Source organism: the organism of the source record quoted next, unplaced genomic scaffold (genome assembly GCF_019419815.1).
Source record: "Pyrus x bretschneideri cultivar Hongxiangsu unplaced genomic scaffold, Pyrus_bretschneideri_v1 Contig5, whole genome shotgun sequence".
NCBI classification, from domain to species: domain Eukaryota; kingdom Viridiplantae; phylum Streptophyta; class Magnoliopsida; order Rosales; family Rosaceae; genus Pyrus; species Pyrus x bretschneideri.
The window spans coordinates 5,218,179-5,341,603 of NW_025999787.1; the positions used below are offsets into that span (position 1 = coordinate 5,218,179).

Below are 123,425 nucleotides of genomic sequence, written 5' to 3' on the forward strand. Positions count from 1 at the left end.
GCCAACTTTCTTGTAGTAAAGTTTCATTTTGGGAGAGACACTCTAACATCGAGAATAGGGGTGGGCACGTGCCGGGCTAAACCCAATTTTGGAGGAACCGGAACTTACCCGTTTTAAACATTAACGGGGCGGGACGGGCCGGGTAGAGGGATTTTGAGTTTTGGAACCGAACTTAACCCGACCCGTTTCAAACGGGCCGATTCGAGGCGAGTCCACAGGTCCACCTCTTTTTCTTTTGTGTAATTTATAAACTGCATTGCACAGCAGCACTGCAGCAACACATACATGCTTTAGAAAATTACAAGACCTGAAGCTCGACCACATACTGCAATACATAGCTATCCAAGGTCTTATGATCTTCCCCACATAATTGTCGCATAAAAAAATAAAAAATAAAACCAATAACTTCACAAAAATTGTCATAAAACAAAGGACATAGCATGTCACCAAATTGAAAAAAGAAATCATAAGAGACACATGATATAATCAACAAGTATCACTTCATCTATATCTTTCCAGGCAAGCTTTGCATCCCTCAAGGAGTTTTCAACCGGTGTTCTAAGCCTAAAATATCAACAAAATGATAATGTGACTTTAGAATCAAATATTTCCAGAGCTCATAGAATCAAAATTATACCACCAAATATAGCAACCAAAATACATTCCACAACCTTAGGCATCAAAGGGGACATCTTGAAATTAGCAAAAAAAAAAAAAAAAAAAAACTGCAGCCAAATATGTAGATATCCACAATATATGAGCACGTTGAAACAAAAGTTCACACATGTCAAGCAGATCTAAGCACAACTCCTCAAACTTCGCCTTTGTAAGGGTTGTCTCAATATGCTTCGGCCCATCGGCAGTTGCAGTAATGAAAGGCTGACTGGAACAAAACAATTATGGGATATAAGCATATGATGAACAAAGCATGGAAATCTAAAACCAAAATTTTATTAACTCCAATCCCAATCCCAATCTCAGTGCCACCAAAACAAAAACAAAAGCATCAGAAATCCAAAAGCTACAAGCTTGGTGGCTCAAATCTGTGATTAATTTCAACATGTTCATAAGGTAATAACTAAATCAGAACCAACCTTCATTTTTTTTTCTTATGGCATATTATAGGATTTATCATGTATTATTGCCAAATATACAAATTCAATAAAAAAAAAAGTAGAACTTTATCATCATCATCCAGATGGTCAACTTTTAACTCATGCAACTTTGACCACTAGTTGGATTCAGTTGAATCCATAAATCCCTCTTAGTTTTCTCAACAATCCATCATAAAAATTAAAATTATCCAATGAATTACAAGAACAAAACAGAATCAATACAAGATCAAACCTTTAGCTATTCATCTGACTAAATGGAAAAATAAAATTAAAAAAAAAAAAAAAAAACAAAGCCACCCAACTCAAATTCATCAACGGAAATCCATGGCTCAATCCGAACATACCCAATCGTAATTTCGAAATAAGATTTATAGAGTGATCAGATACGGGACAACGCCGATTGATGAAGGTGAATTACAGGTTTAAATTTAATTAAATAAAGATATTAATTTTCCCTTGACATAGTCGAGCTCGAGGAGACCTAGGTCCAGTGACAGAGTCGAGCTCAGGGTGGTGGAGGAGACGACGAGGCAAGACGGCAAGAGAGAATTGAGTCGAGTTCGAGGATTCCAGTGACAGTGTCGAGCTCAACGAAACCTAGGTCCTAGGTAAAACTCACGATTTAGATTTGCTGGTAGATTCATTTTCAATCTCGTCCGTCCATTGCAATTACAAAAGGGCCAGTCTGGGTACTCGTTTTTCTATACTTCTGGAATCGGCCCACCCCTAAAATTTCAAAGCCCCAACCCGCCCCACCCGTTTCTCCTTTTAAAAATTAGGAACCGGTCCATACTCGCCCCGAACCTTGATTACACGCCCTAATCCACGGTTCCTATACCCGTTTGCCCACCCCTAATCGAGAATGAGAAATGCTTAAGTGGAAATTGGTTTACATTCTAAAACTTTAGCAGATAATTGTAAGAAGGATAAGGTGCAAGATTGTGATCCAAATGATGAGATTATCAATGGTCAAAACAGTGCCACTTATCAAGAGATTAAATAGGTTGTTATACATATAGTTAGTTAGAATTTGGTGGACTTGGATAAAGTTGGTTAGAGATAGAGTTAGTTGATATAAGGAGGTGGTTAAAGAAGATTACTTGCTCTACAAGATTTGTACTGAAACACCTATATAGGTGATCATTGTAAACCAATACAAATCAATGAAAAAAAGGCATTTTACTGATACAAATCTCTCTCTTAACATTTGCAAGTGCAGCTATCTTTACAATGGTATCCTCGTCAGCTGATCCGGTGCTTCCGCCCAATCTCTAAAGCATTTATTTCTCTTTTATACCCTCTAATTTGCATCTCTCTGTGATTTTTGGCATCAGAAAATATATCAGTTGCTTAGAAAGTTGGTTTCTTCACGTCTACCCACCAACTGATCGATCAAAAGCCTCAGCAAAAGATTTCTTCAAGAATTATGCAAACGGTCACTGCTGCTTAGTTGCAAATTATTTAGTCACCTATCATCAATCTTCTCTTTACAGTTTCCACTTCTGTTACTGTAAAACTTGATGATTCAAACTACCTCACTTGGAGCTTTCAGGTTCGATTACTTCTGGAAAGTCATGGAATTATGGGGTTCATTGATGGTTCAAGAAAGTGTCCACCAAGATTTGACAATGATTCTAACATTGAAGAGGTTGAAAATGATGACTACTTGGTCTGGAAAATGCACGATCGTGCACTGATGCAGTTGCTCATTGCCACATTGTCTACGATTGCCATTTCTTGCATCATTAGGAGCAAGAGTTCTTCTAAGATGTGGTTGAGTCTCACTAAAAGATTCTCTACGGTAACAAAAACCACAATCTTTCAGATGAAGACAGAGCTATAGAATATCAACAAAGGGTCAGAATCAGTTTCGGTCTATCTCCAGAAGATCAAAGACGCAAGAGATCATCTTGCTGCAGCTGGAATAGTTTTTGATGATGATGATATTATCATACTTGCATTGAAAGGTCTACCTACAGAGTTTAACACATTTCGATATGTGATCAGAGAAAAGGAGAATGGAATATCTTTCAAAGATTTCAGGTCTTAACTGTTGGCAGAGGAAGCCATTATTAATCTTTTTTTTTTTCAGTTCTTTTGGATTGTCTTTTGGCAGTGTCATGGTTGTTGGAATTCAATCGGACAAAAGGAAAGCCCTTGTTCTTGATCAAGATCAACCAAGATCTTCCTCTAATCAATCCTTTAAGCACAGTAGAGGATCAAGTTCTGCAAATCCTAATCATGGAAATGGGTCTCATAATAGTTTCAATGGGGGTTATCATAACTATGGCAACTATAAAGGGAAAAATTTTAGAGGCAAAGGTAAAGGAAGGTTTCAACACAATTCTGGTCCAAGGTTTTCAAATGATAATCATGGCATTCTTGGTACTCCAAAGCCATATTAATCGCACTATTCGGATCACCCTTCTGAGATTCCTACTTGCCAAATATGCAATAAGAAAGGCCATGTTGTTGTAGATTGTTTTCAAAGACATACCAACATAGCCTCAAGCTCTCCTACTCAATGTCAAATATGTTGGAAATATGGACACTCAACCCTTTAATGCTACCACAGAAGTAACTTTGCTTATCAAGGGAGGCCTCCAACTGTCAATCTCACTGCTATGCATGCCAATCATCAACCTTCATCACCATCTGAACAGTTTTGGATTGCAGATACTAGTGCCACATCAGACATGACCTCTGAATTAGAAAACTTGGATTTATCTACTCCATATCAAGGAATTGATACAATTACCACTACAAGTGATGCAAGTTTGCAAATTTCTAATATTGGCACTTCTAAATTGGTAGTACCATAACATTCCCTCACTCTTAAGAATGTATTACATGTTCCAAAGCTTTCTCAGCATTTGTTATCCATTTATCAACTCTACAAGGACAATAGGTGCAGATTCATTTGTGATTATGTTTCTTTTTTGGTTCAGGACAAATCCACAGGGAAAATACTACTCAAGGGGCTATGTGGAGCTGGTTACTATCCTATACCATTCAACATTCCACATAAGTTGTCACCTACACCAGCTGCATCTCATTCATGTTTCCTTCCAAAACCAGTTAATTTAAGCATATGGCACAAAAAGATAGGGCACATATCAAATGCAATTACTTCTGCAATTCTACATCAATCTCAAATCCCTGCATCACTAGACACGTACTCATCAATATGTACACCATGTTTAGAGGGAAAGTTCACCAAGTTACCATTTACTTTTCCTATAACCAAATCTGTATAACCTTTAAAGAAAATAAACAGTGATGTATGGGGATCTGCCCCTTTACTATCCTACAAAGGGCTTAGGTATTATGTAACCTTCATAGATGATTGTACTCAATACACATGAAATTTTCCATTAAGAAATAAAATAGAAGTTTTTGCAACTTTTGTCCATTTTCATGCTTACTTGTGTACACAGTTTTCTACCATAGTCAAAATATTCCAAAGTGATGGTGGAGGTGAATATACAAGCACTAAGTTTCAACATTTTTGTCACAACATGATATTTTTCATCACAAATCATGTCCCTATACACTTGAACAAAATGGCTTGGCAGAAAGAAAACATAGGCATCTTGTAGAAATAGTAATTACACTTCTCCAAACTGCAAAATTAGCTAACCAATTTTGGTTTCATGCCTGTGCCACTGCTTCTTATTTGATAAATAGGATGCCCTGTGCTTCTTTACATATGCAGTCACCATTTCAAAAGCTATATAACACAATTCCTAAGATTAAACATCTCAGGGTCTTTGGTTGTGCATGTTTTCCCCTCTTAAAACCCTATAACACTTCTAAACTTCAGCCTAAAACAGCAACTTATATGTTTTTGGGATATGTAGGCCAATATAAGGGGTTTATATGCCTAGATATTGCTACTTGTAAAATTCATGTGTCTAGACATGTTTTGTTTGATGAATCTAGTTTTCCATATTCAAACCCCAGTTTACTTCAACATTCAAAATTGTCTTCTGCATTATCTCAATTACATTCATCAAACACTTCAGTAAATTCACCTCAGTTAACTCCAATCATCACATTAACAAATCAAGAATTATCACCTTCATCTCATTCATTTGCCTTTATCACACTCATTATCATCTAAGACCATAGACACTTTGACTATGCATGCATCTAGTGCCTTGTAATCCTTGTCTGCGTCTAGAGCCTCAAATTCTTTGAAAATAGTTGCATCTAGTGCTGCAGAGTTTATTTCTTTACTTACAAATGATAACACTATATCACATATACCCTGTGATTCTTCACTACATCAGTTATCCCCAATCAGTTCCAGTACACAACACCCTATCCATGGGGATCCTGATTTCCAACATGAGCACCTAAGTGTTGTTTTGTCAATACCAATGAATGTACATCCTATGCAAACAAGGTCTAAGAATGGGGTGTTCAAAAATAAGGCTTTCTCAGCTATTGTCACTTCAGAACCTAAAACATTCAAAGCTACATCACAAGTTTCAGAGAAGACTTGGTCTTTAGTCCCATACCACCTGATAAGAATTTAGTTGGATACAAATGGATCTACAAAATATAAAAAAAATACAAATGGGTTTATGGCAAGGTATAAGGCAAGACTTGTGGCACAAGGGTATAGCCAAGAAAAAGGTGTTAATTATTTAGAAACATTTAGCCCTGTGGTAAAACCTACAACTAGAAGGCTGATATTTGCCTTAGCTGCTAAATTCAAGTGGTCACTTTGGCAGCTAGATGTCAAAAATGCCTTTCTACATGGCATATATCCTTCAAGAGGAAGTTTATATGGCACAACCTCCAGGATTTGAGAGTGCAACACATCCCTCAAACTATGTCTGCAAAATTCAGAAAGCATTATATGGTTTAAAACAGGCTCCTCGAGCCTGGAATGAAAGATTCACTATTTTTTTTACCAATTTTAGGGTTTCAAGTTTCACATGTTGATCCTTTTTTGTTTGTGCAACGGTCTTCAATGGGGACAGTGTTATTATTAGTATGTTGATGATGTAATTCTCACAGGTAGCAGTTCTCAATTGATCAACCAAGTTATCAGAGCTCTCACTGCAGAGTTTGAAATGAAGGATTTGGGTTTATTGCACTACTTTCTGGGATTGCAGATTAGTTACACCTTATAAGGATTGTTTGTGTCACAGACAAAGTATATCAATAAGTTGGTTGATAAAGTTGATTTACAGGAGTCTAAACCATGTGTTACACAATGTCTACCTTATCATAGGTTACTCAAGGATGATGGGAAGCTTTATCACAGTCCTGAGCAATATAGGAGTGTTGTTGAGGCACTTTAATACCTTACTTTTACAAGACCTGACATAGCATTTTCAGTCAATCAAGCTTGTCAGTTCATGCACAAACCTATGATTTCTCATGTCATTGCAATTAAAAGAATTATTCGATATCTCAAGGGGACATCTACCTATGGCATTCATTTAAAGCTAGGGCCAATGCATCTGCAATCTTACAGTGATGCAGATTGGGCAGGTGATCCAAATGATAGGAGATCAACTTTAGGGTTTGTTGTGTTCTTTGGTTCAAACCCTATTTCTTGGGCTTCTAAGAACAACACATTATTTCTCGAACTTCCACAGAAGCTAAGTATCGAGCACTAGCAATCACGGCTGCTAAACTTGCCTGGATTTAACAACTATTATGTGATATGCATATCCCTTTATATTCCTCTCCAATTATATACTGTGATAATGTTTTAGCTATAACACTCTCTACCAATCATGTGTTCCATGCTAAGTCAAAACACATTGAAATAGACTATCATTTTTGTGCGTGAAAGAGTCGCTTGAGGAGATCTTCAAGTTCAACATGTGTCTTCAGCAGATCAATCAGCAAACATTCTTATCTGCACCATTATTTCAACAACATTGTAGCAATCTCATGCTCAATGCCCTCAAGCATCAAATTGAGGGAGGACGTATGAAGGATAAGGTGCAAGATTGTGATCCAAGTGATAAGGTTATCAATGGTCAAAACAATGCCACTTGTCAAGAGATTAAATAGGTTGTTATACATATAGTTAGTTGTTAGAATCTGGTGGACTTGGATAAAGTTGGTTAGAGATAAAGTTAGTTGATATAATAAGGTGGTTAAAGAGGATTACTTGCTCTGCAAGCTTTGTACCAAAACACCTATATAGGTGATCATTGTAAACCAATACAAATCAATGAAAAAAAAACATTTTACTGATACAAATCTCTCTCTCTCTCTCTCTAATCTCTCTCTTAAAATCTGCAAGTGCATCTATCTTTACAATAATGGCGCTTGAGCACACATTATGAAATTCAGTTTCTCAATCTGGATGTTTCATGTACTTTTACTCTAGGTTTTTATATCCAACTTTTACTAGTTATCTTCTAGCCCTAGGGTTAAGTATCTTAGAATAAATTAATATATTGCATCTTAATTAGAGTGAGAAATCAAATATCCTTTAGAGAAAATCCTTTCATATGAGTTGGCTTTTATGAACCTTTTGGTATCCATATCAAATATTTTTGGGTTTCGTAAGAGTGAGTTCATCATGCATATCATGTTTCTAGAAGATATATATGTTCATATATCTTTCTAAGGTTTGGTCATAATTCAATACATTGGAATTTTCTGTGGTAAAAAATTTCACAGAGAAAAGTCGTACACAAGGTTTTTGTGATGGTGAAAGACGATGTAATGGTTATGTAAGTCCTGGAAGAGTCTGATGAGTAGATTTAATATTATATATTTAACCATATTTTTAGTATATTTTGATTAATATCTTAGAGAATGTGGGAGTGAGAAGCTTTTTTTTTTTTTTTTTTTTCCTTTTAATTAGAGATATGTTAGAATTATATGTAGATGAGGTTTTGAAAAGAAAACAAACAGTAAAATTTGGTTGTGTGAAATTACATTTCTGCCTCATATTTCTTATTCATATTCTGTTTTAATTAGAGGGTTAATCTGATAATTTGATAGAATTTTAGTTGACAATGAATGTTTTATTAATTAGTAGAGATAAGATTGATGTTATTCAGTTAAGTAAATCAGTCAAAATGTACAACCATCCGTTTATAATTAACCGTTTCGACGATTTTATTTATTTTTCTTTCAATTAATAAATTGCACTCTGATTTTTAACTAGAGAGAGAATTTCTAGAGAACAGTGTAGGCAGTACCTGTGTGTAGGCTGAAGTAGTGTCTCGTGGGTTTTGGTCGACATGTCAAGCGGTACCAGTCATCTCTTGTCTTTGTATTATCAACTTTCCCTTCTCACCGTCATCGACAGTCTTTTATGGGTCCCCCACTCTCTCTGCTGCCACTCAGCTCTCACGGGCGGCACCACCCTCACTCGCTTTCTCCTCATGGCCCTCATGCAATTATAGCGTAATGATTTTTACCTCACGAATCGCTGGCTGTAAAGGCAACTCACTTTTCTTCAGGGTTTAACCCTTTCAATTCAAAACTTGATTTCATCTTTTAAAACTTTCCCACTTTTGTAAAAAGGAAGAGAATGGGGTCTACCGGTCCAGCTGATTCTATGGCTGACCGACATTGAGAGCGCAGCCGTATAAGATAAGGGGAAGAGAGAGAAGAAATATTCTCTTTTGCTTTCATTTTCTGTGTAGCATTTTCCCTTCCAAGTTCAAGCAAAGTGAAGAATTTTCCCAGAAAACAAAAAAGCTTTGATCTGAGGTGCTTCATTTGTTCTCAAGGATTCAATACAGACACTGAGATTTTTATTATTGTCTTCTGCAGTAGTAAGTTTTTAACTTTTTTTCTTAATTTGTTTTGGTAGGGTACTGCTTCTGTACTTACTTTTGCTGAATTAATTATCAAGTTTAGACCACAACCAATTACATCTAATAAGCTCAACTTCCAGATGATGTCCGAAGATGCAGTTTTAGTTCCCTCCACCATCACAGGGTTTGCTCAAGAGCCCGATTTCAACCCTAACCCTAACCCTAATATAAATAATCAATTCAAAAGGAAGAGAAGTTTACCTGGAACGCCAGGCAAGTGTGTTTTCATGTCTACCTTGCAGCTTCACACACTTCATTAGCTTCGGTCAACATATGTCAATCAATATTCCTTCTTTTTTTGTTATTTTCGTTTTTTCATATTTTTTTTGTTTGATGGGACTTTAATTCAATTGCAGATCCAGATGCAGAAGTGATAGCTATGTCCCCAAAATCTCTAATGGCCACAAATCGGTTCGTTTGCGAAATTTGCAACAAGGGTTTCCAGAGAGACCAGAACTTGCAGCTTCACCGACGTGGCCACAACCTTCCGTGGAAGCTCAAACAAAGATCAAAAACAGAAGTTATTCGGAAGAAGGTGTACGTGTGCCCGGAAAAGACTTGCGTGCACCACGAGCCATCGCGAGCGCTCGGAGACCTCACCGGAATCAAAAAGCACTTCAGCCGAAAGCACGGCGAGAAGAAGTGGAAGTGTGAGAAGTGCTCAAAGAAATACGCAGTTCAATCGGATTGGAAGGCGCATAGCAAAGTTTGTGGGACTAGAGAGTATAGATGTGACTGTGGCACTCTCTTTTCCAGGTACTACTATCTACTGTTTATTTCCAGTTTAATCCGTCACTTCCTGTCTTTACAAATTCCCTCCTTTTATATGATTAATTTGGGGAAAGAATATACATTTAATGCTTTCACGTAGAGACTTTATGGGGATCTATTTGATTTTAAATATTTAATGCTGTATGATTACTCGGGTGTGCGATTTTATCATGTATTTTTCGAGTATTGCTGAATTCATCAAATTTGTGGGATTTTCTACTTTGCACCGGGAATCTACTATACACAGGATCCTCTACTGTCAAATCTTTGTTCATTTAATTTTTTGCAACATATTCAACCATTCATTGTTCCAGTGCATTGCCATCAGGAGCATAATAGAATTTTCACAAATTTATTTACCAAATTTCAACTACTTAAATGTGCTTTATACATGCATATAATACACTGTTAAACTTATCAGTTTGTTGACCAAATTTTGTTAAACAGGAAGGATAGCTTCATAACACACAGAGCCTTCTGTGATGCATTGGCGGCTGAGCAAAGTGCAAGATTTTGCTCAGCTTCAACTATTCATCCAAGCTTCATGAATGGGTCATTTACCAATAATGCCCATGAACCACAAAGAATCCCAAATTTTATACCAATGTTTCAGTCGGAATTTGCTGGCTCTGACCATCTAGCAGCCAACAATTCTCATCTCAGCTCTAAAGCTTTTATGCCTGAAATGCTGCAAACGGCATCAATGGACATGTTTGGATCGTCTTCATCGTCATCTCAGATGCAATGGCTCATTAACAACAAAAAGTTCGTGGAAGAATCATCATTTGCAAATGCCAACAATCTCTCTATGTCATCGGCGCTGTTACTTCGGGGAGTGCTAAAGGAGGAGGAAGAATCCAAAGGGAGTTTCTCTGAAACAATTACCACCACTACCACCTCTTTCTATAATAACAACATTAATAACAATCAGAACCACCACCAACAAAAACCCGTGTCAGCCACAGCACTTCTGCAAAAAGCAGCTCGAATGGGATCTACAACCAGCAACAACAACCCAGCTACAGCATTCAACGACGCCGCCTTTAACTTCAATGATTTGGTGAATTTTATGTCTCCTTCGTCAACTCAAGGAGCCACAGTTGGAGATGGGTCACTGTTCTTGAACAACAAACACTTGATGATGTCAGCTGAAGCAGCAGCCATGACAAAACAAGGACAAAGTGAGCAAAGTAGTTTAACCAGAGACTTCCTTTGAGTAGGAGGAGGTGATGCAATATTTAGTGGTGGATTGTCTTTCTTTCAACAAGAGCTAGCAAAGTTAGCTTCTATGAGTGACTTGAGCCAATATGCTAGTACTACTACTAGTAGTCGGCATCAATGACATAATTTACAAGGCAATTATAATTATAAGGAAGACTTTGTTGTACTATAACTAGAGTTTTAGATGAAATGAATACCAATGGAATTAGATTATTAGGAGGATATAACGAGTCTGAGTTGCACTTCTACAAAGCGAGTCAACTCGGAGAGAGAGCTAATGCAGGTTGGGATAGAGTTAACAAAACGAGACAATTCATGGGGGGTATAGGGACCCTCCATGCATGCATGTTGTAGATTTTATTTTGTTTTAAGATTTACTCTTTCTTGTCATTCGATAAGCACAAAAGCCTAAAATGTGGCATGTTTGGCTGTGATTTGTGACCCATGTCACTGCCTTTTCTCAGTGTCAACATTTTCCACCGTCAGTTTTAAACAAGGGAATCTAATGTACGTGGATGTGGGCCTAATTAGTCAATTCAAGTTGAGCTAATTTAGAAAGAAAAAAAGCTCCATGACAATGGAGTGGCTTCTACTTTATTTACTAGATTTGAGGTAATTTGCATTCCCAAGTAATTAGTAATGTTTAATTGTTAGGTTATCAAGAATGTTTGTCAATTGTTGTAATCGACATACAAGCTTCTTGTTTATAACAAATAGATCTTGGATATTCCTATTTGTTTGTAATACATCACTCTAATCCAGTCTATTATCCCCTAATAAATAAGAATATCCAGGGATCTATTAGTTTTTGTACAATGCAAATAATAATGTTGTTTGTTTAAAACAATTTATTATAGTATCAATTATGTATCAGTAAAAAAAAAAACCTATAATACTCATAACACCATAAATTCATCTTAATTATAACCTAGAAAACTATCAAAACATCGTGGCTTCTAGAAAATTAATGTAGAAAGACATTAAGAGCAAAATCTGGCTATTTCCTCAAGAAGGAAGTCTCTCCCTCGCTACAATTAGGTGCCAGGCATTTCTGTTGAATCTATATCATCAACATGCAGCCTTACCGGTGTAACCCATATCATCGGAAAAAGTTGGGTTCCATCATAAAATTCATTGGCAATATAGGAAATAACTCAATCTCTTATAAGCCTTTGTAAGTTGGGGTTCCACCATAAAACCAATTGTCAATATGGAAAGTAGTCTAACCTTTTATAAGCCCAACAAGGTTTCTCCTTTCATTGATGTGGGACTCTTTCACCTCACATTCTCACACGCTCCATCACGTGTCACAGATTTTCAAGTCAAACATGTGAACAACACAAACAGGGTGACATGGAGCATGCTTGGCTGTTGGACTTCACATGTAGGCCAAACCTACTTTAATACCATAAAGAAAATTGAGGTTCCACCATAAAACAAATTGGCAATATGAGGAATAGCCTAACTTACTTATAAGCTCATGCAAGGTCCCTCCTCCCATCAATGTGAGAATCCGCGATGTTTTACAAAAATGTTAACGTTCTTATCTCCCACTAACAGCAAGAAGACTGTCTCATCAAAGTGACAATCTGCAAAGTGAGCGATAAAGAGATTGCATGTCAAGAGCTCTAAGTATGTCAAATAACTGGTGGCAAACCATAACCGACATAGATTCTCATTCTCCTATGAGGACCCATTTTGGTGCATAGTGGCAGCATTATTGGCACATAAATTGCCCACCTAAACACACATAACTGCGAGACGTCAGGCTCGTAACTAGTAACCAACTGTAACGATGAAAGAGATTAGGTGGCAATGGGTCTCAAGCGAACCAACATAGCTACATGCAAAATTGCATAGCCCCAAGCAGATTGTGGAAGCTTGGTACGCATGGCCTTGATCCATATCCGTCCCCAAATCTGACTAAGTAATATATAGTATATTAGTATATACTATATATATACACACACACACACACATTCATTATTCACTGAACTCATTACCTTGAGAATACAAAAGTTACATTGTGTGAGTTGTATTTTGTAGGAGAGTTCAAAAGTTTTGAATCAAAACCAATAAGAATTCAATGGTGCTTATGAGAGATATCAAAGATCAACCAACATCATCTATGTTTTAAATTCACTAGTTTAATTTTTATACTCAACAAAATCCGTTCATTGAATCATTTTAAACATCAAATATTTAATGATGAAATTAATATCTACAAAATTATAATGCGTCAACTAAAGGAATATATCTTTTGTATTGATGAATATGGATATGATGGGAATCCATTATCCTGTGGGTATGGTTATGGATAATCTATAATGGTTAAAATGCGATTTTTTAATATGGTTAATTTCATGGTTATGGAGATAGATATAACATTTTCATCCCCAAGCTAAACTGTTGCCATCTCGGTCTCCAAATAGAGATATCAAATAAAATGTCAAATTGAATTTTTATAGTTGATGTGACAAAATAACCAAAATTCTTTTTGGTTATTATAAAATCAAATGGGTCAGAATTTAATAATAAAATAATCAGTAAGTGAAGAAAAATAAAGAAATATGTGGGCACAACATTAAAATAAAACAAAAAAGAAAAATAACATTATCTTCAAGTTTGGCAGCAAAGTGGAGAATGTCTACCGTGTAGGATTTTGACATCTCCTTTGAAACCATTTTTTTTGTCAAAATAGTTGACATAGACTTTTGACATCTCCTTCAGATTCTTTGGAGATGCTATGAGTTAGTGATTTAGAATGTTTTTAAAGATTAGAACCAATTTAGAATTACTCCTAAATTTATGTAGTTATTTTTATTTAATCCTAATTATTCGTATTTAATCCTATATTTGTTAATGATTATATGAGTATCAGTAATATATATTTGTTAGATTCGGTTTGTCTTCATAATGTGTTTGCCTTGATACTGGAATACAAGAAAATCAATCTCAGGATTAATGAGGTTGTTGGTGGATTACTGCTGTAACAATACGTTTGTGTTTACTGTTTTTTTTTTTTTTTTTCTTTTTTTGGTGAAGAACGGGGATTACAACCCAAAGAGAACTACAAAACAACAACAAAACGAGTCCGAGGGACTCTAGCAGCATCATCAATGAGAGATGATCTAATCCAAACGGGAGGCTCATTAAATACAAGAACACCAATATCCATATTATAACTCCAGTTAACCAACTGATCCACCACAATATTCTTCTCTTTGTAAATGTGATCCAATTCACACATCTGCAATTGTCTCATCATTAATCTGCAACTATGCATAATTGCCTCCAAAGGATGGAAATTATCAACTTGGGTTTGCTTCAACAACATAACAATAGCCTTGGAATCCATCTCAATATGAAGATCAGTAGCACCCTTATAAATAGTAAGTTGTAAACCAAAGTATAAACTCCATAATTCAGCATCACAAACCTGCCCTTGTCCCAAATTCACAGCAAAGCCACCTAACCAGTTGCCATTATGATCTCTTAGTACGCCAACAGCCCCAATTCAACTAGAATTTGTCCTTCTAGATCCATCCACATTTAGCTTACACCAACTTACATCAGGATGATCGCAAGAGAGGGAAATTTACCTCTTGACAGGTTTAACGGAAGACTTCACACAAGCCTTCAACCATTCAGCCACATCTCTCACAATGATTGCTTCTGGATCCATAGACACGACAAATTTGAAATAAAAAATCTGCTTGTTTCTCCATTTCCAAATATACCAGCAAATAAAAAGGAAAAGAGTACACCAAGCACCCTCATTGGTCCCTTTTGAACTTACTTTCAGATTTGCCAGCAACCAAGCCTTAAACTCAAGATTCTGGGCATTTCTCAGTTGCCTTGGAACTCCCATACTTTCCCAAATACACACAGCCCTCGAACAATCTTTAAAAATATGATCAATGGATTCAATTGGTCCACAACAAGTCATACAAGAAGAATCAGAAGTCATTTGTCTTCTAACTCGCTGCTCATTAGAAAGCAATCTCTCTTTATTCATCAACCAAAGAAAAACTTTTAGCTTAGGTGGAACATTGATTTTCCAAATAAAATCCCAGCAACAATCAGGCAAATCCTATCCATCAAAGAAAAGATTATAAGCTGACTTAACTGTGAAAACTCCATTAGAAACACATCTCCAAATAATTTTATCCATACCTGCACCAGTAGCACCAGCAGGCTGACATATAACTTTTGGAACCATATCCCTTGGCAACACACCTATGAGCTTATCAAGATCCCACCAACCATTACTTAAAAACTCAGAGACAACACAATCAATATTGGAGATGTTAGCAACATCAATAGTTTCAATTAAAAGGACATCTAAGACCCATGAATCCTTCCAAAATTTCACTGTCACCATTGCCAATTCTCCAAGTCATGCCCTTTTTAAGAAGATTAGCTCCATACAGAATTCCTGTCCAAGAATAAGAACACTCGGTTCTTTCATGAATTTTGGGGTGTAAAATGGAATAGCCTTTCAAATACTTAGCCGGATAAATTTGAGGCCAAAAACCAGTCCTTAGCATGAATCCTACACCCTAACGTGGCGAAAAGAGCCTGATTCATTACACAAACTCTCTTAATCCCCAAACCACCCTTACTTTTAGGTCTGCAAACCATACTCCATTGGCACAAATGAACTTTTTTCTTTTGATCGATATCCTCCCACAAAAACGTCATGTTCAACGTGTCTAACTCTTCACACACACTAGCAGGAAGCTTGGTCATATACATGGCATAAACTGGTATGGACGATGTAACAGCTTGAATTAAGGTAATTCTTTCAGCGACGGACAATACCTTGCTCTTCCAAGTTGCCAACCTCTTCTGAACTTTATCAATAACGCCCAAATAAGTAGCCTTTGAAACTCTAGTTGGAATTAGAGGCATTCCTAAATAATTCCCAAGACTCTATTTGACAGGAGAACCACAAATTGTACTAATACTATTAACAACAGCCCTGGACGTGTTTGGAGAACAATAGAGAACATATTTTCAAAGTTAATAGCTTGACCAGAAGCTTTGCAAAAAATTTCAAGGCATCTCTTCATTAATCTTGCTTGCTTTAGAGTTGCTTCAGAAAACAAAATTAAATCATCACCGAAAAAGAGATGAGAGACCCCAGGTCCAGATTGAGAAGCCTTAGCAGGTTTCCACCTTCCTCTGTTCACAGTTGCAGAAATTAAATGAGAAAGTTTCTCAATACATAGAACAAACAAATAAGGGGACAAATGATCCCCTTGCCAAATACAGTTTTGAGGAGTAAAACTCACCATTGAAACAGACTTGGTACCTAACGGTGGATACACATTCCATCATAAGTTGAACCAAATTCGAAGGCAACCCAACCTCATTCAGCACATATTCAATAAACTTCCAATCAAGTATGTCATACGCCATAGAGAGATCAATTTTCCAGGCTAAAAATCCCTTTTGGCCTTTTGACATTCTGAACTTGTGAAGAATTTCTTCAGCAATGAGGATATTGTCAGAAATTTTTCTACCAGGAACAAAACTAGCCTGATTAGGACTAATCAGATAAGGCAAGAGAAGTCTGATTCTAGCAACAATGAATTTAGAGATCACTTTATAAGGAGGGCAACAAAGACTAATAGGCCTAAAATTCAACATTTTTGAGGATTATCAATTTTAGGGACCAATGTTATCAGCGTACTGTTTAACCCCACAGGCAATCTCCTTGAGTGAAAAGCATTCCATACCATTTCAAAGATATCATTAGCACATATATTCCATTGACTTTGATAAAAGCAAGCAGGAACACCATCAATACCTGGAGCTTTAAGGCCTCCAATATTAAAGAGGCTTTCCTTGACTTCAACCATATTAAATATCTTTGGTAAGAGCTTCACAATCAGCATCATGTATATCAGGAAAAAAATTAGGAAGAGATTCCATTTGCTTAGACTTTTTCCAACGCGAAAAAATAGTTTGAAATACTCTGCTGCCAACTTTTTCAGATTAGAAGGCTCCGATATCCAAGAACCTTGATTGTTAATGAGCCCTTCAATTCTATTTCTTCTCCTCCTTACAATAGTAGTGAGATGAAAAAAGTTGGTATTACGATCACCTTCTTGAAGCCACCTCAACCGAGACTTTTGATGCCAAAATATAGCCTCCTAATTTAAAACTTCATTATATTCAGAAATCAACTCATCCTCCAATTTAGAAAGAAATTTATTAGGCCCACGACACAAAACTTTTTGAATCCCATCAATTCTTGCTAGAAGTCTGCGCTTTCTCTGTTTGAGATGACCAAAGACTTGAATATTCCACTTCTTAAGAGGTTTAACAAGAGCACAAGTTTTATCAGCAACCGAACATCCACCATTACTCCAATAACCAGCAACAAACTACTTGAAATTTTCATGCCTCAACCACATAGCTTCAAAACGAAAAGGACGATGCTTGGGAGAAAATGAATGATGAGAATTTAAGCATAGCTTAATTGGGCAGTGATCTGATTTGGTTCGCGGGAAATGGTGAACATAAGCTTCACAGAAAAGGCTCCTCCAACTCATATTACAAATCCCTCGATCAATTCTTTCTAAAACTTTTTTATTAGTCCAAGTAAGTTTAGGACCAATACAACCCAAATCAATCATATAATTCCTATCCACCCAGGATTGGAAGCCTTTTTAATCTGCATAATGGAGCACCACCAAGTTTATCTTCCACACACAACATGTCATTGAAATCCCTAACAATTAACCAAGGCAATTGATGACAATCGGCTACAAAATCCAAATAATCCCACAATTTTTCTCTTTTAGTAACATAAGGGCTAGCATAGACTGTTAGATGAGGTCCACATGCAGTTTCATCCACCGTGCTTTGAGGAGTCCATCGTTATCTGAGGAGTTCAGTTTTGTTTGAAAGTGTTACTTGATTAGGTTTCCTTGTTTGTAGGATATGATTTCAAATATGTAATCTGTTAATTATCTGATTTGATTTGTAAGTTTTTCAAACTTCCTTGTAAATAGGGATTTCAAATCCTCAGATGTAATCGTGAAGTTCTTATAAATACAAGCATCCCACAGTTGAATGGGTATGCAATCACAGTGAAAGAATCTGAGTTCTTAAAGTTTTACATGGTTTCAAGAGCTTTTTTTGTCTAACGACAAAGATCATACTTCCCATTCTTCTCCATCCACGCTTCCATGGCTGACAACAATATTTCCGTTGTTAACTCCAACCCTAAAAACACCACCACCACCTTCCAACCCTTCTTCACTATCGTCAATATCAAACTTGATAGAACCAACTACCCACTGTGGTTGGCTCAAATGCTTCCTATTCTGAAAAGTAGGGACCTTATAAGGTATGTTGATGGCACGTTGTTGTGTCCCCCAAAACATGTTGCAAACTCCACCACTGTCAACCCTGTGTACACGGCTTGGGTTCAACAAATGATCCTAAGTTAGATAAATGGATCCTTGACTGCGTCTATCCTGTCCGTGGTGGCGAGTAAAAGAACAGCCCGAGCTACATAGGAAGCTTTTGATTAAAGGTATGCATCTACCTCTCAAAATAGAATTTTGTTTCTGATAACTGAATTGTTGCAGACCAAGAAAGGTGATATATCCATGGCTGATTACCTTGATTGCATGAATGCGATAGCTGACAACCTCGCTCTTGCCGGGCAACCTGTGTCTGATGAGGAACTTGTTCAAATTGTGTTGAACAATCTAAGACCAGCGTTTGAGATGACTGTAAGTGCTGCACAAGCTCGGGATACCCCTATCGCGTATCCAACACTTGAATCACTCATGTTGACTACATAACGCAAAATGACTGAACAAAATGTGTCTTTGGTGGAAGGTGCTACTATAAATGCCTTTGTTGCTTCCAGAGGCCGTAGTGGTGGGCGAGGCCATGCTTCCAACCGTGGTAGGAATCAAAGAGCCTACAATAATCACAACAACAACACTCAGAATAACCAAGGTAATGGTGAAGGGATGACTTTTTGTGGTGATCGAATTATTTGTCATATTTGTGGTAAACCGGGTCATCCCGCACTGGACTGCTATCAACGAATGAATGCTGCCTTTGAAGGAAGGATTCCTGCCAAAAGTCTCTTGGCCATAACGTCTTCTCCCATCACTTTTAATAAGCAGCAGAATGGCTCTTGGCTACTCGACACCGATGCTAACGTACATATAACTCCAGATATTCAAAATCTAGCCCATCCTAAGGAGTACAATCGTAATGATGGTGTGGGAGGTGTAGGTAATAATTTTGGTATCTCTATTGCATATTTTGGCTCAAATCATCTTCAAACTAATGCTTGCTCATTTGCTTTATGTGATATTCTTCATTGTCCTTCTGCATCAACCAATATCATTTCTGCCCATAAATTCACCTTAGATAATGATTGTTACCTACTAATTTTTCCACATTTCTTTTTTGTTAAGGACCTCAAGACACGGAAGATGTTTTTCCGAGGGAGATGTAAGAATGGGTTGTACCCATTTCCAAATGGTTGTGGACATCTCAAGCATATTGTTTCTGCATTTTTGGGGGTTCGGGTCTCGATTCAAAGGTAGCATGCGTGTCTTGGCCATCTTGCGAAACCAATAATAAATTTTTTAGTTTCCAATAAGTTGGTACCCGTTCATGGTACCTCTGATGTAAGTTTTTGTGAGTCTTGTCCTTTAGGTAAAAGCATTAGGCTTCCTTTCAATGTGTTCGAGTCCATGTCTCAATTTCCTTTGCAACTTATCCACTCTGAGGTGTGGTGTTCTCCAATTAAATCCAATGAAGGTTTTCGTTATTATTTGTTATTTGTCGATGACTATTCACGATATTCTTGGGTTTTTCCAATGACAAACAAATATGAAGTGTTTGAGATATTTGTGAAATTTAAAACTAAAGTTGAGAACATGTTTAATTCTTCCATTAAAACTATACAATGTGATGAAGGTGGTGAATACGAAAGTCATGCTTTCCAATGATTTTTGGATGTTCATGGTATTTCACAACGTTTTTCTTGCCCTAAACATCCTGAACAAAATGGTTTAGCCGAACACAAACATCGCCACATTGTTGAAACTGCAATTGTCATGCCTTCTCAATCTTTCATGCCACCTAGGTTCTGGTTTGATGCCTGCTCAACGGCTACTTATTTAATCAACTGGTTACCAACTAATGTTCTGTCTAACATCTCACATTTTGAAAAATTATTTTAAAAAAACACCAAAGTATGAGATGTTAAAAGTGTTTGGTTGCCGTTGTTTTCCTTAGTTAACACCATACACCCAAAATAAATTGCAACAAAAATCAAAGTCATATGTTTTTCTTGGGTATTCATTAGACCATCAAGGATACAGGTGCTTGGATATGTCCACACGACGAATTTATTTGTCTCACCCTGTTTTATTCGATAAGGATTTCTTCCCTTTTAAGGGGCTCACATCTTCTTCTGAAAATGTCGCATCACCAGGTAACAATCTTCTACCCGATCTACTTTTTACGTTCCCATTATCCACTGCTTCACCTGAGAGTCCTACTTTGAATTGTCCACCTCAACAAATATCTCCTCACTCTAATCTCGTTGCTTCCATGCCATCCTATCCTGACCCTACTACTTCTCAACCTGACACCTTGCCTACTAATGTTATCTCTTAGTTTGTCCCAGCTTTACAACCTAACCTACCCCTAACACCTAACCTGCCCCTAGCACCTAACCTGCCCCTAGCACCCTCACCGTCATCAAATGAGCAAGTTTTATTGATTCTCAACCTCTACAAGCCATTGTATCTAGTGATACTGGTCATTTTATGACTACACACTCCAAATCGGGGGTTTCAAAACCAAATCCAAAATATGTTATGCATGTTGCCGTTGACAAATTTCATGTTGAGCCTACGTGTTTCAATCAGGCAGTCAAGCATCAGGAGTGGAGGGATGCTATGGTGCAGGAATTCAATGCCCTACAGTGGTGTGGAACCTAAAGTTTAGTTCCATATTGTCCTAATATGTACATGTTGCCAAACAAATGGGTATTCAAGATTAAATGACGAGCATATGGTACTATTGAAGGTCATAAAGCTTGATTAGTAGCAAATGGATATCACCAGATAGCTGGTGTCGATTACACTGAGACTTTTAGTCCCATGGTAAAGCATAGCACCATTCGACTTGTCTTGAGTCTTGCTATGTCAAAGAAGTGGCATGTACGTCAACTTGATGTTCAGAATGCGTTTCTTCATGGTTACTTGACTGAACAGGTTTACATGCGTCAACCATCGGGGTTCACAAACAAACAGTTTCCAAATCATGTTTGTAAGTTGCAACGTTCTCTTTACGGTCCCAAACAAGGGCCTAGAGCTTTCCAATGTTTCTTTAATTATTTGCTTCAACTCAAGTTTAAAGAGTCTACATGTGATTATAGTTTATTTGTGTTCAATAAACGAGGTGTTTATTTAATTCTCCTAATCTATGTAGACGACATTTTAATCATAGGGAATAGTCCTCGTCAAATGGATCATTTGATCCAGAAACTTGGTAGTTTGTTTTCCATAAAAGATTTGGGAAACTTGAGTTATTTCTTGGGTATTGAGTTAAAATATGATGGTGATTCCATGCATTTATGCCAATCTAAATATGCCTTTGACGTCCTTTCTCGCACTAAATTCACAGAAGCAAAACCTATCTCTACTCCGGTGTTGTCTGTTCAGAAGTTAAGTGTTTATGTTGGTGATCCTTGTGATGATCATACGTTGTATCGTAGTGTTGTTGGGGCGCTCCAATACCTCACGATCACTCGATCGGATTTATCCTATGCTGCGAATTAAGTGTGCCAGTTTATGCACTCGCCAAAGAACATGCACTGGATGGCACTCAAGCGGATCCTTCGGTACTTGAAGGCTACTTATGATCATGGATTATTGTATAAAACAGGAATTGTTAGGTTGACAGCTGTTTCAGATGCCGATTATGCTGGCAACCCAGACACTCGTCACTCCACAGGTGGTTTTTGTTTTTAGTTGGGTTCAAACCTTGTATCTTGGAGTTCAAAGAAGCAGAAGACGGTATCTCGATCAAGTGTAAAGGTGGAGTATAGGCAATTAGCTTATACTGCTGCTGAGTTATCTTGGTTAAGGTCTCTTTATAGAGATCTTCATATGCATCTTGTTCAACCTACCATTTGGTGCGACAATATCTCATCGATTGCTCTTGCATTAAATCTGGTTTTTCACTCGCGAACTAAGCACTTGGAGGTCGATTACCATTACTTTCGTGAAAAGGTTGTTCATGGTCAACTACTGGTTAGTTATGTGTGTTCCCAGGACCAACTTGCTGATATTTTCACTAAAAGACTCTCTTCGTCCTGTTTTAAGTTTCTTGTCTTCAAGCTTCTACTGGTTTCTCCCTCTGTTAGCTTGTGGGGGGCTGTTAGAGAGGTCCACATGCAGTTTCAACCATCGTGCTTTGAGGAGTCCATTGTTATCTGAGGAGTTCAGTTTTGTTTGAAAGTGTTACTTGATTAGGTTTCCTTGTTTGTAGGATATGATTTCAAATATGTAATATGCTGATTATCTGATTTGTTTTGTTTGTTTTTCAAACTTTCTTGTAAATAGGGATTTCAAATCCTTAGATGTAATCATGAAGTTCTTATAAATACAAGCATCCCATAGTTGAATGGGTATGTAATCACAGTGAAAGAATCTGAGTTCTTAAAGTTTTACATAGACAGCAATGAAAATTCAATGGTTCTAACCAACACCTCTCACAACAATGGAAATAGCTTGGTCAGTGGTACCAATAACTTCCACATTTAATCTAGAATCTTTCCACAACATCCACAAACCACTAAAGAAGCCAACAGTATCCACAATCTCAAAGCATGGAAAACCAAGGGATTTCACTACTGAAATAGCTTTCTTACCACTAATCATGGGCTCGCAAATAACCAAATTAAATCTCCATTTGGTGAATATTAATTAAATCTGCAATATTATCTTTAAACTTGGTGCAACCAGCACCTCTAGCGTTCCATACTACAATATTCATCATAAAGATGGAAGAGATAGATAAAACCAAGGCATAAAGCCTAGCAACCCATAAGGGTTGCCTCCACATGGGAGGTACACATCTCATCAGACTTAGTTGAACAAGAATCCTCAGTTGAACGAGATCGCTGAATAATTGAACCTGGAATAGCATGATCAATATTCATCATATCTTCACCTGGATCTAGATCACACGCAGCTAACTCAACAACGCTGCCACTTACATTGGATGGTTGGTGACCAAAAATACATGTTCCCTTCAACATATTTGAACCATAGTACATATCAGTCTTGAAGGCATTAAAATTAAATTTGAACAGCTGAGCCTCAACATTACTAACCGAACTAGAACTTAACCTTCTCACCACACAACCTACCCCAAATTATCAGTGTTTAGTCATGAAGAAGGATTTGCCTTTCCACCAAAGTTAGAGATATCAACAAGTGCATCCTGATCACCAGTTTCCTTCTTCTTCCTAGCCACCAAAATTTTCCTTTCAATAGAACCTTCACCCTTCTCACCATCTGTGCCACTTCCCACATTGCCCTTATTCAGACTTTTATCTTCCCCATTAAGCGAAGTGAACCTTGACCTCTGCTCATTAAACGAAACATCCACACCTCCTTGTCCATTATTTATTTTCCAAGGTCTACCTCTAGGCTTAACTTGCATCCATGTACCATAAATAGTAGAAACATCATCGCTACTTTGAGTAGACTTAACTATAGGCTCATCCATATTCATAATATTACTCTCATTTTTGTGGATGCAAATTTCCGCCTTCTTCTTCTTGGACAAAATTGTACCTACAAAACAATTAACACCTTAGGTCAAGGCCAAAAGCCTCACGCGCCCACGATGAATGGGGGGGCTTTGGCCGAATAACCTCCAATGCCAAAGCTAGAATTTAGAGAGAAAAGTGTTTGGAGAGTTTTTGGGAGTTTTGCAAGAGTGTGGAACTAGCTTTTTAGAGAAAAAATGGGGTTCAATATATAGAGCATGGCCGGTCCCCTTTGGGGAGAATGTGGCCAGCCCTTTGGGGTATTTTTGGTGTGTAATGGGTGATAATTTGTGTAATGGATGATTAATTAGTATAATGGGTGATTAATTGGGTGATTAATGGATTAATTATGAATTATTCCATTAATTAGCCTAATTAATTTAATTTATAAGGAAGGTTTTGAAGGTTATGGAATGATTTCCTTTTAGAAGATATGGAGTAAAGAGAGACTTGTTACCTATTTTGGGCACTCTTGACTCGGTTGATGGATGATTCTCCACTGTTTACGTGTAGGAAACCCGGTGTGTCTCGAGGCTAATTTTATCCTCTTCACCTAAAAATCCACGTGTCGCCTCTTGATTATTTTTGGCTCCATAAATGCCCCCGCACCTGCTGGGCTGCTCGTAGGAAAAGGTAACAGGTGTAGAGATCTTCTTGCTCTAGGATTGCTTCTTATTTTGATGTAGATGCCCTCTTTAATATGAAATTAGATCCTTCTAAGAAAGGGAAATAAATTTTTCTCAAAGCCTATTTAAGTCCACCTTAAGTGGGTTGTTAAATCAACTTTGGAGAACGATTTATTCTACCCTACAAGAGAAAGAAAGCTTAGAGGATATTTGTTCCCCCTCCCCTAGCAATCTTCTACACTTGCTCGTGTAAAGGACCGTCTTTCGTTGCTTTCTTCGTTTTCTCCGCACTACACCGATGTAAGGAAAACTTAATTCTCCTTTTCTTCTTCTTGGGAAATGCTGCCACATGGCAGCCGTCGGGGTGGTGCGACACGTCGGCTGGTAGGGGCCAGGAGTCTGCTTGTCATGGGCCAATGAGGTAGTGTGGCAGGGGCCATTGCTTGTGCTGCTCGGCTTGATTAAAGCCAAAGATTGGCTCGGTATAGGCCGAGGAAGTGGCGTGGCATGGGCAACGGTTTGGGCTGCCATGTCTAAACTGCTTGCCAAAAATGAGGAAACTGCTTGAGTTAGATTTCTCAGCTGCCGTAGATAGAGAAGTTAAGGATAAAGCTGCCAAGATCGGAGCTACTAAAGATGAAGTATCGGATGAGTGAACTATTAAGTGCAAAAGTGGCTGCTGCCCCCTAACCATTTGCCTAGTTGATCTTCAAGCATTCGATCTTTTAAGCTATGTGGCATTTTCGCACTGGAGAGCTTACCCAGATGGGTGTCAGGGATTTAGTTTACCTTCTCGCACTGGAGAGCAATTAGTTTATCCTCTTGCACTTAAGAACAGGTGTCAAGGAATTGGTTTACCCTCTCGCACTAGAGATCAATTAGTTTATCTTCTCGTACTGGAGAGTAAACCCATATGGGTGTCGGGGAATTAGTTTACCCTCTCGCACTGGAGAACAATTAGTTTATCCTCTCGCACTAGATAGCAGACCCATATGGGTGTCAAGGAATTGGTTTACCCTCTCGCACTGGAGAGTAATTAGTTTATCCCCTCGCACTATAGAGCAGACCCATATGGGTGTCAGGGAATTAGTTTACCCTCTCGCACTGGAGAGCAATTAGCTTATCATCTCGCACTAGAGAGCAGACCCATATGGGTGTCGGGGAATTGGTTTACCATCTCGCACTAGAAAGCAATTAGTTTATCCTCTCGCGCTGGAGAGCATGGAAATCATTGTCGTGAGTGCAACTGAAGAAAGCTGGACTGCTGGGACAACCGAAATAATCCTTAGCCTGCCCGCGGTTCTTGAAAGTTGGGCTGGTGTGTCTTTCTGGTACTTGTCTGCCCCCGACGTGCCGTTAGGCTAAGTTGCTACATTTGTCAGAACAGAAGTAGTCTTTATATCCAGCAATCTATATGGGATAGTCCTGTCTGCTCGATCTTGTCATTGAAAGATGACTCGCTCATGTTAGTCATATCTTATCGGACCGCCTTATCAATAGCTTCGTTGCGCGGGAAATTACGCAATCGCTCGATCAAGAGCCTTTCTACTTTTTCCTGAATTTGCCTTTGTTAGGAATGGCAAAGCTCTCGGCTGCCCTAGTCTTGACCTGCTAATTTAGGCTGCTCTTCTACGTGCTCGATTCGTCTATGTCTCGGCAGCGGTGTATTTAACGGATTCCTAGCAGACGAAAGATTTCGCAGGTTGCTGGTTGAACCTGAGCCGGATCGAGTGACTGCTTCTTTCCGCCCGTCATGCTGCCTATTCCGATCTGATATGGATGATGCTCTTTGCGGGCCTAGCTGCGAATGAACACTTCGCTTAGAAGGCTGCTCATGTTTGATTATCGGAGTGTGGCCCCAACCAAGAGTGTATACTCGTCCGTGGGCCTAGTCGAGAGTGTACTCTCCTCCATGCGCTAAGACGGTAGTATACGCTATCTCAGGGACCCAATCAAGATTGTACTCTGCCCAAACACTCGGTTCGTGCCAGGTTAAGTGGCTGTTTGTCGAGACACTGCTGAAGAGGTTCTTCATCTGCCCTTGTCTTTCTTCAGGATACCTCGTTTGGAACACGTTGCATCTTCGTGCGCTGCAAGAGCTGGTTCATCAAGGTTATCTGATGTGCTAGGGCACTCGTCAACTCTATGACTTGTCAGGATAAGTGTTGTTCACCATTTGGATTGGAGAGCTTGGAATGAATGTTTCTCCTTGAGCAATGGAAGTGTGGTAGACTCTGGGCGCGAGGTTTGAGCTGGAAAATGTCAAATCTGCTGGAAAATATGGTGAAAATGCTCCCGGTTTGATCATCGGTCCGGAAATTTGGAGTCAAGATGGTTGAACTAGTCTTGGACCGATTTGGGCTGCTTAGAAGGCCACGGGAGCAGACTAGGCTGTGGGAGCAAGCTAGGCCACGGAAGCATGCTGCTCGGTAAGAGCAGGTTGGACCACGAGAGCAGGTTGGGCCACGAGAGCAAACTGCTTAGCAGGAGCAGGTTGGGCCACGGGAGTGGGTTGCTCAGCGTGTGGCACACGTGGGTGCGAGGCTAGGGCTTGGAGTGACATGGCTTGGGTCATGGCCTTGGTGCCATGAGCCTTGGATAGCATGGCTTGGGCTTGCTTTAGTGGCATGGCTTGGGCTTGCTTTAGTGGCACGGCTTGGGCCGTGGTAGTGGTGCCATGGACCTTGCCGCAGATGGCCACCATGGTGGTTTCCATGGTGGAACCTTATGGTGGTGGTGCTGCTCCCCCTAGGATCACATTTAGACTCGTGGATCGCCGCGGTCCCATTTCTTTTATATTGGAATTTTCACTCATAGAGTTTTCTAAATTTCTAGCCATTGGATTTTTCTTTTTCGTTTTATCAAAGAATCTTTGCAAATAAAAAATTCTGATAATAAGAACATAGGAAAAATACAAGTAGACTAGAAAATAGAGGAAAAGCCTTTTTATGCGAGAGTCTTCTACGAGTGTGAATTTCAACTCTCAATGAAGGCACCAATTTGTGGATGCAAATTTCCGCCTTCTTCTTCTTGGACAAAATTGCACCTACAAAACAATTAACACCTTAGGTCAAGGCCAAGAGCCCCACGCACCCACGATGAATGAAGGGGGCTTTGGCCGAAGAACCTCCGATGCCAAAGTTAGAATTTAGAGAGAAAAGTGTTTGGAGAGTTTTTGGGAGTTTTGCAAGAGTGTGGAACTAGCTTTTTAGAGAAAAAATGGGGTTCAATATATAGAGCATGGCCGGTCCCCTTTGGAGAAAATGTGGCCGGCCCTTTGGGGTATTTTTGGTGTGTAATGGGTGATAATTTGTACAATGGGTGATTAATTGGTATAATGGGTGATTAATTGGGTGATTAATGGATTAATTAGGAATTAATCCATTAATTAGCCTAATTAATTTAATTTATAAGGAAGGTTTTGAAGGTTATGGAATGATTTCCTTGTAGAGGATATGGAGTAAAGATGGATGAGATAAATTTGAACTTGTTACCTATTTTGGGCACTCTTAACTCGATTGATGTATGATTCTCCACTGCTTGTATGTAGGAAACCCGGTGTGTCTCGAGGCTAATTTTATCCTCTTCACCTAAAAATCCACGTGTTGCCTCTTGATTATTTTTGGCTCCACAATTTTCACCACCATCAACCTTTTCCACCATAGGATCAACGCTCCAAGGACAGCTCTCCCTTTTATGCCCATAGTGACCACATCTTAAACAAATTTCTAGCATGCCCTCGTACTTCAAGTTGTACCATCTGTTATTAATTTGAATAAACGCTTCAAGAGGCTTAGTCACATCAATCTCAACACAAATTCTAGCAAATTTATCCTTGTACTGAGAGTTGGTGTTTACATCAATCTTCAACAATTTTCCCAACACACTACCTATCTTCCTCATTGCCCAAACATTAAATACTAAATTGGAACACCCAGTATCCTAACCCATGCCGCCATACGAGTAATAACCTCAGTTGCAGGCACAAATCCTAGTCCCCATTTTTGAATCGTCAAATATTGACCCACAATTATCCAAGGTCCACTAGTTAAAAGAAACTCCGTATCCTCTTTCAAATAAAATTTAAAAATATAAAAAATCATGATCAATGTCAATAAGCTGCATACCTCCTTTTAATTGCCATTTTTGCCTCAGCATGTTCAACAAAAAATTATAAGTGTGCGATTGCCCAAGAAGTTTGATGACCAGAGCATCATACCAATCCTTACCAAATTTCGTCACAACTTTTCCAGAGAACGTAACGATAGACCTTTTCACCTCACGAGAGAAGGAAACATCCCCACCAACGAGACTAGGATCAAAATCAAAATCAGTGACAAAAACCAAGTCAAGTCGCCGAGTTAATTTCAAAAGCTTGTCTTTGAAACTTACATTAGGCTCCAAGTGCAGATCAGCCATGTCACGTTTAGCATCCAAATTTGGTCCATTAATCCCACAAATTCTCTTACCAGATCGGAAAGAATCAGCACCATTACCTCCAAATTCAATCGGTGAAGAAACTAATTATCCACCCATCCCTGAGGACTTCCCCTTTGCCTACCCACCAGGCTCCAATGGCTCCACCACTTTCACAGAGAGAAAAGCACGAACAAATCATTTCTAGGTCTTTGGTTCTCAGCGTGTGAGGCACGTTCAAAACTCTGAAATTCTCAAAATCAGTGACAACAACCAAGTCAAGTCGCCGAGTTAATTTCATAAGCTTGTCTTTGAAACTCACACTAGGCTCCAAATGCAGATCAGCCATGTCACGTTCGGCATCCAAATTCGGTCCATTAATCCCACGAATTCTCTTACCCGATCAGGAAGAATCAACACCATTAGCTCCAAATTCAATCAATGAAGAAACTAATTATCCACCCATCCCTGAAGACTAACTTGTTTGTGCTTCTCTCTCTGTGAAAGTGGTGGAGCCAGTGGAGCCTGGTGGGCAGGCAAATGGGAAGTCCTCGGGGATGGGTGGATAATTAGTTTCTTCACTAATTGAATTTGGAGCTAATGGTGCTGATTCTTCCCAATCTGGTAAGAGAATTCGTGGGATTAATGGACCGAATTTGGATGCCGAACGTGACATGGCTAATCTGCACTTGGAGCCTAACGTGAGTTTCAAAGACAAGCTTATGAAATCTTTAGTTCTCAGTGCGTGAGGCACGTTCAAAACTCTGAAATTCTCTATTTATTGATGTACATGTTTATGTTTACTGTTAATATGACTAGTTGTCATAGTAATTGCATAATATTAATTAATTGTTTTGGTGATTGTACTCATATTTCAGAGGGTAATCAAGGTGTATGTAGCTTGGATTTGGATCCTATCCATATCCAAATTGTGGGGATCCTAAGGATCCTCACATCTTAACCATTCATCGTGTATCGTGGGATCAGAAATCATTTGATATTTTTTTATTTAAAATTAAACACAAATAATACCTGCCAAAAACTGGCCGCACGATATATAATGAACGATTAGGGATCCCCACAAAGTAGATCCGGAGAGGATCCTCTTCCATGTAGCTCATTCTTTTGGCTCTATAGATAAGACTTCAATGAATACTTTTTAAGTGGACATGGGCTTTTCTCACCGAGCCACTATAATTCTTGTGATTCTAGTCGACACTTGACAGTGTAGTATGTCATTCCGTTAGGTTTGTGGACGAGAACAACATTATTAAAACATAGGGTAAAATACAAAAAACTACCTCAACTATTAGTGTCACGACACTTTCATACCTTATCTTTTAAAATTGACAATTTCATACCTCATCTTTAGAATTTGGTCCAATGTTATACCTTCCGTTACTTGGCCGTTTACTTTTCAATTAAATGCTGACGTGGCTTGATTTGGGACCCACTTTCTATTAAAAAATCATTAAAATATTATTGAAAACTAAAACAAAATTATTTAATATTTTTAAATATTAAAATAATAATAAAAAGTTTTTAAATAAAATAAAATATAAAAAAAACCCTCATTTCGTCCCTCCCCTCCCCCCCTCCTCGCTCTTCTCCCCATCTTCATCTTCTTCCCCCACCTACAAACCCCCAAAAAAAAAAAAGATAACAATTCCAATTTGTCTTCCCCCACACCCACACTCAGTTTCCCCCCTCCCCACCCCCTCTTCTTCCTCCTGCAACCTAGGAAAAAAAAATTTAAATCCAAATCCCATCCGCGGGAAGATGGGTGCGCAAAGAAGGTGGAGAATGGGTGCGGAAGAGGATGTGGAGAATGGATAAGAGTGGTGGATTTGGGGTTTGATGGGTTTTCATAAAAATATTTTTTTTTCTTCCTCCTTCTCCTTTTTTTCCTCTCCTTCTTCTTCTTCCTCTTCCGCAGGGGCGGTTGATGGTTTTCAAAAAAAAAAAAAAAAAAAAAATTTCTTCCTCCTTCTCCTTTTTTTCATCTTCTTCTTCTTCCTCCTCCTTCTCCTTCTTCTTCCTCTTCCTCCTTCTCCTTCTTCTTCTTCCGCAGGGAGGGTTGATGGGTTTTCAAAAAATTTTTTTTTTCTTCCTCCTGAGCCTTTTCTTCCTCTTCTTCCTCTACCTCCTTCTCCTTTTTTTCCTCTTCTTCTTCTTCTTCCTCCTTCTCCTTCTTCTTCTTCCGCAAGGAGGGTTGATGGGTTTTCAAAATTTTTTTTTTTTTTTCCTTCCTCCTAAGCCTTTTCTTCCTCCTCTTCTTCTACCTCTTCTCCTTCTCCTTCTTCTTCTTCCGCAGGGGGGTTGATGGGTTTTCAAATTTTTTTTTTTTTTTGGGGGTTTGCAGGTGGGGGGGGGAAGAAGATGAAGATGGGGAGAAGAGAGAGAATGGGGGAGGGGGAGGAGAGGGACGAACTGAGGGTTATTTTCTTCTTCTTTTTTTTTTTTACTTTTTATTATTATTTTAATATTTAAAAAATATTAATTTTTTTTTTAGTTTTTAATAATATTTTAATGATTTTTTAATAGAAAGTGGGTCCCGAATCAAGCCACGTCAGCATTTAACTGAAAAGTAAACGGCCAAGTAACTGAAGGTATAACATTGGACCAAATTCTAAAGATGGGGTATGACATTGTCAATTTTAAAAGATGAGGTATGAAAGTGTCGTGACAACAATAGTTGAGGTAGTTTTTTTATACTTTACCCCTACCCATACAACTTTTATATCTTTTATTTTATTTATTAAATGATATAAGATTTAAACCTAACACTTCTATATTCAGAAAGAAAAGTACTAACATAAAAACTAGTTGATGATTAGCGATGTGGATTTATCGTATGCATGCAAGAAATTAGGGAGAAAATTACTCTTAACATGTATTTCGTTGCAGTTAAGATTGTTAAGAAATGTGATTGTGTATTACTTGCTAAAGCTTACTTGATTAGTATAAATAAAAACATAAGGCCACAAGACAGCATGTGCAATTAACAACTTGATTAGTATAAATAAAGACATAAGGCCACAAGATAGCATGTGCAATTAACAACTTAAGAGTTCTCTCTCTCTCTCTCTCTAAATTTTCCTTCAACATATTTGTGGAGCCAAAAATAATCAAGAGGCGACACGTGGATTTTTGGGCAAAATGGACAAAATTACCCTTGAGGAACTCCGAAATTCCAATGCTCGAGCAGTGGACAAACATCCCACAATCAAGTCAAAAGTGCCAAAAATAAGTAACAAATTCAAAGTTATTTCATCCATCCTCATCCTATATTTTCCACAAGGTAATTATTTCATAACCTTCAAAACATTCCATATAAATTGAGTTAATTGGCTAATTAATGGATTTATTTCTAATTAATCCATTAATTACCAATTAAATCACCAATTTCACACAAAAATACCCCAAAGGGCCGGCCACCTTTTCTCAAGAGGGGGACTGGCCATGCACTATATATTCAACCTCATTTCCTCTAAAAACCTAGGTCTTAACTCTTGCTAAACACTCAAAAATTCCCTAAACATTTTTCTCTCAAAATTCTAACTTTGGCATCAGAGGTTATTCGCCCCCCCCCTCCCCATTCATCGTGGGCGCATGAGGCTCTTGGCCTTGACCAAATGTGTTATTTGTTTTGTAGGTACAATTTTGTCCAAGATCAAGGAGAAAGAAATTTGCATCTATAATATTTAAATTGTTTTGTAGTTTTCTTTTCTTGAAAGTTCATGACCAACTGTACCCACTTCGTCTAATTATTTGGATCAGTTTAACTACATGCTTCATGAGAATAGTACATGGCATGTCAAATCAATGCGGGATTAAAGTCAACCTTGATGGCTTCCGGAAATCATTGATAGTTGATTTCTCTTCTTTTAGTTTCTTAATATATATAGCTATATATATTATTCTTTCATAAATTAATTTACCTATATATGTTATTATTTTTTGGTATACATTTCAGACACAATTTTAGTATAGTTGCTCAATAATTTTTTTTATTTGTAAATTTGGTCTGAAAGATTGGTCTATCTAGCATTACTTTTGTAGTATGAGAGGTCATTACTCATTGATCATAATTTGAAAAGGAATAACATTTATTGAAAAATGTAAATATTTGTAATAATAGGTCATTATCAACAAATAGAGTACAAAAGAACATGCAAATTACGTACAAGAACCCCATAAGATTCATTATTTACACAGTATTGCTCTCATATATGATCACAAACTGGCATGCATAACAATGGTAATGAGTCTACCGGACACAACATTATTCCAAACCACTCACCTTACGTGTCCATCGTTACCCTTCATATTCAATCCGAATCGATGAGTCGCCTTGTATAAAACAAATTCAACTCCAATGGGCACCAATGTAATAATTCCGTCACAAAAAGTTCATAGCTGCAGCAGCTAATAATGTAACTCCAATAGAGACAATGCCATTAATCTTGGGCATATTCAGTGTAGGCACAGCACCAGACTTCACTTCAGCAACAGGGACTTGATGAGATGGCTTCTTCTTAGGCTTCTCTTCCGCAAGAGCTGGTGCTGGTGCCGGTGTTGGCGGGGGAGGCTTGGGAGCAAAAACACCGTAAGGTTGGAGCACACTGTCAACTTGGTAAATAGCCAGCTGACCATCAGAATAGACAGTGCCTGAGATTGAAGTGTTGACAAGGCCAGTTGAAATGTTCACTGCATTGCCTGATGTGGTGATGTTTAGCGGGTACTCCAAACCGTCTCCGGCTTGGGTTCTCACCGGATTGCTTATAGTTTGGAACTTTTGAGTAGTGATGAAATCTGGGATTAGATGGAATTGCAAGAGCTGGGTTTTTTGTTCATCGCTGAGGGAGTTCAGGGATCCGAGGTTTGAGAAGGCGCCGTCGGACGGGGCTAAAAGTGTCAATTCACTGTTGGTGTTGTTGAGCTGGCTGTAGAGCTGTTTGTCGATTTGGGTGCTTTTTAGGAGGCGGATTAAGATGTTGAAGCCTCCTGCCTTTTCAAGGATTTTGGTGATGTTGGTTGGTCCTGTTGGCGCTGGGGCGTCGGCTGGTGGTGCCGGAACGACCACCGGGCTGGTGAGTGACGGGGCGCTTGCTGGTGGTACCGGAACGGCCGCAGGGGGGGTTATTGCTGGGGCAGCAGCAGGGCCTTGGGCTAGGGTTTTGGTGGAGTGGGAAATGAAGATGAGTAGGAGTGTGAGTGAGAAGAGAGGCTGATACTGTTGCATCATCATATTTAAGTGTGGTCGGATGTGTTTGATATTTTGCACACAAATTTCTGATATGAGTTTGGAGGAAAAGAGAGGGTTTATATTAGTGGTGGGAGAGGAGGGATTAGGTGAGAGAGGGCATGTCTTATTTTCTTGAGAGGGAGATGACATGCATGTAGAGTGAGATATGGTGTCAGAGCTACTAGTTTGCTTGGGAAAGAAGGAAAATAACAGAGGGCAATCAAGTGGGTGTGGGCAAATAAATTAAGCTAGTTTAGTAAGTGCATGATTGCTTTGTTTTCACTTACATATGCATGCACTTTAGGCAAAATTTAACAATTAATTAAAAACAAATAAAACAAATAAAATATAAGAAAAGCATATGAATTTATTCAACTTAGCTATAATAATTTCATTTTATGCATTCAAATTCGAATTAAATATAAAAATGAAAAATCATAAAATCAAATAAAGATATGCATATGATTTGCTTGCCACAAACTTAAGGAAGATGTGTGGCATTTTATTTTATCCGCAGGAGCATGATGATGATTGATGAAGATTTGCAAGTTGTAAAATCCCTATGGGCCAACCCCATCCTGATGGATGAAAACTCCCTTGCTATCTGCTGATCTGCTGATGATTGCTCCCAGTAGGTCACCTTCACAAATCTTACCATTTTCCATTTGCTTTCTTAAAGTTTTGTTGTTGTTTTCTTTTTGGTGATGGGGCCTTACCTCTACATCTATCAGTTGACATTAGCCATTTGGATTTTGAAATTTCTTTTCTATGTATTTCATTGAAGCTTGAGGACAATAGGATAATATTTCCCATCTTTTATTTAGTAATACTAGCATATGGGCACACACAAAGTGTATGAGAAAATTTTTTATTTTTGTTTTTGAAATAGAAGGAGAGAGGAAGAGAGTGATAGAGAATGTGGTAGGGGTGGGCACGGGCCAAGCCAGGCCTAATTTTGAAGGGACCGGACCGGACCTGGGTTCAAAGGAAACGGGTCGGGCCGGGCCGGGCCTGGGGGTCACATTTTCTAATATAGGAACCGGACCTTACCCGGCCCAGTTGAAACAGGCCGAGTCCACATGTCCCCTCTTTTTTTAGGAAAAAAAAATAATAATAAAAAATTTTGCACATATTGCAAACTGCACAGATTTGCACAGATTGCAACTGCACAGAGTCACAAATTGCATGTATGCAGATTTTGCACAAATTCACCATTATTCACATCCAAACTAAATACAAAGTCCAACATCCAAGTTCATAGATTAACAATACATCCAAAATAACAATATTACATCGTCCAACATCTAAAATCAAATGAACATACAAAATATCTGAAAGTCCAAGACATCCAAATTCCAAAGTCCAAAAACAACATAAACATGAGTCATGACATCCGCAATAAATTCCAAATTAACATCCAAAACCACATCCAACGTCCAAGTTCCAACAACAATCCTCATTGAATCTGTAAGCAAAAATAGAATTTTAATATTTTACTCTAAAATTAATCTTATAAGAAATGGCAATGCTAATACCACTTAGGAGTTTGTCTTACATGCCTGGTAATGGTATCACTCTGAAGGAAGTCCACCAAGGACTCTTCCACTGAGAGAATAAGATGCTTGCAAGTAAGATTGTCTTTGACAAGAGAAGCCAATTCGGCAATTCCTCAACCTGCATTTCAGTAGCATTCTAGTATGAAATATCGAGATTCAAACACGAACTCCCGCACTCAAAGCGTATCATATGTATACAAATGATAGATACAATTAACTCTAAGGCTAGGGAATACACACCCAATGGTTGTTATGAAACTAGTGGTGAAGGAACCATCTGAGAAACGCAAAAGAAGGCAACTCTTACCAACACCTGCAAAGATAAATAGAAATTATTAAGACATATATCCAATTTAGCATTGGCTATCTGCCAAGTACATTATTTGTAATATCAAACATTCCTATACCAATTGAAGCATTCAACATGCTACCGACCGTGTCAAGTAAGAACTCAAGTCTCCAATTTATTGACAGATACTACTTAGTTAGGTATTTGGTAATCTAAACATATTGCAGCAAAAGCTCCAGAATATAATAGATAAAGCGGTTCATAAAAACCGCATTATGGTTAGCAACCTATTATAAGTTACTACTCACGTATATGAGCAAATACATGTGATTAAAACTAGCAAGACATTGAAATCATATAAATCAATCAACAGTCAAACAAAAAAACTGAATCAGAAGCTCCAACAACCGTTCGTAAATCCGACTACACTATAAATCAATAAAAAAAAAACTGAATCAGAAGCTCAAAAAACATCTACACAATCTGGATACAGAGTAAAAGCTGAGAAGAGGAATTTCCATGAAATCAAAATGCAAGGAGACTACTTAAATCAAAACGATGGCCATAAGTCTAAAAAACGCAGGGAGACTACTTGAATCAAAACTAGAAGGAAAAAAATTAAATTAAATTAAATTAAAAAATATAAAATAAAAATAAACCCCAAATCTGAAAAATGCACGCAGTTCTCTAATCAATCCTATTATTCATGCTACTAATCAGTCTGAGATCCTCCGCATCAACAAAAATAAAATTCGGAGAAGTAGACACTAACAGTAGACTTACAGTAGCCAGCGAAGTAACGGATGTCGTCGAGGTCGGAGGATGGCTAGATGGGTGGTGGTGGTGCCATTGTGTTGGTCGCGGCGGCGGTGATGGGCATTTTCTAGGATGTCGTCAAAGTCGAGGGAGTGGCGGTGGAGAGGTGGGCGTGGGAGCGAGACTGTGTGAGAGAGTGAGACTGTGAGACTGAAACTGATTTGGAAACCTAGGTTACAAATTAACGGTTCAAATTGGATGATAGATTATCATTCAATCTTGACCGTTGATTATAATTAGAAACGGGTTGGTCCGAGGCCCTGTTTTTCAAAGGTTTAGGAACTGGCCCGCCCCGTAAATAACAATGGCCCAGCCCGGCCTGGCCTTTTTGTTCCCAAAAAAAATAGGACCCTACCCGTACCTGCCCCAACCCGCAGTTCCTTTACCCGTTTGCCCACCCAAGTGAGTAGTTTTTTTTTTTTTTTTTTTTTAAATTAGAGATATGTTAGGATTACATGTAGGTGACAATAGGATAATCTACCCCATATTTCTTATTCATGTTATGTTTTCATTAGAGGGTTAAACTAATAATTTCATAGGGTTTTGGTTGACAATGAGTGTTTTATTAATTAGTAGAAATGCTCACCTTGCAATTGAGTTTGTGACGTATCCTAAAATATTCAATTCACCCTTTTTTATACAACTATATATTTAAATAATTGAGATGAAGAATAAATTGATATCAAACTCGTCATTTTCAAGATTCGAACTTAAAACCTCTCACTTAGACCAACTCCAGTGGTTGAGTCATAACTCAAAATTTGAGTTTTAAAACACCTGTAGCCGTCTTTTGCCACCCCCCCCCCCCCACCCCAACAAAAAAAAACAAAAAAAAACCTTCTCCAACATTGGGCTAAAAAAAATTTGGGCTAAAACTTATTTTTGGGGCAAATTTCTCCCATAAAATGAACCAATGATAATGGCTGGACTCAGATGCTCTCAACCACTTGCAAAAAGACCAACTGCATTATTTTTATTGGACGGCCCACGTCGTTGGATTGTTGGTTAATCCAACGGTCCAAATTCAAAATTTATTTAAAAAATAATAGTATCCAAAGACTAAGATCGAATATGAGCAAATCTAATGGTAAAAGAAAAAAATATCTAACGGCCCAAAATTAAATCCAACGGCTAAAACAACTTGTAAAATTATTTAAATCAAAATTCACCCAAAAACTCAATAATACCTATGTATTTGTTAAAAAATCCACACAAATTTCTGTTTCGTCATACAGTTCTTCCTTTTTTTCTTTCTACCCACCTAAGTAATTGTGTTTAAGAATGGGGTATTGTGTGGTTTTCTATGTTCTTTCATGTGGTGCATATGTGTAAGAATGAAGTAGGTTTAATGATTTTTCATTATTTTGGAATTTAAATATTTTATGTTAAAATGTTCATAGAATAACTTTGAAGAATCTACATAAATTTTATTTTAAAAAACTTACCCAAAAATAGTAGGCTAAAACCATTCTTTAATAGTCTCGGGCTAACATTTGAAGCCAAACCATTAGTAGATAAAAGCTGTTTCTAAATGAGAATCTAAATTTTATGGGCTAAAAAGCCTCAACTGTTGGACTTAGTCTTACAAGTGAAGAAAGATATCATTAGACCGTAACACTAAGTGACATCGTATTTTTCCGTAAAGCATGATATATTTCCTTAAAACCTAACTCCAACTTGATATGTAAATTCACCTGATTTCAAAATAGGTGAAGAGGGAGAGACACACTGTCTTATCCACCTTTACTATGGCTAAGGTTGCATTAAGTCAAAATTTTCATATGAATTTTTGGGTACTCACACAGAAACTTAACTCAACTTAGTCCAATGCAAATTTTGGCTCACGTTTTCTTTTGGTTTTTTTTTTATTTTTAACTTTTTTTTTTTTTGTTTCAGAATTTGACCTTCGTTTTTATTTCATATATTCATATGTTTTGATATAATTAGTATTACCTTGTATGAGTCATTTAGTACTACGACCTAATAGTATTCATCTTTACTGGAAGAGTTATTATGATCATCCACCAACTCATACATTTTTAAGTTATAACACTCCGCCTTGAATTTTCGTTTGATCTTGAAGATGGGGAGGATAAGCATTGTTTTGCTGGTAATTTACGAGTTTAGCTAATGCTACGTAGATAAAAAATTTAGATCAAATTTTGTAAATTATGTAATGTGTTACTAATAAGAAATAAAGATTTTAATCAACACTCCAATAACGTCATATAATTCACAAAATATAGTTTAAACATATGGTCTCCCAAGCATTATGCTTTTTATTTCTTTGATTTCCTCCAAATTCACAGCCAGCCAGTTCGTCACAAAAAGTTTATAGCTGCAGCAGCTAATAATGCAACTCCAATAGAGACAATGCCATTAATCTTGGGGATATTCATTGTAGGCACAGCACCAGACTTCACTTCAGCAACAGGGTCAAGAGAAGGCTCCTCCTTAGGCTCTTCTTCTCCAGGAGCGGATGCCGGTGACGGCAGCCGAAGCTTGGGAGCAAAAATACCATAGGGTTGGAGCACACTTTCAACTTGGTAAATAGCCAATTGACCATCAGAGTAGACAGTGTCTGAGATTGAAGTGTTGACAAGGCCAGTTGAAATGTTCACTGTCTTGCCTGATGTGGTGATGTTTAGCGGGTACTCGGAACCGTCTCCGACTTGGGTTCTCACCGGATTGCTCACAGTTTGGAAGTTTTGGGTAGTGAGGTAATCTGGGATTAGATGGAATTGCAAGAGCTTGACTTTTTGTTCAACGCTGAGGGAGTTCATGGATCCACCTTTGAGTTTAGAGAAGGCGCTGTCGGACGGGGCTAAAAGTGTAAATTCAGTGCTGGATTTGTTGAGCTGGCCGTAAAGCTGGTTATCGACTTGGGTGGTTTTTAGAAGGCGGATTAAGACGTTGAAGCCTCCTGCCTTTTCAAGGATTTTGGTGACGTTGGTTGGGCCTGGTGGCGCTGGGGCGTTGGCCGGTGGTGCCGGAATGGCCGCCGGGCTGGTTAGTGCCGGGGCGCTGGCTGGTGGTACCGGAACGGCCACCGGGCTGGTGATTGCCGGGGCAGCAGCAGGGCCTTGGGCTAGGGTTTTGGTGCAATGGGAGAGGAAGATAAGTAGGAGTGTGAGTAAGAAGAGAGGCTGATATTGTTGCTTCATCATATTTAAGTGTGGTGGGATGTGTTTGATATTTTGCGCACAAATGTCTGATATGAGTTTGGAGAAAAAGAGAGCGTTTATATAAGTGGTCGGAGAGGAGGTATTAGGTGAGAGAGGGCATGTCTTATTTTCTTGAGAGGGAGAGGATATGCATGTATTGTGAGATTATGGTGTCAGAGCTACTGGTTTGCTTGGGAAAGAAGAAAAAAACCAGAGGGAAAATCAAGTGGGTGTGGGCAAATAAAGCTGGTTAGTAAGTGCATGATTGCTTTGTTTTCACTTATGTATGCATGCACTGCACTGCAAGCCGCAAAATCAAAAGGAAGAAGTATGGCTTTTTACTTTCTCAGAAGGAGCATGACGATGATTGATGACGATATGCAAGTTGTGAAATCCCTATGGGCCAACCTCATACTCATGGATGAAAACTCCCTTGCTATCTGCTGATCTGCTGATGATTGCTCCAAGTAGGTCACCTTCACAAATCTTATTGCTTTCCATTTGCTTTCTTAAAGTTTTCTTGTTATTTTCTCTTTGGGTGATGGGGCCTTACCTCTACATCTATCAGTTGACATTAGCCATTGTGATTCTGAAATTTCATTTCTATGTGTTTCATTGAAGCAGCTACTATTTTTTATATTACATCATAACTTTAGATATATAAAGTTAAATAAATACTAAAAGTCAAAATCTTTTTTTTTTTATTCGAGCGGTAGCCTAATTTGATTTTGAATATGGGGGAATGGGGAGGGGATTTGGGACCTTTAAGTTTGTATACCAACAAAATAATTTCAATTAAAATTTCATTTTTTAAGTTTAGTTATTAAATGAAAAGTCGAACTAATTTGTCAGTTAAAATTATAAAAATGCCCAACCCAACCATCAAGAGGCTGTATAAGCCATTAACCTTCCAGATGACATTGTAAAACTCTAAACTCAAAATGACAAACCCCAGACCTTTACGGACCTTCTAATTCCCTGAAATTGGAAAGTCAACCCCAATCTCTAACATTCTTAAACAAGTGTCACTTAATACTACCGTCTAGTGGTATTCCTCTTCATTTGTAAGTGAAATGTCTTAAGTTCGATTCTCGCCAAAAGAGTATTTGAACTATATTATTATTGCTTAACCCATTGTACAGTTAAGCCTGCCCCACTTCTTCTTAATGTAGATAATATTGTTTGTTCAAAAAAATTAAATAAAAAAATCCTACAAGAAGTAAGCTTGAGGACAATATGGTACTCTTCCCTATCTTTTATTTGTTACTATGCTCATCTTGCAACTAAGTTTGTGACCTATCCTAAAAGAAGTAAGCATGATATAGTTCCTTAAAACCTAACGCCAACTTGATATATAAAATTTGCCAGATTTCAAAATAGGTGAAGAAGGGGAGACACTGTCTTAGCCACCTTTACTACGGCCAAGGCCGCATTACGTCAAAACTTTCATCTATGACTTTTTGGATACTCATACAGAAACTCAACTCTTTTTTTTTTTTTTGGATAGAAAAACAAACTAAATTAAAGGGAAAATGCATCGTACAGTTCTTTCAAGTACTCGGCAGAATCATGGTAGGGCTGCCCTAGGTTGTAGCCCAATGCAAAATTTGGCTCACGTTTTTTTCTTTTCTTTTCTTATTTTCCTTAAAAAAGGATTAGCTAGTGGTTTCGTCACGACAGTTCACATTTCTGAGGACGAAAGATTCACAGTGACATTTCAACCTCCCTTGGCCATACCTCTCATGAGCCCAATGCAAAATTTGGCTCACGTTTTCCTAAAAAGAAGATTAGTTGGTGACTTTGTCATGACAATTCAACTTTCTGAGAACGAAAAGATTCACAATGACATTTCAACCTTTTTAGGCCATACCTCTCATGAGCCCAATGCAAAATAGGCGGGACTCTTGCCTCAGCCCAAGGAGGGAACAGCCCATTCATTTGTCCTCCCACACCTTGAATGGTAATGGATCTTACAAGACCAGTTAAACGTCTATCACAAGTATTAGCCCATATTAGAAACCCACCTAGAGCTAAGCCGACCCAAATAGCAAATGCAAATCAAAATTAAAAGGACATACCTTTTTATTAGACACCATGGTGTATAAACATGATTAATTTCTGTTATTGCGATAAAACATCATCTTCAATTGAAATAATATTGGGAAATTTGGAAAAATAATCAAAATTAGAACTCTATATAGATTATGTCCACCCTTTTAAATTTATGATAATTATAACCAAAATCTAATATAAAAGTACTAATACACCTTATGATTTAAACTTTTTACAAAACAAATCCAAAGAAACTCAAAGCCTCACTTCAGCAACCAAGACAATTCTAGCCCTCTCAAAAAGCTCAAAAGTTCAGCCAATTTTCTGATGAGAAGTTTTATTAAGTTCTTGGTTATTTTTCCATCTGTTATTAACAGTTACTTTTCTAAATTTTTCAAAAATCTCAATCTTTGTCATCTTCTTCCCATCCCAGCAAAACCCAGAGGTTGGAGCCTCACGCAACGTTACAATTTGTTTTTCGAAGACAATCATATCATTTATTCAAGGTAACCACTAAGCAGTAAGCTCTCTCCCTTTCTTTCCCTCTTGCATTTCTCTTTGTTGAATATCAAATTAGATTAAAGTACACGTTAAAATCAAATTGGGCTCTGATCTGTAACAAGATTTATGGAAAAGGATTGTGCTTTTTATAGATCAACTGTTTGTGGAGTTGATTTCCGGAAGAAAAGGTGTTGGAATCATATAACACCAAAACGAGTTTTGTGGTTACAACTCTAATCTTTGCAATGGTGGGCGTAATTGCTTGCCTCATTGTTAAAAGGGTATATTAGTATTTTTATGTCAACTTTTGGTTTTAATTATAATAAAATTAAAAGGATGACTATAATTCTATATGGGTCCAAATTTTGGTTATTTTTTCAAATTTCCCAAGAATATTTTGAAGTGATAATTTTGATACGATATCATAATACAGTTCAAACTCAAGAAGTTAGCAGTTGTGTAATTTATTTTTTGACACGACCACGAATATGGCACAATTTCTACATAAGAATTATAAATGGGTTGTGTTTGTGCCTAGCTTAATAATCCAATGTTTACATGTTAAACACACTGGTAGAGAGAGAATCAAAGAGTGAATTGGAAGAGGTATGATGGTATCCACCAACTCCAACACTCCGCTTTGAATTCTCATTGGATCTTAAAGATGGGGAGGATAAACATTGTTTTATTGGTAATTTACGAGTTTAGGTAGTTGCTAGGAAAATCAATTTTTAAATCATATTTGTAAATCATATGATGTATCATTAAATAATTACGTTAATAAATACATTAGTAACAATTCAATTATCAACAACCGTCATAATAATTGTTAAGTAAATCAAATATTAAATCACATTTGTAAATCATATGATGTGTTATTAAATAATTATGTTAATAAATAACAATTTAATTAGCACCAACTACGTCTTATTGATTACAAATCTCGCATTATGCTTTCATTTTTTTTTTTTAAATTTCCTCCAAATTCACAGCCAGCCAACACGTGGAATATCCCTCACCGTCCCAGATACCGACGATCTCCATCTCCATCTCCTTTCCGAAAAGTCCAAACCCCAAAGTCAACTATGCTCCAAACACCCCAAACAAAAACCACACTTTCATTCGATTACTTTCCCATCCTCATCGGAGACACCCACACCCCGCGCACCACCTGATCGCGCCTCACCAAAAAGCAGAACAAAAACCAGTTAAAAAGAACACTCTACGATGTTGTCTCTCTCTGTCAGTCGGTGGCTGTGATTCCCTTAATTTCAACGACGATGTTCAACAACGGGTACACCAACAACAAAAACTGCCTGAGCCCGATGCCGTCGGCATCATCGTCAACGACGGCGACGCCCCAAACGACGTCGTCTTCTTCTTCTGGCACAACAAATTCCCAGACCCAATCTCTGATAAAGGCGTATTTTAAAACCCCAGAAGGCCGATACAAACTTCACTCGGAGAAGACTCGGCCGCCCAACCTCCTCCCCTACTCGTACGCCAAGTCAATTTCTCAGGTACCCAAAAAAAAAAAAACGAAATTAATTTAATTTAATGTAGGATTAAGCGAAACGAGGCCCTAATTAATCGGTTGTGTTAGTTATGTTGTTGCTGTCTCTGTTGACTCGGAGTTAGTCAGTGTTTGGTTGTGAATTTTAGGTGACGGTAGCGCAGCTTAAGGACAAGCCTAGCAGCCAGCCTACGCTGACGCCGAGTTTCAGCACCACCGGGATGCGGTCGGCGGCGGCGAGGCTGTTGGGAGGAAGCGGGGGCAAAGCTCTGAACTTTGTGGGAGGGAGTGGATATAGCAGAACCAGCAATGGGAGTAGCAGGTATGCTCATTTCGGCGGGTCGAATGGGACCCACCACGCTGTTAACTCGAATCTCGGCGGTAAAGGGTCGTTTATGGTTTTCAATGTTGGGGATACTGTTTATATCAGTGATCTCAATTCGCCTGATAAGGTAATTTTCAGTTTTCTTGGGGTTGCATCGGTTTTTTTGTGGAGTTTGGATAATTGGGGTTTTGTTTTGGGGAAATTTGTGTAAAGGGTTTTGGGGAATTTGCTTGTAGGATCCTATTAAGTCATTGCATTTTAGCAATTCGAATCCGGTGTGCCATGCTTTTGATTCCGAGGCCAAGGACGGGCATGACTTGCTTATTGGATTGAGCTCTGGAGATAGTAAGGAGTTTTGTTTCTATGTGATTTAATGGGGTTTTGGTGATGATGAGGCTGTGTGTGACTTGTTTACTTTGTTTGTTGTTGTAGTTTATTCCGCGTCTTTGAGGCAGCAATTGCAAGATTCTGGAAAGAAGCTTGTTGGTGCCCATCACTATAACAAAGAAGGTGCTGTCACTAGCAGGCAAGTTTGTTGCCCAACTTTGCCTTATTTCCTTATATTTCATGAGTTTGTTGATGAAAAAAGGTATCGGGAATGCACATTATCACTAATGGTGTGCATATAATCCTGATAGTGTTACGGAGAAATTGGTGGGTCAAGAAGTACGTTTGGCATAAGGTAGATAAACAAACTAGCACTTGTTGCATAAGTAGAGCTGAGAGTTCCTTATCCAGGAAAAATCCTATTTTTGGTGATCTGTCATTTCCGGCTTTTTACCCTAGAAGTACATGTGTCAAATACAGTTTGCTAATGTAATAAATTGTAATCACTCTAGCTATCAGCTTGGAAAGGTTATAACATTTGGAAGCAACAGACCCAAATGCATTGTCGGGGGTGGGGGAAGAGTGCATTTATTTTCTCATTGAATGTGCTATTTGAATGTTCTTTGTGGTATCTGTTTTGGTGTAATTGGGGGCACAAGTCCTATGATTACAAGTCTTCATACACAAACTAACTAGTTGGTTTTAACAGCCGGTGTACCAGCATTGCGTGGGTTCCTAAAGGGAATAGTACCTTTGTTGCTGCTCATGCTGATGGAAATTTGTATGTCTATGAGAAGGCAAGCCTTAAGCTTTAATTTTTCGTATGTCAAATGCTATTTATCCTTTCCTGGTTTTCCTGTTTTCCTTACTCCATGAACTGAAATCAGCGTTAATTTATTTTAGAGTAAGGAAAGTGCTGGTGATTCTTCTTTCCCAGCTATAAAGGATCATACTCAATTTTCGGTGGCTCATGCAAGATCCAATAAGGTAATATCAATGTATAAAATTTCTTTGCATGTTAAGTAAAGCATTATTATACGTAATTGTCTGCTTATTCAAAAGATTGGCTTTTAAAGTACATACTATTATAACCAAGTTCAAATAATATCATTACCGCCACTGCCTATTGGCCTACATTTTCCATATTTTTGTGTTAGCTGCTGCAATACTGCCATATAGGTTATGAAGTTTGGCTGATAGTTGGAACTTTTGTTATTTCCTCAAGCTTATACAAGAACCAGATATAGAACTGTTTACCATCATCCTTCAGGTTTCTTTTTCCCCACTTTTTCATTTGATGGTTTATCTGCAGAGTAATCCAATTTCCAGATGGCGTATTTGCCAAGGTTCAATAAACAGCATTGTTTACTCAGCAGATGGGGCAAATTTGGCAACCGTCGGTAGAGATGGTATTTCTCAATCTGTTAGGCTTGTGACTTTGTGGATGAGTGCATCTGTTAATTGGTACTGATATTAGGTGCTACATGTAGGCTATTTGCGAGTATTTGACTACTCAAAAGAACAACTAGTATTCGGTGGCAAGAGTTATTATGGTGGTCTTCTGTGTTGCGCGTGGAGGTAAAAAGATAAAAATATATTTTTTCCTTGATGCATGAATTATACTGGCCGAAGTCCTGTCATTAGTATATCCAGAAAGTTATACTTGCGTTCCACATGACATGTTCATATGAATTTTCGTCAGACTGAATGTGTTGTATCATTATGATGTTCATATTTGACCTTCATGATGTGTTGTTTCTCAGTCCGGATGGGAAATACATTTTGACAGGAGGGGAAGAGGATCTTGTTACCGTGTGGAGCATGGAAGATAGAAAAGTAGTAGCTTGGGGTGAAGGGCACAACTCATGGGTACAGTTTCAGCAGAACTTTTGCGAATGTTTATTGAGTTCTCTCTCTCTCTCCCCCTCTTGTTGATTTGTCAAAAACTCGACATCTTACACCTTTCAGCCCTGATGTATGCAGGTCAGTGGTGTTGCTTTTGATTCATATTGGTCACCACCAAGTTCAGATGACACGGAAGAAAATATTGTTTACCGTTTTGGTTCTGTGGGTCAGGTATTTGCTCTCCTCTTCTCATCCTTGCCTAAAGTAAACACTGAGATGATATGCCATGCTTAATATGTTTAAGGATAATATCAGTTGAGGGCTTATGTTTACCTTCTTTTTTCTCTGTCGACAAGGGCTTATCTTTATCAGCTTATAATATCTTTATCAATCAAATTCCCTCCCCATCAAACAGCTAAACTACATATTCTTTTAAACTTTTGCTCGTGCTGGTTAGTATCAAATTACTTGTAACTGTCCAATTTTTTGTTTCGTTTTTTTATGGAGACAATTGCTTAAGTCCAAATAAAGAATCTAATATCCAGGTGCGGGATTTTCAAAGAAAGAAATTGGGACATGATTTACTTTTATGAACCTAAAATAGGCCATGAAATCATTTTCTGCTTTTGTTGTGCTCTCTTTTTTCAATCTACTTTGCTTGTCTTTCTACTTCCACCTCTCATACATGTGTTTACAGGACACAAAATTGCTCCTATGGGACCTGCCAATGGATGAGATTGTAGTGCCACTTCGCCGAAGTTCACTTGGTGGATCTCCAACATTCAGCACAGGTAGCCAGTCATCCCATTGGGACAGCGTTTACCCCATTGGCACTCTTCAACCTGCTCCCAGCATGCGGGACATTCCAAAGCTCTCCCCACTGGTGTCCCACTGCGTTCATTCTGAGCCCCTATCCGGATTACTTTTCACAGAGGATGCTATTCTCACCGCGTCTTGGGAGGGGCATGTGAAAATTTGGATGAGACCCGGTGAGCCTGAAACTAAAATAAACGCAGAAGCCCTGCTAGGTGCTAGTCCGAAGGACCAACTCCTCACAGGCAAAGGTTACACAGAACCGGCAAAAAGCAAGCCACTGACAGGCAAAGGTGGTGCTTTTAATTTCAAGGAAATATCGAAAAGCAGTCGATTGGGGTACCTTCCGTAGTGCTGATTTGCCGTTTGAATCTGTAATTATGCCGCTTCCAGCAACTTGGTTCCTTCAGATTGCCATACGTAGCATACCAGTTCATTGAGTTGTTTCAGTTGATGGCTATGATCTAGCTCAACGGTGACAAACGACGTTTGCTTTTAGATAAGAAGCGCGGAAAGAGGGGTAGAGAGAGATGCACAGGGCATAATTGTATTGCGTTTAGGTTTTTGCAAAGGTAGGTTTACAACTTACAACTCACAATATTCACTTGCTGTTGACTGCTTTTCTATAGGACAATACATGTACAAATACCCATTGTTTTGCATCTGCAGAGGCAAAATCTTTTCGTTTTCCTTTCAAGTTATAAATACTTCAGATAATCTGTATTCTTGTAATGGTCACCATGGCCAGAATAAAAGCGATATCGGAGTTGCCTGCGATGGTGTTCGAGTGTTTCGCTTTAAAACTAGCATCGGTATGTAATTCGGATGTGATTCGTATAAATGAAAGTTTTCTATGGTGTTTAACAGGAGCTGTATAATTTTCCTATGGCGTTTTAGCCAAAATGGTTCTCGAAATTGCATAATCGGTACTTTGGTCTCTAAGATTGCCTACAGTCAATCATTATGGTCATGACAAAACTCTATTGAATTAAGGGTATTTTCGTCAAAATCCCTTGAACTGGTTTCTTGAATTTAACAAGGATTTCTCATAGAATGATCAAAATGATTGCCCATGGACAATCTCGGAAACTACTTCTATCGGTTTTAAACAATCTCAATGACCATTTTGGCTAAAAAACCTTTTCATATTTTGTAAAGAGAGAAAAATATATGGGAGAAACGGGGGATGAAGGATCGTGCTTAAGTAAAAACACGACAATGAAAAGGATAGAACATCTTGTACACTGTTGGCAGGACAAGTACCCTGGCATGAATCTTACACGTTTCTCGTAAGATTTCTGAAAATATTACAGAAAAACAGCTATAGCTACGCATCGACAGCGAGACTACGACTTCACTCGCACACTTCACCAGCTGACCTACCATCTAATGTACCCATAACGCCGAATTTTTCATCGTCGGGAAAAATTATGATCTTCCAAAATACCATGAACTAAGTTCATGTATGTTATGTGCACTTGCAAAAGTGGATGAAGAACAAGTGCATCCAATACATTGTACAATAGTACAAGGTTGCAAATTTCCTAGTGGTCTCCATTTAGTATGTTCTGGAACTCCTACCCTGCTTTTGCTTCGGCTAATTTTCTCTTTGCCAATGCATCCTCAGCTTTTACCTTCTCCGGAACGTAATCTGTTAACGATTGTGCATTAGACAGCATAAATGATGGTAGACCAAAAGTCATATTTTTAATTAGGAGGAGGATTGAGTGCAAGCATAAAAGATACCTGAAAGGAAGTCGTATCTCTTTCGTTTAGAAACAACTGTGGCTGAAACAAGAAGAAAGCACGTTAATATGACTGGAAACTAATGTAACTTGCCATAACCAACTACGATGTCTTCTACTTCCGAAAAAACCCTGATACAGTAATACTAATGTTTCAAGAATTAGCAATCCCCTGTTGACTGCGTTAGAAAGAGGCGCCGTAAGCAAAGTTTAGAAATCCAGTTTCTAGTAACTGTGACGAGAAAATCATCTGTCTAGAAATCTAAAACGAAAAACGTTTTCAGCAGGGCAGCTAGAGGCCTTTTTCAAACACAAAGGAAAATCAAAATGGTGGTTCTTAACTCGTAACAAAATCTTCTGCACTCGAAGTTTTCATATTGTCAAATATTTGTTTGACATTGGACAATCCAAACCAAAACCTTGTTCCTCTTAACAATACATATTGGTAGGCTTTTGTTGTAAGCACAATTTCATCAACATGCCAGAGAAATACAACATAACTCTAGCAACGACGGCTACATTCTGTTCATAACTAAATCCAATTACCCAATGCACATAAACTGATGGCAACCATGTACATAACAAGTCAGAGGTCATTTTGAACAAGACTCTCCAATCCTACCCAGAGGAGTTCTATGGTTGCACTTCCTAACTGCTATATAAACATGATTGACGGTACAATTTACATCACACAATGAGAGCATTCACCAACGGGACCTCTCCATTTCATGAGGAAATCGAAATGCTAACTCCATTTCGATTTTGAACAAAGCATGTAAAAAATACCTCAAATCTCGAAGCCGAACCATAAGAACGCTATAGCAGTATAACATTTGAGAAAATTTCGATCATTTCAAACACCCATTTGATCAAAATGTTCAGTACTCATAACAATGCAGTAATCACAGACGAAATAAAAAATGAAAATTCAAATATCTAATTAAAATCCAATAAATAAATAATACATTCATAGTGAGGAGGAGAAAATTACCTAGGTGCTTGTAAGCAATAGCCTTCCTCCGGTCCTTAACACAGCACGCATGTGATTCTTCACAGAACTTCTCCAGAAACTTCTCCTGCAATCCCAAATTCGAAAAATTAATTAAAAAAAAAATGAAAACCCTAATTCGGAAATTGAGAGAGAAGTCAGAAAGTTACGGTGGCTTTGTTGATCAGGAAAACGGCGTCGTTGCTAATCCGCAAATCCGGATCCTCGCTTCTGATAATCCTCCTCACACGTTCCATCGGAAAAGTATACGCCTTCACCTCCTCTTCATCTGCGACCTCCCCCTCTCGCTTTCGCTTTCCTTTCTCCTTGCCCTTCTTCGACTTCGTGGTGGGCGTTTTCGTAATTTTACCCCCGTTCTGCTCTGCGCCTCTCCGGGACTCGGACCTCGGCGACGGAACCGCCTCGACGTCGGATTCTCTCGCATTTCCGTTGCTGGTGATCTTGTTTATGTTGGTGGATTTCTTGGCGCTGCTCGGCTTCTTTTTCTCAGGGGTTTTTGCCTTGGCCGTGGTCGGCTTCTTTGTTTGCTGGGTTTTCTTCGGCAGCGGGGATTTGGTGCTCGGCTTCTTTACTTCTTTGGTTTTCTTTGGCGGTATGTCTTTTTTGGGGGTCGCCATTGTTGGGGGAGCTTCCTCTGCTGCGAGCTGCAAATGTAACTTTGAATAAAGTCTTGGGATGGAAACTGGTTTCGGCTTAGAGCTTTGGTCGTCATTTGCATTATGGACTTCATTTTCTCTTATTAATGCAATTATTGGGCCCAACCCTCATGACCCATTTGCAAATAAGCATACGTAGGCTTAAGGGGATTTTTAATTTTTGGCTCCTATTTTGTGTGGCCACATCTCTGGTATCTGTCAGTGATTGATAGGTGTTGAACTTATTACAACAAAATTAAGAAGTGGTAAGTTTATAAACATGTGTCAATTAATTATAGAGGTCACAGAGAGGCTACGTACAAAATGCGTACAGAAGATTTGAACTCGTTTGAGGGTGCATTTTTGTTTACCATCCTCAAGTTGTCGTAATGCTTAACACCCTACTCGTATCGTTGTATGATTTTGAATTTTGATATTTGTATCTATACACTACACAGTTTTCGAAATTAAATTCATTCAACAATAATAAATAAGATAAGGAGCACCACTTTTACTTGAGGGTATTGAGCGAAACTATTTTCCATGCTTAAATACACATCTTAGTTCCACATATTTTGAAAATTTGAAAATCGTATTAGTTTATGACAAATATTGAATAATAATTGAAATATTTTTGTTGTACCCTTAAATAATAGTGATACTCATTATATTATTTATCACTTATAAATGAGTTTAAATTCTAATATTTAATGTCCTGCGTCTTCTTCTCCGTTCTCTAAAATTTCCCATCAAATTGAGGTGGAAACCTATGCAAAGGTTTTTCTTAATTCTATTTTGGTTATCAAAATAAAAATTTGCACGATAGTTTACGATGCAAACTTGAATTACTAAACATCACATTTTAGACATTTTTTAGTAGAGCAATAATATTAGTAAGTAATATTAATATAGTTAGGTCATCTCCAACCGAAGGGTCCAAAGGGTTAGAGAGCCGAAAATAGCTCGAAAACCGTCTCCAACCGAGGGCTAGGCCAGAGGGCTATGGAATCTAAGAGGGCCCCATGGAATTGGAGAGGGCTAGAGGGCTGGAGGTGTCACATCCCGGCCTGGGGTGGATCACTTCCCGGCCCCGCTCCACCACCGTAGCACGATATTGTCCGCTTTGGGCTTACCATTCCCTCACGGTTTTGTTTTTGGGAACTCACGAGCAACTTCCCAGTGGGTCACCCATCATGGGATTGCTCTAGCCCCCTTCTCGCTTAACTTCGGAGTTCCTACGGAACCCGAAGCCAGTGAGCTCCCAAAAGGCCTCGTGCTAGGTAGGGATGAGAATATACATTTAAGGATCACTCCCCTGGGCGATGTGGGATGTCACAATCCACCCCCCTTAGGGGCCCGACGTCCTCGTCGGCACACCACGGCCAGGGTTAGGCTCTGATACCAAATTGTCACATCCCGGCCCGGGGCGGATCACTTCCCGGGCCCGCTCCACCACCGTAGCACGATATTGTCCACTTTGGGCTTACCATTCCCTCACGTTTTGTTTTTGGGAACTCACGAGCAACTTCCCAGTGGGTCACCCATCATGGGATTGCTCTAGCCCCCTTCTCGCTTAACTTCGGAGTTCCTACGGAACCCGAAGCCAGTGAGCTCCCAAAAGGCCTCGTGCTAGGTAGGGATGGGAATATACATTTAAGGATCACTCCCCTGGGCGATGTGGGATGTCACAGGAGGGCTGACTGGCTGCAGAAAATAGAACAATCATGTCGGTTATAATCAACAGGATTGCTAGCTAGCCGTTGTATTCAAATTTTTTTTTTTTTTAATTCTTAAAAATTCTAATTTTTTTTTCCCTATAAATACCTAAACCATTCATTAAATTTAAGTTCTAATTTTTTTGGTTTTTTGGACCAGTTATTGTTGTAGTTTTTAAATTTAAGTTGTTGGATTTGAATTTAAGTTGTTGTAGTTTTTAAATTTAAATAATAAATTATGGTTGGCCCTTTGGCCCTCGGTTGGAGACGGTTTTTTGTGACAGGACTAAAACGAGCCCTATGGCCCTCGATTGGTGACAGAGGTAAATATGACCCTGTACTGTTCATTAAAATATTAATTTCTTGAAGAGTGAAAGGGCTAAAACGAGCCCTCTGCCCAGTCCTCGGTTGAAGATGGCCTTAGTTGTTAAGAAAAAATAATTTGTAAAAGTCAAATTCGAATTAGAATGTATAAACATAATTACTTTACTCCGCCGAGATAAAACATCGTCAGTTCACAGGTTAGAATTTTAATCATAATCAATAGCCTAATGATAAAACCTGACATAAAAATCAAACCAGATTGGACCATCCCAGACATAAAATAAGAATTAGGTTGTAGGTTTGTTTGAGTAACTTAGTAGGGCTTGTGATTGTGTCAAATTGCCAAGGTGCTTGTCTGAGACAGCAGCATTTTATTGATCCCAGTCCCCTAAAAAAGGAGCTGTCAACATCTATAACCCAACACCACTCGGACCATAGTTAAATCTTTCCCACTGCAATGATGTAAGTATGTCAAAAATGTAAGATTTTTACAAAGAAAACTAATGAAAAAGATTTGGGAACTTTGAGTTTTAATGATAAGGACAAAATAAAGAGTAAAATGAATAGTACTAAGTTTGACTTTTTAGAATAAAAATATGGTTTTTCGTTAAAGTAAACAATATCGTGAACTTTTCGTTAAAATTCTTTTTTTACAATGCAACGTAACATTTTTTTTTTTTCGAAGATAGAAATATAAAAAATTTAAATAGAAATGTTTACATCTTGAGCACGAAAGTTAAACAAAAATTCCGGACCAATACAAACCCAGACAAAAGCTCGATCCTCCTTAAATACGTACTTAGCCACCGAATAAGCAGCACGATTGCTCTCTCTAGACACGAACACGAACGAAACAGATGTCAACCTTCGTTCTAGAATCTCAATATCACCAAGTATATATTCAAGGCTAAAGTCGTAAGGCAATTCGCTCCTAAGCATTTGGATAATCACCTTGGCATCGGATTCGATAATCACTTTATCAAACCCATTGTCAATGCAAGCCGACACGACATCACAAATCGCACACACTTCAGTTGCAGCTGCAGTGTGACACACAAAGAATGAACAATGAGTAATCCAAAAAATGAACAATGAGATTTAAACATTTAAGTTTAATATAAAAAGAAGTTCTTATGGCTATAAATCTGGGATATTAAAACATCACGCGACATTTAGCCAGGCCGTAAAGCACAAATAGTTGATTCTATTTATCGTTAATGTTGAGTGTCACACACAAAGACTTGTAGCTCAAGTGGTTAAAAGCGTTTTTCTTTTTATTCAGGATTGGTTTGATTTCCCTTCCATAAATTGCTTGTATATAAAACTTGATCCAAGGATCAAAATATACGTTGTTACTTTGAAAACTTTTTTTACGACTATTACTGTTTGGTAATTGAACTTTCTAATTTATCAATATATCGAAAAACTTGCATTTTTTTTCTTGTGAGGTGGCCACTAAACGGTAGTGCGTTGTGCCGTGCCTACCATTTTGGTGTGTAGCTAGCAAAAAATCTGTATGAGCTAGGTCAATTTTCTTGATTTAGCAATGGGATAATGGTATGAAACTATTGGTTAAAAGATGAGACTCATTAACAAGTGGCTTGTAGTTCAACTGGTAAGAGTATTTGTCTATGCATCTAAAGTTTCATGTTGGAATCCTCCTTTAGTTTAGATAAATTTAATGTACATTATCCTATCATTTGTACGAGACTCATCAGAGCAATTTAATGATAGAGCAAATGAGCAGGCAACATCAATTTCCTTATTTTTGGAAAATGATTTAGATAGACCAGGGATACTAACATCCTAATCTAATAACACAATAGCCTACGAAGTGAGATTAACACATGACATTAAATTATTAGACTGAAATGTCGTTGTGACGGTGTATCTGATCTAACAATACAATATCATGTGAAATAAAATTGCTATATCATATTTGTATTAGTGAATGCCACTGCATTAGTGTACCTGATCCATCTAAGTTACTCTCCTTTATTTTGGTAGTTAATTAAATTTAAAAGTAGTGGTTGGACATTATATACTAGTGGTTCATGTGGTTTGCCAATACTATCAACCGTGCATGCAGATATATTATAGTACAAAGTAGGTTTTGGCAACTGTGTGTTTGGACTTTTGACCATTTCATGGCACTCGCTGCACGCATGCACCGCCCCAAAGTACATATCATTTTCTGAGTCGGCCAACCTAAAGCACAACAAGGTCAATGACTCAATGCATCTATATGTATCGTTCCTTCTGGAATTCGGGTGCTTTGTATGATTTTGTGACACCTCATTGTACTCACTTGTGTTGGTTTTCACATGGCACCACTATAGTTTGGTGGGTGAGTTTGTTTTATACAACCTATTGCAGTGAGCTTCATTAGTGATGCATTCTTTTTAGGGTATAGCAATGAGATGACAAGCACTTCCCTGTTTTCAAACCAAAGAAGTACGTTCGTTTGAGTTAAGTGAGGCAACACATACGAAAGAAGATCAGCAAGTGTTGCTGAAATCCAATCACTAATGATCAATGAAATCCAAACACTTTTCTGTTTTCCACGTGTTCATTTATTATTGGTTTTTCAGCAGTGAAGCATGATTCTTAAAACAAGAATCATGATTCGCTGTTGAAAGAAGAGCAGTAAATGCCGTATTCCATCAAACTTGGGCAGCTCTCACAATATCTGAATGATGAACCTTCCCACTAGCTATTAGGGTTTCCATTTGAACAATAATAATGTTACGAAACTACCCCCATTCAAACGTTTCAACTGTGGCTTCTAGTTTTCAGTAGCCAGCAACTTATGAGGCGATTGAACCACTGGACAGGGTGTGGCAACCCATGCCAACCTTGCAGGTCATGCCAAGCTGATGAACTAGCTACCAGTCCATGCTAAAGTTAAAAGTCGGATTAATAACCCCAAGCAAAAATACCTATCACACAATCGAACAAAATGAATTAACATACATGAAGTGGATGATGCAATACACTATTGTTTGGAACCGGGAATTAATGGGACTAATTGGTAATTACAATTAAATCAGTTGTTTATGTTAGTGTTTTCTTTTTTGCTCGAATTTGAATTTTGGTTCGATAAATAAAAGTACTTAGCTAGTTAGCATTTCTCAAAACAAAAACCAACTCTCATCTCGTATTGCTGAAACACGGAAAGAATATTCTAGCAATTTAATTTAGAGAGATGACTTTCACACACTCATTTAAATCTCTCGCACACTTTTTCTTTTCTTTATAATTTCTAACTATCAGATTAAATAAATAAAACAAAAACAAAGACCAAAATTAAATTAGGACTTTGGAAGGTAAGATTAGCCTATCATACGTTGGAATACTTTGTCGTGTGGCATGCATATTCCTTAATGCAGCAAATAGTACTAAGATTAAGACCCTGCGGAATTTGGCGTATACCCTTCAACTTCAACCATGCAATGACTAATGACAGGCTGCAGAAGAAAATGTTATTCGTCTGCACTCTTTTGTTGTCTTCAAAGTCCTGCGTAGATTGATTCTGTATCAACCGTAAGCAAATTACAAAACCTTCCATGACGACAACTGTCAAGGGGGTTGGCCGGTGACGGTGGATAATAATAAAACTATTTTTTTTATTTTTAATCATTATTATTGAGGAGAGGATGGGAGTTTCAGACTATTATAAGAGGAGGATTTCGAACTCGGAACGCATTGGTAGAAATTGAATAGCCTATCTACTAAAATATTGGATTATGCGATAATAATTAACTTGTATATGAAAAATACATATGTGCATTATGTATTTTTTTTGTTTATTCGAGCGATGATCATATTTAATTAATTTAAATTATGGGTACAAATAGAAAGAGAGATTCAAACTTTGATTGCAGATAACGGACAAAGGACATTTTTCTTATCAACTTGTCATAATAAATGTTACATAAAAAATATGCCACAAAAACAAAACCATATATTTAGAAGAAAAAAAAATTCATATCCTCAATACACTTTAAGAAATGAGAGAAATACACATAAACTAATTTATAAGCGATATTCTACTTTAAAACAATAAATTGCCTCTTGAAACATCATCCTAATTAAAAATAATAACTATTGGCCGTCTAATATTCTGATTAGTGTAACCTCAAGAGGTTAGTCTAGTAGGAAGACAGTAAATATTTGAAACCCTTTATATTCAAATCATAATATTATGATTGGTATCTGACATACGTGGAACATAATATTTTAGAATCCAATAATCGGAAATAATAATCTTAATAATTAAATCCAACCATTCGATTCAATCCCCATACCCTCACCCGTTCATCTCTCTCCTTCACGAGATTTTCTGTCCACTTAAAATAATCTTTTTTTTCTTTTGGCAGTCCAACGTTCACACTCAACAAACGCAACCGAAACGCCAGCTCCCGCCAATTCACATCACCTCCTACTAAACTACCCTTGGATCGGATCTTTTTGGTAAGCATTTTAGGGATTCGTAAATCATGTTCGTTCATTGTATATCGTATGATTAATTTTTATCAAATATTTTTTATGTTTAATCTTAAATAAAAATATTTAAAATAATTTTTAACTATATAAGGTACGATAAACGGAAATGATTAACGAATTCTGGAACGGATTCCTAAACTACTAAATGTTCACGGCTCACGTTACGGTAACTTTTTATCTTCCTTACCAGATTGCGTAAGTTTTGTTTTACCCCACCACAGTAAAAACCTTTCCGTCACTGTGACAAATAAGTTACAACTCCGCGTTTCCGTACACAGAGACGCGACACACCAATCTTACGGTGCACCCCGTCACACCCACACCCGATCAGTTCCACACCCCCCACACCTGTAACGCGCTCATTATCCAACCAAACCGTAATCACCCTTTTTAAGCTCACTGATAATTACTAATTAGAGCAGCAGCAGCAGCAGCAGCGGAAAGCAGAAGCTGAAAGCAGAAAGCAGAAAGCAGAAGAAGACGAAGACGAAGACGGCAGCGATGACGTTCTCCAAAACGTCACCTCTTTGGTTCCAAGCGTTGTTTTAAGGAAGCGGCCAAGCGAGCCGAAACACAAACAGATAAACAAAGAATCAAACATTAAGCAGCAAAGCAAAGCAAATGCTGCAAGAAATCCAAAAATCGCTTTTAGAAACTGCTTTTTAAGTTTTGATTGATTAACCATTGCTTCAAGAAATCGTTTTCTGAACATATAAGAAAAATATTGAATTCAGAAACGAACTCGGAAATTCAGAATTGAAGAAGATGAGGATTTTAGTGGTGGTTTTGCTGCTCGGAGTTCTGGCGACGGCGTCGTATTGCGCGACCGTGACGTACGACCACAGGGCGCTGGTGATTGATGGGAAGCGCCGAGTTTTGGTGTCTGGCTCCATTCACTATCCTCGCAGCACTCCTGAGGTTCTTCTCTTCCTCTGGTTTTACCATTTTTCAAATTTTTGTTTTTTTTTTGGTAAATTTTAAATTTTTTTAAATTTTATTCTCTCTGAATTTTGCTCTCTGTGTGTGTGTTTGGTTGTAGATGTGGCCGGACCTTATTCAGAAATCGAAAGACGGAGGCTTGGACGTGATTGAGACCTACGTCTTCTGGAACTTGCACGAACCAGTTCAAGGCCAGGTCTCTCTCTCTCTCTCATCACATTTCCATTTCTTGATTCTTCTGAACTCTTCAATCCTAATGCGACGCCGTTTAGGTTCTGTGAGAATGTGGGAAGACGAAGACTAAAAGTTCATTGCAATCATTACTGTTTTTCTTGGTCAGGAGACAAAAGTGCTAAAGAAATCATGAAAACCCAGAATTTTGTTTTTCGTTTTAGTGTTTTATAAGAGAATGGAGGATGGTTTGAACCCGGGACGTAGCGGGTTTTTTGTGCTTCTGGTTATCTTGAATTATGTGCATTTTGTGTCTTTGTTATGATGGTGAGTGGTGGAACATACAACTTTTGCAGTATGATTTTGGGGGAAGAAAAGATTTGGTTAAATTTGTGAAGACAGTAGCGGAAGCTGGCCTTTACGTGCACCTTCGAATTGGTCCATATGTGTGCGCAGAATGGAACTATGGGTATTAAAAATTTAATGAATTTAATTGGTCTTTTTACATTTTCCTTTTTTGAGAAATAGAAAAAGGAAGTTGCTTTTATGATGATCAACTTACTTTTCACCACTTTCTGAAGAAGTTTTATTGTGTGATTGTGTTTGTGTTTCAATTTTTCAACAGTGGCTTTCCTCTTTGGTTGCATTTCATACCTGGAATTCAATTGCGAACGGACAATGAGCCGTTCAAGGTTTCTTCTTCTCCACTTTATCCCAACTGCCTCTGTGTTTGAGTTTCCTTTCTTGGTATTTTCTCAACTTCAGTGTTTTAGTAGAATTTATGTGGCTCAGGCAGAAATGCAGCGGTTCACGGCAAAAATTGTTGATATGATGAAGAAGGAGAAGCTTTATGCATCTCAGGGAGGACCCATCATTTTATCCCAGGTTTAAAATTTTATTGATTCTTTTTATTATTTACCCTATGTTTTTGGTTTTAAGAATATTCCAATTTGAGTTATGGATTAATTGTTGTTTCAATTATACCAGATTGAAAACGAGTATGGAAACATTGATCAAGCATATGGGGCTGCTGCCCAAACCTATATTAAGTGGGCAGCAAGCATGGCTGTGTCTTTGGACACAGGGGTTCCCTGGGTCATGTGTCAGCAAGCCGACGCTCCTGCATCTGTGGTGAGGCTTTTGTAGTCGGTTTTCGTTTGTATTGTAGTGTATTGACTTTGTATGGAAGCAGAATTCTCACGATGCTTTCTTTGCTCTATTTGCATGCTACATAACTGCCTACAGATCAGCACTTGCAATGGATTTTATTGTGATCAATGGACCCCAAGACTTCCTGAAAAGAGACCCAAAATGTGGACCGAGAATTGGAGTGGATGGTAATGTGTGACCTAATCCTTTTCTCTTTTTGGGTATTTTGAGCTTAGTTTTTCTACAAATTTGAATCAATTTCTAGCATCACCTGTATTATTTTGATCTGACTGCTCTTTTATTGGCACTGTTCAAAATGTATGTGATCACTAGGTTTCTTTCCTTTGGTGGTGCTGTGCCTCAAAGACCAGTGGAAGACCTTGCATTTGCCGTAGCACGCTTCTTTCAGAAAGGTGGAACTTTCCAAAATTATTATATGGTACTGCAATTGTCTCTGGAGTTAACATTTTAACATAACTTTAAGCGACGCTTGATGATTTAGGAAAAATTCAGTATATTTCAAAACCCAGGAAGAAAATATGGAGTGATTTGTTCTCTGTTGCTCTTGAACAGTACCATGGCGGGACTAACTTTGGGCGGAGCGCTGGTGGACCCTTTATTGCTACAAGTTATGACTACGATGCTCCAATTGATGAGTATGGTATGTTTTCTAGTATGCCTATGTTATTGCTTTAATACTGCTGATGGTATAGGCGTGTTTGCTAATTGATAGGCGTGTTTGCTAATTGTATGTATATAAATGAACTGCAGTTTCTGTCAATATATACTTTTATCATGAGAAGAAATAATTATTAAGAACATCAAATGCATAGAACATTGGTGGCTCATCAGTAATTGATTCAACTTTTCTTGTCTGTTGCAGGATTTCTTAGGCAACCTAAGTGGGGTCACCTAAAAGATGTGCATAAGACCGTAAAGCTTTGCGAAGAAGCAATGGTGGCCACTGACCCAAAAAATTCTTCTCTTGGTCCAAACGTGGAGGTATAATATTTTTTTCAGTGTTAGAGAGTATCCTTTGTCTCTAAATTTTACATATTTCCGGGCCTCAAAGTCCTCCAGTCTAAGTGCATACCTCCATATAGCCATATCTAGTCTGGGATTTATCGCTCATACCTTTTATTAGTACTGAAGCAATAGAACTTACAAGTTATTCATGTTGAATATCTGAGAAAAAATATCTGTAGTATCTGAACTTACTAGTTTTCATGTTAGAATACCTAAAAGGAAGTATCTGTGGTAGGTATTTGAAGTGAAACCATATTCCATTGGTCTTGGATTAACTTCCTTAATATTGATCCTGCAAAACTAGTTTCTATTAAAAAAAACTGTATGGCTTTAGGTACCAAACTAGTTCTTAGGATCTCCAATGTAATCATATATGACCTGTGGCTTCTAGTCTTCATCTGTATGCTTTGTGTATCTGAAATGAAGTAAGAAGTATGACTCCATTTGTCTAGGTGAATGCCCTTGCAACATGTGATTTTTAACATTTATTTTCTTGTTTATTTTCTCAGGCAACTGTTTACCAAACAGGATCAGCATGTGCTGCGTTTCTTTCCAATTCTGACACTAAATCTGATGCCACTGTGACGTTCAATGGAAATTCTTATCAGTTGCCTGCTTGGTCTGTGAGCATCTTACCAGACTGCAAAAATGTAGCCCTTAACACTGCAAAGGTTTGCCTTCCCTTCATCTTTTGGCTGTGCTTGCTTGTATCAGCAGAATATTTTGTTCTCTAAATGTATATCATGTGTACCTTTTCTTGGTATGTTCAAGAGATGAGTTATCTTCAAAACATTCTATATTTACCACTTAAAGTTATCTGTCCCTACTTTTTTTAGATCTGTGTATTCCAATTTCTAATGAGGGTTTATCAAAATTCTTTATGTAATCCTGTTGTTTAGTGTATGTCTTGTATTTCATATTTGCTATTTATTTCCAAGAATTATTGTATATTTTCTTTTGAAGCCTTCATATTCATAAGTATTATGCTCAAAATCATGTTATGTTTTCTTTTTTCAAAGGAATTGTTATATAATCTATCATGACAGATTAACTCTGCTGCCATGATTCCGAGCTTCATGCATCACTCAGTGATAGATAATATTGATTCCTCTGAAGCGTTGGGCTCAGGCTGGAGTTGGATAAATGAACCAGTTGGTATCTCAAAGAAGGATGCATTTGCCAGAGTTGGATTGTTGGAGCAAATAAATACCACAGCTGATAAAAGTGACTATTTATGGTACTCTTTAAGGTACGCGATCCACGACTGCTTTGTTAACAACTTTATACATATTTCTTGCCTTTCATCCAGTTGTCTTGATTTCTTTCAAGACTTATATCCATATTCTAAACAAATTCTGCAGCATTGATGTCACAAGTTCTGATGCATTCCTTCAAGATGGGTCTCAAACTGTTCTTCATGTGGAATCACTTGGCCATGCGCTTCATGCGTTTATTAATGGAAAGCCTGCAGGTGATGTATAAAGTTATAAACTAGCTGTGGTTACAATATGATTGCTTGCCCTTCTTCCTTGGTCTTAATCCAGTGGCTACATTAGTTACGTGGCAAATAGACGTTGACATTGTATTGAGAAACTACAAAGGAAACAATAATTATATTTTCCCTAAACCTTTGTAGTTTGAAGAGGCAGGCCTTCAAGGCTTCGATTGCTGCCCAATCTAAGTTTTAAATCCCCCAATCCATTCTGTTCTATAGACTTCAAGAACATTAAACATTGTTCTGCTTACTGTATTGCAAAAGAAGATTTGAGAATACACTCTCATTAGGCACCATGTTAAATGGGGTTTTGATCTCAAGTACTGTGGTTCTATGTTTCTTTTTTTTTTTCTGGGCAAAGCTCCTCCTGTAATACCAATGATTAGATACTAAGACAGAAGCCTGATGATAAGGTTCATGCTTTAAAGTTGTGAATTTCATATATGAATGAGAGTGATTGACAAGTAATTAGTGCATTGGTTGGACTATTGCAAATGTTCTGGGTCAACTTTACAACTGTTCCGATCTTGTATTTATGTTATAATTGGATTCTTTTCAGGGAGTGGAACAGGCAGCGCTAGCAATCCCACGGTTTCTGTGGAGATCCCTGTAACATTTGCATCTGGGAAGAACACAATCGATCTTCTGAGTTTGACTGTTGGCCTTCAGGTTTGACCTTATTTCTTATGCTTCTGTACGTGTGTTTATAAACAAGCTCGCATATATATTATATATTCTGGCATTGCAGTTTTCATAAATGAGTTCCATGCTTTAAGGTCAATTTGTGACTTAAGTACTTTTTGTATATCCATTTTCAGAACTATGGAGCTTTTTTTGACAAAACAGGTGCTGGGATCACTGGTCCTGTACAGCTGAAAGGCTTGAAAAATGGCACTACTATTGATCTCTCATCTCAGCAGTGGACATATCAGGTCAAATTTCCTCTTTTTGTTCAGTTGTTGTTATGTTGCAATTCCCTGCTATCGATTTCAATCAATTTACAAACTTGAGGGAAGTGGCTAATAAAATTTGGAAAACTGAAAATAGAAAAAGAAATGCCCAAGTTCTTCATTCTGAATAAGCAGTGGTGTACCTTAGAGGACGAAATCTAACAATTTTCCTTTCGTCATCTTCATCATTGCAACTGCAGATTGGACTTCAAGGGGAAGACTTGGATTTTCCCAGTGGAAGTTCTTCTCAGTGGGTTTCACAACCTACCTTGCCCAAGAAACAACCCTTGACATGGTACAAGGTAAATATTTAGCATAATTATTATGCATACGGGTAAATGTGGTGAAAAACAATGTGATTTTGGAGAAATTGCAGGGACACAAAGTATTTAACCTTTCTAATACTGCTACATGTGGTGCATATGTATTTTCTTATGTGTTCATGCTTGCATGTGGTGTATTCTGAGTGGTGGGTTTCCTCAAGTCTTGGCTGCCTATGATTTAGGATAACAGCTACTAGGAATGCTAGGTTCTTTTCTTTTAGATACTGACCCAAGAAACATTCCTTATCATTCAGGCAACATTTAATGCTCCCGATGGCAGTAACCCTGTTGCGCTAGACTTTACAGGGATGGGAAAGGGTGAAGCATGGGTGAACGGACAAAGTATTGGGCGGTACTGGCCGACCAACATTTCTCCAACTAGTGGTTGCCCTGATTCTTGTGATTTCAGGGGACCTTATAACTCCGACAAATGCAGGAAGAACTGTGGCAAGCCATCACAGGAATTGTAAGTAGAAGAGAATCTGAGGGAAGAACTTGAATTGAAACTTTGATTCTGAATATTTAATCTCACTAAATGTACAGGTATCACGTGCCTCGTTCATGGTTGAAACCAAGTGACAATACTCTTGTCCTGTTTGAGGAAATTGGGGGTGATCCAACGCAGATATCCTTTGCTACCAGACAGATTGAAAGTTTGTGCTCACATGTATCGGAGTCTCACCTGTCACCTGTAGATACATGGAGTTCAGATTCAAAGGTGGGAAGGAAGTTAGGGCCTGTGCTATCACTTGAGTGCCCATTTCCCAACCAGGTCATTTCTTCAATCAAATTTGCAAGTTACGGAAAACCTCAAGGGACTTGTGGGAGCTTTAGCCATGGCCAATGCAAGAGCAGTAGCGCTCTATCCGTTGTACAGAAGGTATGATCTTGCTTGGTACGTTGATAAAATTCTTTCCACCTCCAACTTTAGTTTGACCTCTCTTTGTTTACGATTACAGGCTTGTGTTGGATCCAAGAGCTGTAGCATCAAAGTCTCGGTTAAAACATTCGGTGACCCATGTAGAGGAGTAGCAAAGAGTCTAGCAGTAGAAGCATCTTGTAGATAGACATCGCTCCTGGCTTTAGGTAAAATGTTATCCCCAAGTTTCTCTATAATTGAATAATGTCATTCTCAAGGATGCTATTGAATTATTAATAAAATTCTCAAATATTTTAGACGACTTCTCCCCTCCCTCTCTCTCTCCCTCTCCCTCTCTCTGGGTTTGACTAAGGCCCTAACTTCTGATAAACGGGGGTGGTGTCAGCGTTCCATTAGGGTGGTTCCTCAGGGCTGAAATCAACAGGGAAGTTGCCATCCCTACAACCAACCAAGGTTACTTGCAAGACAAGATTCCAACAGTTATTTTTCTCTCTGCCTAGATCTATAGAAAAGAGTTCACAAAGTTTAGTCAAAAGCTTCTAAGTTTAGATAATAAGCAAACAAAATTTAAGTTTACAAGTAGCATACCAAATATGTTCTAGGCAAACTTCATATGCAGCCCTTAGTCGTTTATTCATTAGTTTCAAGTCTAAAATGCTAACAAATTACCCAAAATACACAAATAAATTGTTTATTTAGTATTGATCAGAACTAGTACTGAGCAATTCCTCCAGCAGCTGCAACCTTGGGCTGTTTTTGGAACCTGCAAACCTTGCAGAGAGGCGAAAAGAGGGAAGAAGTCTCGTACTTGTCCTCCCCGCCTACCATCGGCATCGGGACTCCGACCTTTACCGGGCTACCGTAACCTGGCCGATAAGTCTTGCCCAAAACTCCCTCCACAAGATCGGATAAATTGGTAAATCTGAACTGTGTCTCCAAGTGAGCAAATCATGGTTCACCAAACCAAAAACGTTGTCCCGATTCCCAAACCGAAATTTTCGGAATCCCAATTTCAAGACCGATCCCAAACCAAAGTTTCAGAATCCTGAAATAATTTCGGGATTTCGGGACAAATTGGAAATCCCGAAATAATTTTTAGCTTTTGGATTTTTGTGGGCTTTTCAGTTTTTGGTCTATAATAACTTGCCTGCTGCTGCAGTGTGCAGCCAATCTGCATATCTATAGATCCCAAGCATGAATGAAGTGATCAAGTTATTCTGTAGAAATAAAATCAAACCAAAATCCTTGCATATATTCCCTACTCACAATAGCCAATATGATCTGCCTATTCTACTACACATGCATGCAACAAAAATAAATTAAGTAACAAATTCAAAAGCAAAAAAATTAATTACAAGCCACGGTTTCAAAATAAATGAAGTAACAAACCCAAAAGCAAAAAAATTAATTACAAACCAAAGTTTCAAAATAAATTACGTTACAAACCAAAAGCAAAATGAAAAGCTTAAAGTTTATGAAGATTGTTGGCCTCTTCGACCCCTTCGGCCCCTTGATGTTGTTGATGGTTGTGGTTGCTCCTTCTTGTTTGTGAAAGACCTCCTAGTGTCAATATGCAAACGTTATATACACAAGGTAGCCAACAACATCAAAGGAAAAGGACGTGTATTCCTGTTACAAGGATTCCATTAATAAAGTAGGACTAGGACAGTACAAAATGTAATCGAAAATTTTCTTTTCTCCTTAAGCGTAGGACTAGCTTCATATATATATATATTCATAAAGAGGAAACACAATTAAAGAGTCATCTATTCATAAAGAGAATTCATATTATTCATATCTAACTAATGTTTTTAAGAAACAAATACTTTTTAAGAAAATTAAGAAATACTATTATCAAAGCAACTGTTGCAACCGTACTATTTATATAGGTAGAGACATTCAATGAGGCAATTAAAAGAAGTGAAGTGTTGAATTCAATGAGGCAGATACGTTTTCTACCAGACTCCCAATTCTGCCTGGTCAAAAATAACAACAAAACAACTGAGGAAAGATATATGATCTAGCATTGCAATTGAAGATTCCTTAACCTAATGACATGCAATTATGTGGGTATTTGATAGTTCATCAGTTCAACATCTTCATATATAAAAGAACAACTAAACAAACTGTAAATACATTTATGGTGCTGCATTACAAACATCCCAAAATCCCATGGTTAATTCTAAACTCCATTCATCAATTTACACCAACTCTCGAAATTCATTTCAGCTACTGCAATTATTGCTACAACTATGAACTATCAACCCATAACAAATTTATGCTTCAATTGTGAGTCTGTGACAGAAGAGAAACCCTAATCTCGAATTCCAACCACCAATTCAACCCCTAAACCCTCAGTAGTGCAATATACTCTATCTTCCAAGTGCTAAATTTCACAAACCCTAATCTCGAATTCCAACCCTAAATTAGCTTGTGAACTTTACCTGATTTGGGGGAGAATTGCACAGTGCACTGGATCACTAGAATCGAGAGAGACTGAGAAGGAGAGCGGCGCCAGTGGTCGTGATTTGTGAAGGAAGGCTCCTCCACTGTGACTCTGTGAGGGATAAGAAGTTGAGAGAGACTGAGAGAGAGATCTGAGAGGTGATAGTTAAGAGAGATGTGACTCAGGTGAGTCACTTGTGTGGTCGGATTCGAAAACGGAGGGACAAATCGGCGACGAGGGTGGTGAGATGAGGGTTTAAGTCTGAGACAAGCCACGAGAGAGAGTGAGTGAGAACTAAGTATCGAGAGAGACAGGAGAGATGGAGTGTAAGTGTAGGGTTTGATTTCTATTGAACGATTGAGATTAAATCTCAATCGAATCTGACAGCTGTTACAATTTCAAATGTATATTTAAAAATTAAATTATATATATATTTTTTATTTCAGTTCGGTTTGGGAATACCAAAAAACCAAAAACTTGAAACTGATTCATGTACCAAAAATTTCGGTTTGGTTCGGTATTGAGTGCCGAACGTTTCGGGATTTTTAGTTTGGTTTCGGGAATTTTCGGTTTGGTTTGGGATATTCGGTATTTTTTTCCACCCCTAAGCAAATGTGTCATCAGCTGGTATTCGGTAGTTATGAACCTTGTTTTCCTTTTCTCCAATAGGCCTAACCCTAATGTCCATTTCGGTTCGGTTATGAAAATTTCGGTTGGTTCGGTATTGAGTACCAAACATTTCGGGATTTTCAGTTTGGTATTTTTTCAGTTTGGTTTCGCGAATTTTTCAGTTTGGTTTGGGATATTCGGTATTTTTTTCCACCCCTAAGCAAATGTGTCAGCAGCTGGTATTTGGTAGTTATGAACCTTGTTTTCCTTTTCTCCAATAGGCCTAACCCTAATGTCCATTTCCATGAGACCAGCATCTGTAACCCTAGTCATCGGTTCTTTCGATGATTTACCTCTCTATCTTCGCCGTTAGTACTCCATTCGGCATCTCCGTTATTAGGGATGGCAACAACTTTGTCATCCCACTTTACCATAAGAGCATCAACTTTGTCATCCCACTTTGAGACTCTCTTTGCTGCGAAGGCAAGGGTGTGAGAGTCGAACGCCACTGCGAAAGCCTGAACCCATGTGAAATCGCGGGTCCTTCCTGTTGGTCGAGTCCCGATGAAGTGTGCGTTGATTTGGAGGTTGGTGTCTGAAACAATGGCAAAGTTTCCACCCTTGGCGCCATGGAAGTAGAACATCACAACGTCACCGCCAACAAACCTAGGATCGTAGCACAGAGAGCCATATCCATCACACTTGGCCTTCCTACTGCACCAAACTTGGCTTTCCTAACTACACCAAAAGAAAAGAAGATGTAGTTGTTAGTAAAATTCCTTTTGTTAGTTATATATCTAGTTAATTGAAAGAAAAAAAGAAGAGTTATATGACTTACACTTGCAAGTAGCTTCACACTTGCTACCGCAGTTAATGAAACAACCCTTGTTCTTCTTGTTCTTCTTCGGCTTTCTCTGAGGGCATTCGGATGGGCACGTAAGGGTCTTGTAATAGCAAGCCCCCTTTGCTTTGCAGAACCCTCGCTCCTGCCCGGATCCCATTGGTGTCAGCATGTCGTAGTTGGAAACATCAGCCTCATCCGCTTTTTTTGCCTTTGCCGTTGCCATTCCCATTCCCATTGCCGTTTCCATTGCCATTCGCATTCCCGTTCCCTTTCCTGTTTCCATTGCCTTGCCCCATAACCAAGGCGGCTTCCATCGAAACAAGGACGACGAAAACAGCCACCAAAATATTTGACATTGTAATCGTAGGCGCCATTTCTGGCTACCAAATATGTATGCTTCTCTTCTCCTTCTGTTGATTGTATTTTGTGTTGTGTGCTGAAGAATTGATGGGAAAGAAAGGGTACAAGAAGATATTATATAAGGGAGTGGTGAGGAAACAAATAAATCAGCCACATGCACCCATAATCATTCAACCAACTTTGCACATGCATTCATCATCATAACCTAGCTGTCATTCCACTTTAATCACATGCATAAATCAGCCACATGCATCTCCCATCACCATTCCAGATTTCCACCAAGTTCCTAGCTGTCATATTCCTTCCTTTTCACCTATAAATAAGCATCCATTGCAGCCACAATGGATTCATTCTCATTCATTCTTCCATTTTCAGAAATTCACCAAAGAGAGCCCTTTGTGCCGTGAGTCTCCCTACCAATCCAAACACCACCAGAAATCATCCCATTGCCGTGGCCTCCCCCTTCCAATTTCACCACTCCCCAAACCATTCACACCATCAAACTATCCTTAGACCTTGTGCTACAACAAAGTGGAAGAGAAGCGGGCCTAAACGTTCATACAATTCAAGTTTGAGTTGTTGGAATGTTTAGGTGTTTCTTTTCCTTTGATTTTAATGTTTAATTTCAATTCTCTTTGTTTTGTACGTATGAGGAACTAAACCCCCTTGGCTAGGGGGGGATTCGAAATATATGTTTATGCTTGCATTTTGATTTGATTACTTCTAATTGCGTTTCATAAGTTGTGGATTCAATTTGTTTAACTGTTTGATTGATAACTTATTTATGTATGTTTATTGAGAGTGCACGCTTAATTTTCATGCATGAATATGACGCTAGAATATAAGTGAGTTTCACCTAATAGTTACGAACTTATATTCACAAGTAGTGGAGGTTGCTTATAAACAATCGCGTTAAACGAATTCTTGGCATAAGTTTCATGCAATCATAGTAACGAATGCCTCGTCAACACTTATAATTTTCTTAGAGCGTAATGATTCTTGCTTGTATCTCTATTATGCAATCATGTAGGGGACTTGTGGGGAATGTTTTGGGTTGTCGTATGCAATCATCCAATTCAATAACGTTAGGAAGATTTGAAGGTTAATTAGTGCATCACGGTTAACTTGGGGTGTTGAGAATTCATGGTTTATTGAAATGCAATTGGAAATCTTTTTATTATGCAAGTGTAACATGTGTGGAGATGAACCCCTTGGCTAGCATCCATTCATTCCAATTCATCCATTTCATATTTACATTATGTTTTAATTGCAATTTGTTCATTTAGTTTAATTTCGTCAAACCCTAAATCCCCCTTTACTTTAGTGTCCCATATAGTTAGAAAGTATCTTAGTTTGTGTTTATAAGTGTTTTGATTCAAGTTTTCATCCAATTTCGTCCAAATTAGTGTAGGTGCTCAAAACTGCCCAGAAAGTGGTTTTTAGGCAGTTTTGAGTCTTCTAGTTGCTGTTTTAGGTTTTAGGTTTGTTTAAGTGTTTTAACTTTTAGTTTTGCATTCTTTGAGTCAAGTTTAGTGTTTTAAACTTTGTTTTTGAGCTTTTAAGTCAGTTTCCAAGTGTTTAGCAATCCCTCCTAATCCCCGGTTAAGAACGATCCCTACTTACATACTTACTACAATTGATAAAAACCTAGCTAGCCCTGGAATTCGGCTCCATTCTTGTACTCATTGCTTCTTCATGCAATCAAACAGCCTAGAACCAGCAACTTTGGCTAATATTTTTATGGCTGTTAGATGTCACTTAAGCTTCTCAAGCATTAGGATTGCTTCAAAAAAAAATTATTTGTGTATTTTGCATAGCACATTAGCATTTATTTAGGCTTCCTCAAAGCAATTTGCATGTCAAAGTTGTAAGAAAAGTCTCATTTATTTATTTATTTTTGTCATTCTAATAAAAGTTTTCTATCCCACACACCATTACATTCTTCACCTTAGCAAGTGTTGCTACTTATATCAATCTTTCTAATCAAATTGCTAACTACATTTTATATATGCTACTTATATCAAGCTTTCTCATCAAATTGCTGACTACATTTTAGTTGTCACATCCCGGCATGGGTCCCCAACACATTCTAGGCTTGACTCCACCGTAGCACGATATTGTCCGCTTAGGGCCCTAGCCACGCCCTCACAATTTTGTTTCTGGGAACTCACATGAGAACTTCCCAGTGGGTCATCCATCCTAGGATTGCTCTCACGCGAACTCACTTAACTTTGGAGTTCCTACAGAACCCGAAACCAGTGAGCTCCCAAAAGGATACATATAAGGATTACAAGATCCACACCCCTGGATGATGTGGGTTCTTACAATCCACCCCCCCTTAGGGGCCCGACGTCCACGTTGGCACACTTTCGGCTAGGGATTGGCTCTAATACCAAATTGTCACATCTCCGGCTTGACTCTACCGTAGCACGATATTGTCCGCTTTGGGCCCTGGCCACACCCTCACAGTTTTGTTTTTGGAAACTCACACTGAGAACTTCCTAGTAGGTCACCCATCCTAAGATTGCTCTCGCGCGAACTTGCTTAACTTTGGAGTTCCTACGGAACCCGAAGCCAGTGAGCGTCCAAAAGGCATCGTGCTAGGTAGAGATGGGAATATACATATAAGACTTACATGATCCACACCTTTGAACGATATGGGATCTTAATTATATATATATATATATATATATATATGGTATTTGGATATGCTTGCATGCATAAACGAGTTCATAAAAAAAATGCGATAAGTTTACGTGGATAAGCGAAATAAACTTAAAATGTAAACATAATTAAAAATTTACTGTTGAAACTTTCAAATCCTCAATTTTGTTGAATTTTTTGGTGTATTTTGCTTAGTAGTTCACATTGGCATTTCTTTCGGCATGACTCAAAACATATTGCAATTTGCATGTGAAAGTTGTCATATGAAGTGGTGATGGGTCTCTTTTTATGAGAAATCGATGGATTAATGTAATTAATAAATATGATATGAATAGATTTATAAAAATCATATTAAAGATTGAGAAACTTTTTGAGACGTTTAGACTGCCATCAAAACACAAATAATATTAGAGCACTTCAGCTCCAATACTGTAAGAACACTTCATCGCCACCACCGGCCACCCCACGACGGAGGAGCTTAATTCTTGCCTCCCATTCCATGAATTAATGAAGTATGTTATATATACTCAAACAACTATTCTACATGGAGGCTCATAAAAGATGCTCTTTTTTAAGCCCTAGAAGTGCTTGTTTTGGAAGGTATATATAATAATTTAGTGGACTTTAACGTAAAGTGATAGTTACTTGTGTTGTGTAGGTACTATATTCTAGGCCTGATAATTTATTGCACGATCCATTAACTTGGCACAAAACAACATAAAAATATTATGTTTTAGGTCAATTAACTCAGTAACAGATAGAATCATTATCAAGTCACCTGTTAAGATATTGAGTCTGACATGAGTCACAACACAATCTGTTAGTTAATGGGTATGACACAAAAAGGACACAAACATGACAAATACCATCCATTTGCTAAGTCTATTCATTATGCCTGACAATTTATTGTACGATCTGTTTACTTGATACAAAACGACACAAAAACAACAGGTTCTAGGCCAATTTGTTATCAGATCGAATTGTTATCGGATCAAATTCACGATAAAAATTACAGTAATTTATATTTATATGTTTAAATGAGAGAAATAAACTTAAACTTTTAAAAAGAAAACCCAAACTCTCAACTGTAAGAACTTTTATTAAATTCTCGATTGCTTCAATTCAAATTTTATTGGTGCATGCATTAATTTTGCATAGAGCATTAGCATTTCTCTTCTTTTTTTCAGTTCACATTAACATTTCTTTCGGCTGCCTTAGTGGGATACACACACGCACACACACATATATATATATATATATATATATATATATATATAAAGAATAGTTGTTTTGAGTCTTTGTGCGCGGGCGCAAAGACTCAAAACAACTATTCTAGGGAGGCTCATAAAAGATGCTCTTTAAGCCCTGAAATGCTTGTTTTGCAAGCATACTAATTTGGTTGACCTTTTTTTGTTTGTTGAGAATTTTGGTGTGCTATAACATAAAGTGATTGTGCACAATTATACTCCATATAGTGGTCAATACCTAATGTGAGATTACACGACTAAATTAAGCTCAACTGCAACCTGGTTGACTGACAATATTTCACAGACAAACAATGAATCAATGATGAATGAAACGTTTTATACAAATATATTCTATTCTAAAGATCCAAACAGGAGTGGTATACTCGATCTACTCTAAGGGGGAGGGGAGAAGAATTGGGCTAGGTCACAAAGTGAGTCAACTACTAAGTATCGAACTCAAAGTAAATATAATACATTCTCCCCATTCATGTGAATTTAACTTGATCTCGCTTACAAACAAAAAAGAATTTCTTAGATTGTATCATTGATTGGTGATGATGAATGGAATTAAACCCATGTGAAATTGCGATTGGCTAAATTTATTCTGAACCCTAAACTCATAGATTGACTACATTTGCGATATTTGTTGATTGCTTTGAGTAGTTTGAAGTGCCACTTAATTTTCTTTAAGATGCATTATTGGAGAAAATAGTGATTTACGCTGTCAGGAATTTAAGCCCCTAAACTCTAAACTCATATAATTTTCTTTAAGATGCATTATACTAGTTTACTTAATTAATAATGTTTTTCTCCTACCGTTGAGATTCTTAAAATAAAATGGCCTAACATGTTATATAATGTTTTATGAGGCTTGTAATTTTAAGAGAAAATAAGAGCACTAGTCTTAAACTTTTAATTGGAGTATTTGATCTGACTAATTCGACTACAATAAAATAAAAACTACCATGCAAATATGATTCCGTAGATTTTCAGAACAGAAACTGCAATGCATATATAGTCTAAAGTCAAGTTGATGTATTCCTAAATATCAAAAATTTAATAAAAGGGCTTCCAACTGTAATGTAATGACCTCAATTTGTAATTTTTGTTCGGTTTTAGGTGCACTAGTGTACCACAAACTTGATTGACCTATTTATAATAAGTATAAATATTTATTATATATTTGTTAATATTGTCACATTTTATTGATTTACAATAAAAATTCATCATTAGTTGCAGTCTATAAATATTGTAACAATATTCATGATATATTGTTAAACTGTAACATTTTATTGGTAGCCGATGTGTTTTGTCCACCCCTAAATATATTTGAATAAAAAATTATAATCATTCAGTACTGAGCAATTCCTCCAGCAGCTGCAAGCTCAGGCTGTTTCTGGAACCTGCAAACCCTGCAGAGAGGAGAAAAGAGGGATGAAGTTTTGTACTTGTCCTCCCCACCAACCATCGGCATCGGGACTCCGATTTTGACCGGACTAACGTAACCCGGGCGGTAAGTCTTGCCCAAAACTCCCTCCACAAGATCGGATAAATTGGTAAATCTGAACTGTGTCTCCAAGTGAGCAAATGTTTCATCAGCTGGTATTTGGTAGTTATGGACCTTGTTTTCCTCTTCTCCAATAGGCCTAACCCTAATGTCCATTTCCACGAGACCGGCCACTGTAACCCTAACGTAGTTGAATTCATCAGTTCTTTCGACGATTACCTCTCTATCTTCACCGTTAGTCCTCCATTCGGCATCTCCATCAGTGGGGATGGTAACAACTTTGTCATCCCACTTTACCATGAGAGCATCAACTTTGTCATCCCACTTTGATACTCTCTTTGCTGCGATGACAAGGGTGTGAGAGTCAAACATCACTGCGAAAGCCTGAACCCATGTGAAATCGCGGGTCCTTCCTGTTGGTCGAGTCCCGATGAAGTGTGCGTTGATTTGGAGGTTGGTGTCTGAAACAATGGCAAAGTTTCCGCCCTTGGCTCCATGGAAGTAGAACATCACACCGTCACCACCAACAAACCTGGGATCGTAGCACAGAGAGCCATATCCATCACACTTGGCTTTCCTAACTGCACGAAAGAAAAGAAGATCTAGTTATTAGTAAAAGTTTCAACAATTTGATCAACTTATTAAGTTCTTTTTGTTAGTTATCTAGTTAATTGAAAAGAAAAAAAAAAGGGTCAAATGATTTACACTTGCAAGTAGCTTCACACTTGCTACCGCAGTTAATGAAACAACCCTTGTTCTTCTTGTTCTTCTTCGGCTTTCTCTGAGGGCATTCGGATGGGCACGTAAGAGTCTTGTAATTGCAAGCCCCCTTTGCTTTACAGAACCCTCGCTCCTGCCCGGATACCACTGGTGTCAACACGTCATAATTGGAAACAGCAGCCTCATCGGCTTCATTACCATTGCCGTTTCCATTCCCATTCCCGTTGCCATTGCCATTGCCATTTCCATTGCCATTACCATTGCCGTTGCCGTTCCCATTTCCGCTCCCGTTCCCGTTGCCGTTTCCATTCCCATTCCCATTTCCGTTGCCGTTGCCGTTGCCATTTCCATTGCCATTGCCATTTCCATTGCTATTGCCATTACCATTGCCGTTGTCATTCCCATTTCCGCTCCCGTTCCCGTTGCCGTTCCCATTTCCGTTCCCCTTGCCTTGCCCCATAACGAAGGCGGCTTCCATCGAAACAAGGATGACGAAAAGAGCCACCAAAATGTGCGACATTGTAATCCTAGCCATTTTTGGCTACCGTAATTTATATATGTTTCTCTTCTCCTGTTGAATTTTACTTTGTGTTATGAGATGAAGGATTGATGAGAAAGAATGGGAACAACAAGAGATTATATAAGGGAGTGATGAGGGAACCCTAGCCTTGAGATTCGGCTTATTGCTTCTGCACGTATTCAAAATTTTCCAATAATAAAAAATATAAAAAAAAAAACCTTTTGATAGCCTTAAGCATTGTGATATTTCTTTAACTTTGTCAAACGCTTTTTGGCAATATTTTGTGTATTTTGCATAGCTGCACATTGCAATTTTGCAATTACAATTATTCTTCACCTTGGCAAGCGACGCTAGTTTTATCAAACTTACTAATGATTGCTAATCACACTTTTTTGTTCATGTATCATATATATTTGGATCCATTTTGCATGCATAAACGAGTTCATATGAAAATACAAGAAGTTTATCTAGATGAGAGAAATAAACTTGATGTACATAAAAGTAAAAAATTATCTCGATTGTTTCAAAATTTATGGGTGTCTTTGCATAGAACATTAACTTAGTTTATCTAGGGAGACCAAATTTCTAAATTAAATTTTGTAAACCAAATGATGTAGATGTTGATGATTGGATTATTAGTTAAGTGTTGATTAACGTATTTATTTCCAATTGGTGACATATCATTTGGTTTGCAAATTTGATTTAAAAATTGGTCTCCCTAGCATTATCCTTTTTTATACATGGGACATGAAATTGCATGACTCCAGAGAAAGTATTGCAATTTTCATATAAAAGTTGTCATATAAAGTTTCATTTTTTGTAACACGTTTGGATCGACTTACATAAATCAGTTCTTAGAAAAATAAAAATATTTAAAAAAAAATAGGGCGGCTCTCATTTTTATAAGAGATTGATCGTGGTAAAGCTAAATTTATAAAAGCATGTTAACGATAAAAAAAAATAGACGTTTTAGATTGGTATGAAAACACAAATATTAAAACACTTCAGCTCCATTACTGTTAGAACACTTTACCGCCACCGCCGGCTACGTACCCCATGTTGGGAGAGCTTGATTATTGCCTCCCCTTCCAAGAAATAAATAAAGAAAAATATATAGTACTCTTCAAGCAACTATTCTAATGGAGATTCATAAAATATGCTCTTTGAGCCCTAGATCAAAATGCTTGTTTTGCAAGGTATATTGACTTGGTAACGTAAAGTGATTTCGTACAACTATATTCTGCCCTAAGGCAATCTATACCTAATGTAAGACCACAAAAATCTAGTTGGGTTGACATTTATTTAATATTGAATTAGTGATTTCGTAAACTATATGAAATTTAATTGGGGTTTATATGCAAGGACGGATCCACATAGGGACCAGGGAGGTCCCAGGACCCGTCGGCAATCCTAAATCGTTGCTATAAATTTTCCGAGGACCCCTCGTACTCGAGCATGAGGTCTGTGTAGGTTGCAGTGGCTATCTTCTTCTCGAAGAAGATGACCGCGCACGGAGAAGAAAGAAATAGGGACCCTTCCTGCCTCTCTCCTCCTTGCTTCTGCCATGGTCTCATTCATCGGTGCCACCCACTTCTCCTCCAACCTTTCTGTGTCGTCTGGTGGGGGCAGTACATAAGCCCAAACTTTCCCAAATTATTTCAACCATCTTAGTAATTTTTCTTATGGGTGAAGTTTCCATCATAAGGTTAGTAAGATGGATATGATCTGTCATGGGTTGGTGAAATTTGGTGGTGGAGCTACCATGGCTTTGGGAGAATGGGGAGGGAGGCGGTTAGTGGAGGTATGACAACTTTGTTCTTAGTGAGAGAGAAGGTGGATGTTTGGAAACTAGTAAAAGAGAAAAATGGTGTGTTTGGTTAGAAAGATAGTGGGAGTTTGGGGAGAGTTTTATTTGACTGGTGTTTTAATTTGCTATCCACACACCCCTTTTTACTTCATGCACACCCTCTTAATTTGCGGCCGTCGGATCGACTGAATTAAAAAAGATCAAATGACAGAAATAAACAAAGGGTGTGTGAGACGCAAAAAGGGGTGTGTGAATAGCACACCCCTTTAAATTTAGTGGTTCATATTAGATAATCAACAAGTTAGGTACTCCCTAGTAACTTATGAAACCATGTAATGGACGCTTGAATTATGATTTTATAATTTGTAATATTGTTTTGCATATGATTTTTAAATGAAATGTATTATATTTAAATTTTCAATGTTATTTTTGTCTATAAATTTTTTGACCTTTATAATTGGGACCCTTCGAATTTAAAATCCTGGATCCGCCACTGTTTATATGTATGGAAAATGTTCTCTTGTTAGACTACGGATCGACAGAAAAAATTTATTTGAATTATATTATGATATGCTAGGAGAATGGTTCTCTTGGTAGCTAACATGAAATCCTTACATTGTCTAACGGTTGATTTAAATCGTTGGACAATTAGATTCTTGCTTGATGATCCAGAAGTATTTTTGAATAATCATTAATGATAAATATTGTCATTGGTCTTCAGCATGCAAAGTTGATGGCTGAAGTACGTAAGGATTTTCTAAGCCATTTTAGTCTTTTATTTTTGGGAAGCCAAGCTTGTATATATACGTGAGTTCTTTTATGAGTTAAGCAAGCAATTCACAGTTGTATTTGAAAACAAAAGCAATTCAAACAATTAGCTTCATTCTTTTATTTCTTCATCTTTACAATCTTCCTCTCATTTTTATTCCTAAATATTAGGAATTAATCGTTCCACTAGAAGTTTTTTACTCACTCGAGTTAATTTGTTGTACAAATTTACAGTTAGACAATATAAGCATTTGAACATCAGCTATTGAGGAGCTCTACGGTTTGTTAAACTAAGCAAAGAGATCACTTTTGATTTATTTCAATGACTTCAAAAGTTTGTATTGGGTCTCTAAATATGGGCATGTTGACTTAACAGAGTTTAGGAGAATGAATGAATCAGATAACTTAAAAATTGGGGAAATAAAGAAAGGGAGTTAGATCCCATCTTATTGTACTAATTCATGAATTTTAGGTATATTTGCTTATGAATTCCAAAGTTACAACTCATACTTTTTCAATTTTATGTATTAATAAACACATTACAAAGCTAACAAATAAAACGATTTCTTTTGGCCAGAAATGCCACCTGACGGGCTTAGAGTTTGGAGCACTGCAGCTCTAGTACTGTTAAGAACCAATGTGGTTCAAATTCGCCTTTGACGAAAATCAAACTTAAGACATCTCACTTAAGTGAAAAGAATATTAGTAGACCGTTATACTAAATGGCTGCAACTCTAATATTGTTAAGAACACCTTAGCGCCACGGCTACTCCACGTGGGAAGAGCTTGATTCTTTGCCACGGAAAGGGATCCTCTCCGGATCCCTTCCTCCTAATCCACCAAGTTTGGGGATCCGGACCATTGAAATTTGATCCAACGACTACAAACAGGGGTCCACTTTAAAAGTTATAATAACTTTAGCTATTATATCAAATTTCAATGTTCTGGATCCCAAGAATTAATGGATTAGGAGAAAGGGATCCGGAAAGGATCCCTTTCCCTTTGCCACCCTTTCCATGAATAAAAGAAATAATTAAATATATTAGTCCTGGTCAAACAAGTATTCTCCCATGGAGATGGAGGCTCATGGAAGGTGTTCTTTAAGCCCTAGAAATGCTTGTTTTTTTAAGGCGTAATAATTTGGTCGACTTTGACGTAAAGTGATTTTGTACAACTATAATAAATTGGTCAACTATAACCTGGTTGACATTGATTCAATATTGAATTAGAATAACAAGACATTTCTTCTCTCAAGGTAAAGAAAATTTTAATATCAACAATAGAGAACTTTCTGTAAAGAAACAATATATTTTGATTAGTTTTTCTCAAACTAAATTACTTCGTTAAATAAAATGAAAACTAATGAAAAAAATTTGAAAATTTTGAGTTTTAACGATAAGGACAAAATAAAGGGTAAAGTGAATAGTACTTTTTAGTGTAAAAATATTGTTTTTCGTTAAAGTGAACAGTACTGTTGGTTTTTCGTTAAAACTCCCTTAAATAAAAAGACTAATATAAAATAAAAATAGTTTAAAAGATAGTTCAAAACAACTCAAATACAAGCCCAAATACAAGAAAGAAAATACAATAGATAGGCCCAAAATGAGTTAGCCCATAACAACAAAAAGCATTGGAGGAAGACAACAACCTTCACCAAGTCAATTGCACCGCCACGCAATGCCACCACTGCCAGAAGGACGAACCAACAAAACAGCTGGATGAATGGAAGATAGGGGTGTGCATACTACCCGTACAGTGAGCTTTCTCATAATCCTATTAAACAGTGCAAAAAGCACTTAAAAAAACACAACACCAAAATTCCATTGAGGACAGACACTTGATGGGTTAAATAGCAGATGAGGATGATAGGAGACTTGCGACATAAGACGACACTTGAGTTAAAAAGGGGCATAAAATTCAGATTTGAGACGAGCTCAGACAAAAACACCAAATAAAGGACCAAAGCTCAATGAGGAAGATAGATATAGATTGTAAAGATGAAGGGCTACATAAATAAGAGAGAATCTTCGCTGGATCCTCTTTGTGAGGATCCCAGGAATCCTCCAATTATATCCGTTTATCGCACATCATGCGGTTAGTTATTGTTTATATTCAATTTTAAATAAAAAAATTACAATAATTTCTGACCGCATGATGTACGATGAACGGATGTGATTGAAGGATATTCAGGATCCTCACAAAGAGGATCCTCTCGATAGATAAATGGCTACTAGTTCTGGGTAACCCACTAGTACAAGCATACTCTCAACTGTATATGCATCAATCCTGCCTTCCCTCACGAGAAGAGAAAAAAATCTTAAGATTGAATCAATTAAGTGATGAATTGTTTAGGCGGACTTCTTATTTAACCCACTGCTTTTTATCAGAAATTCCACTCCTCTTTAATCTAACTTATATAATAATAATATCGTTTGTAAAAAAAAAAATTTAAAAAAAAAACCTTTTCAAAGCAAAGCAAGGGAACAGTGCAGGGGCCAAGGGGACAAAAGCGAAGTGTGAAGCCCAACCGATCCGACTAACAACAAGCACTTCCTTCTCCCTCTCGCTTCTGTAATTAGTGTTTCAGTCGGTAACTTCCTCATCTTCTTCTTCTTCTTCTTGCTATAATTTCTACAAGGTGTCTATTGGAATTTATTTTGAAAATAATATTTCATTTAGGGTTCAATTTAGGGGTTTTAAGTTGGGGAGTTTTATTTAGGATTTAAATTAGGGTTTGTAATTTATAATTTTATTGGGTTACTTGTGTTTGCAGAGCTAATCAATGTACTGATACTTTTAATTGGTTGAAATATGCTAAAATTGGGAATGCCCACTTCTACAGAGGCTACAATTTGGGGTTTTTTACTATCCCAAATTGTGATTGTGGTTGATTTTTGCCAAGTACTAAACCTGTTTATTGGGTTTGATTTGGGTGTTTAAGCAGTTTAATGGATCTGGCAAACCGATCTCCGGTAGGTTCGATGTTCTTAGTAAATCGTCTCTGTGTTTATCGAAAACGGAATTGAAATCAAATGCTGTGCGAATTTGACACACCTTGGAAACAATAGGAAGATAAATAGAATAAGAAGAGGAATTCAAATTGAATTTCATGCCCCAATTTTATTGCTGTAGTGTTGCTTCCCAATACTAGTCCAGATGAAACCGTAAACCTCAAGCAACTAGTTTGTCTATGTTCATCCATTTTACGTCCAATTTGTATCTAAAACACCAAAACTAGGCATTAGTGTCCTTGAGCCAAGTCGTCTCTGTGTTCAAGCAGTCCATCTCAGAGAAACGAAGTGAATTATGCGGCAACTGTGTGATATAGATTGCAATGAGTATCATGATTCAGTCAAACAAAATACCAGATGCTTAAAACATGGTAGATTCGTGCAATCAATTTCCCGGCCTTCTTCTTCTTTCGAAGAAAATTCAGTTTCCGTATGGTTTGAATGCCTTAAACAAGTATTTTAGTTGTATGTGTATTTTAGTTGAAGATGTGAAGAAGGAATATTAGGAGTGTTTTGATAGGTTGTAATGTTACTGAATTATTATGACGAACATTCTTTTCTTTTTTGTCATTGCGGGTTCAATATGGCTGTTTTGTTTCACGTTTTGTTCAGGTTCTTAATATGGATGCGGATGCTGCAAAAACCGCACGGGAATCTCTTGACCTAGCATTTCAGATGTCCAACATTCTTGACACAAGGCTGGACCGTCACACCCTCTCCATCCTCATTGCATTATGTGATTTGGGTCTCAACCCTGAGGCATTGGCTGCCGTTGTTAAGGAACTTCGAAGAGAACCCGTTCCACTTCCGCCATCAGATGCTGCTCGTCCTGTACTATGAACTGGTTTTTGTATTCTTGATTTCTCTGGAACATAAACAATTGCGTACTTGTAGTATATATTCAAAGTGAATCCCATTTTCTAAGTTCGGGGGTTGTGATTACATCCCTTTAGTTGCCTTCATCTTCTTCTTTTCTCAACCCAAATTTACTTGGTACAAAATCAACAGCTCTCTCCATCTCCAAAGGCCTAAACTTTCCCTCACTCTCTCACAGGTTACTGAGTGCGTGATTAAATTAGTCCTGTTTTTCATTTTTCTTTTTCTAAAAGGGGGACAACTGATGGCAAGTCACAGTTATCTACCCCTTCTGTGGCCACAGTTAAATAGATTCACCAGCTCGGAGCATTAAACCCGGAACCTCCCACATTTTCTTTGTTCCGTATGTTTTGTGTTCGTCATAACCTTAGTTCATTGAGCGGGAAAATTGCCGGAGTTGCATTAAAATGGCGCTTTTGGACTTCTGTCGATCTCAAAACTAGGGTAGCTAATATGTTTTATGTTGTTACTCTGTCGATTTCTTAGTTTGTTAATTAGCATTTTGTGTTCTCGTGGAGGAGAGAAATTGGCATGAAACTTGTCATTCACGACCTTTGAACATAAAACTCCTAACATACAAGTAAAATATAAGTGCCTTCAGACCATAGTACTAAGCGGCAAAGGCTCACATTCTCCATCATCATATGGATTATTACAAGAAATTAATGAAGGAGAGGTGAAACCAGTCAGCAGTGCTCGAAAGAGAAACCTACTAATAATCCCAACTGCATCCGGCGACGCAGAAAATCCTTGAGAAGAATCCTCTTTCACATTCATCACGTCATACTGCGGATACCTTAGGGTTTGGACAATCGGATCGGAGAAGTCTTCTAACCCATGTACAATCAGTCGTCCGTTGTTGTAGACATCCCACTTAGTGACTTTGACTTGGTTAAGAGAAGCGCATCCTCTAGTGCCGGCAGGCAGGGAAGTGACAACGAGAGGATGGTCGGGCAGGAGAGTGTCAACCTTGGAACTGTGAAGCAAATACACCTCCATGGCATCTTTGTCCATCTTGAATGGCACAATATGGTACTCGAGGAGTGTCAACGGAGGCTGTGGATAGTTGGGGTTAAAGAAACCTTGGTCTTGAGGGCAAAAGAAGTTTTTCTGCAAATCCCGTGCAGCGCTTAGAAGGCGAACTCAATTTATTTCCACTGCGTTTGGCTGGGCTAGTAGGGATTGAACAACGGATAACACGGTTTGCAGTTGAAATGAAGCCTCAGATTTCTCTTATTTTCAAGAATGCTGAAGATAGTTGATGCCTGAGACCAAATGAGTTGGCTACTGTCCACACCTTCTCCTCTTTCAATATTTGGTGCACATAGAAAAATGTATAAGCAAACATGGAAATCGTGTAATCTCCTTTTAATCGCATTTGACATCGCTTGGTCGGTCGATTACAGACTCTTCCCTTCGTGAGGGAATTTGGATACATCTTTTGATCAGATGTGGTTATCATTCCTCCATTGCTTCTCCATCAGATTCATATCCTATAACCAAAAACAAACTATAAAAGCTAATTAAACAGAAATTGAACCAAGCCATGAATGCAGTGTTGCACTTCATCTCATCATATCGGTCCACATACTCGGCTCCTCCAACAGATATCACAATCTTAAAGAGTAACATAAAAGTTGCTCTGTCACTTGATAGATTACATTAATAACACGTATCTTACATCTCGAGGCGGAGCGTGAACGAATGGCTACCTGAACTGGACTCGTCAGTGGGAGAACTCCCTCCAACCCAGCATTTGAGGTAAGGAAGCACCCAAAGTTGTCAAAAGTGCAACAGTTTCAAACTACATTGTGATGGTCATAAGGATCTGTTTCAGCTATCAAACATACAAATGAACTTCACAGTGCCCTTTCTATCAATGGCAACAAAGCAGGGTCAACGTCAACTTTAGACAATAAATTAACTATCAATTCCGTAGTCGATGCATCTGCAGAAAGACCCCCCTCCACCATTTCTTGAATAAGTCTCATTGCCCTTGATGTCTCACTGTTTCTGATAAACCCTCGAATAATTGTGTTGTACGTGCAACCATTTGGAGAACAACCTTCCTCTTTCATTTCCCTAAGCAAGTTTTCTGCTTCACTTGTTAGCCCCGTGTTACAAAATCCACTAATCATTATATTATATGTCCTGGCATTATGTTGAAATCCTTTTGACGATAAACTGCGAAAGACTTCCCATGCATTCTCAACTTTTCCATCTTTGCACAAACCTTCAATAAGAATACGGTACGTTATGATATCAAAGTTCAACTTCTTTCCCTCCATCTCGCTTAGCAATTGCACTGCTTTGGGAAATTGTTGGTTTTCAAACAGGCCATGGAGTAAAATATTATAAGTTTGAACATCTGGAAGTTGGCCACAAGCTTGCATTTGAGAGAACAAAGTCTCTGCATCTTGTTTTCTCCCCATCTTGCAAAACCCATCAATAAGAGTGTTATAAGTAACTGTATCTGGAAACACCCCCCTATGAGACATTTCCCAAAAAAGCATTAGGGCATCATCAATAATTTTATGTTTACAATAACCATTTATCAGTATGTTATAGCTACGAACATCAATCACGGAGCCTTTGCTAAGCATTAGTTCAAAAACTTTTTTCGCCTGACCCATTTCTCCGAGCAAACAGTAACCGTCCATAAGTGTACGGTAAGTAACTGTATCAGGTTCAATATCTCTTTGAATCATCATTTCGACCATGCTCCTTGCTTTTTGGATCATTCCCTCTTTACAAACTGTATCAATCAAGACATTGAAGGTCTGCACATCTGGAAAGATACCTTTACTCACCATTTCATTCAACAATCTTATAGATTCTTTCCACTCCCCAAATTTGCAAACTCCATGAATCAAACAGGTATAAGTAATGACATTTGGGGCAATTCCTTTACTTGTCATTTCGGAGAAGAGTTTCAATGCATCAACAATTAAAGTATCCTTGCAAAGACTGTCAATGATATTGTTATAAATAACAACGCCAGGCTTGCAACCCCCTTCTTCCATCTTCTTAAGCAATTGGATAGCTCCAATGTTGTTACCTTTCATGCAAAGTCCCTTAGTATGCCAAAAGTAACCACAGTGGGCTTCCAGTTACCACGCTCCATCATTTTATTCAGAATCCCGACAGCATCAGCCTCTCTATCCTCGAGAAGAAAGCCATTGATTAGAGTGTTGAAGGTCGTGACATCAGGTTCAAAACTTAATTTGAAGAATTTTCCCAAGAATGACAAACCAAACCCCATTTGGTTGAGATGACAGTAGCAATTGATGATAATGTTCAGAGTATAACCATTAGGACGAATCCTGACACACCCATTTGGTTATTCAACGAGATGACTGTGGAATAATGTTTCAATCTCACAAGCTGACCCAATATTTGATTGAAGCGGACAACGGAAGGCAGAGGACGCCTTTGAAGCATTTCGTCGAACACATTGAGGGCATCCTCAAGATTGGTGAATTTCACAAACTGGGGTGGTTGGGTGTTTCTAGATTCGGTTGATTTAGAAGCTCGAGAGTGAAACAAACCCAAGTAACTGTTTACAAAAACAACAACAGAGGAGTGAAAAGAAGGCGGCATACCTATGGCTCTAAGTCTGCGGCTGCCATAACAAGCAGCAGTTGTTGCCCACCACATCATCTTCTTCAGCAACTCAACTCTGCGAGTCGCAGAGACTCAACCAACGTTCACTGATTGATCGACAAGACTCAAGTGCGTTATCGAATTCCACCCAAACTTCACTTTGTGTTGTTGAGTTTCGACAAAGATTGTCCTTTTTCTTCTACCGGAAAAGATCACAAGGTATTCATTTCTAAATAGTTGCCGCCTGATATTGTTTGACATGTTCTAGCAAGATTTGAAAAGACATTAAGCGTTAGTTAGACGATGAGTTGGGGCCTAGCGTTTGGAGGGTTAGACGAAACCTAGGCAGGCACCTAGGTAGAGTAGACGAATTTAAGTAAATCTATTATATTTCATGTAAATAAATGTCTGCTTATACATAAAATATATCTAATTTCATTATAAACTATAAAATAGAGTGACATATATATTATGAAGTATTGAAACTATAATGAATACATGAGAAATAAGGATATAATGTGTGTTCATGCAACAAGACTCTTACAATTTATTGGAAAAATAAATAAATTGTAAAATGAAAGTTATATATTTTCAGTCTAAGTGAGTTGCGACCTAGACGGATATGGGCAGGCTTGGAGGGCGTCTCAGCAGGTTTAGGTGTCATTTCTTAATTCAAATGCTTAGACATTAATTGGGCGATAACCAGCCGCCTAACGCCTAGGTAGTGCTAGGTGAAGATTTTTAGAACAGTGGTTCTGGTGAAGTGTAATTCAATCTCGGTAAAGTCCAATCTAATGGCCTCAGATTGGGCCAACTGAGCAACGATTACCAAACAGTAACCATACATAAGGCTGTCTCCAAGGAGAGAAAAACTTATATGGGGCTTGGTTTGAAAAAACCAAAAAAACAAAAAATTTGGGCCCAAAGCATCTCTGAGGAATGTATCTTGGGGTGAGAAAATGGGACTTTGGTTTGGGGGTGGAAATTTGGGTCTGCTATCCCCCCGCCCCGGATGGATGAGGGAAGGAATTGGGCCGAGGGCCCCAGCTTGCAGCACCTGAACGTGAAGACTAGACAAAGGTGGGCTTCGCGTATTAGATGCAGCAACGTGGAGAGATTGTTTGCGAGCGAGCGCAAAGCAAGCAGCCTTTCTACGACTAGATTCCACTCCAACAGTTTTTTATTGTGTGCCCTAGATTTTTTACCATTGTACGGTTATTTTTTTAAATCCAACTTCTCAAATCTAATTTAATCAAATTTCGATAAAAAGGAGATCCAACGATCAAATAGTCTAATTAATTCGTCCAAAAAGAATCCAACACCAAAACTCCTTGGAGGTAATTTTATTTGAACCTATATAACCTCTTTTTATACCCAACTTAAACTTTAAATGTTAATTGTCTTTTTTACCCTAGTGCATAATTACCATCAAATACAAAATAAATTTAACAATACAACTAAAATTTATCAATAAACCTAAACAAACACCAAAGCACAAACAAATCAACAATAGCAGCAATGGGAGATGCCATAGTGCTGAGATCAAACAAATCAAATGACATGCAGAAGACGATTCTATGGCTCGTTCCTTTGTCTCCTCATGGACTGGTACTAGTATATTTCCTGTGATATATCAGGCGGAACAACCATGAATCGTTTAAGTTGAAATTGCCGAGGGCTTGGAAATCTTGGGACAATTGGAGCTTTGAAGAGAATAATTATCTCTTTGATCCAACTAACCATCACAAACATATATCATCCTACCTTTATTTTCATCAATGCATGCATGCAGTAAATCAAATTAAAAGATATGAAATTTCATCCAACAAAATACACCCTAAAGATAAATATTCATCCCTAAAAATAGTCAGTTAAATCATGTACTTAATTGATTGATAGTCACAACTAGTGGTGAAGCCAAAATTTGCGAGGACGAAATTCAAAAGAGTGCAAGGTTCAATTGAAGCGGTTGTTTTCACATTAGATAGTGCAAAGTTTTGAATCAATATTCATATTAGAAAATAGTTTCTCCACTAAAGCAGTTGTAAGCAATAATATCAAAGTCAATGTAAGAAACTTAAATTGGCTAGGATTAGATCCTAAAAAATGTTAGGCGCTAATCAAACAGTGGACTGGAACCTAGTAGCTAGGTGCCTAGGCAAGATCTAGGTAGGAGCCTAGATGGATTTAAATTATCATAAAATAAGCATTAAACAATATTTACAGTGTTATACAATATTTGTAAATAATGTGAGAGTTTAAGATAAATATGGTGGAAGTCTTAAAAGAGAAAATAAAAATACATACAAGAATAAAATAAAAAAATAAAAAAAAGGGAGAAATGGGTTAATAAACCACAAAAAAAAGGTGGGGTTAGAAGGAAAAAAAAAAAGTGGGGGGTGGGATGGGTAACCAAACAAGTGGGGCAAAAAGATAAAGACCTGAAGAGAAAGATAATACTGGGGTAAGGTGTCAGTACTCAATTTTTACTGACTTAGGTGGCCCAATAATTGTCCAACACCTATCTTTAAAACTCACACTCAAATTCTTGCTATCCTGATAACCAAACGGATAATATTTGCCTACTAATAAGTCAGTAAACAATTATTACTGACTATTATATAGCTTAATATAAATGCTACACCTGTCCATTTGATTGCTCCAAGCTCCTACTACTTTGATAACCAAGCATCTTACTTGCTCCCATAACCTGATAACCAAACTGTGGAGCAAAAAATAATCGAGAAAAATATGGAGGCGACACGTGGATTCTTAGGTAAAAAGATAAAATTACCCTCGAGACACATCGGAACTCCTACACGCAAGTAGCGGACAATCACGACTCAATCAAGGTCAAAAGTGACCAAAATAGGTATTTATTCAAAACCTATTTCATCCATCCTCGTCAAATCCTCCCCACAAGGTAACCTTCAATTATTTATTCAAAATAGGATTAATTATCTAAATTAATTGATTAATTTCCTAGTTGATTGCAATATATTATTTTGACATAATACGCTTCTGTCTGAAGGGTCTGAACCAATCGGGTTTTCCGGTGAGGGAAAGGGCTGAACCAGAGCTCCGGTCATGTTTTCCGGCGAGGGTAGTGGCAGGCCGCTACTACTCACCCTCACGTGGCTTCGCCACTGGTCACAACCAGAGAGAGGATTTTAACTTAAACCAAAGCAGGAAGAAAAATAAGAATAAAGAAACAATAGCATTTAGAATTTAGATTCAGACCATTTGAAAACAAACAAAAAAACCCCTAAACTAGTGCGACAAGCTCTTTTGCAATATGATTGCAAGGACAATCATATTGTTTGGATTAAGAATTTGTCCACTTTTTCGTAGTCCTAACTTGAAACGGACTTCTCTTTGCAAATTTGGGTTTTTATTTCTAAATGAGTGTACGGATAAATCTACCAATTGAATTAGGTTTGTGAGGGTAATTTAGGTAGTAAATATGGTTTAAAGAGATACTGATGGTTTAATCAAAGTTAATATGGGTGAAAATAGTAAGTTGGATGTAAAAAAAGATTATATGAGTTCAAATAAAATTTCCTTCAAAATACCCATCCAACTAAAAATATCTCCACACTTTTTATTCAGAATTTGAATATTTTTTACATCAAAATGTTCCTAAAATTAAACAAGATAAATTATTAAAAAAATCATAATAAATCCAAAATCCAAATTTATTGGTACAAAAGTACAAAAGTTTAACAAATTATAATTTTGGGTTGGAGATAGCCTTAGTGTATGGTAACTGTATCAAGTTCAATATCTCTTCGAGTAATCATTTTGACCACGTTTTTTTTCTTGGGGTGTGATATCCACACACCCCATTTTACTTCTCACACACCTTTTTAATTTTCAACCGTCGGATCGGATGAATTGAAGAAGATCAACGGACATAAATTATCAAGGGATGTGTGATGAGTAAAATAAGGTTTGTGGATAGCACACCCCTTTTTCTTCCTTGACCAACCCCTCCTTACAAAGGTTGTCAACCAGGATAATGAACGTAAGCACATTTGGAGAGATATTTTTGCTCACCATTTCATTCAACAATCCTGTAGATTCTTTCCACTCCCCTTATTTGCAAACTCCGTGAATCAGAAAGGTATAGGTAATGACGTTGGGAGGAGCAATACCCTTTCTCATCATTTCTGAGAAGAGGTTCAGTGCATCAATAATTAAAGTATCCTTACAAAGACCATCAATGATCGTGCTATAAATAATTAGGTTAGGTTTGCAAGTTCCCTCTTCCATCTTCTTAAGCAATTGATTGTTACCTTTCATGCGAAGTCCCTTGACTTGGGTGCCGAAAGTAATCACAACCAGCTTGCAGTTACTACTCTCCAACATTTTATTGAAAAGTTGTGCTGCCTCGGTCACTCTATCCTCAAGAAGAAAGCAGCAGATTAGAGTCTTGAAGGTCGTGAAAACAACAATTTATGATGATGTTTAGAACATAAATACGAGGACGATCCCGAAACCTTATTCAAACTGATCCCAATAATTGATTGAAGCGGACAACGGAAGGCAGAGGACGCGTTTGAAACATTTCGTCGAACACATTGAGGGCATCCTCAAGATTAGTGACTTTCGCAAGGCATTGGCCTTGGTGGGGGAAGTTTTTGGGGTTTAGCCTATGGTAATTTGATATTTAACTACTTACTGCACGAGAGAAAGTAATATCCTCAACATTTATTCAAAGGATTCAAAGGAAACTTCCTTTCAACTGTGTTATTGTATATACACCATCTGAAATGCAGAACGGATTATCTGCCTTAAAACTAAACCATTCACCTGAAAGACTACTTGTCCACCATCAAAGACCTTTAACAGATATCGTACATCAACATCCGCCAACGGAAAAACAGACTCTAAAAAGTAAGGAATTCAACAAAATGCACGGAAGAAAACCTTAACACTTGTCTGTCTGCCACTATTGAAATATAGGAAGGTCAATCTTTGTTTGTTGGTTTAAACTTAGATCTGCTCCAACAGCAACGATGCCTCCTTGTCCGGTTTCAGTTGACATCTTCAAGAAGTAACTATGCCTGCGATATTAAATACTTAGAACCTCGTGTGAATTTAGGAGAATGGCTGACAGAGTAAGCATATTTACCATCGAGTGTCTGCTGTCAATTCAGGATGGAAGGCAGTCGCCAGCAAATTCTTTTGTCGAACTGCTACAATCACTTTATTCTCAGGCACAGGATTCTCCTGAAATATCAAAAACTAATAAGAAAATAGCAATGAAAGAAGGTAAATATATGTCAGCAGCATGCCATCATTGGTAATTTCATCTTAGACGAATGATACTCTGGTTTTGTATAGCAATATAACTGCATATTTGCACACCAGTACAGAAGGTTTGATAGTGTCTCTTCTCTTTGCTATATACAGCAGAAGCAGTGTTACTGACAACACATGACATAACCAGGTTTGTGATTGGTGATTGTACGAGCCCAAAACTAAGCGAGATGATATAACCGTACCCATGTACATAAAAAATTAGTCTATCTAATTCCAGTCAACAACTTTCAATCATAGACATATGTTTCAGGCAAGACCAGAAGAAATTTACCGCTTCTCGGATAAGAAAATGAACTTTTGATCATAACTTGCTCCACTATCATAAACTTGCAAACTAACTACCCTATTTTAGACAGAGATGATGAACTTGTTCTCATACGATACGTTTTTCAACTCCTTCCAAAACAAGTCTTATGTTTTACAAGGAAATATGGTTACTGAAGAAGCAAATAGAGCTGCCAACTTAAACGAAACAAATGAGGCTTGACCAAAGACTGATTATATAACAGTATAACCGGTAAAAAATTTATGGACAGAAGAAAAACCTCTTGAGCTTCAACAGCAGAATTTGAATCTACCACCTTATTAGATGGAACAGGATAATCAGCCAGCACTTCAACTTCTGGTCCTACGTCAAGGATAGCGGGAGCACGGATGAAAACTCCACGAAATACTTGAGGACCACCTTCCGTAGAAGCAAGCTCTGGTACTGCAAGTTCAGCCTCAAAGCTCTGAATCTGCAAGTTTTTGGTTTACCAAAAGCAAAACAATTACCACATTGAATATCGAAATCACGTAAACTTGAGAACAGAGAAGTGAGTGCATTACCTGACTGCCAAAGAAGTTTCTGTGGACGGTGCAATCTAGGCCGCCAACAAGTTCCTGTCCTCCTATTTTCTGTCCTGAAAGGTGAAAAACATGCCACTCGTCTCATCACATTTATAAAAACAATTGAACATATCAACAACTTAAGGGATTGATAACGGCAACGAAAGAAAGAAGGAACATGAACGTGCCTGTAGCTTTGTTGGCTAAGAAAATAAGACCTGCACAGGTCCCCCAAACAGGCTTCCCCATTTTAACAAACTCACGCAGAGCAGGAAACTGTCAACAAAATAAACCAATATGAAACAGAGGAACAAATCAAAACAAACCCAGGGAGAGAGAGAGAGAGAGAGAGAGAGAGAGAGAGAGAGAGAGACCAGATTGTGGTACTCAGCGAGCTTAGCCATGGTGGTGCTCTCCCCTCCAGGGATTATAAGGGAGGCCACGATTTCAAGCTGCTCTGGCTTCCTTATCTCCACGCCCTTCACCCCAAGCCTTCTCAGAGCTACAACACACACAAACAGACGCACAGGGCATCAGAAAAACATAGTGCAATGATATCGAACGCATTTGCTGCGAGAGAGGAGGCAAAAATGGAGTGCCTGCTATGTGTTCGTTGAAAGACCCCTGAAGAGCAAGAACGCCGACGAGGGCCATTTTTGCTCCAAGCCGCACAGAATTTGGGTTGAACGAAAGATGGAATCGAGGGAAAGAGAAAAGGCGTAAAGCGATTGAGCGCACTGGTCTGGCGGCTCTGGCCTCTCGTTTACTGAGTGGGCTCCACTTTGGGCCGTTTTAATAATAATATTTCACTTGATTTCTCAGCCCATGTTTTAGGAAATACTGAGATCCAAATGTTGAAATTGGAAACATTGAGATTCAAAACTTGAAGAGAATTCTGATTTGAGTTCTTGATTGCACCTTTTTTTCAATGACTTGATTATTATATGGAAGGAGTCTATTAGTCGTCTGCCAGTTTAGAGTTAAGGGTGGGCACTTAGAACTAAAAGCTGAAACCGAAACACGAATTAAATTGAACCGCGCTGGACAATTCTATTTTTGCGATTTTGAAACGATTTTGGTTCAAAACTAAACGGCAATATGAAAAGGTGGTATGTTCACACTCTTTTTAATTTTCGGTCGTCAAATCGATTGATTGAAAAAGATCAATTAATAAAAATCAACAATGATGTGTTGAGATAAAAATAGATGTGTGAACTGCGATATCACATGAAAAACGATTTTGTTTCAGTTTTGAACATCTAAAACCTCACCAAGACTGAACCGCACTACAAAAATTAAATAAATATTTAATTTCACACTAGTATTAGGTAATTTATATTGTAGGCTTTCTTTGTTTTGTTTTTTCAATGTGTTTTGTTGCTTTTGTTAACTAATGTAATTTATATTGCTTATGTATTTGTATTATGTAGAGGTGGCCATTTTGAATTCAAGTATCGCATCTCTTACTCTTAACCCATAACCACAACAGCAAGTTCCAAGACATCTCAAGCTTCTAGTTCACAAGATTCAATGGCTCCTCATCCATCAAATTCAATTTCACAAGGTCCAAGGTCCTCCCAAGTATCGTATTCTCAAGCTCATTCACAAGTTCAAAGGCCTCTTAACCTTCAAAGAGTAAGTGTCCAAAAGGAAAGGGAAAGAGAAAGGGTTGAACGATGCAAAGTAGTGACTTAAAAGTTGAAGCACCAAAACCTTTTTGTTGAATTGCATGAACCATTTATTTTTTCGGGTTATACTACTAATCTCATAAGGCATTTTGTCTTGAAGTTTGTTTGAACTTTAATTTTAGTGTGGTGAACTTAACTTTTTCAATTGGGTATTACTAAAGTAATGCCATAAGGCATTTTGAAGTTGAACTTTATTTCAAGTTCAATTTTAGTGAGGTAATCAAGAATTTTTTTCAATTGGGTTATATTAATAGCATAAAACATTTAGTTTGCAAAACCAGAACTATTTGAAACCAAACCGAACTGCAACCAAATGGTCTGGTTTGGTTTGATATTTAATTTGCTTCCATTTTCTCACAAGCCGAACAAGGTGTAACAATCTGACCATTCACACTCCACTTAAGCATTTCAAAAGACAACTGCTTTGATCTGAAATGCAACAAGTTTCTACACACTGTTTGGATTCTAAGAGAAAGATTTTGCCTTCGAATCACTCATCGAAAAGATTTAAGAAAAGGCGAAAGGAAGTGAAGGGTGACAAGTGGATTCTCCTAGTAGGTAGGCTTCCTCTTTAACTCAGTGCATCTCAAGATCAAACTCTCCCTTTCTGTAATTTTGATGATTAGAGAGATTGAAATGTTATAAATCACATGCTTGCTACCTAATTCAATATTTTTTAAAATAAAAATTGCCTTGGTGTGACAACGCAAGTGGTTGGCGATATGATGTAGCACTTGAGATGGTCCAAATACTCAACTTCTTCAACAGGTTTCACAATCTCAAAAGAGTAACACAAAAGTTGCTATGTCACTCGATAGATTAAATAAATAACATAAATCATACATCACTTGACCGAGCATGAACGAATTGCTACCTGAATTGGACTCGTCGGTGGAAGAACTTGTTCCAATGCAACATTCGAGGGAAGGAAATATACAAATGAACTTTCCAATTTTATGTTCGAATTTCGTAAATTGCTAATTCTATTCTAAGTATAATCATTTCATTTTTCTTTTTAACGATCCTATATTATTAGAAGAATAAAAAGGTAGGATTCCTTAAAATTATGATAATTTAAATTTCACTTGCTAAACTAATCAAAGTTATACATCAACAACATATCAATTTAAAATAAGATGCAGGAACTAAAATTAAATATGGAGCACTTAGATATCAACGATATTTTAAAAGAACCAATCATTTCAGCAATTGAGATTTTTTTCTTTTTTTTTAAACAAACGATATTATCTACTCTAAAGGAAAATGGGTAAGCTTAGCCTTACAATGAGCTAGTAATAGTGTGGTTCAAATTTGCTTTTGGCAACAATTGAGATTTTAAAAGTGATTATTTTGATTAATTTTTCAAACAAAGACCTTTTATTTGTAGGACTCGGTTAGAAGTGCTTTTAAAATGATTGAAAGTGTTTTTGAGTTAAAAATCACTCTTAGTGCTTCACATAACTGTTATTTCTCCAAAATGCACTTGGAGAAAATTTTCTAGTCACTTGTATTTTTACTAAAAATTCTTTTTTTTTTTTTTTGGAAAGTGTTATTTTTACCTCTGACACACCTTTATTAATGTTGACTAATGATCTCCTTCAATTCATTCAATCCGACGATCAAAAATTAAAAGAGATTTGTGAGAAGTAAAAATGGATGTGAGAATAGTACTATTTTTTTTTTCTAGAACAACCCTAAAAATTTATTTTAAAAGAATTTTCACAAAAAACGATTTTAATTCCAATCAATTTAGAACTATTTATTTGACCAAAAATATAAAATAAAACTATTTAAACTAAAAAAAAAAATTAATAAAAAAGGAAAAGAAAGAAAACCATGCGAAGTCTGAGAGAGGTAGAGGTTCCAACACAAACCGTCGCGCGTTATATCGGTGAACGTATGAACTCGGAACTCTCCACATTTGTCTGTGGCAAAAGGTATGAAATCCTCTCTCATGGCTCTTTAGCTTGGGCTTCTTCTACATTGTATCCTGAGCTAGCCTCCCTCCTGGGTTCTTTAATCCTCTATCAAAATCTTACCTTTGGCGTTTGCGGTGTTTCCACAAGCAGCATAGCGCGGGGTTAAATTGAAGGGCCAGATTTCAGGCTTCAAAAATTTAGTGTCTAAACCCAAAAAACTTGATTAGCTTTGTTTGATAGTGATTATGATGAAAATTATTTGCTAAGATTCTAGTTCCAAACCCTTGATTAGATTTATCTAATGCTGATTTTATGCAATATAGTGTTCATGTTAAATGTAGTTTGAACAGTTCATGGAGTGATATTAGGTTAAATTTGGGGCTAAATTTGATTTTTTATAATCATGGTGGTGAAGGGTTGTGAGAAGCAAGTTCTTTTTGTTAATTGCCAAATGGGTTTTTCTCGTTCGTCGAAAATTCACATGGTTTTCATGAATAGGTATTGGGGAAGCAAGAAATTTTGGCTGGAGCAGCCGGTTTCGGTTGCAAGGATTTCGTCTTCAACCCTTGTGTTTAACCAAACCCACAAGTTCTTTGAGAGTTGAGATGCAGCAGCAGCAGCAATATCACCACCACTTGGGTTTTGAAGAATCACCAAGTGGAAGCAGTGGGGCTAGGGTGAGCTTATTGATTCGTCACCTTCCAGAAGCTATTTCTGAGGAGACTCTGTTTCGGCTGTTGTCCCACTATGGTGCTTCTTCTGTTCGCTCGTGCGCTGCTACTGGCCGGTCAATTCTCGCTTCTCCTTCTGAATTGTTATTGTTCCTCTGTTTTTTTTCTTTTGCTCCCCTCGCTATAATCTATATGCATATACTCACAGGCTGAGGAACTGCGCATTTGTGGATTTCCAAAACGAAGGCTTGGCGTACCAGGCACAACGACAGTTAAACGGGTATCAAAGGCACTGTCATATACTTGTTTTCTTGCATTGCAGTCACATTGTCACATTATGTTACTAATTGGTTTGTGGCATTGTTTTCTTTGTTTGGGTAGGCTGAGGTTTCTTGGTAAGGTCTTAAAAGTAGAGAGGGCAGCCGCCAATAATGATAAGCCATCACAGGCTTCTAACAACAATTCTATTTCTGTAAACCCCACTTCCAAACCATCTTTGGTCCACAACCCTACCATCAAGATAGAGGCTGACAAAGTTGAAGTCTCAAGATCAGAGCCCATTGCTCCAAGGCTTGGTGTAGACTATCCCTTTCCTCCTCACCTCGAGTATGTTATTCCACTCCACTTCTTCAAATTATTAAAACATATTTTATTAGGGTCCTCCTGTATTTGTGAAATTTATCTATATGTTTGTTAGTCTGTTACTCATATGTTAATGTGGAGGGGAAGTTATGTCTTTAGTGTACCCTCCAATAGGTTTAAAATGATTTGATTTTTATATATTACAGGTATGCTTACCCGCCACCAGATGGAAATATTCTAACCAACATTGTAAATGCTCTTATAGCTGTACCTCGCTTTTATACACAGGTTCTCTCTAATCTCAGACAAAACTAATGTAACAGTGCACTAAGATCTCATAATTTGAATGTGTACTTTGTTTTTATCTAGTCAGTGAGACATATTTTGGGCCATATTATCTAAGACTTGCACTCTGAATTGTAGGTTTTGCACTTGATGAACAAAATGAACATACCAGCTCCATTTCGTATGGCTCTTCCCTCTCCACCACTACCACCCTCAGTACCCGTGCCACTTCCACCACCTCCCCCACTTCTAGCCGAAAAGCCTTGCTCGGCTGATTTATCAAGTGAAGAGTCAGAAATGGAATCTTCGGATGAGGTAACTTCATAGGTTGCCAAGTCTTCCTTTGATAACTATTTATGTTTTTTTCTTTAAGTTTGCACGCGTGAATGCGTGAGAGGAAGCGAGGGGTACCACCATGGTTTCAAGAATGAGAATTAAGAACAATCCAACCCAACACGCCACCCCCACCCCACCAACAAAAACACTAAAAGCATCTGGAACACGTATATGCACTTGTAAGTGCACATTGAACTATGAGACCTGTGAAATCATTTCATGTTTCGTCAATTTCATATGTCCACACATCCACATTTGGATTATTATGTCAAAAAGAAGAAAAATTACTCTAGCTGTCTAATTTTCTAGTTTCTAGTTTCTTTATAGCTTATACATCCTTTGAGACTTTGAATTGAATGTTATCAGGAAGTCAAGGAAAAATCCTATAGCAGAGCTTTTAGTGGACGGAAGCGTATTAAGCGGGAAGCTATTGTTGGTCCTGCAGTTGATAAAGATGTAGCTCATGAAGATGTTGGATTGAAATCAGCCACTCTTATCCCAAAGGAGATTCCAATGATAAAAAAGAAGAACCCTATCGTACAGGTCTTTAATCTTTTTTTTTATAGGAAGAGGTCATTTACTTTTCAAGATGAATGGTCATCTTTGTCGGTTGATCTCTTATGCCTAGCTATTTTTCATATATTCTTCTTGGATTGTTGCAGATAAAAATTGCACCAAAAGTTGTTGTTAATGAAAATAAAGATGATGGCATTACTGAAGACTCAGAGCATCCAGAAAATGAGAGTGCAGATATCAACACTTTTGCAACTCCAGAAGAACTGGAAAAAGGAAAATTGCCTCCAGAAGAAATATTATCACTGCCAATGTTTAAGGTACCAATTTGACATTTGGCTCTATTTTGGTAGACGGCCTTGCTGTATGGAGTCTGAAGCGATGCCTAGTCATAAAAATTATATATGAACTTTGAGGGAAAAATTTAGGTGACTTGTGAAAAAAGATATTTAATACAGAGATCTTACTTGGAATCTGCAGAACTATGCAGCTGGGAATCCGGCCTCGGTGTTGTATATAAAGAACTTGGCAAAGGATATTGTTGCTGATGACTTATATTACATATTTGGTGAGCTCACAGTTATGATGAACTCTATAACTTATTTTAGTTTTCTTAAACAGTATGTTAGAAATCTTAGTTCTCTGCAAGTATTTATGCCGAGATATCCTAAAGAGTAGTATTGAAGAAGTGATCCTTTACATGTGAATTCTCTTCACATTTTTTTGGTGTCCAAACGGTAGAAATCACTCCAATTTTCCAGGTCCAAGAATTGTTAAACTGTCTCGCACCTAGGTTTAACCAATCTAAACTACTGTAATACTGTTGTTATGCCGTAGGGTCATTATTTGAAGCATTGATGCAGCCAAATCTGGTCTCAGCGTGAAGCTCATGCAGGTGAGATCTCTTGATCACCTTTATGCTTCCAAGTCAACCTTTGTTCCTTTACATATTTGATTACCAATGCTGTCCTAAGTTACTCTCTTTGTACATCAAGGGATAGCTGAAATATTTCAATGGAACAAGAAAAAAAGTGGAAAGATAGAAAACTAGGATGAATTATGGGCTCAGTTTGAGAAAATTGTGGGGGACTATGAGGTTGGAATGAGACGTTTACACTGACTTACGAAGAAAGCATCTAATAAACTTTAAGGTGTTCATGTATAAATTCGAATGCCTTGAGAAAGACTTGTTGTCATGAAGATTTCATTCCTTATGATGTGTCTGTGGCATGTTATATTATCTTGAAAGGTGGCTTTTGCCAATCTTTGCATCTGCTTCAAGTGCTTTCCTACCAGCAAAAGCTGAAAGTAATATTTTGGATTGCAGGAAGGAAGAATGAGAGGACAAGCTTTTGTGACATTTCCATCAGTTGAACTAGCACATTATGCTTTGGTATGCCCCTCTGATCTCAATTAATTGTTGCTGTACAATTAGTATCAAGATGATCTTGGTGCTTGTCTGCTAGTTTTATGACGATTTCATAGGTCTTGACGAATTTTTAATTGCATCCAGTGTACACAGTTTTGCTTACCATTCAAGCAGATATCTGTAGTCCCTTTGTTATCTTGCTTTTTCGTTGAAGCATGGATAAAATTACTCATTTGTTATACCATTATACCTTCGTTGCAGAATCTAGTAAATGGGTATGTGTTCAAAGGCAAACCAATGATCATCCAGTTTGGCCGGAATCCTGCAGCTGGGAAAGCAAATTAAAATGGTGAACTATCTGTGGACGTTCTGAATTAATCCACCACGTTATCAGTTTACTGAATTTAATCACCTGCAACATTGCGAGTAATCAGCACCCTCAGTTTACCAACATCAATAGATTTATATCATGCAATCATATTCTTCTCTTTCAGAAATTGGCTGGGAGTGAGGTTTTCTCCAGAACTCCTCGAGCACGAATCTCCGGTGGTACAGAAGAAAGAAACTGTAATATGTTGCTACCCATGCAACTAAAGTGGACTGAGAGCTGGTGGTTCTGAAAAGGTTGAAGTTACATGCCCAGATGGTCTCTGCTAGGCATCCTGCATCAGCTCAGAAGTTTTCCACATCAGAATGCTTCTCATGTCTTGGACTCTTGGCTTAAAAGTTAGAACTAACAAGTAGAGAAAGTTGGTTTCAAAAGAGAAATGAATTGCTTTCTTTTCAGAGTAAAAGGGTTGGTTATCAAGTATCAATCAAGTTAAATAACTAAGAAAACATAGTTTTTTTAACTTTTATATTGAAGTTACACAATTTATCAACCATAATTGGGTGTTAAATTCGTCATTTGAGATAATTGAACCAATAACACATTGTAACGTACAGAGTGAAAAGAAAACTACTAAATTGTAGTGACTAATGGCAAAAAAAAAAGGTATAAATTTACTCAAAAATGATAGAAATAAAATTTCTTTTTGGGGTTTTGATAAAAGTCAAAATTTGTAAATGTACATAAACTCATTTGTTTAAATTTATAAACACAGAAATTTAAAATTTTTGCGTGGTAAAAAAATTGAAATTTGGGACCTCCAATCCCAAAAATAAATTTTACGTAAATAGATATCATTTCTAACAAATTTTATTTTTAAATTTCTATAAATGACAAATTTCATAGAAATAACAAATTAAGAGTTTAAAAATAACAAATTTCATTTCTAAATTTCTATGAGTGAGAGTTTAAAAATAACAAATTTCATATTCAAATTCATTGTTTGTTAGGATAGCCGAACAAGAAAATTCATAAATTTGTAAAAATTTCCATTATTTTAAAATTATTTGGTAATCTTAAATAAAAAGACAAAAATGCCCAGCAATTTGAGTACATAATTATGAACCGGTGGGCGTCTCTGCGTCTCCGTGCTGCGGGTCTCATCACTCCAACAGCCACAGTAAATCAAGGTCAATCGAACCATGAACAACGGCGAACAAAGACGCCTAAACGGAGAAGCTGAGGAAGACGAAGACGACGACGACGCAAACAATGGTGGCCTCGCTGCCTGGGAGCGAGCTTACGCCGACGAGAGGTCGTGGGAGTCTCTGCAGGAGGACGAGTCCGGGCTTCTCCAGCCCATTGATAACCAGTCCCTCAAACATGCCCAATACCGCCGCCGCCTTCGCGCCGCCTCCACTGCCCGAATCCAAAAGGGTCTCATTCGTTATCTTTTCATTGTTATCGACCTCTCTAAGGTATCTGATTCCTGTTTGCTTGTTGCCCTTAGGAAATTTTATTCAATGTTGCTAGGTCTGCCATCTCAGAGAGAGAGAGAGAGAGAGAGAGAGAGAGAGAGATGTTAGCTTATTTATACTATTTTTGTGGTTTGATCTGCAGGAATTTGTTTTTCTGAAACCTTTGTTTGGTAAAGTTTGGAGCTGTAATTGATTTCAAGTGAAATGACTATATTTTTGTACTGCCATTTTTCGGGTTGATGAACTTAGCTTGGGCAGCCAATGATGTTGTTTATATAATCTTCAGTCAATAACGAAAATGGTGTATTAAGATACATGGATGCCGAAGTTTTCTGTGACAGTTCTTGTGCAATGTATTTACTTTATATGTGATGAAAAATTGTTACATCTGGTTTCGTTTGATGTCTGAAGGCAGCTGCAGAAATGGATTTTCGACCAAGCCGAATGGGGGTCGTTGCGAAACATGTTGAGGCTTTCATAAGAGAGTTTTTCTACCAGAATCCGCTTAGTCAAGTTGGCCTGGTGACTGTAAAAGATGGTGTTGCTCATTGCTTAACGGATCTTGGTGGCAGTCCTGAGTCTCATGTTAAAGCTTTGATGGGTAAACTGGAATGCTCTGGTGACTCGTCCCTACAGAACGCATTGGATCTTGTACATGTGTATCTTAATCAGATTCCATCATATGGTCATAGAGAAGTATTGATCTTATATTCAGCTCTCAGTACCTGTGATCCTGGAGATATAATGGAAACTATCCAGAAGTGTAAGAAATCCAAAATTAGGTGCTCAGTTATCGGTCTTTCAGCAGAAATTTTCGTATGCAAACATCTGTGCCAAGAAACCTGGTGGCTTGTACTATATTGCATTGGATGAGGTGAGTTCATCTAAGTAAACCCTACAATGTCAAACTACACGAGAATGAATAACCAAAAATAATCAACGGAGTTAAAGTTGTCGTAGAGACTGCCAAGTAATCTTTTGTTTTGCACGTAAAAGATTTAAGATTTTCATCAACGGTTATTATTGGAATTAACCTACAAAATTCATTTTTATAACATTGGTTCTGATATGTTTCTTCTTGTGTAGGCACACTTAAAAGAGTTGATATTGGAACATGCACCTCCACCTCCAGCAATAGCAGAATTTGCAATTGCTAACTTGATAAAGATGGGCTTCCCACAAAGAGCAGCAGAGGGCTCTGTGGCCATTTGTTCATGTCACAAGGAGGCAAAGGTAGGAGCTGGATACACTTGTCCTAGGTGCAAGGCTCGCGTTTGTGAGCTACCTACAGAATGTCGCATTTGTGGGCTGACACTCATTTCGTCCCCTCATTTAGCAAGGTCTTATCATCATCTCTTTCCCATTGTACCTTTTGACGAGGTCTCTCTGTCACTACTAATTGATCAACAAAACAAGTTCCCTAGAGCTTGTTTCGGCTGCCAACAAAACCTTCTCGGTCCTGGTAAGTATGTATGTACATAAAATAGATACTTTGGAGCTTTTGGAATAAATTTGATAGCACTGCACTGCAGTATATTTTTGTATTCTTTTAGTCGTGTCTTTTATGATTGTTTTGCTGTCATTATGAAACAAGTGCATATGAAGAGACGAAAAGAATCCACTAACCAAAGACAACATGATCTCCAAAACAACTGTATGAATGAAATACTAAGTTCACAATCTAAAAGCTTAGCTATAGCTGTAATAAGATTGGACGTATTTAGCTTTAATGTATTCTCTTTCGGGGAAGATATCTACAGACTAGGCAATATTCTTGATGTGAATTACATGGTTCAATTCTATTAAACATCGGCCTTATTGTCTGACAGAAGTTACACAGGTCTGATAAGGAAGCTGTGGACCGTAGTGTTTTGGTTGTTTTATTGCAACGTGTTAGCAGATGCTCCCTTAGAAGCAGCAGCATGAAGCTGCTTGTGACTGTAGGAATAATAAGATACTTAAAGGGAGAATAAGAGAATAAAAGGCCTTTTCTTATCCCGCCAAAGAGATTCGGTAATAGAAAGGAAAGAGAGAAAGAATTACAAGTGAAAAGATGAAGCTGGAAACATTACTTCTAAAATCACAGGCAAAACCTTGCCTCTTAAACGTATATCCAAGTTATTCCTTGATGTCATATGTAAATCTTGCCTTTGTTGTCAGTTTCTGTAGCAGGCCTGTGTAACAGGTGGGATCGCCTCCCTATCTTACATTTGTTTTCACTGTATCTGACACAGGAAACAAGCCTGGCCTTCGGGTCGCTTGCCCAAAATGCAAACAGCACTTCTGCCTTGAATGCGACATATACATTCATGAAAGCTTGCATAACTGCCCAGGTTGTGAGAGCAGTAGGCGTTCCAGGATTCCAAATATAAATGAAGGATGAAGTACAGCAGATTTTAATACGATGCTGCCTCCACATATGCGCCAGTCTCGCACTTCTCTCCGTGGTACCCGAACGTATGACCTGGCTACTGTCACGGGTGCTAGTTGTTCAAGGCAAGCATCTACCGTGGTGGCTTTGGGGAGTCCGCGATACTTTCATTAAACGTTGCAAGAGAAAAAACAGTAGTGTTTACAGTACCATGAATCTGAGTTTCAAGAATTATTGACATATCGATAGTTTTAAGAGACAGGAATTTTTCTGATTTTTCGCCTTAATTCCAGTTGGAGAGATTTGTTACTGCTAACTTCTTAGAGGGGTATTTGTACTTGGATAGACCTGACTTCTTAAGATTGCTGCTGTCCGCCTTGGTTTTGATTCGAAGAGAATGGCATTTTTCCGACCTGTTTGTCGATAATTTTTAGATATGAATGGCAAGCTTGGTATCAATTTATTGATGGCTCTTCCTTGCCACAAATACCGTTGTGTTGAAAACGGACTCAAACGGTTAAACTTGGCAACAACTACTTACTTGGAAAGAATAATACTACTAGACTGTAGTACTAGCCGGCACCATCCAATGGTGGGGACATCATATGCGATGATAAATTGCATAAAACTGGCTGAAACAATTTCCACGATTGGGACTCCGGATTCAGAAATTACAAGAATTTCACCCATACATGGAAGTTGGAATAATCGATCGTGAAACTCAAATTGCATTCCAAATACAATGAACATATGACTTCCTCTATAATTTCTTTGTTGCCTCACAGGATCTCATCAATCACGCCTTATTCGTCGGCCTTCGGAGCAACGGATAAGTGCATTTCCCCTGTACTTTACACAAATATCGTGCCCCAACAGAAATGTACACCCCCAAAATAAAGAGTCATTAAAACCCTGACCAACCAGAAATATATCGATTATTTTCAAAAAATGACTATAAATAAACAAGTGGAAACCGAGTGAATATTTACAGGCTATTGCTTCTCACTATAAAACCGAGACGACGAAGCATCTATTTTCTTTTAATTTGTTTCGTAAAGTTTCCCCCACTACATCCCAGTTTTCCGGATTCTAATCACAATCTCCTGTACAACACCAGCACCGAACCTGCAGATCATTTCCGAGAGGAACTCGAACAATCCTGTCAGTTAAACAGGCATCCGAAGCACTTCTACTGATGCATAAGCAGGATAACAGAATATGAAAAAAAGGAATAAAACTCGCAAACCAATGGGAAATTTCTGCAGGTGCCAGCGCAAGTTTTGCGACAACGCAGTGTACTTGGATGCCCTGTATACTTGTATCGCTTTGTTCTACCTCGGATGCCTTGTGCCACACCAAAAACTTCATCTCTTGCCAGGAACCAAATGTCTGTCAGCATTCTTCCAACTATAAACCCAAAACTAGACTCTGTCTCAATCATAAGATTACTCCAGGATACGCTTTGAATCCCAGGGAGATAATAAGACAAAAAATCCAAAAAGGTAGTTCTCAAAACAAGTTCCAGTTCCACTAGTCAGAGTCCGAGTCAATAGAAAGATACAATCGCGATCTCACAGAACGTTTTTGGCGAGGAAATGAGAAAGGACTATTGGATCTTCGCCTACTTCTGTCAGATCCGCTACCATCATTCATACCGAGAAGCAAAGAAGCTGCAAAGGGAACAACAGTGAGCCTAATAATCTTTAATTTAACTGCAAAGAATGCCAAATATAGGAATGACAACAGTACAATGGGTGGGACGATTTCCATACCCCCTATATTGCTATACCCAGTCACTTTAATTAAGTTATCGACTTTTCAACTCTCTTTGTGGGTTTCCTAAGAGAAAGAAATCAATATTTACAGATGAAGACACCAGATACAAGTTGACTGTACACACAGGCATCCCTTTAGTTCTCTCTTAACCACTAATTACAAACTCTGACAACATAAACAAGGGAGTTTTAACGAAAAGCCCATGGTACTGTTCACTTTAACGAAAAACCACATTTTTACACTAAAAAGTCAATCCTGGTACTATTTACTTTACCCCTTATTTTGTCCTTATCAGTTAAACCCTTTTCATTAGTTATCCTCATAAACAAAGACGTAAGAAGAAAATTAGATGTGATTGTGTCTGATGTGATTGTATCACAGAGTCTGCAGCCTTAGTGAACATAAGAACTTCAGACTTTTCAAATAAGCTTTAGAGCGAAAGATGCACATGGACAGAGAGTAAGTGACAAGCTTGGGAAAAATAGGTCCTATTTGAATTGCAGATTTTACTTCCATGGAGTTCATGAACTTGAACATGTGATTCCACATGAGGTTGAGCTTCAAGAAGCTCAATAGCACTCACTTCATTACTCAAACTCGTTTATGCATCTTCCGAGACAGCACTCACTTATATCAGTGAAGCTTATTGACAGAAAGGAGATTTTTAGGACCTGAGATGGCACTCACTTAAGCATGTTTAAAATCTGTTATATTTTAGTTCCTTCTGGTTTTTAACACGAACACAAGCAAAAACCAAGATCAATTTGAAAGAACCACCAAAATCTAAAAAAGCAGAGTACAGACAGAAAATAAAATCTGCATGTGATGTGCTTAACGACAAGACTAAGATGTTGATACTGTTTCACTGGATTGATATCAGCTTGTACACATCAGATTACATGAATGAAGTATACAAAGGAAGAAAGTCAGTCACACTTTCAACCACTAGAATAAGTTAGACCTCTCTTAGCCTCAGATAAAAACGTTCAACTACCAGCATAGAAATTTGGAGTAGTAAAACTTCATTAAACAAAACTCAAACAGTATAAAACAATTTCAGCCAGGCCACCCAATTCAACTAAATCAAGAAAATACATAACAAATAGCTTGGATATATTTTCAGGTACTTGTAATCTTTTATCATTGTTTATTAATAAAACAACCCAATTAGTTTCCTTTGTAATCGAGTTTCTGCTTTTTAGAATTTGAGCACCCATAGTTGTGGAAGAAAAAAAAAAATACGAAACTAATTTTGCCGATAAAAGAGTATTCAAAAGTTCAAAACAAGGCTAGTAATTAAACATTATCTCAAAGAACATTACTGGTGCTAATTACACATCCTAGAAGGCTAGTTATGCAGGGGCAAAAAGATAAATGGAAGCAAATGCCATATACAGTCAAAAGTTTACATTCAACTTTTGTGAAGAGTAGAATTATCCTGAACAAATATTATAGCTTTTCTTTTAAGACTTGAGAAATAGTTGAAAGTCAATAACCTCATTCAAGAAGCAACATAACGTGGAAGTAGCACCTGCCTAAACTATATATAATGAATGTGCTACAACTGGCTCCTAAGACAATAAAAGAAGAAAGAAATAAAGATATTCCACTTCCTCCCTCCCACCACAAACTTTGTTTCACATCCAGAAAACAAGTCAAGAGTAACAGTTATATTCACCAATAAAATAAATCAGCGCTCAAACAAAACCCCACAATGAAAACAGGGATGCTGTGTCCATGTTTAAAATATTTGCATACCCATACAATCGAGCTACCTCTGATGCTAATCATGAACCAATCTAAAAGTCATTTGCAGCAAATCTGTCAGAAGAGGACGAACCTGTATCAGCCAAAGAATCCATGGCACCTTCTCTGGATGGCATTTGCACTCTAGTAGAATTCAAACCATTAGGAGTTGCTGATGTGCCATTGATGCCACTGGCGTCGCCCCCAAGCCTAAGAGATATCCAATCATCAGTGTGGACACCATTTGACATATCAGCCTGATCTCTCAAATCAGAATGAACTGATGCATCCGATGGTCTTGTGGGAAGAAAAATTTGAAGAGAAGGGTCATCACCAGGAAATGCCATTGGATAATCAACTAAGCCACCGTTCATGTCAACATCTGAATGTGCAACAAACGAATCAGGTAATAGGGTAGCAGATCCCATGGTAGTTTCTGGAGCCAGAGTGTATCCATTCATAGATGTGGAACAATGGATGGAACCATGCTGCAGACCACCTAGGGTATCCGGTACATCTGCCTCAGAAGTAAATAACTGGAACCCGGGGCCAGATTGAGTTCCGGGAGGTAATGATGGCCAGAATGGAATCAACTCATCATCATCATTGCCAAAAAGACCCATGCATGAGTTCCCACCAGTTCCAAGCGTGGGATCGCCACCAAATGAATCAGCAATTCCAGAAGGCGCCACAGGAAAACTAATCTCAGAAGCATCAGTTCTGTCATTCCTATATATGGTTCCAGAGGGCATTATATCATCATCAGAATCACTAAGTAAAACAACTTCTGCGTCTCCAACTGGTGCAGAAAGATTTTGTCCCGAAAATCCATACGCATTCAGAGAAAAAGAATCCATCTCAATCCCATTGTTAGTAGAGAAATCAAAGTTCCCACCACCATCCTGATTTACACTCGCATCTTCACCATCCCTACCACTTCCAGTGGCACTGCTGCTCATTGGGATAACTTTTAGCTCGTGGTCTGCAAACTGCTCTTGTAATCTATTACCAGAAGAAGTGTTCATATCTTCAGGTTTGCTGACTTCCCAAAAGCCGTTATGATTCTTCCTGATTCCAAGTTTCAATCCAGTACGACCTTCTGAAACACCTTCCAGTTTGACCAGCTTCAACACTTCTGTCTTTGGGATACTTTCTCCTTCTGTTGGGACACTAAGTGTGCTATCAGGAAGGTGCCACCGTCCAAGTTCCCCAAGCTCCCTACGATCACTTTCACTTTTAGTCTTAACTCGCCAAGAACCATCAGGCTTCACCTCAATCTCTGCTACATCCTCTCCACAATACCTCATCTGTTACAACCCCACGAAACAAAAATATAAAACAAAAAAAAAACAAAGGATGGATCAATTAGGTGATACTGTAGAACAAAAATATTATGTAGTGCATAAAAAGGCATTACCTTTGAAGTGATACTGTTGAAATAAGGGTCAATAATGACATTCTCCAGCGCATAGTTCTTAAGACAAATAGGGCATTGCCACTGCAATCACAAACCAAAGCATGCTAAACAAACAGAATAAAAAACAAGGACAAACAAACTGCATCGTTCACTTTGCAATTTGCATAGAAGCTTGCCTTCCTTGAACGTTGATTCATTTCCACAAAAACATCAAGATCAAAACAGCCAATGTGAGGGCAGGGCTTGAATCTCCCAGCAACCTTCATTCTTGAACCACTCATCTATAAAATATAAGCAGAAAAATACCAATTTCAGAAATCAAGGCATGAAAGATGTTAGCTGACATAAGAAAACTCGTCTCCTGACAATTTCTTTATGTACTACAGAAAAATAATTCAACACGAATTCCTAATACATCAAAGAAAATATAATTGCACCATAAAGAAGATATGTGAGTTAGAACAATTAGTGTCAGCATGTTCAGGCAAATAAAAGATTGGCCCATCACTAGTAGGGTGCTTTTCTTTGTCACAACCCTAGATACATCAGAACTTGGAAATCACTTAAAACAATTAGCGTAACACGCAACATAAAGACGTACTCCTGATATCAAAATTATAAGAATCCGAAGAAGTTAGAAGAGTCCCTTGGTTATTCATATGCTTGGCAAAATAAGCATTCTTCATACCCCAAGAGTTGAGATATTAATGCGTCTTGAGCTCATATACAAAAAATAAAATTCATCAAAGTATTATCAGACATTGAGTCATATCCTGACTGTAATTAAACTCCTACATAGAAGAGAGCATTTCATCGCACAAAAGGTAAGTTGGAAAGACAACTTACCGGACAACGTAGATTGACAGTAAAAGAATCTGCAACAACTTCCAAATCACTGTCACTGTCATCATTATCCATTGCAGTCCCACCACCAACAACACGACACACACGAGCAAGCGCATCTTCAAAACGCTCACCATCAGACTCCTTGGGAATCAGACTGAGAATCTAGAAAAAGAAAAATTTTAAAAGACCACACTAATATAATAAATGCCATGGAAAACCAATAACAGATACCATACAAATTTATACTTAAACATCGACAAGTACTGGAAGAAATATAAAAACGATCAAATCTACAAGAACAATAGTCCAGTAAATTATGAGATTGAGCTCAAAAAGTTAGCCATGTATAAATTCCTGCTTCAGGACATTCAATAAAGAAGATATTTTTTGTGCTTTTTATAAAAAGATTGTCGGCAATTCGACAGCAGCATAAATTTGACGTTATGGATTTAACATCTCCCTCACCAACAATCTTCTTCCGCAAGTTTCTTTCTCTGATTACCAGTTTTACAAACATATGCTGAAGAAGCTGCTCAACCACCCAAACGAACAAAAGAAATAAATAAAAAATCATAATTACCTGTTGCAAAGTGCGTCTCTTTGCAATACGAACCCCTAAGCAGAAAATACGGGCATCACATCTTGTTAAGGAAATCTTATTAAATCCGTCTTTCGTGTATGGTGTGATCTGACAAAACAACATGAAGTACACTAAGATACTAACACAAAAAACTTATTAAGTGTTTTGATTTACAGAGCAATCAGAAAAGCCCTGCAGTCACAATGCAAGTAATCTCATCTAAAATTGAAAGAAAGGATCCAGCACATGAAATGAACACTGACAACTAAAAGCTAATAATTTCATAAGAGAAAAACTCACAATTGGACCATCATCACGACCATTAGCACCAAGAAGTTGGGAGCCAGGTCTAAAGATCGCACGAACAGGCATACCTGCACATTATCCAGAACAATCTCCAATAATAAACAGAGCACATTCAAGTGGATACACTTGAAAAACCATTCCAAAGCAGCATCTTTAAAGACCAAATAAAAAATTCAGAACCACCATACCATTGACCTGTAGATCTGCATGTTGCGGCCATTGCATCCTGAATGCAACTTTGTCATTTAGAAGCATACACCAAACCTGCATTATGATGTCAAATCACCAATCAGTGAATTTAGTACTACTATAAACCCAATGATTCACCAATCATCAGTCAATACACTAACCAACCTGAACATCATATTCTTGTTTAGACAGCAAGTCCTTGTCTGCCCTTGTGAGTTGAAATGTTTTCTCCACACTTTGCACTGGATTCGAACTGGACAATTTGCAGGGGGATGGGGAACAAGATTAGATGTAAAGTAAAGCATTAAAAACATAGATAATGTGCAAATATTTTCACAAGGGATCTGCTTGTCTATATGTGAGTGTACATAGATACTTGTCACTTCATAAGGTTACTTCTACCTGTTAAAGCAAACTTCAAAGTCTTCATAGTAAATCAATGGAAAATAAGTACTTTCAGGCCACAAGACGTTTACTCTTTTGAATATACAGGTTCATTAATGGTTTTATGAGTTAAATGACATCGCGCACATGATTATGTATCATATTCAATGTATTAAAATGCGGAGGCGTAGGCAAGGCGTTCCATGGATAGCCCCGCATAGGAGTGAGGCATGAGGCAAAGCCTCACGGGACCTAAATAACTTAATATATATTGCATATATAATTATATATATATATATATAGCATAAAACTTCGTAAAACAAATATAATTATAACTAAGCCAAAGATAATATCTTCTTCATTACTAAGGTAGTTGTACTTGGAAATTTTGTCATATAGTCTTAAAATGTTATAATTATATATTTTATTCTAAGCAATTATAGTGAACTTCAAGAGAAATAAGGCTAAGTGGCCACAATTATAGAGAGTTTGAAAGGAAATAAAGGCAGAATGTCGCAATTATAGGCAATTCAAAAGGAAATAAAGGCTAAATGGAGCTATTATAGGGAACTTAAAATGAAATAAAGATTGAGTGGAGCAATTATTGTAGGGAATTTAAAGGAAATAATGGCTGAGTGGAGTAGTTATAGGAAATTTCAAGAGAAATAAATCTTGGCCAATCAAAATGCTAGGTGGCAGAATCTGAATGGGCAATAATTAATAAAGAACAAAAAAAATAAAAAAGAGTTAGAGTTAGACTTTGCCACTAGGATTTGGAGAGAGAAACTCTCTCTTTCTTCTTCCTTGAAACTAGAACGGCACACAGAGGAATGGCAGAAACAGAGGAACGGCAGAAATAGACCTGGAATTGGAAGGAAAATAAGGCCCAACTGAAAGCCTGGGCGCGCCCCGACGCCGCCTTACGCCTACCCTCACAAAACAGAGGCGAAAACCCAGCAGCCCCGCCTCCAAGGGTGCCTAGGCATGCCCCAAGGCTAGTTTTTTAAATATTTATGATGGTTAGATATCATACACAATGTAATGTCATCTTCAGAACGAACTTAACTGTTGGAATTAGGATCTTATTACTCAGTGCATGTGCACATTCAAGAGAAATAACTATAAAAAATGAAACATGATCCACTCACCCATCAGTTGGAATATTTGTAGGATTCAACTTAACGGGCTGTAAAGGATGTTGAATGGTTACCCAGAACCTGAATAAAATAGACAAACAATTAAGCCAAAGTAAGCATAAAAAAAAAGATAGCATAAAATGGGGCAAAGTATTTGCAATGTTAAAATAAAACATAAGCTAAGTGAGGCAATAGTTACATAAAACAAATAAAGTGAAAGTATTCACTCAAACCAAAATACCATAACCTGATATAAGTAGAAACCATCACATAGCCATAAATCCTAGTTACTGAGTTTGACCCACCATACTGAAGCTACTAGTTAAAATAGGTATATTTTAAAGAAAGTCAAGATACAACAAATACAAAATTTAAAATAAAAATAAAAAAAAAAGAAAAAAACACAATATAATGGAAAAAGCCATGCCATCAGCATAATGATTGTGTTGGGACCAAGAAGAATCCCTTTGGCTACTTATCTCCAATTAAAGTCATGCAGTCCACTAAATCATACCACATGATAATCCTCCCACCCCCTCAATTCAATTCAATGTACACGTTGCCATTCTAGCTAGTTTATTGTTCAAGTGATACTAAAAAATTCAAGCAATCACAACGAAATATACTATGGGCCAAAGTGAGACCTAGTTTTTTGTTTGAGCAAAACTTCAGCACTTTTATAAAATATTGAATTGTTCAAATGGTACATAAACTGAGTAGAGCAGGTTATAAGGGTTATAAATACAAAATAAAAATCACTTTCATCATGTTAACATCACCATATGAAAGATTTAGCCCAATTTTAAAATGGGAAAGAAGTTGGGAGAAAGGACTAGCAAGTATGAGTTAAACAAACCACCCAATGTCCCCACAAATGCAAAAACAATGAAGGAAAACAGATGGCTTGGCGAATGGTTACATGCGTAATTCAAAATAAGACACACAAAAAATAACAAGCTATAATCAGTTTCTTATAACAAGAAAATACTGGTGCCACATACGGATCAGCCCGACTTAGTCGACAAAGTTCACAATAAAATAACTCAGGAACTGGTGGATTGCCTTCCATAGGTTTCTCTGGAACTAAAACACAACCCATGTGTTGCCACACTTGGCATCTTGGATCTTCACACTGCCATTGAAGGGATGAGAAATTGCAAAAACCATAAGAAAGTGCAGTAAAGGTGTTCATATAAGAAATGTTTCATGTATAATCAAATGAAAAAAAGGATAGGACAAGTAAAAGACTCGTGATTAATCAAATGTGCTACAATCCAAGGGAACGAGGAAGAAAATACAAAAAATTGTAGACTACCTTAATCATTGACTCTGTCTCTAATGAATTCCCGCAGAGACAGCGAACCTTTATATCTGACTGGTAGGGATCCTCAATTTCGCCTTTTATTTTCACATTACTACTATCAGAGATGCATTGTCCTTTTGATGCTAAATCAGGGGCACCAGAAATCTGCATTTTCCTAGAGAAAACAGAAAACAAATACAATTCAGTCGAAATAGCATAGTAAAACATGTAGTCTGAACAAATAGAGAACTATATATAAAGCACATCTGAGGACTTCAGCTATACATTCAGTATATTTTACAAGGAGTAAGTCAGTTTTACAAAGTTAAAAAAAGAAGGCAACGACAACTCCAACCCTTCAATAAAATCATGCAACAAATATGTGGCATATTAGCATATACGAGGACAAACCTATAGATGCCATCTACAAGTTCCGCCACCTGTTCCTTTCCAACTGCATTCTTCCTTGCCCACATTTTAGAAACTGTAGATAAATCGAAATAAACAGAGTAAAATATTTTAATGATCAAAGCAAAGAAATGTAAACGCAGAAAAATGGAGCACAACCAAAACCTCAAAATAATGCAGACATATTGTGGTGTCATAAACTACAATAAAAAAAGTGTTTCCAAAAGAACCAGACCAGATAAAATATAATGAAAACACAATCATTAGAAAAATGGTTTGGAGCATAGAAGCTGAAGGCCTGTTTGGCACTGCTTTTGGAATAGCTAAAAGCACTTTCAGCGGTAGTTAAACGAAATAACTAGAAGTGCTTCTGTGCAATAAAATTATTTTTAGTGCTTTTCCGTTGTGTTTCTTCTGTAGGAAGCATTTCCAAGAAGCACTTGAGTTTTTAGTAAAAATTAGTGTTTCTAGCATAAGCGCTAAAAACCCTAAAACCATAGAGAGGTCGAGAAGCAAAGTTCAGCGCACAGGAAAAAGGAACAATAACTAGGTTCGAAAATTTTGGAAATTAAAAAACTATTCAGATTTAGAATGACTTGATTCTCTATCATGAGTATGTCTCAAATTTTGAACGATTGGATGACAACCCTTTAACCGAAAGCTGAATGATTAAAAGAACTGTGGATAACATCAAATTTTAGTTTTACAAGATTTAAAACTAAAATGTCTTCAATGGTTTTTTTAACCAGAAAATGCTCTTTAAGAGAAAAAACAGCTGCTTTCCTAAATCTAAGATTCTAAGACACCAGATAAATGATCCTGAACGTTTCTTGGTCAGCCAAATAGAAGACAAACTGCAGATGAAAGCCACTTCTAATTCTTCAGCGCGACAGCATAATGAATGCTAAAAAGATGTAGCATGTTCATTAACATCAAATGTCATATGAACTACATCAATAACTTATGACACAATCAGTTCTCATTTCCTATGCTTTTATTATAGAACCCAATTAAGAAACAACTACTTCTTATATCTTATCTGGCTGGACGAAGAAAAGGAACTATGAAATACGTGCACTGGGCTCCCCAACATATAAGCTACACTTATAAAAACAGATAGCATACAGAGACTGTTATCGTAGCAATTAAATCATCTGAACCAGGAAAAAGCAGTTGGTATAGAACCATTTACCTTGTTCATCAGAAAGAAGCGCTAATATCCGGTCAACAAGATCCTGTATAATAGAAATTGGTAAATCAGACAACGGTCTTCTCTTACGACATTCATCTCAAAAACGTTGTAAAATGGCATCCCAAGATACCATCGTAAAGGGTAAGCTAATTATTATGCAATGAACAGGTCATATTTGGTCTTAGGTTCGCTTATATTACACATTTTTCTGGGGTGGGCAAAGTAAGAGGGAAAATTAACTAAGCAACTCTTGGTAGTCATTGAGAACTCTATATAACACATCATCCAACCTTGATAAATTACACCTAAATAAATATGCAGAATATAATAGGACCTCTCATACTTTATAGGAGTATTGACATGAACAATGGAACCCACATCAACATGAATTCCTGTGAACTCAAAAAAAGTACGCCACATAAGCATAAAATGCAGTGCAATGGTGAGTACATAGATAACATCCACTATATAAAGGAATGAAGAGGTGAGTATGTAGATAATATCCACAATATACAGTAAGGAACCCAACATCACATCAGAGAGTGGTATTTCTAGCATCTCACCTGCTTCTTCCCCTGCTTCGAAAGACCTAATTGGGTGAGAACATCTTTGAGCTCTTTTATTCGAAAATATGCCAATTTTTCCTGCAATGACAAACAAAAGTTCTAATAAATTCACTGCTTCAAGAAGTGGCATCCCACCAGTGTGCACACCAAAATAATAGTAAGCAACGTCTGGACTTCCTAAAATGTAATTAAGAAGCTAAAGCAATCTTTTCTCCAAATTCTTATTTTGTTTATGCTATGAACTATCGTTGGAATTCTGAAAGAAACAAGTCACTAGGTTCTTTAACAAATAAACCATGATAACAGATGCAATGTTTCAAACCCACCAAAAAAAAACTTGGGTATCCAATACAAGTGGGTACATATAGCACAATCTCTTTACTTTTCTCAACTGAGTTAGGTATACAGTACAAGCAAAACTGTCTACATATTATGTATTTCACAAGTTGAATATAATATGAAAACAGTCTCAATGAACTAAACGCTGTGAAGGATACTTTAACCTCAAGGGAAAAGAAATGGGACGGGAAAAAGAAAATTAAAACTTCCAACCAAATGCGTAACTAGATTTACAACTCTTTCTTAGAAGGTAAATCTCCACCATCCAACAATTACTTGCGAACTACTCGTGATCAACTGTATTCATATATCTTCGCTTCTTCTCATTTCTCTACTTCAAAATACCCAAACTCATTTTTCTTATCTCATCTATTCACACCTTATGCAGGTCACACGAACAACACTAAGTGTAAAATTAACCAAAAACAAAAAAGTTGTCATTTGAGAAATAACCCAACTACATTATATCATCTATTAATTGGATAACAGAAAAAACTAAGTGGCACACACCTAAAGCTACTTATATGAGCTTATTTCCGCTGATGCATTCAATAACACCGCCCGCACGGCGCATACTAGTTCACTAAATTCACTAAAGTAAAACGATCCCGCCATTGACTGAACTCGCAAAGTAAAGCAAACTTACTGAGGCTAATGTTCAACCATATGCAAAAACTGGACTACAAAATTACTTTTTCCAGCAAATTTCAGCAGATATAACAATAAGCATCAAGAAAAAAATAATCAAATCGAAAAAAAAAATCAACTAAATACCTTGCAACTAGTTACCAAATCCATTTTCACCGCCAAAAATTAAGGCCCAGAAAGTACAAAATCTCCTCCGGACCAATAATTTAATCAACCATCAAACCAGCACATAACCTCCCCAGGGACCGATCTATCCACCAAAAAAAAAAAACCAAAAAATTAATCAAAATTCCAAAAAAATTAAAATTAAACCATCTCAAGTTCTCAACTGATAGTCCTGAGTTGAGCAATCGCATGCCAAAAAAAAAAAAAAAAAAAAAACCCCAAAAAATGAAATTCTACTTTGCCTGATCGAATTGGGGGAGGGAGTCTAGGGTTTTTCCCAAACACCGACTTTGTGATACCGCTCTTTGTTCTTCGTCCCCGTAAATGATATTGCGTTTTTTCTCTTTTTTGACCGAAGACCCCCACCAACCAGAACCGATCCCCCCCAATAACAAAGTACGGACCTATCGCCGATTATCCAATCCGTTTTTTTTACGGGGAACGCGTCCGGGTTCGGTTTCGGTGCGCTCACGTGTCAGTGCGCCACGCCCGCATTTTGGACTCGGGTAAATTCGTACGGTTGGGACTCATCGGTCTGATCGAATGGGGTCCACGCCACTCTGATCTTGCCACGTCATAATTAAAATAATTAATCTGTTTATTGTTATTAAAAATTAATAAAGCGTCCAATTAGGTGTCGATCAAAGAGGACTGGAAAAAAGACCGCACGATGAGAGAATCGGGAAAGCAGGAGGAATGAGAATGAAACCGGAGGATCCTTTTTTATAGGAATTCTAGAGATTCTGTCATCGTGTCTATTAATCGTATATTATACGATTAAAAATATTTAAAATTTAAAATTTAAATATAAATAGTAATTAATCAAAATTGAGCGCATAATGTTTAACACTATTGCTGGATCCTTAAGATCCCTAACAAAAAGATCATAAGAGAATCCTTTTCGCCTGTGGGTCCCGCACAAAACCAATTTTTCCTTTTTATTATTTGTCTGCATGCAAATAACTTTATTTTTATTAATTAATAAAATATTTATTGTCAACCAAAATTTTATAAAATTACCGGTTTAACCTTCTAATTAAGACAGAACATGAATAAGAAATATGAGGCATAAATTTAATTTCACACAACCAAAATTTTGTTATTTTTTTTAAATCATCACCTACATGTAATCTTAACATATCTCTAATTATAAAAATAAAACAAAATAACAAATTCTCACTCTCATGTTTCTATCACTCCCTCCATCTCTCCTTCTATTTGAAAAACAAAAATACAAAATTTTTCTCACACACTTTATATGTGTCTATATGCTAATTTATTTTTATCAAAGGAGAAAAAAGAGTGTTGAAGGGCGGACGGGAAACTCCGAGCGCCGCGTTAAAAAAGAAGGACGAGAAGAGGTGGGGCCCCGCACCATGGAAGGATCGGGAAAGTCCGCCGTGTAGAGAGAGATCTCCTCCTTTCCGTGGAGTGGAGAGATCCTCTCTTTTTGTGGCTCACTCACACTATTCATGATAAATTTGTTTATGTTATAAATTATTTTATAAGTATCATATCATCATATTCGCAAAATTTTAATTAAAGTTATTTAGTTAATTAATCAAAGGCACACAGTTATTCTGGTTAAAAGATGTAATTATGAAACTCAGACTCAGGGTAAAGTGGTTGACGAAGACCTAGAAAGACTTGGAAATAAACTCTACAAAAAAAGCATGGAGTACTTAGAGCAAAAAAGAGCGCAATAACGTTTTAGGATTCATACAGCTAACTCCACTTAGTGGTATAAGTCTTTTTTTGTTGTTGTTGTTGTAGCCAATCAACTCTAGTAAACAGATAATTTATAATAATACAATATCTTACCATAAGCATAAATTCCTGAACTAATCATGAATTGAGAATTAACTCATCTTGATCGTTTGAGTAGCCAAATCTAAACCTGGCATCCGTGTCGTGTTTTTTGTGTTCATGTCGTTTTCATGTCATACCCAATATCTTAACAGATCGTGTCGTGTAACACCGTTAAAATAAACGGATAAAATAATCCTATCCAAAATCGACCCGATAATATTAACAGGAAATATGATCCGACGCGTTACCTGTTAAAGAAAAAAAAAACTGATGTTTTACAGCAGCACAGCAGCTGCACAGATTGAAGAAACTTGTCCGCAGGGCAATACTCTTCATAATAAGTTGATAATAAGTTGATGATGAGAAAACCAAAAAAGAAAAAAACAGTTGGTATATGAATAGGGGTTGTGGCATTTCTTGCAGCCATGGATATCATGGCTGAGCAATTTCCTAGAGCCTTCTTTGGGTATTCTCGACAGGTACTTCACTTTTCCCTTATAATTTGTTACCTGATGCTAAATATATTATAAGAGAGAGTCTAATTATTTGATAAAAAGGATAATTTTCAGTATAATATTGACATTCAAATGAAAAGAATGAGAAAATGCCTTGCGTGAAGAATGAAATTCAAATAGCAATTAGCTCGAGAACTACAGTCCAATTCAAATCGAAAACCAATATTAGAATTACATACTTCCTAATAGATTAAACTACATGCATCCCAATACATCCCAGATAACAATTAGCACAAGAAATAATGCAAAATTTGGGAAGGACTAGGTTTAAGCATCAATTAACACGAAACCTTAACAAAAACTAGAAGAAGAAAAAAATCCAAATCTGAAAACGCAGTTCTTGATCCAAATTCCAATTAAATTCAAAATTGCCTACTCATGTTGAAATCCCAATCCCAATGGACCAACCCAGCTTTTCAATTTTTGGAGAAGTAGACTTACGGTAGCAGTGTCATCGACGGTTGTGGTGTTGTCGAAGAGGAGAGGGTTACGGGAGTGGGGAGAGAGAAAGGGATTAGGGCTTTCGTTTTGATCAAATGGTAAAATTGGAAAATAATGGAATAGAGAAGGGGTTTTTTTCATCCAAAAAAGTTATAATAATATAAGTGACATGAAATCCAACAGTATAGATTTACTCTCGTATCTTAAGGCTATTATTTAAGTAAAGTCTTTAATAGTTTTTTAATTAATGTAGAAGTGTAAAAAAATATAGAAAAAATATGTAAACGTTCGTAATGGCAAGCTTTACAACTTTCGTGAATAGCTTAACTTCGAAATTTGTCACATCCCCACCCGGGTCCCCACCACATCCTAGACTCGACTCCACCGTAACACAATATTATCCGATTTGGGCCCCGACCACGCCCACACGGTTTTGTTTTTGGGAACTCACACGAGAACTTCCCAGTGGGTCACCCATCATGGGATTGTTCTCGCACGCTACTCGCTTAACTTCGGAGTTCTTATGGAACCCGAAGCCAATAAGTTTCCAAAAGGCCTCGTGCTAGGTAGAGATGAGAATATACATATAAGGTTTATTAGATCCACACCCCTGAGCGATGTAGGATGTTACAATCCACCCCCTTTAGGGGCCCGACGTCCTCATCGGCACACTTCCGGCCAAGGATTGGCTCAAATACCAAATTGTCATATCCCGACAAGGGCCCCACCACATCCCTGGCTCAACTCCACCGTAGCATGATACTGTCCGCTTTGGGCCCCGACCACACCTTCACAATTTTGGTTCTAAGAACTCACACGGGAACTTTCCAGTGGATCACCCATCGTGGGATTGCTCTCACGCGCTACTCACTTAACTTCAGAGTTTCGAAGGAACCCAAAACCAATGAGTTCCCAAAAAAACTCGTGCTACATAGAGATGAGAATATACATATAATGCTTACAGGATCTACACCCCTAGGCGATGTGGGATGTTACAAAATTCACTATTATAATCATATAAGTCATAGATCAAAATTTAATCGCTGATTGTTGTTTATATTTACGCTTCATTTTTCTCATCAAATTTTGTTTTTTTTTTCTTCAGATTTTCTTTTTTGAAAGCATGAACTATTAGAGGATGCAGGAAGATGAACGGTTTGGATTATTGATAGAATATTCAGAGTTTTACGGTTAGTGAAAATATTGTTTGATGTTTATCAAGTTTCTACAAACTATATGACATCAACTCATATTTCAGTTAACCGTAAATATCGAAACTTGATATCAAAGATTTGAACCATTCATCTTCTTACATCCACTAGATGATCATGTTTTTAAAAAAGAAAATTTTAAAAATGAAATTCAGTAAGAAGAATAAAGCTAAATGACAATCGACGATTAAATATATATTTAAGGTTTATGGATTATAGTGTTAGATTTAGAAGCTGACCATCTCATGAAAGTTGTAAAGTTTATCACTATGAGTGATTGTATATATTTTTTTTTATATTTTTTTACACTTCTACAATAATTATTATTAATTTTGCCCTAAAATAAAAACCATTATTCATGAGGGTTTGGAGGTTTTAAAAATCTAAACGATAATGTAAGTGTAACCATTATTTACTTGTGGAGGAATAATGACGAATCACGAGTGTTTATATATTCTTTCACATTTTTTATACTTGTATGTATGTCTTCTTAGTTCTTGCCTATACAAATACTATACTAGTTTATTTTAATTTTGGACAACAACATGTTAAGTAAAATTTAACCTAGTAATGATAATAAGGAATTCTCATAATAAAAATGAATAATGACTAAATTTTTTTTTTATAACTTATATAGAATAATTATACAATACTATATATTTAATATAGAATATATTGTATATATTAATATGGCTATTGTAGTTTATAATAAATCTTTTAGTAATTAAACTTTAAAATTATCAAAATAATTTTTTTCTTAACAGGTCGAAATGGGTTATGTCACATCCCCGTCCGGGGGGGGACCACTTCCCGTTCCATCACCGTAGCACGATATTGTCCGCTTTGGGCTTACCATTCCCTCACGGTTTTGTTTTTGGAAACTCACGAGCAATTTCCCAGTGGGTCACTCATCATGGGATTGCTCTAACCCCTTTCTCGCTTAACTTCGAAGTTCCTACGGAACCCGAAGCCAGTGAGCTCCCAAAAGCCTCGTGCTAGATAGGGATGAGAATAACATATAAGGATCACTCCCCTGGACGATGTGGGATGTCACAATCCACCCCCTTAGGGGCCCGACGTCCTCGTTGGCACACGACGGCCAGAGTAAGGCTCTGATACCAAATTGTCACATCCCCGCCCGGGGGGACCACTTCCCCGGCCTATTCCACTACCGTAGCACGATATTGCCCGCTTTGGGCTTACCATTCCCTCACGGTTTTGTTTTTGGGAACTCACGAGCAACTTCCCAGTGGGTCACCCATCATGGAATTGCTCTAGCCCCTTTCTCGCTTAACTTCGAAGTTCCTACGGAACCTGAAGCCAGTGAATTGTCACATCCCCGCCCGGAGGGGACCACTTCTCGGACTCGTTCCACCACCGTAGCACGATATTGTCCGCTTTGGGCTTACCATTCCCTCACGGTTTTGTTTTTGGGAACTCAAGAGCAATTTCCCAGTGGGTCACCCATCATGGGATTGCTTTAGCCCCTTTCTCGCTTAACTTCGAAGTTCTTACGGAACCCGAAGCCGGTGAGCTCCCAAAAGGCCTCGTGCTAGGTAGAGATGGGAGTAACATATAAGGATTACTTCCCTGGACGATGTGGGATGTCACAATCCACCCTCTTAGGGGCCCGACGTCCTCGTCGGCACACCACGGCCAGGGTAAGCTCTGATACCAAATTGTCACATCCCGGCCCGGGGCGGATCACTTCCTGGCCCCGACTCCACTATAGCACGATATTGTCCGCTTTGGGCTTACCATTCCCTCACGGTTTTGTTTTTGGGAATTCACGAGCAACTTCCCAGTGGGTCACCCATCATGGGATTGCTCAAGCCCCCTTCTCGCTTAACTTTGGAGTTCCTACGGAACCCGAAGCCAATGAGCTCCCAAAATGCCTCATGTTAGGTAGGGATGAGAATAACATATAAGGATCACTCTCCTGGACGATGTGGGATGTCACAGATTACCCACGTGTATACCCATTGAGAACCCACTATTAACGGATCATCTGATAATGACCCGAAACCCGTTATTTTTGTATCGTTTTCATGTCGTGTCAGAAACTGCCGGGTCTAGCCAAATCAATTACTAATTTCTAAAGCAACAATTTTTTTTTTTTTTTTTTTCTTTTGGTAATGAGAGTATTTATTCAACATTCTAACAAGACCCAAATACAAAATGAGAGAAAATTTATTAGAGAAGAAAACTTATCAATTCGACTCCGCCCCAAAATGGGAGGATTAAAGTCATGGAATTGGATCGTTGGATTTAATTCAAGACCTAAAAAAGATTTAAATATAAATGATCTCATTATTTTATTAAATTTTGATTAAAACTTTAATGTTAAATAATAAGAAAATAAAATATAAGTGTATTTTTCAAGACCTAAAAAAGATTTAAATATTAATGATCTCATTATTTTATTAATTTTAATTAAAAGTTTAATGTTAAATAATAAGAAAATAGAATATAAGTGTATTTTTAATCCATTTATAATCGAATAATATGTTACATAAAACACTTAAACTACCATTATGAAAAAGCATATATAATACAAAAAATCAAATAATATGTTGCATTAAGTTGGATCGAATCAACATGAATCCATATCTATTTATAATCAGATTATCATATTCAAATCTTACTCGGATAATCAAATAAAAAATCGTGATCCATGTCTTATTAATTAAACCAAATTTGAATTGGGCTGGCCGGAACTTACAGTTGGGCTTAGAATTATAGTCCAATTCCACCAGGTGTTCGGTAATCCAAACCAAGTAACGATTCGGGTCGCAATTTCTTGAGGGAAGGAAAAGAAAAAGTGGTCTTTATTTGTACTTCACAGAGCTACAGAACGCCGAACTCTTTCTTCCCTCTGCGATCTCACCAAAATAATTTCAGAAAGCAGAAAAGAGTGTAAGTTTCGAGTACCCATTTGATTTCACCACCCAGATTATCGCTTAATTACTTCGATTTAACATTTGAAGGTTCTTTCGAGCAGTTAATGGAGTCGAATCAATCCAAACCTGGCCTACTGTGCAATCCTGAAGGCTCTCAGAGAACCCTGTATGTATTCTCTCTCTCTCTTTCTCTCTCTATATATATATGTTTAATTTTCAACAAATTATCTGTATTTTTAGAATGTACAGAGATTAGGGTATTTTGGGTTGTTGGGGATTTAGCTTTCAATTAATTTTGATTTTTGTGTTTCTTTTCACTTTTTAAAGGTATCCATATGTGACTGGTACATCTGTTGTGGCTCTCAAGTACAAAGATGGAATTTTGATGGCTGCTGATATGGGAGGTTAGTTACCAATCCCATTTACATTGCATCACAAAGTAAAGTTTTAATTTTTTATTTGATTGAACTTGTTGGTCAGTTTCTATATTGAAAATTGATGATGTTGGTGCTGTATAACCTTTTTGTTGAAATGTGGGACTCTTTTCCCCCTTTCTCTTAGCTTCTTGTAGGGAGATTTGTTATGGGATTTGTGGAGTTGTTCTTGTACGCTTATTCTTTTTGTTTCCATTATCTTGAGCAGAAATAGTTCAAATTAGAGTCTTTTCAAAGGTACATTAATTTCTTTGTTATTTATATATAATGCCCATTGTTAGCAGTCATTCTAAGCTTTTTAGACCCCCGAAATGTCAATTGTAGATGA

At 37.6% G+C, this 123,425-nt stretch overlaps 14 protein-coding genes, 2 long non-coding RNA genes and 2 pseudogenes across 20 annotated transcripts in view; 8 read left to right on the top strand and 10 right to left on the bottom strand.

The window, feature by feature from the left end:
• Window positions 1-8,640: 8,640 nt before the first annotated feature.
• LOC103930623 (zinc finger protein BALDIBIS) lies at window positions 8,641-11,123 on the top strand. Of its 2 annotated transcripts, XM_048569578.1 has the most exons (4): window positions 8,643-8,881; window positions 9,004-9,136; window positions 9,280-9,679; window positions 10,142-11,123. In XM_048569578.1, the coding sequence occupies exons 2-4, from the start codon at window positions 9,004-9,006 to the stop codon at window positions 10,908-10,910; spliced, it is 1,302 nt and encodes a 433-aa protein (XP_048425535.1). In that variant the 5' UTR covers window positions 8,643-8,881; the 3' UTR covers window positions 10,911-11,123. The 2 variants fall into 2 exon arrangements, with proteins under 2 accessions (XP_048425536.1, XP_048425535.1); XM_048569579.1 differs by lacking the exon at window positions 9,004-9,136 and having other exon boundaries at window positions 8,641-8,881.
• A 6,994-nt stretch (window positions 11,124-18,117) lies between these two features.
• Window positions 18,118-18,741, top strand: LOC103930659. The gene is made up of 2 exons (XM_009340023.2): window positions 18,118-18,357; window positions 18,523-18,741. Exons 1-2 carry the CDS (start codon window positions 18,118-18,120, stop codon window positions 18,739-18,741), a joined length of 459 nt encoding a protein of 152 aa, XP_009338298.2.
• A 14,162-nt stretch (window positions 18,742-32,903) lies between these two features.
• Window positions 32,904-34,097, bottom strand: LOC103930626 (fasciclin-like arabinogalactan protein 12). The gene has a single exon (XM_009339983.3). It carries the CDS (start codon window positions 34,044-34,046, stop codon window positions 33,198-33,200), a length of 849 nt encoding a protein of 282 aa, XP_009338258.2. The 5' UTR covers window positions 34,047-34,097; the 3' UTR covers window positions 32,904-33,197.
• Window positions 34,098-35,273: 1,176 nt separating this feature from the next.
• On the bottom strand, window positions 35,274-36,859 carry LOC103930625. The gene is made up of 4 exons (XR_007252697.1): window positions 36,672-36,859; window positions 35,840-35,912; window positions 35,599-35,717; window positions 35,274-35,508 (listed from the first exon to the last, which is right to left on the bottom strand). It is a non-coding gene; the product is annotated as an uncharacterized LOC103930625 (long non-coding RNA).
• Window positions 36,860-39,025: 2,166 nt separating this feature from the next.
• LOC103930627 (fasciclin-like arabinogalactan protein 12) lies at window positions 39,026-39,871 on the bottom strand. Its single transcript, XM_009339984.3, has one exon. It carries the CDS (start codon window positions 39,869-39,871, stop codon window positions 39,026-39,028), a length of 846 nt encoding a protein of 281 aa, XP_009338259.2.
• Window positions 39,872-43,686: 3,815 nt separating this feature from the next.
• LOC103930628 (dystrophia myotonica WD repeat-containing protein) lies at window positions 43,687-48,108 on the top strand. The gene is made up of 11 exons (XM_009339986.3): window positions 43,687-43,941; window positions 44,084-44,386; window positions 44,496-44,604; window positions 44,692-44,785; window positions 45,296-45,383; window positions 45,490-45,573; window positions 45,899-45,995; window positions 46,077-46,164; window positions 46,350-46,455; window positions 46,570-46,662; window positions 47,129-48,108. The coding sequence occupies exons 1-11, from the start codon at window positions 43,702-43,704 to the stop codon at window positions 47,594-47,596; spliced, it is 1,770 nt and encodes a 589-aa protein (XP_009338261.2). The 5' UTR covers window positions 43,687-43,701; the 3' UTR covers window positions 47,597-48,108.
• Window positions 48,109-48,431: 323 nt separating this feature from the next.
• LOC103930629 (DNA polymerase epsilon subunit 4) lies at window positions 48,432-50,714 on the bottom strand. Its single transcript, XM_009339987.3, has 4 exons — window positions 50,148-50,714; window positions 49,981-50,065; window positions 48,991-49,032; window positions 48,432-48,895 (listed from the first exon to the last, which is right to left on the bottom strand). The coding sequence occupies exons 1-4, from the start codon at window positions 50,613-50,615 to the stop codon at window positions 48,822-48,824; spliced, it is 669 nt and encodes a 222-aa protein (XP_009338262.1). The 5' UTR covers window positions 50,616-50,714; the 3' UTR covers window positions 48,432-48,821.
• A 6,868-nt stretch (window positions 50,715-57,582) lies between these two features.
• On the top strand, window positions 57,583-64,410 carry LOC103930633 (beta-galactosidase 8). Its single transcript, XM_009339990.2, has 19 exons — window positions 57,583-58,096; window positions 58,218-58,313; window positions 58,645-58,757; window positions 58,914-58,980; window positions 59,081-59,173; window positions 59,276-59,419; window positions 59,534-59,625; window positions 59,771-59,876; window positions 60,011-60,098; window positions 60,321-60,439; window positions 60,973-61,134; window positions 61,510-61,712; window positions 61,825-61,934; window positions 62,518-62,627; window positions 62,777-62,890; window positions 63,109-63,210; window positions 63,486-63,697; window positions 63,775-64,111; window positions 64,191-64,410. Exons 1-19 carry the CDS (start codon window positions 57,944-57,946, stop codon window positions 64,296-64,298), a joined length of 2,529 nt encoding a protein of 842 aa, XP_009338265.2. The 5' UTR covers window positions 57,583-57,943; the 3' UTR covers window positions 64,299-64,410.
• An 84-nt stretch (window positions 64,411-64,494) lies between these two features.
• On the bottom strand, window positions 64,495-68,418 carry LOC103930660. Its single transcript, XM_048569266.1, is given in 6 exon segments — window positions 64,495-65,060; window positions 67,393-67,494; window positions 67,496-67,515; window positions 67,517-67,877; window positions 68,001-68,187; window positions 68,279-68,418. Coding segments are annotated over 6 exon segments (1,014 nt in total). The 5' UTR covers window positions 68,385-68,418; the 3' UTR covers window positions 64,495-64,822.
• On the bottom strand, window positions 65,311-66,936 carry LOC125470339. The gene is made up of 2 exons (XR_007252650.1): window positions 66,556-66,936; window positions 65,311-65,740 (listed from the first exon to the last, which is right to left on the bottom strand). It is a non-coding gene; the product is annotated as an uncharacterized LOC125470339 (long non-coding RNA).
• A 5,214-nt stretch (window positions 68,419-73,632) lies between the features above and the next one.
• On the bottom strand, window positions 73,633-75,043 carry LOC103930662 (annotated as a pseudogene).
• Window positions 75,044-79,834: 4,791 nt separating this feature from the next.
• Window positions 79,835-81,576, top strand: LOC103930630 (mitotic-spindle organizing protein 1B-like). 2 transcript variants are annotated; one of them, XM_048569555.1, is made up of 2 exons: window positions 79,835-80,189; window positions 81,227-81,576. In XM_048569555.1, exon 2 carries the CDS (start codon window positions 81,236-81,238, stop codon window positions 81,452-81,454), a length of 219 nt encoding a protein of 72 aa, XP_048425512.1. In that variant the 5' UTR covers window positions 79,835-80,189; window positions 81,227-81,235; the 3' UTR covers window positions 81,455-81,576. The 2 variants fall into 2 exon arrangements, with proteins under 2 accessions (XP_048425512.1, XP_048425511.1); XM_048569554.1 differs by having other exon boundaries at window positions 79,850-80,193.
• Window positions 81,577-82,016: 440 nt separating this feature from the next.
• LOC103930635 lies at window positions 82,017-85,378 on the bottom strand (annotated as a pseudogene).
• Window positions 85,379-89,783: 4,405 nt separating this feature from the next.
• LOC103930634 (probable pyridoxal 5'-phosphate synthase subunit PDX2) lies at window positions 89,784-92,062 on the bottom strand. Its single transcript, XM_009339992.3, has 7 exons — window positions 91,846-92,062; window positions 91,621-91,748; window positions 91,435-91,522; window positions 91,247-91,320; window positions 90,964-91,155; window positions 90,228-90,325; window positions 89,784-90,159 (listed from the first exon to the last, which is right to left on the bottom strand). Exons 1-7 carry the CDS (start codon window positions 91,898-91,900, stop codon window positions 90,045-90,047), a joined length of 750 nt encoding a protein of 249 aa, XP_009338267.2. The 5' UTR covers window positions 91,901-92,062; the 3' UTR covers window positions 89,784-90,044.
• A 2,661-nt stretch (window positions 92,063-94,723) lies between these two features.
• On the top strand, window positions 94,724-99,496 carry LOC103930637 (U11/U12 small nuclear ribonucleoprotein 65 kDa protein). The gene is given in 14 exon segments (XM_009339995.3): window positions 94,724-94,871; window positions 95,352-95,640; window positions 95,733-95,804; window positions 95,906-96,130; window positions 96,313-96,394; window positions 96,530-96,706; window positions 97,094-97,270; window positions 97,390-97,560; window positions 97,721-97,808; window positions 98,078-98,092; window positions 98,095-98,135; window positions 98,568-98,633; window positions 98,871-98,958; window positions 99,104-99,496. Coding segments are annotated over 12 exon segments (1,380 nt in total). The 5' UTR covers window positions 94,724-94,871; window positions 95,352-95,458; the 3' UTR covers window positions 98,955-98,958; window positions 99,104-99,496.
• Window positions 99,497-99,923: 427 nt separating this feature from the next.
• On the top strand, window positions 99,924-103,198 carry LOC103930639 (general transcription factor IIH subunit 2). Its single transcript, XM_009340000.3, is given in 5 exon segments — window positions 99,924-100,415; window positions 100,827-101,258; window positions 101,260-101,289; window positions 101,502-101,877; window positions 102,650-103,198. Coding segments are annotated over 5 exon segments (1,263 nt in total). The 5' UTR covers window positions 99,924-100,139; the 3' UTR covers window positions 102,799-103,198.
• A 492-nt stretch (window positions 103,199-103,690) lies between these two features.
• On the bottom strand, window positions 103,691-116,218 carry LOC103930638 (E3 SUMO-protein ligase SIZ1). 2 transcript variants are annotated; one of them, XM_048569170.1, is made up of 17 exons: window positions 116,030-116,218; window positions 115,749-115,872; window positions 114,633-114,713; window positions 114,070-114,112; window positions 112,881-112,953; window positions 112,482-112,644; window positions 112,168-112,298; window positions 111,179-111,247; window positions 109,812-109,899; window positions 109,646-109,721; window positions 109,452-109,525; window positions 109,152-109,259; window positions 108,572-108,733; window positions 107,902-108,006; window positions 107,726-107,806; window positions 106,403-107,615; window positions 103,691-104,456 (listed from the first exon to the last, which is right to left on the bottom strand). In XM_048569170.1, exons 2-17 carry the CDS (start codon window positions 115,770-115,772, stop codon window positions 104,317-104,319), a joined length of 2,631 nt encoding a protein of 876 aa, XP_048425127.1. In that variant the 5' UTR covers window positions 115,773-115,872; window positions 116,030-116,218; the 3' UTR covers window positions 103,691-104,316. The 2 variants fall into 2 exon arrangements, with proteins under 2 accessions (XP_048425127.1, XP_009338273.2); XM_009339998.3 differs by having other exon boundaries at window positions 116,025-116,218.
• Window positions 116,219-122,541: 6,323 nt separating this feature from the next.
• Window positions 122,542-123,425, top strand: part of LOC103930640 (proteasome subunit beta type-4) — a 4,334-nt gene continuing 3,450 nt past the window's right edge. Inside the window, exons 1-3 of one of the 2 annotated variants that reach the window (XM_009340002.3) lie at window positions 122,542-122,679; window positions 122,765-122,829; window positions 122,991-123,067. In XM_009340002.3, coding sequence (XP_009338277.1) covers window positions 122,768-122,829; window positions 122,991-123,067 — 139 coding nt within the window. In that variant the 5' untranslated portion in view covers window positions 122,542-122,679; window positions 122,765-122,767. Of the gene's footprint in view, window positions 122,680-122,750; window positions 122,830-122,990; window positions 123,068-123,425 lie in introns of both variants that reach the window. The other variant, XM_009340003.3, reaches the window with a different exon arrangement.

Coding starts and splice junctions, on each gene's coding strand:
- LOC103930627 (XM_009339984.3), bottom strand. CDS start 39,871: ATGATGAAGCAACAATATCAGCCTCTCTTCTTACTCACACTCCTACTT.
- LOC103930633 (XM_009339990.2), top strand. CDS start 57,944: ATGAGGATTTTAGTGGTGGTTTTGCTGCTCGGAGTTCTGGCGACGGCG. Junction 63,211..63,485: donor AACCCTTGACATGGTACAAG/GTAAATATTTAG, acceptor CTTATCATTCAG/GCAACATTTAATGCTCCCGA. Junction 64,112..64,190: donor CTCTATCCGTTGTACAGAAG/GTATGATCTTGC, acceptor TTACGATTACAG/GCTTGTGTTGGATCCAAGAG.
- LOC103930629 (XM_009339987.3), bottom strand. CDS start 50,615: ATGGCGACCCCCAAAAAAGACATACCGCCAAAGAAAACCAAAGAAGTA. Junction 49,033..49,980: donor TATTGCTTACAAGCACCTAG/GTAATTTTCTCC, acceptor TTCTTGTTTCAG/CCACAGTTGTTTCTAAACGA. Junction 48,896..48,990: donor GAGATACGACTTCCTTTCAG/GTATCTTTTATG, acceptor AATCGTTAACAG/ATTACGTTCCGGAGAAGGTA.
- LOC103930626 (XM_009339983.3), bottom strand. CDS start 34,046: ATGATGATGCAACAGTATCAGCCTCTCTTCTCACTCACACTCCTACTC.
- LOC103930628 (XM_009339986.3), top strand. CDS start 43,702: ATGTTCAACAACGGGTACACCAACAACAAAAACTGCCTGAGCCCGATG. Junction 45,384..45,489: donor ATTTGTATGTCTATGAGAAG/GCAAGCCTTAAG, acceptor AATTTATTTTAG/AGTAAGGAAAGTGCTGGTGA. Junction 46,165..46,349: donor CTTCTGTGTTGCGCGTGGAG/GTAAAAAGATAA, acceptor GTTGTTTCTCAG/TCCGGATGGGAAATACATTT.
- LOC103930634 (XM_009339992.3), bottom strand. CDS start 91,900: ATGGCCCTCGTCGGCGTTCTTGCTCTTCAGGGGTCTTTCAACGAACAC. Junction 91,523..91,620: donor TCGCTGAGTACCACAATCTG/GTCTCTCTCTCT, acceptor TTTTGTTGACAG/TTTCCTGCTCTGCGTGAGTT. Junction 91,321..91,434: donor CTTAGCCAACAAAGCTACAG/GCACGTTCATGT, acceptor TTCACCTTTCAG/GACAGAAAATAGGAGGACAG.
- LOC103930659 (XM_009340023.2), top strand. CDS start 18,118: ATGGCTGACAACAATATTTCCGTTGTTAACTCCAACCCTAAAAACACC. Junction 18,358..18,522: donor ACCCTGTGTACACGGCTTGG/GTTCAACAAATG, acceptor GAATTGTTGCAG/ACCAAGAAAGGTGATATATC.
- LOC103930638 (XM_048569170.1), bottom strand. CDS start 115,772: ATGGATTTGGTAACTAGTTGCAAG. Junction 108,734..109,151: donor AGAGACGCACTTTGCAACAG/GTAATTATGATT, acceptor TTCTTTTTCTAG/ATTCTCAGTCTGATTCCCAA. Junction 107,807..107,901: donor TGAATCAACGTTCAAGGAAG/GCAAGCTTCTAT, acceptor TTGTGATTGCAG/TGGCAATGCCCTATTTGTCT.
- LOC103930623 (XM_048569578.1), top strand. CDS start 9,004: ATGATGTCCGAAGATGCAGTTTTAGTTCCCTCCACCATCACAGGGTTT. Junction 9,137..9,279: donor AAGTTTACCTGGAACGCCAG/GCAAGTGTGTTT, acceptor ATTCAATTGCAG/ATCCAGATGCAGAAGTGATA. Junction 9,680..10,141: donor TGTGGCACTCTCTTTTCCAG/GTACTACTATCT, acceptor TTTGTTAAACAG/GAAGGATAGCTTCATAACAC.
- LOC103930630 (XM_048569555.1), top strand. CDS start 81,236: ATGGATGCGGATGCTGCAAAAACCGCACGGGAATCTCTTGACCTAGCA.